At 41.9% G+C, this 144,179-nt stretch overlaps 4 protein-coding genes across 9 annotated transcripts; 3 read left to right on the top strand and 1 right to left on the bottom strand.

Annotated features, from left to right (window-relative positions):
• Window positions 1-10,575: 10,575 nt before the first annotated feature.
• On the top strand, window positions 10,576-19,571 carry smad1 (SMAD family member 1; the record flags this gene model as incomplete). Of its 6 annotated transcripts, none has more annotated exons than XM_079219789.1 (6): window positions 10,576-10,975; window positions 13,472-13,744; window positions 13,885-13,971; window positions 16,617-16,838; window positions 17,050-17,306; window positions 17,968-19,571. In XM_079219789.1, 6 exons carry the CDS (start codon window positions 10,576-10,578, stop codon window positions 18,109-18,111), a joined length of 1,383 nt encoding a protein of 460 aa, XP_079075915.1. In that variant the 3' UTR covers window positions 18,112-19,571. The 6 variants fall into 6 exon arrangements, with proteins under 6 accessions (XP_079075915.1, XP_079075913.1, XP_079075914.1 ...); XM_079219787.1 differs by having other exon boundaries at window positions 13,855-13,934; window positions 16,580-16,838; XM_079219788.1 differs by having other exon boundaries at window positions 13,855-13,956.
• A 2,053-nt stretch (window positions 19,572-21,624) lies between these two features.
• Window positions 21,625-29,695, top strand: mmaa (metabolism of cobalamin associated A; the record flags this gene model as incomplete). The annotated part of the gene is made up of 6 exons (XM_079220384.1): window positions 21,625-22,018; window positions 22,713-22,835; window positions 23,074-23,244; window positions 24,140-24,225; window positions 25,063-25,212; window positions 29,098-29,695. The coding sequence occupies 6 exons, from the start codon at window positions 21,625-21,627 to the stop codon at window positions 29,386-29,388; spliced, it is 1,215 nt and encodes a 404-aa protein (XP_079076510.1). The 3' UTR covers window positions 29,389-29,695.
• A 17,059-nt stretch (window positions 29,696-46,754) lies between these two features.
• On the bottom strand, window positions 46,755-106,549 carry znf827 (zinc finger protein 827; the record flags this gene model as incomplete). Its single annotated transcript, XM_079219728.1, has 14 exons — window positions 46,755-47,799; window positions 50,273-50,450; window positions 52,966-53,175; window positions 56,000-56,166; window positions 56,976-57,147; window positions 58,416-58,553; window positions 63,345-63,445; window positions 63,579-63,633; window positions 66,139-66,378; window positions 74,653-74,925; window positions 83,271-83,769; window positions 84,064-84,236; window positions 86,431-87,702; window positions 106,507-106,549. 14 exons carry the CDS (start codon window positions 106,547-106,549, stop codon window positions 46,755-46,757), a joined length of 4,566 nt encoding a protein of 1,521 aa, XP_079075854.1.
• Window positions 106,550-120,405: 13,856 nt separating this feature from the next.
• lsm6 (LSM6 homolog, U6 small nuclear RNA and mRNA degradation associated) lies at window positions 120,406-122,664 on the top strand. Its single transcript, XM_079219426.1, has 4 exons — window positions 120,406-120,433; window positions 120,870-120,968; window positions 121,082-121,195; window positions 122,476-122,664. The coding sequence occupies exons 2-4, from the start codon at window positions 120,875-120,877 to the stop codon at window positions 122,508-122,510; spliced, it is 243 nt and encodes an 80-aa protein (XP_079075552.1). The 5' UTR covers window positions 120,406-120,433; window positions 120,870-120,874; the 3' UTR covers window positions 122,511-122,664.
• Window positions 122,665-144,179: the final 21,515 nt, after the last annotated feature.

Raw genomic sequence — 144,179 nt, 5'->3', positions numbered from 1 at the left:
CAAATATTTGCATTGTGGTTGCTTTATGCTGCATAAATAGAAATTACTCACACTCTTGAGCCAAGTAATTACATTTGCCAACAAGGCTTTTGGGCATCTGTGAGAATTTATTTGTGCCTCTTGCAATGATTCCTAAATGATGGATAAAAACTATAACTGGTGGATATGTTATGGGCTGATTCCACCAAATAAATAAAGAATTCATGTCCCCTCAACACTTTTATTCCTGACAATGTGGAGGCTTTGAAACGGCTAGATTTTATAGATCAAATGTGTCACATAATTAAACGGTTAATTAATTATATCTTTTTTTTAACATACACAAAATAAGTTGGTGACCCTGGGTTTAACTTTCTTGTTGTAGAATTAGCACTACTACAATGTCCAAGTTGTCCATTACAAGATTAATCTCACTTGTTATCGAAGATGTTTACAGTGTGGAACTGCTACCTTGATGGTTATATGTTATGTATGAAAAATAATACGATGGGCGCTGGCTGTACAAATATCAAAGTAAGTCTTTACGGGAATATCAACAGCTGATTACACAGTTATGATGAGATAAAATGTCATAAAGCCTGATGTCTGTGTAAACTCAGTAACCTCTTCCTTAAAAGCATTAGGCCTGCAAATATGTATGTGGTGTGAATGTACAGTAGCACCACAGACGTGTGTGTGCGTGTATGTGTGCGCGCGCGCGTGTGGGGGCACTGTGTGTATGTGGGCGCGCCCGTGCGCGCGAAGGGAACCCTTCAACTTAAAAAAAAAGTTTGGGGAGCCTTCTTTCTATTCCTACTCATAATCATCATCGTCCCCGCCCCTCCCTCCCCCTCCGCGCACTGTTTTCCCAGATTTATTCACGTGCAGCTCGCTCCCGCCTTACTCAGACATTCTGTCGCCAGCGCCGTGACGTCACACGCCAGAAACCTCCTCCGCTCTGAACGTTTCCCTCCGCCTGTCTTCAAGATAATCTAGTCCCTCCTCGCCGTGGCGACCCTGAACTTGATTAATGAAACCCACAAAACGATGAAATAAAATCTATTTGACTCTACGTTTTCAACAAATTAAGATATGCCTGGGCGATTTAATAGTCTACTGGAATGTTCCTATAATAGTAAATCAAAGTGTATGTTTGCAAATATTTCCTTAGATGCCACATTGTACTTGTCAGTCATTTTAACTTTCTGTTATATGAATGAGAGCATTTGTATATAGTGTCTATAAAATGATTTGGTGACAGCTCTGTCTTGAGCACAGAAAATATTATCTGATCAAAAGTTATTTTGAATGCCCCAAATGTCCCATTATTTCTGATGCACATATATAGCCTATATGTATGGACTGATTTAACTAACATACGTAAATGACACTTCATGTCCTTTGCTGCTGCTCCCCAAGTCTATTTTCATGCATTATCATGCAATATTAATGAGATGGTCTGAACAACAGTTGGAAGTTTCCCTCTTGACATTGCAAAATTATCCCTCTTCCTACCCACCAGTGTACAGCCTGCATCAAGCCTGGGTTGATTGTGTGTGTGTGTGTGTGTGTGTGTGTGTGTGTGTGTGTGTGTGTGTGTGTGTGTGTGTGTGTGTGTGTGTGTGTGTGTGTGCGCGCGCGCTATTGTCTCGAGGTGGGAAACTGAGATTATGGCATGTGTTAGCCTGCTCCTGTGCTTTTGTACACTTTTGATCTCATGACAACAAAATGCTTATCATAAAGCAAGAGAGGAACTGAGAGGGAGGTTTAACAATAAGTAGTTCACGATAGATACATCGGAGTTAATACATGAGAGAATACATGCAGAAAAGAGCCAAAACAAACAACAATCCTATATTTTGCAGGGATGTTCTGGGAGCCACGAAGGGAAGAGCCCCCCCTTTACTGCTTTCTCTCTCTCTCAATTGCATCAGACAAGCGACGTTTTTTTTTTGCGACAACGAACTCAGACATCTGAAAAAAGAAAGTCTCCAGTGGCGAGAAGCTCTTCGTATGGAGCGAGAAACCCCCCATTGTTTCAGGGTTACATAATACATTTCCACACAGTGAATGAAGACGTTAGATGTGTGAAAAGTAGGTCTTGTTATTGTCGGGGCTGCATGCTACCGCGGCGTGATACTGGCGCTCAGCGGAGGGTGAGAGGGCTCCGCGACTGACTGACGCCAGGCCGAGCAGACCCAAGACGGGCTGAGAGAGCACACAGGAGGAGACACAGGAGGAGAGAGAGAGAGAGAGAGCAGCAAACGGAAGAAAAGGTACTGTAAACTTTCTGTTTTATTTTTTAACATGCTAAATGAAAAGTGTCTTTATGTGTCTTTTCACCTGCTATGGCGTGCATGGTTCTGTTTGTAGGGAAATACATCCCAGCGGTTATCAACGCAACAGTGTGTCAGTTGGCAGCTTCAAACTTTTTTTTTCTTTTTTTCCTTAACTCACACTATCAGACTGGAATGTTGTAGAATATCTGCTTTTGGACACTAAAACACTTCATATTTTGGGTTAATTATCTTTAAAGCTCATATCAGTAGAAGCCCCAGTAAATGTATTGGCCTACAGCTGCACACAGTGAGGGAATAAAGATGAAACTGCAGGAATTGAACACATGGTATGGGGCTTTTGGGTTCATGAAGCTATAGGATGTGTCTTACTTAATGAATTACATGGTCAATGAAATGTCAGATAATTGTGAATAATGGCCATCACAATTTCCTAAAGTCCCATGAAATGTCTTCAAATTGCCAACCCAAAGATTTTCAATTTACGATGATATATTATGAAACCAAGATAAGCAGCAAATCCTCAAATCTTCTGGGAATGTCATTCGTCCTTGACGAATATCTTAAATGACTTGCAATTATCCATTCAGCTCTACACTATTGCGATGTGGTGGTAAGCTCGTGCTTTGCTATGTGGTCTTTTTGCATCAAACACTTGTTAAGTGATCATACTTTTGATGTGACTAAACCAGTGTTATGAATAAGGAAGTACACATGCAGTATCTGCCACATGTGCCAGATCGTTACATCTTGACATGTTCAAGTTTTTTATCATTTTACTGTCTTTTGGCAGATGCTTATCCAACTGGTGCACAAGTGTGCTGCACAGGACGTTCTGGTTTTAGTTGTTAATATATTTATGAATTTGTGTACATGTGTATGTGAGAAAGAGAGAGGGAGAGAAAGGAGGGGGAGAGAGAGACCAACAGCAGCTAAGGCTAGATCTACTGACATTATTGAAGATGACATATCAGATTACCCAAAGGACAGGAATTTGTCCTCAAATAGTTCCTGCATTCTCAGGGTATACGGTTTTAAATTCAGTTTGAAAATTAAACAAATGGTGTTTTTATAGCATTGAAATGATGGGGTTAGGGGTGAAGGCTCTTCAGTAAACGGCAATGCAGATGTGATTGTAAGATCATTTTATTAGCTGCATTACAAAACACAACAAAACATTATATTTGCCTCTGTACACTGAAGTCACACATTAATCTATCTATCTATCTATCTATCTATCTATCTATCTATCTATCTATCTATCTATCTATCTACTACAGCAAAGGCAAAAAACTACTCGACGACACGGTGTAAATATAGGTTAGCAGCATTCCTGTATCCAGAGAGTCAGTCACAACAGTAGTGAGCGACGTCAAAACCCTCCTGTGTGTCTGAACGGCCCCGGACAACATCGCCTGCCATGTGTCGGGGTGAGGTGTCCACCCTAACACAACACTGAGTGCCAAGCATGGTTGAGATAGCTGCATGAAACCCCATGTGTTTGCTAGTCATGTCTCTGCAGTGGTGTGTGTGTGTGGGACTGCTGTGTCTGGGACATAAAGAATCTGATCCCAGTTCAGCCTTTCAAAGTTTTTTTTTTTTTTAGTTTTTTACATGTCATGACTGGTTGGATTTCTCTCACTTGTACACCAGTGTAATGTTTACTAGGTCCAAGCTATGTATGTGTGGGTGTTTGTGAAGAAAAGTGACCCCCAGCAGTGAGTTTAAGGAGCCTCCCAGGTCACTGCCATGTCTAGTCGCTAAGGGCAGCACCTCATGTCTGACTGGTTATTTCAAGCTCTGCTCTTCGACTGTTTCTGCAAATATCTGCATTTGCTGACTATTAGGGCTAGCTATTAGACATAGCGTAGTAATAGTTGTGCTCAGGATGGGCTGATACACCAGCCAATACTTGTTTATACTATATTGTGGTATGGTTTACCTTATATGTTGGCCAATAATTAGCAAGAAATTGCATTAAAATATGTTGCCATTGAAACATATTCACCAGAGCCCTTACAGATTTATCTTTCACCTATAAAATGTCACACTCAACATCTGTTTTGGTTAGTTTTTGAAAGAAGCAAAATGTAAGGAATCTTATAAAAAAATATTTGAAATTTGTGAAATTGATTTGATCAGATAGTTCCTGATTTAGTTACATTTTGGTAAATTTTATTAAGGCATGTCTTTGTTATAAGTCTTGTTATTATTTGGGATTTTTTTTACATTTGAGAAGTTTAAACGTTTTTAATGAATATCATGGTTTTGTTTATTAGGACTGCAACTAATAACATTTTTTTTGTAAATTAACATGCCGATAATGTTTTGGGTGAATCATTTATTATATAAAATACCAGATAATAGAGAAAAGTTCTCACCACAAGTTTCCAGAGCCCGCCCGACGTGACGTCTTCAAATTGCTTATTTTGTTTGAATAACGGTCCAAAACCCAAATACAGTATATTCAATTTACAAAGCTCCAAAACAGGGAAATAGCTCATAAGTCCATTGTTTTGTGTGGCCACAAGTGATGTTAAACATCTGCTACTCTGGAGATGCTTTCATAGTCACTGCTGTGATTTATATTTGTGAAAAAGCACATTTTGCATCCTCGTAGGGTCACTCTTTGCTTAGTAACGACTCTTGAAGGCACTTAATCGAGAAGTACTCGCTGAAGAGACCAGATACACAAGTCTTTTCCATATCTCTCGCTCCAAAACAATCACTCTGTCTTACTTTGCCGTCACTCTGACTTTATTCCTCTCTTTTTCTTTCTGCATCATTCCCCCCTCTTCCTCGTTCTCTCTTTATCTACCACGCTCTCTCTTCCTGTACTCCTCTGTTTATAGCCAGTGACTCCATTTGAGCGGGGGCTAATGGAGGCCCCATCCAGGACCCTGCTGATAAATAATGTAGCTTCTTTATAATGCCTCGTCCCTGGGGAGGGTCCAGAGAGCATCATTACTGCCTCCTCCTCCTACACAGCCCAGGCCTAAATTGATTAACAGACACTGGAGCGGTGCAAAATGATCCATGGGTCTAGTGTAGTGGCTAATAGCTCACACCAGGTGGGTCAAAGCCTCCGCCTGCCAGTGTCGCATGATCCCATTCTGTGCTCCCATTAGCCTCAGTTTCTGTCCGGTACGCTAACGGATGGCCATAACAAGCTACCGCTAACACAATAGTGAGAGAGCATTGCCCGGCTTCAGCTGTAGGGAATGTCAGAGTGGTTTTTATGGAGCTGTTGTGTAAATGATGGTTTGTGTTTCAGCTTTTACAGGGAGGAGAGCAGCGGTCAAGGCCAATGCAGAGACATTAGCGATGAGGCTCAAAGGTTGATGACTACATGTAGATATTTTACGCACGGAATAGATGTTGATATCAAGCTACAGAAAATGTATCTACAATGAATTACCATCAGTTAATTGTGTAACTTATCAATCATCCACACATTACTGCTGTTCTCCGTTTTGTTTTATTGGCAATGTGTTTTGGGCTGTTTGTTGGACGAAAAAAGCAATTTAAATACAACAACGCTGTCTTTTGATGTCAGGAAAAGGGTTAAAAAGCTAACCACATTTCACATTTTCAGGTCCAGTGTTTTTGTCAGCTTCAGTTGTAAAACAACCAAACCAACCAGGGCGTCCCTGTGCCAGTGCTATAGATTGTAAGGAATGGACATAGTCAACGTAGAGTCACTCATTGGTTTGTGGACTGACGTTTTGAAGCTTAGAGGACGTCATTCTGGCTGTCGCCATCTTGGTTTTTGTCCGTTGGCTTCTGGAAAGCAGAAGTGACATGAGAGGGTGGAGCAAAGTACAACTGAAAGCTGAAAAGACTTTTTTAGGCGACCAAAAAGGTTACAATTAACTCTCGTGAACTAAAAATACACTGTGAAAGGGTTTACATTGCAAGAGGTAAATACAGATAACTCTCACGTCGACAACGTTGCGGTAGTAACCTGCCAATCACAAGGTAGCCACGCCTTAAGCACACCCTGCTTTATTGTCTTTTTTACTCTAAATGGTATCATCATGCTATATTGAAGAATAATTGAATTACTTGATTGAAGACCCTACTGACCATAAACCATGGGTCACTAATAGGCGGACTGCAGTCCTGGTCCGGACTCAGATGGCGTTGTATCCGGACCTATAACCGATGGATAATTGAGAATTATTACATTTTGAAGGTGCACTTTTATTTAAACGGCGCAGATTTTCTAGACTTGTACAGCGGTCCAGGAAACACACAGACCAATTGTTTGTGTTGTACATCATCTCACGTGATTCTGCTCAGCCAATCAAATATGTGTATTCCGATTAGCACCGTCAGTAGTGAGATACACACACGGGAGAGGCGGGGCGAGAGACCGAATAGTCAGAGAAGTACGTGAGTCAGAGAAGTTAGTTCAGATGGCGTGCTCAAAAATGAGAAAAGTGGACAGCGAATCCAGAGCCATTAACCAAGAATGTAAAGACCCTTTTATGTTCATTCTTCAACAACATGGCGACTGTATTCCAAGATGGCGATGGCGATTTTGCCATCGCCATCTTGGAATACAGTCGCCATGTTGTTGTTTTTCAGAATCAATAAACAGAAGTTATCATATTTGCAGAGAAGCGACATAGAGACGCAGCAAACAGTTCTGACCTGTCAATCACAGTAAGCCCGCCTTAAAGCAATCTATGGTCTAAATGGCACCATAAAATCATAAACATCATGCTGTATTGAAGAAGACTTGAAACTAGCGATTGAGACCATAAACTCATGTTCACAATATTGCTGAGGGGAATAAATAAAATGAGAAGTAGGGTCATTTTCTCATACACTTCCATACAATCAGACTTCGCCCCCTGCTGGTCATTAGAGATAATTTAACTCAGCAGAACCGGAGGTTGACACCTGATCAGAACATTTACATAAGCATGCGGTCAGGCCAGCAGTCATGATTGGAAATATCCAAGAGATATGGTCTCCAGCTGCAGCATAATGACAACAGAGGGTTATGAAGCCTGCTCCAAATGTTACAGGACAGAACGTTCTGGAGTTTTATATCTGAAATGGATTAACGGTTCTCTTTCTGCAGCCAGTCCTGAACTGATAGCACTGGCTGTTACTGAGAAGCCATCAAAGCAGCTTTGTCACTGGAAGGGGATCAAAATACTCCTTACATATCTGAATGGTGGTCCAAGGAAATATTACAGTTATCACTTTTGCGCTATGTGAGGATGAGTCAGGTCGTGCTAACACTTTCACTTTTGCCTGGATGCAATAAAAGCAAAGTCTTTAAGCTCTGAGATCTGATCTTGCTCGCATTGGGAACCGATCAGCCAGACCACATGCTGAAGGTGGCCTGGCTTGCAATGAGTTCGGATCTCGGTGAGGTGTAGACAGCATGAAAGCACAAAAATGATCAAATGTAGGTCCCTCGTCACACAGGAGGAGGAAAGCCAATAAAAATATTTCCTGATTTTGCTGCTTCAAAATAAAAGCTTTTAAATAACAAATGAATTAGCTGATCTTTGATTGCGGATTTTCTTCAATAACACAAGTCTACTAATGCTGTTGGTGGGAACGGTAAAAACATATAATTTATTGGGAATGAAAAGTGTTTTTCTTTTTACAGTCACCCCTTAACAGGCGAGAACAGAGGCCACACCCATAACATTTCTGACCCATCCACCTCCGCTTTTAGAAGTAAACTGGTGAGAGAGAGTGTGAAAGGAAGTTAATGGTCAGGGGTGAGCGACCGGTTTAGGAAACCGCCTTTTTCTCTCCCACCCTGCACCTGTGGAAAAACCTGCAGCTCTCAGCAAGAGGAAGTGATGTTGCTGCTGTGCAGGCGATGACAAATATGAAGACATAACTACACAACCTGTTTCTCGTCTCTGTGATATTGGAGAGTTGTTCTCTTAGGACGCTAGGTCTTGAGGCACAAGTGATATCAGTGTTGAGATATGTTCTCTCCGTCCCTCCTCTCACACAAACAGACACACAAGCCCAACAACCCCCCCCCCCTCGTGTGTATATAGTTCAGCCTCATTTTTGATTAGCCAATGTGCTTCGGGTGGTTAAGCTAAGTATAGGTGCAACTTGCTGCCTTCCCGTCAATGTGGTTAGCAGTAGTAAGAGTCCAGGGCCCCCACAACACACACTACACACATACACACACACGTTGTAAACAGCACCTGTTCTCATCAAACTTCCCTGCCTGTTTGTCAGTGTGATGTAGTTTACACATGCAGTAGCTGACAAAGATAGAAATCACCATTCATCCCATAATCTGAAGGGCCAAGAATAACTACAGAGCAGTCTTAATGATGTATTTGTTCCGGCTCGTAGGAAATCCAATATACATCAGGCTTTACTGTCAGGGAGCGACGCATGAGTCAGTGTGGATAAAAGGTGGTGGTTTTCTGAAAAGCTGTTTATTTGATCCTAGGATTGCGTCTGAACAGCTGTGCAAAGTCAAATCTGAACCATAACTATGTTTTTATCTTTCTTATTTGCATTCAGAAAAACTTGAAAAGAAGGTGGAACTGGAAGAGCTCAATGTGCTTTTGTTGTCCCCTTTAAAAGTTAGAATGTGTGTACGTCCTGGCTACTGAATTGCTCCTCTGGGACTGAATGGGCACATTTATTCTGGGGTCCACATGCACTTTCTTTTTGTTGTCCTGCACATTTCCAGATTCCTGCTCAAAAGTGTTTTTAGTTGGTGGTGTTGACACTTTATAGAACATTTGCCTCAGCAGGCGGCTGATTGACAGACTCTATATCTGAAAGACCGTTTCAAATTCCACATATATGCAGAGTTTTCTGGCAAACACTTTTTCTCACGCGTTTGTTACATAGAAGATTTAAACTATGGGTTGGCAATATGGATACATTATTCCATCTCTGTGTATTGAGTTATATATTGCAATAATTATATATTTATGATTTTGTTAGAGTGGAAACGATTCCATTAATGAATTAGTTTCAACAATGTTTTGCAACAACTTTCATAATTGATTAATTGTTTAATTACATTTTCAAGTAAAAATAAAGAAAAAAAAAGTACCTGGTTTCAGATTCACAAATTTAAAATTCTCTGGTTTTCCTTTCATGATAGTAACCTGAATACATTTGGGACTGTTGGTTGCAGGAATAAGCAATTTGAAGACATAAACTTTATTTTTTATTTTATTTTTACAAATTTCTGACATTTTCAAGCACTCTTCTAAATTAGGTGTTCACATTAGTGCTGACCAAATTAACTGATTAGTCTATTGTCATACAAATGTATCTAATAAAGTATATCTCAATCAATCTAGCTTTTCAAAGGGGAGGATTTGCTGCCTTTGTCTGTTTCACGCTAAATCAGTGTAAATCTGGCCCTGGAAATGTGTGAGGGGCATGTCCTTACATATCATAGATCATTGTAAAGTGCAAATGTATCCCTGTTTATTTCCTGTTGCAGTGTATGTGAATCATATAAGCTGACATGAAGTAAACATGGACCCAACAGTCTATAGACTAAATTATTTGAGTAATTCTACTGAAAATTGATTCATTAATAATGAACATAATTATAACTTGCAGCTAAACCTAAACAAAGCAATTATTCAATGTTTTGTACTGGAACTGTTTCACCATTTACTGACAATGTATTGATCAATGAATTTGAGGTGCTATTTAGCTTACAATATGAAATACATGTTGAAGAAATGGCCAGGATGGCAGATTTAACAAGTGAAAGAATATACATGTGAAGTCTTCTACTGTAAATTGCATTAGTCAGTGGTGGTAATGTGACAAGCCATGTGGACGGGAAGCTATCTGGAGAATGCCTGGTCGTTCACCAAATGCTGTCCGCCGTGACTCCTCTGCCAGTTTCCCAGAAGCCATAACAGACATGGCCATAACGGCTATAATGATGACAACATTGCCTCGACAGGGGTTGTAATAGCTATTTTCTGGTGAGACATCAGTGAGGCAAAAGGGAGAGAGGTTAATGTGTACCATAGTTGCTTCAACTTTGTTCAGCAATGGACACAGCAAGCAGAACTGATCTATAGAAGTGTGTTTGAAATCTCTTTTTCTGTAGAAATTGTTACTATTGGACGCTAACCTAACTTTCCTTTTCTTCTAGCAAGTGACCTGATATTACGTCGCTGAAGCTGAGGATGATCTGAAACTCCAAAAAGGACAAACACTCTTTCCACCCTATCTTTTGTCAGACGAGACTGTGCACTACCGCTGCTCCCACTTCTTTTGGACAGAAAGGAGAGGGGGGGAGGGCGGCTTGTCCGACATGAACGTCACCTCGCTCTTCTCCTTCACCAGCCCGGCGGTCAAGCGGCTGCTGGGCTGGAAGCAGGGAGACGAGGAAGAGAAATGGGCGGAAAAGGCCGTGGATGCTCTGGTTAAGAAACTGAAAAAGAAGAAGGGAGCCATGGAGGAGCTGGAGAGGGCTCTCAGCTGCCCGGGTCAGGTCAGTAACTGTGTGACAATCCCCCGCTCCCTGGATGGACGGCTGCAGGTGTCCCATAGGAAAGGTCTGCCGCATGTCATTTACTGCCGGGTGTGGCGTTGGCCCGACCTGCAGTCCCACCACGAGCTGAAGGCCCTGGAGTGCTGCGAGTTCCCTTTTGGCTCCAAACAGAAGGATGTGTGTATCAACCCCTACCACTACAAACGAGTGGACAGTCCAGGTGAGTGATTTGGTCTGGAAATAATTAGGGATATACCGATCCTATCAGGGCCAATAATAACCTTATTGAGTTAATCAGCCATGACAGGGTGACCCACATTGTCAGTGATATTATTAAACCATAAGCAGTAATTATGGCATTCCTTGTGTTGCCTTACATGAGAATAATTTCTCAAATTTCAAGGACATGCTGGTGTCCTAGTAATTCAGACACACACCATTTACTGGGATCGCAACATCCCCATTTTTTATGTTTTTCCGAATAAAAGGAAAACCCTGAAAAAATATTTCCAGAACTTTTTGAGCCTGAAGTTATTGAATGTTCTTTTCCAGTAATATCTTACGCAGGTCCTTTTTTTTAACTATTTTTCCTCCTGCAGGTTTATATGCTGTAATGATTTTTTAAAAACTATGTAGTTGCGACATCACAACCTTATGGAAGAACTGACGGCTCATTTAGAGGCACAGTTTGAGTGTGGAATGATTTCAAAGGTTTTATATAGCACCTAGACCGGCTTTATGAATCAAAAACAACAATGTTTCTACAACATGGGGCCTTTAAACCCAAGTTAACAAATCAGCAAATTAACATAATCAAACCAGCAAATTAACATCAAAGTCCGCAAATTAACATAATTAAATTACAAATATATAAAAAAATTCAGATTGAAATTGACGAAACAAACTCCAATTATGTAAGTTAAAAAAAAAAGACAATTCAAGTAAAATCGAATAAAAAAACTAACGAGAATCAGAATAGGCTTTCGGATAAAACGTTGTTTAGGTAACGAAGAGATATTAAAAAGATTCCAGAGCCGCAGCGCCTTCACTGCCAAGGTAGAGCAGAAATACAAATCAAACACTACTTGGCCTCTTACTAAACAGAAAATGATGGTCAGCTGACAAGATAGAAACAGCTGTTTGCAGAGTGCTAAGTGTGTAAAGGGCCAAGAGTATGTGTGTGTGGGGAAGGAAATTCCATCTGGGAGAGAATGAGGCCTTTGTTTTGGGCATGCTCTATGCTGCTGACCTTTTTTCTTCTTTTTGTTTTACATTTATGCTCACATGTAGACAGACAGTCACACACACACACGCTTCTGCACTTGCACGCATGTTACAAAAACCAGGATACACACGCACACACGACTGCACGCACAGTTTCTCTGAGGATGGCTGGAACAGGAAGCCAGTCACCCACACACAATGGGAGGAAAGAGTTGTTGCCTGGCTTGCACACTTTTTGTTTTAGCAGCGGGTGGAAGATGGAGGGTTAAGGTGATTAAGCCCCACAGCACCTGTCTGTCCACATTACCCCCTCCACTTCTCCCCTCACACCACCCGCCTACACACACATCCTGTCAATCTCCCTGCGCTATTCAACCAAACACCTGCTCCACATATAGCCTTTGAAATAAACTGCTACATTGATGCATTGGCCTGCTGCAGCGCACATGGGCTACCTGCAGGAACACTGACGGCAGCGTGGGTCCCAGCTAGTATTTCAGCACCAGCTTTATTTATCTGCGCAGGTATTTATAGACACAAGTGGAGCGCATCTCTGTAGTTTGTATGCACTGTACCTGAATAGCCCTCACATCAGCCAGGATATTTATTTACCCCAAGTGATGAATTCCTCAAGAATGGTCTGCCTCAAATGGTCTTTTCAGATCAGAAACCTGAGAGTCTGGGCCAAATACCGCTGGCTAAGACCAGCAGGCAGGAAGCTGACATTAAAAAAAATGCTGGGACATCTGCTCTCAGAATGTAGAAACATGGCAAGTGCCAGAAAGATATTATTTTTTATTATGTTGGAATTAAATTATTTTTGAGTAAGTCACATGAATCACAGAACAATAACACTTGAATATAAACGTAGGAAACAAAATATAATACACTATATAAAAGTTGGATATTGCCTTGAAACAGTCATCCTCTTTGATTTAAAACATTGCATACAATTGCAAAAAAAATAGTATGGCAAAATTTGACAGTTGACAAATCATATTGTCTCACAGTTTATGGCATTGTATCACCCAGAAAGAAGGTAAAGAAAAAAGCCGATACGTTTATTAAATCATAGTAGTAGTGCTCAATGGACTGCCTGTTAAAAAATGTTCAATGAAAGCTTTAAGCTGTCTATCATGTGTTTGGTTTGACTTATTAGTGGAGTGTCATTCTTTTCTTTTTAAAATATACTTTATTAGAGAATGTGCACAATATGACGACAGGGATCAGCGAACAAGTATTTTCTTTTCTTTTTGTGTGTGTGTTGATCTATTTGCAGTAGTAATGCATTAAGTGACAGGAAGGTAGAGCAAACAGACAACGTAAAGTGAAAAAGAATACAACTAATAAAAAATGAAGGTAAAAAATTGAAAACAAGGAACAATAATGAAGTCGAGTGTGATTCTGATGGAAACACATTTTGGTTAAAGAACTGCTGATGCATCAAAGCATTTCCTGTTTTAACCATTTCAATGTCTTTCCCCGTCTTCAGTGCTGCCCCCTGTGTTGGTACCGCGGAACAGTGAGTTCAACGCCAAGCATACAATGTTGCCTCGCTTTCGCAACCCTCTACAACAGAATGAGCCGCACATGCCGCAGAATGCGACCTTCCCAGAATCCTTCACTCAGGCCAACACAATGCCCCCCGCTTTCCCCAATTCACCGGGAAACAGCTACCCAAACTCGCCGGGAAGTGGCAGCAGCAGCGCCACCTTCCCTCAGTCACCATCCAGCTCTGACCCCGAAAGTCCATTCCAAATGCCAGGTGAGATTCAACAGTTAACTTTTCTTCCTCTTTTCTACTACTTTTCTTCCTATTCCTCAGTGCCGGCCAACTATTCACTTCACTTTGTTTTTGCCTCCTTGCTGATGCAGAGACACCCCCTCCTGCCTACATGCCCCCAGAGGAGCAGATGACTCAGGATTGTCCCCAGCCAATGGACACCAACCTCCTGGTTCCAACCTTGCCTATAGAGAGTAACAACCGGCCAGGTAACCATGGCAGTTGCTATCTCTCACACGCATACACTCGTCCTTGTGTTCACAGTGATATCATCCACATAAAGTTGTCTGCACCTGCTTCCCTTGATCTGCAGGTGCAAAGATTTCTGAGAAGTCTGTTTTTTTTCCTGTCTTGTGGTCGACCTCCAAATGCAAAAAAAAGAAAAGAAAACCTCAGATGAGTTTTTATGCCATATCCTGTCAGATAAAACCTGAACAGTGGGTGGAAAGGATCCGCTAGTCTGTGGGTGCGAGCCCATGGGAAGCTCAAAGCCTCAACAAATTAAGCCAGGCCTCAGAGCAGTTTTACGAGGTCTTTAAAAGCTCAGGCTTATGTCATCTCTGCTGGTGGTAATGGCTCGAAACTCGTTACCAATGAGATTCACTAATTACCTCCAACTTTCAGATCGGAAATGCGGTGCAATAATTGCTGCTTTCTCGACTATGTGGTTTGGGCTTTATTGTGCGAGAGACACATGTGAACTGTGCATTCATGAATACGTAACAGACCATACAGCACAATGGACATGAATACGAATCCAGAGTCATCTCATTTAAAGAGTAATTCTTCAGGCTTACCTGAATTTGAAGCTTCGACGTCCGAATCGGTATTCGATTGCATCGTTTTGTTTTTGTTTTAATTAATGTATATGCATTACCCCCAAAATCCCAAATAGCCCATAAAATAAGGAATAGTAATCCTAGATTATTCATTATGCATCAACTTTAACTATTTTGAGTTATTCTCAGACAGATAGCGCTGTATAAAAAATAAGTACTGTCGTGTGTAATTAATGCTGTGATGGCACCATGTAGTTTTCATTAATATCTTGCTATAGGCTAATACTAATATTAATGCCATTTGTTAAGTGTTAAAAAAGCTGGGCAGGAACAACCTGGTAAATAAGCAAACCATACGGATGTTTTATGTATTACTATTATAGATAATATACCAGTATTGTATTGTATTTGTGGTATCATATCGTATTTGTGGTGTCGTATTGAATTCTGGTATCATATCGGGTCCCGTGATATTTATTGCAGGTATCGTATCAAAGTCATAATTTTGGTATCGTGACATCCCTATTCATAAGCCTACATATGAGCAAATTGTTTTCATGGACTGTCGCCGTAATTTTATTTTGATTATTGGACATTTTGTCATCGTTTTTGTTTTATTTACAAGATAATCCTTGTAGTTGGATTTTTGTCCTCATCTCAGGATGCGGCAGCTGTTTTTTTTATTCCCCCACAACCTGCCACGACTGATTTTTTTCCTTTAACTATCAGCTGTGTATCTGATTGAGAGCTGTTTCTCTCACTGACTGAATGACTAACCGAGGAGTGAGAGGCTACTGACTCCTGTAAGAGAGAGAAGGATGTTGTCTTCTGCTCTGTTACTTCCCCTTTTCAGTCTAGGGGATAAATGGGGGGGACAAACACAGGTCAGACAAAGAATAAGTGAAAGAAAGTCAAAAATAGGATTAACGTTATTAAACAATATTTATTCATCACTGGTGGTTAACAAAACAAAAGGTTCTCTATGAAGTGGGAGCGATTGGGACAGTTTGAGGTCGTGCCAAACAAATATAAATCAAGAAAACTACTGGCTATCTACCTCTGGAAATAAAACAAACAAAATGGCTTCTCAAGCTTCTCTAAAAAGGATTGACCAAAACAGATACAGAGGGAGCACCGACCAATAACCTAATGTTTCTAGACACAAAGTACCTATGTGTTTGCACACATGTACAGGGTACCTCAAACTTACCTACTGCCCTCAACCTCTCACGCTCTTTTAATGATATAACCAATAGAAATTAAGGCCAACACAAGGGAAACAAAGTCAACCAATCCTTCTCTTTGCACGAACACACTATGAATGGGGTTTGTGCCACTCATTGGAATATCTGCTGAACTCTGGTATGAACTTTAGTTCTCCACACCTGACCAACAACATCTTTGTACTTTTTTATGATCATGCACCCAAGGCCCAGTAATTCTGCCCACACATGGTGACAGCAGTAGCAGGAAGAGCTGTTGAAATGTTTGCTGAAAGTTGGAGTTTGGGGAGTTTTTTTTGGTTCTTTTCCACAAGCTGCATCCTGAGCAGGGGAGCGGGTTTTCTATTGTAGGCCAGTGCTGAGGAGGAGACAGACAAAACACACCTGCTAGCCAGTGCCATGCTACAGGAAGTTTAGGAGAAGTATGTGCTTCGATAAACATGATTTATTCTTCCCTCTCAGAGTGGGTGAGGCCAGCTGGCACTGGCTCAGAGAGCATGGCCAGGCCCCGTCTATTGACTGTTTTTCGGCTCAATAAAGGCTGGCACACAGATCTCAGACAGTGGGAATACTTTAGGATGTATCTGCATTGATTTTTTTAGCATAAATGTATACAAATGTAGCCAGTGGGTCCTATGTATTTATTCAAATCATTGTTAATGGGCTATTGGGGACAATTTGCCAGATATAAATGTGCAGATGAGTAAGATTTACAGCTGGCATCAGCGGCTCCTGGCACCTTGTGTCTGCTCTGAGGAGTCTTAAATGTGCATTAAATGTGTCTGTGTCTGTCTCTGCGTGTTCAGGGTACTCAGCCCACCCCTTTGACCTGTCAATGTGTTTCCTGTGCAGATGTGCAGCCCGTGGCCTATGAGGAACCCAAGCACTGGTGCTCTATTGTTTACTACGAGCTCAATAATCGTGTCGGAGAGGCGTTCCAGGCGTCCTCCACCAGCGTGCTCGTCGATGGCTTCACAGATCCCTCCAACAACCGCAACCGATTTTGCCTCGGCCTGCTCTCCAACGTCAACCGCAACTCCACCATTGAGAACACCCGGCGGCACATCGGCAAAGGTGCAGTACGGAGAGCCCGTCAATGACTGCAATGCACTCGACCGTCAGCAGACGAGACTAAATCAATTGATGTTGTCAATAGGAACCATAACAACAAATTGAGTAAACATTTTAGCGTATTAATATTAAGACGACCACACTGATGTTTTGGGAGCCTTAGTTTTTGCTTCCCCAGGTGACCGACATTTAATTCTCTCCTGCTTCCTCTCAGGTGTCCATCTGTATTATGTTGGTGGGGAGGTGTATGCAGAATGTCTGAGTGACAGCAGTATCTTCGTCCAGAGTCGTAACTGTAACTACCACCACGGCTTCCATCCCACGACTGTGTGTAAGATTCCCAGTGGCTGCAGCCTGAAGATTTTCAACAACCAGGAGTTTGCCGAGCTGCTGGCCCAGTCCGTCAACCACGGCTTCGAGGCCGTGTATGAGCTCACCAAGATGTGTACCATCCGCATGAGTTTCGTTAAGGTAAGCTTTGACTGTGTAATGCTAGTATTCACCTTCCGACAGTATATTTAGTATAAACTGACTTGACGTTTTACAGTTGAGTCACTGTTAATTCTAAGTAAGTTAGTTTTTTTAAGAAATCTGGGAATTTATAAATGTTTATTTTGGTGAACATTGATTTAAAAAAATATCAAAAATCTGAATTTTAGATTTTATTTGCAATGCAAACGCTGTAGTTAACGTATTATTTTTTGCTGCCTAATGTAATACGTTTTTCATTTGTGTTTTCTCTACTCTGCTCCACTTACTTTTTATTACTTGATGCACATTTTTAACTATGATAGTTAGCTAAAAGGTCAGGGTAAAAATCTATTTAAAAAACTGTTTTCATCTTCTTTTGTGTAGTTCTATTGTCATTGAAAATCAATATAAACTAAAATCACATCAGAAAAAAACCCACATCAGATATTTGAATATCTGTATCTATATTTTTTTTTGTATTAATAATAATATTTGAATTGGGTATGAATCAGCGTCAACATGCAACATCCTGATATAAATATTAACATGTACTCAAAACAGAACACAACATTAACACTCGACAGTCTAAATAAAGTTTGAACGAGTTTTAAAAATTAGAAACGAATACAAATTCAAAACGATGTGTTTCCGTGTGTTCCAGGGTTGGGGAGCAGAGTACCACCGCCAGGATGTGACCAGCACACCCTGCTGGATTGAGATCCACCTGCACGGTCCCTTGCAGTGGTTGGATAAGGTGCTAACCCAGATGGGCTCCCCCCACAACCCTATATCCTCCGTCTCCTAGGCTTCACTGTCCTCAGCCCCGTGGCTGTCCATAGCCCAGCATTTTGGTCTAAGTAGCAAGAATAGGGTCCCAGATTGGCTCGTGGTTCAGCCAGCCTGCCTTTTCCAATAACTGATGGACATTTTGACTGAAACACAAGCTGATCTGGGACAAGTAGGACTGGGCGGGTTGTTAAATTGGTTTGTTCTCTACTTGAAGGATGTCTGAATTGGGCACATTTAAAGTCTGGGAGAGGAGTAAGCAAAGTGAGCGCGATGCAACTGGAAGATACTTGATCTTTGTGACCAACTGTAATAATTAGACCATCATACTCATCATGACGCAAGTATCCTCCCTGATCTTGCTCCAACAATGTCTCTTTTTCATTGTTCTATTATTCTGACTCATTACTAGTTTTCATATAAATATTCCCTCTGAAATCCAGATATACTTATGTAGTTACAATAATTATGGGACATTCCACCAAAATTGCAGTCGGCTGCTGTCTAATGCCTGGCTGCAGTGAGGTTGGCATGAAATGTACTTACAACATATAAAAAGTTAGCAGGGACTTGACCAGTATGACTGAAACATTTGAATCATCTCCAGATACTTAAACAAGAATGCTGTTTCTTCAAAGTGTTCTTTGTTTGGCTAAATTGTTAAAGCAGTACCAAGTTGTTATATAAATAAAAATCCCATTTCAGAGATCATGACAAATAATCAGAGGAATTAGGGGGAGTTTGAGAGTTAAGAGTGGGGTTTAGTGCGGGGCATGGCACTTAAAGGGCATTTTAGACTATTCCGGAAAAAAAACGTTTAAATGTTGCTCATCTTGCGTTACACTTGTGTTTCAAATGAATTTCAAGAAAAAAGAATAGTGTTTAGATATATTCACTATTAGAATATGTGCTGTGCAGTCTGGTTTTGCAAAGCATAGTTTGGTTAGTGTAGTGTTACACATTTAAGACTGGTAGCTGAACACTACATGAAGCAGAGGCAAATACAAGTGCAGTTTAGTTTGTCCTAAATCAAATGTGTCAAATACAGAATCACGTTGAGGACATGCATATTTCAGTGACTCCTCATTCTCTTTTTACATCGACTGAGCAAAACATGTTAGATGACTGTTATGGGAAAATGTTGAGCATTCAAATTTGTTGACTGAAAAAAGGGTATCAGTTACAGATGTCCGAATATGATTTTTCTTTTTTGTATTAAATGCAGATTTTGCCATTCAGTTATTTTATGCTTTGAGCAATCCTTTTTGCTGTTAAACTGTATTACTCTTTACATTCTTTTTGTATTTTTTTGAACATGTTTTCTGTTGTCTGTCTGCACTTTCACACAATGCCTCTTTTGTTTTGTTTTAGTTTTTCTCCTTCTTTGTGTTTTTGCTCAGTAAAACTCCCAGAAAAGCAGTTTTATTCCATGAATATCAAGCCTCTACTGGAAGATTCAATAAATTTGTTTCAATACTTCCAATATGTCTGTCTCTTTTATGAACGCTGTGTCAGGGCATGAGTTTGTGTTTTTTTTGCCCTTTCTATTTAATTACAGGCCACCCATGCAAAGAAAATATGCATCATGGTATTGTCTGGGACTTTCAAAAACATCAACCACTCTGTGTGTGTGTGTGTGTGTATGTGTGTGTGTGTGTGTGTGTGTGTGTGTGTGTGTGTGTGTATGTGTGTGTGTGTGTGTGTGTGTGTGTGTGTGTGCGTGCATATGGACGTAGACCTTCAATTACGGATTACAAGTGCATCTGAAAGCCAACTGCACTAATGTTAAGCATGATCGCATTTTCCAGTAAATTTCAGGAAAATGCATGAAATGATGTGTTCTCCTTTTGTTTTATGGAGCACATTGGGACAATCCTGGAACACTGACAACAATTTTCCAGGAAATCCCTGAAATGTGTGTGTTTGTGCGTGCAGGAGTTCCATCTGACTGTACATGACGTGGGTGGTGTGGTTGCACAGTGGTTAGTGCTGTTGCCTCCCAAGAGTTTGCATGTTTCTCCCAAATTCCACAAAGAGACACATCAGGTGGACTACACACTCCGAATGTCTCTGACTTCGTGTCAGTGTCGTATACCCTGCATGCTGCAGCCCTGTGATGGTCTAATAATCCAGAGGGGACTCCCTACTTTCACTTCAAACTCTGACTGAACACCAAATGTAATAAGGGCTTTGAAACACACTAAGATAGGTGTTAATTAATTGTTCTGGAAATATACAGATTTGTCTCACATATGGTCCTATAAAATGTATTTTGTTGGATGTAGATTCATGCATTTTCCAACATAATTTGTGATATTATTTATTTTCAGTATTGCAAATAAAATGTCCATTATTTACTAAATGAAGCCCTACTATTTTATCGTATTATTTTAATGTATGTCTGTAATGTAATTTGTGAGTCCTTGAGGCCATCAACTAGACGAGCGCAGGAGCCACCAAGACCCCAGATGCAATTTTATTTGTGCATATTATCAATTGAAAATTGAGTGACAGAAATTACAGAAATGAGTTCTATAGTATAGCCCAACCAGATGTAAGTGTTAAGATTAAGGATTTTAGATGTGAAATACATATTTCGAAGTTGCAGCTTTTATACATTTTCTGTAATTTCTGATGTTTTTTTTAACTTTTTTTAATTTGGGTATTGCCACTCCAATTCTATGCTATGCTACATATTTGCCTGTTTTATTGTCTGTAATGTGCTTCATTATCTAAAGGCTCAACATATTTTAATTATTTATAATCAGAGCTTTTGGAGTAGCACGTCCTCTTTTAAAAACTGATGAAGATAAAAAAAAAAAATGGGGTCGTGATTAGGAATTCAAAAAGACAAGACAAATGTAAGCTGTACATTATATTATCATTAATGCTCAGAGAAATTGCCCAAAATACTCTTGTGGGTTCAGGGATGTGAAAATTGCTCTCTGCTACCACCTGCTGGCGAAAATTATCCACTGTCATTGGAGGTTTCATAAACGATTCAAGACGTTCACGTATATATATATATATATATATATATATATATATATATATATATATATATATATATATATATATATATATGTCTATGTGTGTATATATATATATTTTTTTTACAAATGCCGTTTCAAATATACTTTACGTTAAATGTCTTCAACCCTAGAGATTAAATGTATTTTTATTACAAAAATGTTTCGACGGGAACCATTTGTCGGAGGCGGTGCCCTACGTCACCGGAAACAGGAAGTGGATGAATGAACCGCTGATATGTAACGTTAACCTGTAAACACACCTCCAAGCAGCTGGGACGAGGTCAGCCTGAATTGTCATTTCAAACTATTTGCTTTTTTTCGACAAGTGTTTTATTCGCCGTGTTTGTAACAACTGTATTAACAGTTGCAGGGCGGGGAAAACGTCGCGTTCGCATAATGTGAAAATACAAATAACTAACCGTTAAAACAGCAAGTTGTGTTGCTGTCTGAAAGTTTTATCGTCGTGTCTTTCCTCCTAGATGCCCCACATTTGCCATAAAATGCGGAGGTTTGGCTTCTCTCTCCACCGCCACATCTCTTCCCTCCCCTCGCCCACTGTCGCCTCGCGCACCAGGACATGCTGCCTCCACCGAAGGGTCTTCACGTGCTACCAGAGCGCCGTGCCTGGTCCCAGCTGCCCGCACAAGAGGGGTGTGAGCACAGCCCTCGGGTCGCACATACAGGACCCGAGCGGGCCTGAGCAGAGGCTGCTGGATAAACTGTACACAGGGCTGATCGGAGGTCAGCGGGCGTCTCTGGCGGAGTCCATCACTTTGGTGGAGACCCAGCATCCCAGGAAGAAAGAGCTGGCCCAGGTGCTGCTGCAGAGGGTGCTGCTCTACAGGAGGGAGCAGGAGAGTCGTAATGGAGGGAAGCCCGTGGCTTTCCGAGTAGGTGTGTGTGTGGTCTGTGTTTAAATGGCTGAAGTTGTTTGTTTTCAGCTGGGCTTCACCAATTATCAATTAATTAGAGGCGCCAATACAACAGATCTGCAACACATTCTGCATTTAGTAAGACTATAATGTTCAGTTTGTGTTTACACTGTCTGAGATGTTTATTATTGAGGTAGTTCTTTTTTTACTTAGAAGTTTCTAATATTCTTCCAGCTTTATGTTTATAAATATAGGGTGGGTAAAACATTAGAAACACTTTTCAGTTTAATGCAATCCAGTTCAACACAAACTTCTACCTCAGTAATAAACACATGCTGTGGTTAACGTGACACCTCTGTGTCCTTGTCAAAGGTACAATTTATGAGTGTTGTATTGGATTGCATTAGATTTTACAAGCGTACTAAATACCACGTCTCCTCCAAGTTCCTAGCAAGTACAGTGCATCACATTACATAACAAAGTATAGTGTTACATACATAGAAATACAATAATCTCCTAAATGATTTGAAAATACTATAGTTTTATAGTATGCCATAAGTAAAACATATTTTAACTTCTGAAGCAAATCCTTGTGCAACAGAATTTTAAACTTGGAGTCTCTGTCCAAAGAAGAGCAGTGCACCACACATTAATTAAGTGAGCAAAATCAGTTCTTAGTGCCATTGTTTGCTGATTCGATTGCTTTAATTTCTCAGGTCTGTCCGGACCTCCTGGAGCAGGGAAGTCGACCTTCATCGAGGTGGTGGGGAAGATGTTAACAGCACGTGGACATAAGGTCTCAGTGCTGGCTGTTGACCCGTCCTCCTGCACTACAGGAGGTAAACACAGATCATCATCGTATACGATTCTGATGAAGCGCTGCTGTTGGGTGCTTTACATGTCACATTACATTTATTTGTGAAATTGTAAAGGAATTTATCAAGATTTAAGTGTTTTATGTATGTTTTGATGTCTTAATTAGGCTACAACTATTATATATGTGGAATTAAGAGCAGCACTTTAGCACTAATGCATGTTAAATTCATGACACAAACTGACTCATCCCTCTTGTTGCAGGGTCTCTGATGGGTGATAAGACTCGTATGACTGAACTCTCCAGGGACATGAGCGCTTTTATCAGGCCATCGCCGGCCTCAGGAACACTTGGTGGAGTCACCAGAACAACTAATGAGGCCATTGTTCTCTGTGAAGGAGCGGGATATGACATTGTCCTTGTAGAGACCGTAGGTAAGACAATGGTTCTCAAACATGAATATTCTCTCAGGCTATAATACTGTATTTTTTTATCCATTTGAGACAGATTTCTTTGAAGTCATAATCTTGGTTTCTACCTGTTCGTTGTTGTTTTTTCTGCCTCTTTTAATACAAAAATAGGAATTATAATTTTTTGACAATTGTTTGTCCCTTAACTCTCCTCTCCATCATATTTAACATTTCAGTTAATTGTTTCTTAAACAGAAGTGGTAACTCAACACTTTGGCACATTTTCTTAGTCGGGCTACATATTGGGACTAAATGTTTAGACGCCAATGTGAAAATGCCAATATGCCTTTTTTTTGTTTGAACAAAATAAACCAAACCACACAAATGCATCAATGTTCAGTGCTGGTCTGAAATTGTCTTTATAATAACTGTTCCAAATTAAATCCAGTATAAAATGAACAAATGTGTGTTTTGAAGTCAATAAACATCTGACCCAAGAATAAGAAACTCACAACAATTTCAGCAACTTATGCATTGTAACTCTCAGTACTCAGCTTTTGATACTTAGTCCGACAGACACAATTTGGTCAATACCAGCTATCGAGGTTTGAATTTATTCAGTATGATGAGCGTAACGTTTGTGGAATCATGATTATTCAAAAGCATTTTTTAACCTCTGAACCACCTTCCTTATTTATCTATTTATTTTAATGCAGTGAATTGCATTTCTTTTTCTCCTGTTCATACATTATACCGGTACTGCAGGATACAACATTCAACTCTTTATTAAGGATTTAGTTTTAGATTGAGGATTTTCACTTATTTTTGTCTGATTTGCTGCGAGAGTAAGCATTATATTTTTGTCATATTGCTGATCTGGGATGTCTGGTGACATTTCAATCCGTCTTTTTGTTTTTAGGTGTGGGCCAGTCAGAGTTTGCAGTGGCTGACATGGTTGACATGTTTGTGCTGCTGATTCCGCCAGCAGGGGGCGATGAACTCCAGGTCAGTGAAAAGCACAAGCAGCAACAAGCAGAGTCCAATGTTGTTTCAACTGAGCTGGAAAGAAGAGAATATCAGATGTTCCAGGTTGAATAATGTTCATGTCCAAGATGGCAGGTTCTGATAGTGGCATTGAAGCAATTTTCTGAATATTATTCTTTATTGTTGTCAGATAAGTTTGTCTAAATTTGCACACACAACGTTTGAGTTAAAGGTTTTTACACCACCGATTCCTGATGGAGGAAATAGATAATCTAATCTACATTTTGAATGACTTTCTTACATAAATACAATAGTAAACGTATGGTATTCAGATTGTAAGTAGCGTATTCTCAACAGCACTGTTAAATTGTTTAAACTGTAATTTGCAAGAGTGCCACAAAACCATGTGATATACAGAGACATTCATTTGCATTATTTTACGACGCATTACATGACTCGTAGAGCAAAATAACTTACAACGCCCAAACAACGTTGACAACTGCAGACATGCTCTACAACTGCTCTAGCTTCGAGTCTCCAGCTGAATACAAAGACCTGAACTGAAAGGACATTTCAACCTGTGATTTCAACAGGTCAAGGGCACTTCTGAGAGTAACGGCCTCAAATAAACTCAACTGCGGTGCCTGTTTTGATCACTCAGAAGCTGACAGCAGTGAGGGATCGATAGACAGCAACAATATCAGAGTAATGAATTAGTAAACTGGCAGCCAACCACAGCTCCATCCATCACTCTGTACACAGATCCCTCAGCAGATTAGGTGTCTAGACATCAGATTTATTTACAGTGTTTTGAGAAGTTAATGACCCCCCTTGTTATATGCCAACATCTCTGTCCAGGGTATCAAGAGAGGCATCATTGAGAGGGCCGACTTGGTGGTGGTGACAAAGTCGGATGGAGACCTGCTGGTGCCAGCCCGGAGGATCCAGGCTGAATACACCAGCGCCCTCAAGCTGCTCAGGAGACAGTCCAAGTCCTGGAACCCAAAGGTGTGTGTGTATGTGTGTGAGGGACTGACTGTGTGCGTGTGCGTGTGCGTGTGTGTGTGTGTGTGGAGGTAGTGCAGTGAGGAAGGGAGCCAACATCAGAATGAATAGGCATTTTCAAAACTACAAAAGGATAATTGACAAGTGTTCAACATTTGACCTACTGGGCGGCCGCAGCAGCAGTATTGCTGCTCTGTGTACCCAACAAGCCATCCCACTGAGAGGTCAGTCGACCCAGGATGGGGCGGGATGATGATGATGATGGTGGTGGTGATGATGATGATGGTGGTAATGGTGATGATGTCATGGCATCGTGGTTTCAGTACTGCAGTGTCCCACCCCTCCCTGGTTGTCCCAGCTCACCCGCCTGCCTGCCCGCCTGCCTGCCTGGCCTTGTCCTTTTGTTTTCCCAGCCCAATGCAGCATCTGCCCACTGGGCAAGCTGCCAGGAAACACCCCCGCCCCCTACGCCACTCCTCCCCTTATCCCCCAGCCCCTACTCCTCCTGCTCTGAATACTGGGCTGCTGTCTCATGCATTTTGCTGATTAGAAGCCTGCGCACTCAACATAAAAGCTGATAGGCTTCTCTTCGTAGTCTTCGCTCTGTATTTATCCTTACTTTTGCTGTCTTACCCTCTTTTGTGTCTTGTGTGTCTTTTTGGCCTCCAGTAGCACAATCTATGATTTAGCCTCTCGCCGTCTCTCATCTTCATCAGTCTGCCCTCTGTTGTCCACCGCGCTCAGCATGAAAACGCAACATATGAATGGCATGACATTAACGCTACTTTGATTTCTAAGTTATTGGTAATATGTGAAAAATCTTGAGACCTAATGATAAACTACTTTAACTAACAATTAGGGCTGCAACTAACGATTCTTTTCCCGATCGATAGTTTGTTCCATAAAGTGTAGAAAAACCAAAGCCATCTTTAAATGCCTTTCTGTCAGACCAACAGAACAACATCCAATATTTTGAGTCTTTGCAAAAAGACAGCTCTACCGATAAATTGACTGTCAATTGCTGATCATCGATCAGTAGCAGTCTGGTAATGGAACTCCACTAATATTACTTGATGTAATAGTCAGTGGGAATTAGCTTAGCCTGTGAAAATAGTTAAATGATTTCACCTCAGGATGAACTTTACTCAACTTCATTCTCATCTCAATTTGATCTTTCCTTCTTTCTTTTTTGTTTTTTTGTCACTTCCGAGCACTTTGCAACCCATGTTTTGAAAAGTGATACATGAATACACTTTGACTTACTCCCTACTTCTGCTCTCAGTTTGAGGTATTTACAAGGCAGGGATGATCTTAAAGAAATTATGTTGAGTTGGATTATGAGATGTTGAGAAACTGGTGCTTTTGGAGCTGAATCAGTCTCTTCCTAGTCCTTAGACAATCTCAAAAATAAATTGCGGGAGTTGCCCTTTATGGGGTCATTTGTCCCAAGCTACAAAATAAATTACTTTCTCACTTAAATTGATCAGTAGAAAGTAGTTTATGAGGTCAGGATATTATGTAGAGGAATAGGAACATTTGTTTTTAACATTTTTAAATCAAAATTGTCACAGCTGTTAGCATAACAATCTAAATCCCATTCAACTCCATTGTACTGGGACAGATAACGGTATCTTTAAACGTAGATTAAAAAATAAGACATCAGTCGGGCTATATAAGGTCATATGTATTTTTTTCTTCTTTTTTAACTAGTCCTTTTAAAAGGATGAGTTTGATTTCCTGTGCTTGCATTAGACTCAAATCGAGTCCTTGTAAAATGATTACCGGTAACTTAATGATGTAATTAGAGGACTCTTAATTGGCTGTTGATTTAAAAGCCACCAATATTTATCAGCGGTCACATTCAAATTTATCAAACACCAGTTGATATTGATTATCACCAAATGGCACATGCAATGTCTTCACACTTTAGCAGCCTGGAAATGGTTAAGTATCGGTGGTTCTGTTTGACATCAACACTGAGGTCTACTCTCGTCTCTCCCGTTTTTCATCTTTATTCACAGGTGTATAATTAAGTGATAACAAACAGAAGGTTAACTTTTATATAAGCAGTTAATGGGTCCTCCACATCTGGATGAATGGTCTGACTTCTTTAGTATTCCTAACTCTGAGGCTCTTTCACTTCTGCGTCTGAGTTGAATTTAAACGTTACCCTGAATTTCATCATGTGCTCTTGAATCTGCAGCAATCTTTGAAACGAGTCACGCAGTCACATGAACGAAGCACACAAGTGTCATTTATCACCAGATTGCTTGTGTGAACAAGGCTTTATATGGAGACAAATACTCAGTTTGAAAAGTGACATGACAGCTTCTTACAGGTTGAAGGTGCATTGCTAAAACAATTTTAAACAAAGAACTGAAAAAGCAGCAATGCTCCAAACTCAAGTGCAATTTAGCTATATGCAAAATGCTTCTTTATCCAGCGTATGCACCTTTAAATTATATCTTTATCAAAAAAAAACCAAAGTGTTTTTTGTTCTGGAGCGCAATATTTCTTTAAATGGTTGTTTTGGGCTTTTTATTTTTTATTTTTATACAATCACCACTGACATTTTAAAGATATATGTAAATGAGTCAGGGTTGCTTGCGTAGGCCCAACATAAATAAGCACTGACTTAAAACTAAAAAAACACTACATTAAGGGAAATCGCATAAAGAAATAAGAGGAAATTCTGTTTCAAACAAACCTATAGACAATTTAGAATACAAAATGTAACGTATTTTCACAGGACAGTTGTCAGTACAGAGACAGATGGGAAAAGAAGAGGGTATAATATGCAACAAGGATCCTCGGCTGTAATTACTTATATTATGTGTCGCAACCATTTGAGTACCAGGACAATTTTAACCGTACTTTAAGTTTGACTATAAAAATGCGGTATCCAGTGGATTTTACAGAGTACAGTGGTCTCTCGTTTATCGCGGGGGATACGTTCTAAAAATAACCCGCAATAGCCGAAATCAGTGAAGTAATCAGCTTTATTTTTTACAATTATTATACATGATTTAAGGCCGTAAAACCCCTAACCACACACTTTTATACACTTTTCTCAGACGGGTATTAACATTTTCTCACATTTCTCTCTTATTTAAACACTCTCAAAGTTCAAACTTTCACAGATTAAAAAAAATAAGTACAATATTAGTGAATGAAACCAAAGATCAAAACCTGTTTTCAAGCCCAAACATTTTAAAAAAATTAAATTTTAATGATCAATATACGAGGTTTGACACATAAGAAATTATTACCAGTAACTCACACGTATTTCACAGTTCCTCTGACGGTGCCTCTTTGTCCTCGCGCCGCTCCGCTGTAATGTCTTTTTCCTCTGAAGGCCTTGTTGCAGGTGTTTTTTTCCCCCCGAGTGCAGAACATAATTATGGGTAGTTGTTGGCGCTGTTTTTTTCTTCTGGGCGAGAAGATTCTTATAAATAGACATGTGTTCAGGACGGCGAACACAATGCACGTTCATACTGTACACTGTAAAAAAAAGCATGAAAAAGAATCCACGAAACAGCGAGGCCGCGAAAGGTGAATCGCGTTATAGTGAGGGACAACTGTATTCCAGAGGTTTGCTGCTCTACAGTCTCCTCTGGCAGCTGCCTTTGTTTTCCTGGAGGTACTGTCCATGAGATTGTCAAAGTGGTTTAAAGGAGGACGCTTTATTCCATACAGAATCTTAAATACGAGATATTCCACATCACGTTTCCAACTTCCATACCAAATGAATGACGAAGAATGGACGGCAGTTTGCGCTGCCTGTGGCGATATCCTCAGAACCGAACGGTCAAATTGTCCAGACTACCAACTGGTTGTTGAAAAAGAGACCCTTTAAATTCACACATGCATCCCTCCCCCCCTGTTCAGGTGGTGCGCGCCTCCTCACACACCAGTGAGGGCATCCCAGAGGTCTGGGCAAAGATGGAGTCGTACCGGGACGCCATGTTGGCCCGCGGTGAACTGCAGGGCCGGAGGAAGGCCCAGCAGAAGGTTTGGATGTGGAGCTTGATCCAAGAGAACGCCCTCCGCCATTTCCAGAATCACCCCAGCGTCAGAGGAGCTCTACCTCACCTTGAGGAGAGGGTCACCAAAGGAGCCATCTCTCCGGGCCTGGCTGCGGACCTGCTTCTTAAAGCCTTCTCATCATCATCATCATGAGCATCATCACGATAGCAATCAGTGGGGCTGCACTTTTGGAGAAGGGTGGATGGCTCATGGCCGATCAGGGCCACTCGGTGCCAAGGAAAGCCAGGGCGATGTGAGAATATGTGACCTTGACTCTAGTTTGCACAAAAAGAAGCTGTCTTGCTTTTTTCACTCTTAATTTGAAATTCAAAACACCTAAGATGGAAGTCCCCCTCCCTCCACAGAAACCTCCGTTTCTATAATCCAAATCAGGAGAGGAAGAGCGGACTGTGAGTTGTCCTTCCTCGGCTCATGCTTCTAGACACATCCATTTGGACCGTGGACGGCAAAACAAAACATTTCAATTGTGTTTAATATTGCTGTGAGATATGAAATGTTAAGCTGCCAACTGCCTGGTTATGTGAAGCAGATCCTGTCCTTGATGACAAAGACACTGTAGACCCTCGTTTTAATAAGATTAGTGCAACACACAGAACTCTAAAGACTATGTTGTTACACTTGGAGTTTGCACAATACCCATCACCTTTTAAGAATGAGGTCATTAAATGTGACTTGTTCATGCCCTAAATATTGACATGACAAGTACTGTAGTGGTATGATTTATTGTTAATGACACTCTTGCTCAGCCTCCTCATACAGTGATCAATAAGACTATTTGTCACCCAAAAATAAACGACCAGGCTCAGAGAGAGGGGGTTTGTTATGTTCAGGCGTTTCTCTGATCGAGCTGCCGTGGACATTATTCCAATAACGAACACACTTTCTCCCTTTTGAAAAGCAACTGACTTACAAAATGTTTTTATTCTCTATTTGTGTTCCTGAATTGATTATTATATTAAAAGAATGATGTGAATCTTAAATGGATAAGAGAGTAACATTAAATCTGTCGGTACAGTTGGCCGAGCTTCTCTCTCTCCTTGTGTTTGCTCATGATATGAACAAAGGGGGCAGTGATTAATATTACCTCGACGAGTATTAGTCTTGAGATTTGTCAAAGCCGTAATTAAATTTTTTCTGCTCTCTGGAGCCAGAAATGTCAATGCTAGGTATCGCCTAAATGAGTCAGCTGCTTCTAATTCAGGCAAAAACACACTTTTAATATTTTTGGAATTACTTTCATAATACACTGCACTCCTGGACGCCACCAGAGAATTATAGACAAAGAGAAGTCAAAGGCTCATAACTCCAGTGCAGCTAGTTTATTAATTTATGCAGACATGCTGCTTCTTTCAGGGTAAAGCATAAGACTCCAGTGTCGGTGACATATGCCTGTATAATCTATATAAAGGGTATTTTCAAATCATAGACATCGGTCATTGTAAAACTATAATATGTTTATAATATCCATGCAAAGTAGGGTTGCTACGAACTGTTATTCATTTAGTCTGTGCCATTCTAGTAAGAAATCTGAATAAGTTGACAAAAAAGTCAGAAATGTAATTTTTCTGAACATTAACCACATTATGAAGATCTAAAACTGAGAAAACCAGCAAATTCTCACGTATTGGAAGCTGAAATCAGCAGTTTTGTGTCATTTTTGCATAATTAATGATTTGTATAGTAAATTCAATTGCTCATCAAAATTGATACATTTTCTGTAGATGGACTAATTATGTTGATGGAAAGTGCAACTTTAGTTTTCCATGAAGCCAACCGGACCAATACACAGGATTACAGTACAATGCAACACTACCTTTTGTGAAACATAAAATTAATTTCAGAAGAACTGTTCAATCTTTTGGTTTTGATGTGTTGGACTGTAAATAGGTTTGCCTGTATAGCATGTCTTAATCTAGTTCAAAAGTAAGTATATAGTAAAACACATTTAAAAAAAATAGTGTAATGTAGGACATATAAGGTTCATTGAAGCTAATTTAAAAGGGTGTTCAGCTGATTTTAGTTGAAGATCTGTGGGTAGAGCTTTTTTCTGTTGGGCTAGTCATGCTCATGTACTGTATAAGGGCTCAATATGTCAGAAATATGAACTTTCTGAAGCTTTTTTTCATCCAACAGCTGAAGGGCTCAGTTCTTAAATTTCAAATACAAAGTTGACATTTTAGGGCTGAGGAATGATATATTTCCCAAATATGATATTCTCAAATATATTTCTCTCAAAGTGTTGGCACAATACAGTCCCGTGAAGAAATCAAGTTACCATCCTGAACTTTTTGTACGTTCAATGCAATGCTGCAAATGTAACTTGGAGCCAGAGAGCTCAATATAAACTTTATATTCGAAGTAACTGGAAGCCAATGAGGCTTTAATGAATTGGGGTAATTTGTTCTTGTTTCTTAATTATAGTTAAAAGCCTAACAGCTGTATTTTGAACCAACTAAAGATGACTTGGAGCTTTTTTAATTAAATTATATTTATATATAATAATAATTATATATTAAATTATAAAGAGTTACAAAAATGAAGATGGGATGAAATAGCTGTGTTAATAACTTTCTACAGGTCAGACAGTAGGGGTTGGATTTGATAATATAAAGTATGTATTTATGTACATGATACTGTATCTCTACCCCCCCTGTGGGTGTGACTTTCTACCTCCTTCAGCCACTAGAGGTCTCCCAAATTCCACACAGCTCTGGATTCATTATTGTAATGACTGGGCCCTTAGTGCCAACCACCCTCCGCTACTCAATGCCCCCGCCTCCAGCCCTCCATCCATTCTTCATTTAGGTTGCCGAGGGTGCCAGGTCACTCGGAGGTGAGGACATCAGCAGCTGCCACTCTCCTGGAGCACAGGCTGTACCGTAGTCTTCGCCTTCGGTGCCAAACCTTCCTCGGCAGTTCTCGGTCCTCGCTGAAAAGCAAAAAGGAGCCGTGCTACAGTACAGAACAGGGGGCTCGAGTGTGTGACTGTACGGCTTTCAACCTCGGCCCTCTCTTTGAAAGTAGGCTGTATTTCAAAGCTGAAGAAAAAACTAAAAAAATCTGTACTAATCCATGCTTGTCCTTGCTGTTCTGCTTTGGAAAATACTGAGCATGAGCCCCCCAACCGCTGGACGCGCTCCCAGGTCGCTGCTCGTTTGCTCCCGCCTGCGTACGAGAGGAAGAATGCCCCTTGAATGCAGATGGATTCATTAGGTCTGAGTAACACCCTTCTCCTCCATCATGCTGACACAAACACATACACACTGTACTGCTCTGGCTTTGAAAAAGGGAACAGTGAGTTCTGCAGCTCTGGACACACTCCACACGCACGCACACACATGCATGCATGTACGTACACACACGGTTGTCTACAGTGTAAACAGCACCATGCGGTTTCACTAAGGAAGATTAACTCAAATGCTGCCGGATCGGGTTCGGCCATTTTAGCCTAAACACAAGACCATCCACATGTGTTTAGCATTTTGCTGGATCTCTTGAATGTAAGCAGAGGACAGAGACTGGCTCTTTGAGGGGTTTTCATGTCTAATGGAAGAGCTTACATTGACAGCCTTTCTTTGTGTCAGCAGTCTGAAGTCAGAATGCTTTCCTGGCTCAGGACAAAACAAAACGGTGCCCTCATACTGTTGTAATTGCAGTCGACGTACTCAGTCCCCCCCACCCCCACACACAAAACCTCAAAGCCTGGAATGAGAGCTGAACAATGGGGGCTGCTACAAATGTCAGTAAACAAAGTGAGCATATCGTGGCACGGAGAGACGTCTGTGTTTTTCCCTCTTGTCGGTTGAGTCAGAGTTATAGTTTGGTTGTTTTCTGGTCAGATCAGAGCGCGAGGGGAGCCTGACACTGAGGGAAATGTCAGACTGGTCCTCCTACCAGGCTGATTTGGGAGCTGTGCTTGTACTAGTGTGACAACTGGTCATGGGCTGCCGATCCACAAAGCCTCACCCCGTCCGCGCTCTGTTTGCTCTGCACCTCCTCACACACACACAAGCACATACCGCCATACTCACCCACCCTCCCCTCTCTTTGAACACCCAAACCCGCTCACCTCCTACACATCTTGTACATACATACAAGCCATCCATCCCTTGTCTCTCACACACACACACACACACACACACACACACACACACACACACACGCACTCACACGCATGCACTCACACGTGCTGCCTGCCTGGTTGCCCAACTGGCCGCTCCGACTCGGCTGGCTGAACTGCTGTCTCTCTGTAGTGACAGATGAGTGTGTGAGAAGCATTTCCTCCAGGCTCCAAGCTCACTTTCAGGGCGGCTGCAAAACGATACAAGAAGCCACACACTAATGGGGTTGAAGTGCTGCAGCAAAGCCCTAAGTGAGTGCGCGTGTGTGTGTGTGTGTGTGTGCGCGCTTGTAGATGTAACACCCCACTCATTATGCTGCTCTGATGGGGCACTGTGCAGCCTCTTTATAAGAAGACCCTTTTGGCAACATGTCTTATTATATCAACCGCTGAGATGGATGTTAATACCAGGCGGCGCTGTGCATGCTGGGTGCTCTCTAGCCCGTCGAATGATGCGACGTGGTTGGTATTCAAAGTCCGTCTCATTGCATGGGCTAATTCTATTTAACCTGGTGAAGTCTGCTAGATGGTACAGTCAGAATCCCCCAGGGAGTCTAGTATGTACCTCTGCTTTATTACCCACCTGAGGACGCTTGCTCTCCCACACATACACACTCCACTGTTTGCTATGTGTAATTTGCTGGGCAGCCTGTGGGCCAGGCCTTCATCTGCAGGAAGGCGCGAATAGAGCCTTGGCGCCAGTAATTGGACTTTAGAACTGATTGGGGAACTTGATTGACCCCCGGTAATGGATTTGAGTGAATAATTATTTGTAGTTATGGTTGGGAGATGATATCAGGGAGAGAGAGACCAATCCCACCAGTGTGACTCACCCCTGCCACCAGAGCAGAACGCTGCCAGCACTTAATTAATGAAATCCAGCTGCTCAGACTCCCCACGTGTAGTGGCTGATCAAAAAAACACACAGGGGTCTGGTCAGAAAAAAGGGTTATCTTCATCCAACCTTTCCCTTTCGCACAGCCGGCAGCCCGTGGCCCATCACAATAGTGATTATAAAATCTTCTCCACTCCAGGTACAAGACATTAAGGTTGATAATGTCTCCATTATTTTTTAACTGCCGGTGGCAGTGCTCAGCACAGCCCACGGCAGCCATGTTAATGAGACCTCTCAAGATGGCAGGCAGCGCCTCCTCAGGACACAAAATGCAATCACTCTTAATCCAGCACTTTAATTGCTGGCCGAGTCTGCCTAAGTGAATTCAGCTGTTCCCTATCTGCAGGCGAGTCGCTTGCACCCCGAGAACGCTCATCATCCTCGCAAAGATAAACTCTGCTTCAAAACAAATGGGAAGTGGTGCGCGGTGGTCTGTCTTGTGAAAACTGAGGCTTATTTTCTTTTTCTGGTTTGAGGGTGTCGGACAGAGACTGAGTCAGATTTTCTTTTCTCTTCCTTCACGGCCGTAACCCATAATTTGCGGGGTGAACAGCAAGCACCTTCCTTACCATACCTCTCTTTTATCTTCCTCTCTTTGCTTTGTGATTGAGCAGCATCATTATCCTCACAGCTCTCCTCACTACAGTGAGTTTCTTTTCCCTCTCCTCTTCTCGATCTCCTGCCTTCATCCTTCGCCCAGTCCTCCTGTCATATGTCCTTGTCTCCCTCCTCCTCTTCCTCCTCCTCTCCCTCCGTGTGACCCCTCATTGCCCTCTTGCCAGTCTCTATTATTCCTGGCTGCCCAGTGGCCTGGTCAGGCCGGTGCTCCGGGGCTCCAGGCAGCCCGTGTTATGACAGGTAACACTGGGCTGCACACTCTCCCTGGTAACATGCGGAGGTCAGCCTTGTCATACCTGTCCACGGCTCCACTGTGCACACACATGCACACAAATGCCATGATTCACTGTGTATGGATAACTGCCAGGCAGCCCTAGCTGTAACCTTAGATTCAGCAAAAGTGAGTGATGAGGCGCAGTGGAGTAGAAATACACCTTTACCCATTCTCTTGCTTTGTGTGTGTGTGTTTTGTGCTAAAGTTCTTTACATGATGTGTTGCTTTTACATTCTTGGCAACCAGTAGGAATGCAGTGGTTGTTCTTGTTTAGCACAGAGGAGGAGGATTTAACTGGATAGTGGCTGTTAACTACCGCTAGACTCCTCTCCGTCCTGGCATGGCCTGCTGCCCGTGTTAATGGCCACTCACAGTTGCTGCCCTGAGGGGCTGCAGGACAGAGTCAGCCAACATCCGACCCTCACAGCACCTCCAAGACCATCTGGTCAAACAACAGAAAATATGTTCCGTATGTTATTTGTCTTTTGTGTCCATTGTTTTTGGCTTGTAAGAGGAGGCGCCAAGTTACAATTTGTTTCATTGATAACATTTTTAAATCGGATGGGATCACTCCGGCGGAGGGTCCAAATGGGTTCCCTGAATGGATTTCCTGCTGATGATGTCTCATTTATGTCCAGCTGCCCTCTATCAACTAGTGAATAGCCAAGTTTTGTAAGGTTCAGGGCCAGTAATGAGAACACTCATCCTCTACCCGACCGAACAAGCTCTATCCACCCTGGACAAGATGGTCGCTCCCCGGTAGTCGATCAGCGGTTGTTGTTACGGTGGCATGTTCCTGGCTCCCTGTCTGATCCGGGGCAGCGCCCCACACTAGCGGGCCTGTGAGGGCCAAGGGGCCGGCATGGGTTTGTCACGCCAGGTTGACATTTCAGGGAACTTTGCCAGGACACCACAGCACATTTTGTCCTCCTGGACACTGGTGTGGGAGCAAACGTGTCAACTCGGGCAGATGGGCAGGCGTCAGTGCCAACCGCACTGGACCGTACCGGACCGCTGGCCTGGCAACTGTCAAGCAGCCAGCTAGACGTAGCGCTTCTTGGCACATAGTGGAGGGGCAAGTGTCTCCCTCTAGCAGCGAGCTCTGGGAACATGTCGGTCTGCATACAATTTATGAGCCCTCGTTTGTGAGACAGTGAAGAAAAGATCAAACCATACACATCATCTGAAGATAGTATGCAGTACAGAGTTTAAATAGCTTTGATAGTAGAAGTTCAGGGCTGCAAACACTTACATTTATTAATTCAAACAAACCAGACAGCACATGGTAGTAAAAAAAACAAAAACAAAACGGATACCAGACCACTTTACCATCATTTTCAGGCAACTCTCTAAATGTTTTTATGATAAAAGTATACAGCTGCTAATGCTTGTTTAAAATCCATTTGAAGAAGAAAAACAGAGCTGTAACCAGACTGCAGTAGCTTTACTTTTAATCAACTGGTGAAACATATTACCCAAATTGTGTCAGGTGAGTTTGGGTGGCAGCACAACTCATACAGTTTGTCATATAAATAAAACACTGCAGAAATAAAAAAAATAAAATAAAAAGTGCAGACTGTCCTTTTTCCCTTTGTTTACTGCTGATATATGTATTTTCAACGTTTTGGTCCTGCTGGCCTTCGTCAAATATATGGACAAGCGGCAGTTCCTTATACATATATCACACAGAGTACAGAGGACCAAAAGTATTGTTTTATACATGTATACAACACCACACTGTCAAACGGTTAGAAGAGGGCTAAAGGTAAATGTGAGCAAAAATATTAACCATAAATCAGAACTTTAGAACTTCAACTTACATAAATGGAGCATTCCAACAATACAGGTGGTTTTGTTACTTGACTTTGGCAGATTTTTTACCAAAGTGGACATTAAGGAAAGTGTCACAAAAGAGAGCTACTTCCATTTCATATTTATTAGTTCAAATTTAAAAGACAAGTTTGTAATTTAATTTTTCAAGCTGAGGCTGCACATTGTCTGCAAATAAGAAAAGGGAAAGTCCAGTTCACGTTTAATTCCATTATACTTGTGACAGTGAGTGTAAACTGAAATATGTTTGTGGAATGTATCTGTCAGTTCATAGAAAAAAACTAATACAGGCTAAAGCTGGATCAAGCGTGCTTGAGGATGATTTGTGAATATATATCTATATACACGCATATGTACATCTAATAGCATTGCATCATCTATGTTAGCATACACCTGTGTCTCTGTAGGAGAAAGCCTGTGTTTTGCTGCATGTCCTCAGCCAGGCTTGCTTGGAGGGAGGGCCATTAATCTTAGCTAAATCAAATAAATCAAGTGCACTTTAGAAAAGAGCTGTCAGTGTAATTGTTGTGATAGCCATTCCCCAGCTTCTCCAGGGTGAGCACTATTGAAAATTGTGCCAGGGAATGCACACTCACTGCCGTCCCAAAAAAAAAGCAAAGGCTCTGAGAAAAGATGCCCTCTGAATGAAGACACGTGAAGCTGCTCAGTGACATGACGAGCACCGTCGAGAGCGATGAGATTGAAGTTTGCAGCCACGTTTCTGCTGCCGAGTCCATCATAGTGGGATGCTCGGACAAGGCCGTCGCAGTGTAGTGAGCCCGTCTTTTGTGTTTGATCTTCCCCCAGTGTTAAATGTGGCCGAGACGCCTCTAATGCTCCCCTCTGCAGTTGCTGCTGCTGTTAAACGGTTTTGCTCAAGAGAAAGCCACCGCTGTGATAAAACATCAAACCTAATCTTCAGCTCCATCCTGTGCATCTGTGCAGAAAGAGCACAATTTGGTATTTGCATTGAAAAGATTGCAAAAGCCTTTCAAGGAAAGCATATTGGTAGTTGCGTAGATGAGACGGAGCAGATAATGGGGACGGAAAGAGCAGCATGTGAATAGGCTGCCCTGCACTCTGCGTCCCTCTCAACCAATGAGGGTTAAATGACTATCAGGGCACCTTGGCAACCATTTCTGTGTTTCTTCTTCCTCTAATTTGGCTGTGAACCGGCTGAGGAGGCGGCATTCATCAGTCCAACAACATGCCTTTGCTTTGCCCGGAAAACTGTTTGCACGTTTTTGATCTCACTGGAAGAAATGTCATTTTTTTGTTTCAGGCTTTATATTTGTATTGTGTACTTTCTTAAAAATATCCTCTCAAGCTTAATATTTCTCCTATATATTTCTCAAGGTTCCAGCAGATGGTGCCAAACTGTGTGTGTTTTGTGTAAAAAAGGTGTGTGTTTGGGTGCGTGTTGATCTCTTTAAGTGTGTGTCTTTGTCTGTAGGAGAGAGAGATGAAGAACCCCACTGTCACTCACCTTCCCATCAGGTATCACAATAACCAGCAGACAAAAGGGTTTGAGATTTTACTGGATTTATTCAAGGTTTCAGTCGATGCATTATAATCACAAGCACGGCATCTTTTGTGCAGATGGAAGGGTCATTGGAGAGCCATGTTGATCCCATTTATAAGAAAGTTAAAAATATTTAACTGCAACTTCAACCCTTCTGATAGAAAATACTCTGCTTGAACCCTATTTTGTAGACAGAGGACACAGAGTACAGCGATTCTTCCAGAACAAATCTTCGCCACACTCGAGAGTTACAAAATGGAAGTAACAGAAAAGGTTAAAAAATGCAAAAAAAGATGGGGAGACATGGATGGATGCGATCTCTGTTAATTTGCTTGACCCACTCTCTTCTCAAATGAGAATGGATGGAGGGATTCCCGATGTCCTGATTGGAAGATGGATGGCTGTGCAGCTATGGCTTTAATTGATTGAAGACAGGAATTCAGTTAGGGATAATTGAATCACGGAAATCATTAAAAGCTCAAGTGCATGAGATAATTAGGAGAGCTAGCCAGGTTGTAATCAACCCTCATTACAAATCATCTTTAGGATACTGACTAAAAGGAGCTTGTTATCCGGCACGATTTAAGGTTTTGTGACATTTGATGTAAAAACATCAAACCCTTCTTTTCACACAAAGGTACATTTAACAGCCTTGAAGCTTCTTTTTAGGATGACTCTGATCATATTTATTAATAAATGACTGCACTGTTTTAATATTTCCGTTTACTTTTTGGCTAATTGGTCTCCAGGCCAGTTTTCTTTGCTACGGATTCCCAGGGTCAGCCGGGGGTCAGCGTTCTACTTCATTACTCCATTCAGGGAAATGAGGAGCCTGATTAGTTTGGGCTTGACCTTGCTATTCTGTTAAGCTCTCTATAACAAAGTCTCCTCATTTCAGGTCTCAGCAGACTCCATTCATTGAAATCGCTGCATCTCGGAGGTGATAAAGCGATAAATAAAACAAAAAGTGCGTGTGTCGATGTTTCAAAATGAACATCTTGTCGCGTTTCAGTCAAAGAGATTTTGTACTTGTAAACTGCCGAGAATCAGTGGGCGACATCTTCAGGTTCGGTGTCACCGAAAGATGTGAATGAAGTGCAGCGCCAACTGTTACCCATAGAAACCAAGTAACCTATGCCTGGTGACTGTCATAGAATGCCATGGTAACAGCAGAGCTTAACAACAGGGGAGTTGGCTGGCTTTTGTCCTATCTATTTCAAAGACACGATCATACTTAAGTAGAGCTGCTCTCCCTCTACCCATTACCCTCGTCGTCCTCCTCCTCCCTCTTTTCTATAATGTGTTTGTCATCCAGTTGGAATGGCCAAGCAGTAGCTTTATATTTGAGGCAGCACCCAACAGGGGGTATGATCTGTCCTCCCTACTGATTCAGGCTGCCCTAAGTCTGGATATGCCAGGCCCAGGGACTTGTGGGTAATCCCTCCCCCTCACCCTCCTAAAACACCCCCCGCAGGCCTTCCTGACTCAGATTGCTGCTGACCCCCGCCGAGTGATGTCTCACCCCAGAGAATGGGGAAGGGGCGCAGCGGGGGGTTGGGCAGGCAGTGATGCTATGCCCGCGGGCCGGGCACCAAACATGCATGTAAATATGTCCTACCATGCGTGTCCAACCCAACTCAGTGGCGAGCGAGTGAGTGCCGCACCGCACGAGCCTGCAGATCATCTCTCTGCTGCTCTCCCTCAGGTGGACCTCAGGTGTGAAGTGTCTTTTATGTACGGGCTTGAACCTGCCATCTTTGTTGCTGGCTCGCACTTAGCATGTATTTCTAGCAGCCTGTGCAGACTTGCCCAACTTCTCCACACTACGAGGCACTGAATAAACATGGTTTCATATTCACAAATTCATTTTGGTGCCTAATTTTTTCTTTTCAAAGATTGATAGATTTACGAATCTACAAGCAGCCTCAGCGGAGCCTTGTTCCGCGCAAGTTTTAGCCCTCGCCTCAACCCGTGCCAAATCGATTCCAGAGGTCATTTTCTTCCTTCATTTTCTCTTCCCTGTGTGCCAGTGGTCCTGCTCTGCAGCCCGTACTGAAGGCTGTGTATAGCAGGACTTTGTATGTTTGTTTTCTCTGTTGGAGCAAAAAAAACGGAGATCTGTCTGCACTTAGCAAAACCTCTGCTCGGTCACAGGGTAAAAATCATGGATGGTGGTGAGGAAGGGGTGACGCATGCATGGAGTTAACTGTAAAAGAAGGAAAGGGCAGAAAAAGATGAGAGAAACAGGAGAGTATTGAGTGAGGGTAAAAGGAGAGATTCAGTGCGATTAAAAATATGTATATGGAGCTATAAAGGCGGGGGATAGTGTGAGGTGGATGTAGTGAGCAAAATGGAGAGAAAATGAGAGAGAGGGAGGCCAGGCAGCTGGGAGCTCCCACAGACACGCACTTCTGTCTAAGCAGCTTTCCTCTCAGGGCAGGGTCACGGTGGGTCACGGTGGGATTACACTTTTGGCAAACAAGAGGGAGCTCCTCTCTCACAAAGCCGTGCACAACTCCCCCATGACTCTCAGCAGCTGTAATAAAGCCAAGGCAGCCTGAACCTTCAAACAAAAAGCTAACACGCTATCGATCGACAGCGGCCAACTTTCGCGAGGTGGTGTCGAAAGGTCGGCATTGTGCAGACAGCTCGGGCCGGGGTGAAGGGCTATTATTGGGATGAGGGAAAACTCCGGCGTTTAGTCTTATCACAGAAGTTCCTCACTTACTTGACAATTTCACCAAACTGTCAGCGCAGGAATGGAGTTATTGTTATTCGGGCAAATAGAGAAAAACAGCCTCTGTGTACAGTGTGGTATTCCAATCACAAAATCCAAATGAGGTTTTCTATCCTCTCAATCAATAGCCATCCCCTGCAGTGCCTGCATGTCTCTTCACTTCCTAATCAACACTTCCACTCATAGGGAGGTCAGCTGAGCAGGCGCACAGTGCCCCGAGCGCTGCTTTGAACTTAATTAAGCAGCTTTAAACACAGCCGAAAAGATTCATTAAAACACAGGCAAGATGAGCAGCTAGATGAGAACATGGCCTCTTCGACAGAAGCGATTTGGCTTCGGATGGCTGTTGAACCCATGTGGGTCATCATTCAGGGTGCGGCAACGGCGGGCCCCGCAAGGACTCCCAAATCCTTCTTGAAACTTTGAAACTCTCTTTTTCTTCCAAGTTAAAACTTCATCTCAGATTGTATGAACCCTGTGGAAGACACATGTAGATGTAAACAGGGATATTGTCTATTAAAGCGAAAGCAAAGTCTGCAACGAAAAAGAGATAAAGAGCGGTAAAGATGGCGGCGTCCATGTGCCTGGGAGGCTGCAGTGTGCCACCAGGGTGCTGTGAGGCAAGGCCTGTTAAAGGAGCGCTCCAGACCAAGGTGTTCTATAGCTCGGGGGCTAACGGTGATAAATGAGTCCCTTAATGTCGGCAAACACTTTATCTCTGCTTCATCTGTTTTCATTAGGCAGGGACAACCTTTGGCTGGGCGAGAACGTGCAGTAACTTTCATTACTACAACACAGGAAGGAGAGGGAGAGAGACCTCCCATCGGTCTAATAAAAACACCAGCTAGACGCCATGACGGATCCTATTCCTTATTATTATGACACGTCACTGATATAAATTAGAGAATGCTATGTCCCTCAAAGATGATCAGTGCTGATTCTTAACTCTGTCCCCGTCTCCCCACTGAATGATGGAAACCGTTCTGCTGCCCTTGTTGCTCCGAAACATGCTTCTGTCTTTCCTTGATTTTCTCGAGGAATATTGGATGGGCACCAAGGCTTTGACATTTCTTTTAACTTGGATTGCAGAGTTTTTATTTTAATTGTGTCCATTTATTTAAATGTAAGCTAAATGACGACAATAATAACTAGACTATGTCACCATGATTGTAATAATTTGTGTATCCGCCCCGTTTCTGGTCCACTCAAGAAAGCAATGCCATCTTCCTGGTCCATGCTACACCTTGGGGTCAGCAATATTGAATATTATTGATCATTAACTTTAAGTGGAAATGTATTGTGATATAATTCTTTCATAACATAGTTATTATGTATTTTGTATGTAATAACTGTAATTAATTTGCATATAATCAATGTCAACCATATCTAAAGTTAAGGTTTGGCTTGAGTAAGTCGATGTCAGCCACTCAATTAAACATCTTATAATAGTATGCCATAACATGTCTTAAAATAAGCATAGTATGTAAAAAAAAAAAGTGATAGAAAAGTCATGTCATCAAATGTGAGAAAAAAAGTTATTAAAATGTTATAGTGCATAATGTCATAATAAAAAAAAGGTCATAGTATAGTATGCCATTAAAATGTCATATTATATAAAAGAAAGTCATTAAAAATCAAGAGAAAGACATTGTATAGTACTGCATTAAAAGGTCATAGTACAGTATGCAATAACAGAAGTATAGTAGGACAAAAAAATCTCGTAAAAACTAATAGTATATTATGTCATTAAAAAGTTTTAGGATAGTATGCCATGAAAGTCTAGTCTGTATAGTATGGTATGGCATACACATTCCATTAAAGAAATCATAGCATCATATCTCATTAAAAAGTCAGTGTAGTATTTCATCTAAATGTAGTATAATGGGTTGTAAAAAATATCATGAGAAGATAGTGTAATATGCCATGAAAATGTCTTGGAAATGTAATAAAATAGTCATAGCATAATATGCCAAAAAGTGTCAAAACATATTTTTAAAATCATAGTATAGAATGCAATAACAATTGCATAAGTCAAAGCACATTATGTCATATAAAAGCCATAGTATGCCATAAAAAAATCATGGCCTATAGTCAGACTTTAGTCTGTCATAAATATATAAAAAGTAATTGTATCCATGTCATTGTATGCATGCAACAGGGCTGCAGGTAGTAAGGAACCTGTTATCTGGAGCACAAACATGAGAAACTCTACAAACACAGTCGCTCTGCGTTCAGGAATGAGAGACGATGAGCTTTTTTCTCACTATTCAGTGAAGAAACAGTCAGCGAGGAAGATGAAGAAAACCGCTCTGGTCTGCGTTGAGCAAAGTGGAAGAGTGATGCCGTCAGTAGTGAATAACGTGATGAACACCATCAAAAGAATGAGCAGAGGAAAGACAAACAACTGACGTAATATCTGATGTAAGCTTTACTTTCAAATCCTGTTACATTTAGACCTGGCAAGTTGAACATAAAATAATGCCAAACAAAGAAAACAAATACAAAACCAAAAAAGTACAAATGATCTATTTACCAGTTATCGTCACAACCCTGTACAGCCTTAACAATGGAGTAATAAAAAAAAGCTTTGTACAGCACATACCAATCTTTACCGAGTGCCAACAGATAAGATAGCTGAGCCTTTTCTAATCATAAAACACAGCCAAACTTAAAGCCAACTGATTGTAGACAGTGCAGTGGGATGCCAACTAAATGCAACCAAGGGAGTTAGTTTTAAAACACAATTAAGTGCCAAAGAACTCGAGAGAGGGCAATGTCATGCAAACTCTGAAGTGCTGAAAAGGTAGTTAAGCTTTAAAAAAAGAAGAAAAAAAAGGTCACTGTGCTGCTTACGATTGGGCAAAAATAAACAATAAGTGCTTAGAATATTGGTTTTCAAAAAGGATAGAGCCCCGTGGCCTTTTTAAACATGACTAACTAAGTGGGACATAAAGAAGTGCAGCCATTCATGATTAAGCTGTAATAAAAGGCAGACATTTTAAAAAGGTGTCAAGATCGGACATATTCTTTTAAAAATCGTTTTATCTTTCGGACCCTGACAATTAGTTTGACTCATTCTCAGAAGTCTCAGGTGGTTTCCTTCCACCAAGTGGCACTAGAGTATAAAAGATAACACAGATAGTACAAGAAGAGAGTGTGATGTGTGTGTGTGTGTGTGTGTGTGTGTGTGTGTGTGTGTGTGTGTGTGTTGGAGAGATGCTCCTTTCACTCCAGAGACAGCATGCCAAAAAGGAACAAACAGCAGTGTAAAGGGGGACAATCGAGGCATCACTCCAGAACAGGACGTGACGGATTAAATCCTAACATCACATCCTGCGGCGTGTTACATTTTGGTCTCGACAATTCATGTTCTCTGTCCAATCAACATTTTTTCTAACATGATCAAAGTAGAAAAATAAAAAAAATGCATGAGTGAAATAGACAAAAGGAGAACATACGGAAAATTAAAAAAAACAAACAATCCCTTAACAATAAGAGATTTTGGCTTGAAGACCACTTAAAAACAAGAGCACGAAAGATAATGGGTAAAGCTTTTCAAAATAAAATGCTTGTACTTTGCTGCTCCGTCTCTCAAAACATACTTTTTTCAACATTTTACGGATAAATACATATTCTCTCAATCAAAAAGTGCAGCACTGTGCAAAACTGGCTATCACAATTTAGCCTGGGACCTTTAGTTCCCAGGGAGAGCTTGACCTATACTGTCTAATTCATGCGATTTGTATTAATTTACGTTCTCCGAATTCACAGGCAGGCCCGTACAGGTGAAACTACGGATTGATGATTGAGTCATTTCCAGCAACTACTGTCCACTTCACACTACGGTAACTTGGTGGATCTATGTTTGCGCTTTAAAAAAAGGGAACTAAAAAGGTTTAAGTGCTTTTGGCTTGAAGTGTAACTATATTAAGTGCAATTAAAACTCAAAAGGTTGAAAAGAGAAGGGGGGATGTGGAGGGGGGTGGGGGGGGCAGTACCGCATCTGCTGGCTTACAGAAGCCAGTGCCATTGAAAACAATGCTTTACAAGTGAATGGCTTTGCTTCATCATTGCACCTACAGGAGCTTTTTTATCCTTCTGCATGATGGGTTCTCTATGAATGTTAGTAGAAAATGTTTTATTATGATGTAAAAGGCTCAGTAAAAAAAGTGGAAAAAAAAGAAAGACAAAAGAAAAAGACACAGAAGGCCACCAAAACACTTAACTTTCCTGTCTTTTCCAGCACAGAAGACGTCCCTGCTCACACTTCTGTATCGCTTCTTTTTGTACATAAACAAAAATACATTCATTCAAGTCATTTTGGAACAGTTTTTTTCTCTTTTTTTTTGTACACAAAAATTACAAAAAGCTCCAAAAAGCACCATTGAATCGGCCTGTGGTGACCCTGGCTGTGGGTAGCTTGCTAACCCCGAGCTGGTCACCTCCACAAAACAGTTATCTCATATATCTCTTCTAAGTATAGGTGCGTGATACATAGTTCTGCATATGAAGCTGCGCTGATTTCCACCTGGTCTCAGAAATAATTGATGAACGTTTCTCAATATTTCACTGTGAGTGCAAACTCAGTCAACATTTTACATTTATATTCAAATCAAATCATTAGTAATAAAGGTATAATGTTTCTCGCCATGATAAGTCAGAATTTCCTTATTTACATTATTATCACAGCTTATCTTCTGTTTTGTGAGCTTACAAAAAAAATATTACAATTAACTAGTTACCATTTAAATTATATTTATTTTGAGACGGAGGTGCTATCAGGCAGCAGCTATGCATAATATGGTTTCACTATTATACAAAAAAACAACAGAAATCAAAAAGATGGGCAAGGGAGGGGCTACAAAACTATGTACAAGACTGATAAATAAGTAAGTGCGTGGTTTGAGGCGTTGCTTTGGAAACGTGCCTTTTTACGATGAAAAGCATCCCGTTTCATTGGTTCTGTCCACATTGCACCGCTAACACTTCAGGATATCTCAAATTTAGCTTCCTAATGACGTCAAAGCTAGTTGAAACACAGGCATGCTATTTCGATGCATAATAGCAATAGACAAAAATGCACTAAAATATAGCACTTGCAAGTTTTGTTTCATCTTTTTATCTCGTCAAACGACTAAAGAAAAAATATCTATAAAACTGAGATACGTTAGTTTCCTCAGATAATGCAACTGGGTCCAAGTCATTCAGACATTTCAAAACAGAAAAAAAGGTAATAGAGAGTAGTAGTTGAAGTAGTAATAATTCAATCGATAGAACTGATAAGAAAAGCAGCTTTTTGATATAAATGCATTTTTAGCATGTACAGCCTTTTTCTCTTAGAAATGTTTTTTCTTTTCTTTTCTTTTCTTCAATATGTTTGTCTGGTCCAGCTTATTCTGCTGGTCTGATTGGAAAAGACGTTGCCTCCACTGCGGCGGTCAAGTGTCAATTCACACCACCGTCCGATAAGTGAGGGAAAGAGCGAGGGGGAGGAGGAGGCGGTCAAACAGTCTTGGCCCTCTCCATCAGTCCCAGGTAGGCCATGAAGGAGTGTTTGTGGGAGGAGGGCGAGGGGGAAGAGCGTGAGGGCGACGCCGGGTTGGAGGAGAAGAGAAGAGGAGATGTGGCGGGCCGCCATCTGGAGTGGAGGTGCGAGTGGAATGTGAAGCGGCTGTTGTGGGTGAACAAGGTGGTGAGGGGGATCAGGTGCGCCCGGTCGCAGTTCCTGTACTGCTCGAACATGTGGCGGGAGGAGGGGAGGAAGAGGGAGGGGCTGCCGCTGCTCGGGCCGCCGGGGCTTCTGGTGGTGCTGCCGTTGTTGTTGCTGCTGCTGCCGTTCGTGCTGACCAAGCAGTGCAGAGGGCCAGTGGCATCCAGCTGGTGGGACTTGCCCAGTGTGAGTGACAGGGCAACGGACTGGAGCGCCTGGGACGCCGTGAGACTCATGAGAGGGCTGTTGCTGCCGCTCCCTCCACTGCTCCCTCCTCCTCTGCCAAACAGGAAGTTCTCCTGACTCTTTCCCAACGAAGAAGAGACCCCTGGTGATGTTCCCTGCAGTGGCAGCTCCTCCTCTCCAGCCTCCTCGTCTTCCTCCACTTCTTCTTCTCCTCCCAAGCCCCCGTCCGGACCCCCCGCTCCTCCACTCTGGTGTTTCTTGAGGTGGCGGCTGAAGACAAAGGGGTGTGTGGTGGTGAAAGGGCATTCTTGGCAGCCGAAAGTCTGGCGCGGAGCGTGCTTCAGCTTCTTGTGCAGGTTGAGGTTGTCCTTGCGCTTGCAGCTATAAGAGCAGCGGTCGCAGTGGAAGGGCCGCTCACCCGTGTGCACGCGCACATGCTCGATCAGCTTGTTGGCCGTCTTGGACAAGTAGCCACACTGCTCACACTTGTAGTGGTTGCCCAGGCGGTGCCCGCGCATGTGGGCCTCCAATGAGGCCTGGTCCGGCCACAGTCCCTGGCAGATGCGGCAGCGGTACTCCATCTTACAGTGCGTCTTCAGGTGGCACTCCATGGCCGCTGGACGATTGGTGGAGTAGATGCAGAAAGGGCACCTGGGTAATGCAACAAAAAGGGGAGGGGACGCAACACACAAAAGCAAAGGACAGTTGAAGGGGAAGCGTACATTCAAAACCACATAAAACACCTTGAAATTGAATAACACGAGATGATGAAGAGGAGAAGGACAGGTAAAGGAAAAGTGTGCATCATGTAGAGTTCTGTGTGCTCATGGTGGTATGTGTGGCAGTTTAATGGTGGGAGAATTGAGGTGATCAGGTATGTGTGTGTGTGGAGGAGGAGGAGGAGGGGGGTGACAGGCTGGAGAAAGGGTTGGAGCAGTAGGACATGAAGGGAAATGAAGGAATGGAGTGGCACTTACATTTAAATAGCACCTTTCATCTGCTCTGGGCCCCAAAGCGCTTCACAAACCCTGCAGAACAGAATCACCTCAGAAATCCTCGAAATGGTCAAGGCCCTCTCTCCCTTTCTACACACTCCTACATATATAGAAACACTTCACATTGTTCAAGTGTATACACGTGTACACACTGGTACATTTGAACTTTCTTTCTAGAGAAAGAAAATCTGTAGGTCGGAGGTCAGAAAACAAAGGCAACGGGTGAAACCTTTTTACCCTTCAGGTCCATTAACTCATTCTACACCCGTTTGGTTGAAATCCTGCCAGCTTTTGAAAGCAAACTTAAATGTGGTTTACATAAATTAAGATGTGTAAACCTTGAAGAGCTGAAAATACAACCCACGTGTGCAGGTATAAACAGTACAGAAAGAAGCAGCTTTTCTGATCAATTTAAATGTAAAAATAAGCATTCCTTCAATCGCTCTTCTTTCTCTGTTGAATACAAAAGGATCTAAAATATCCACAATCTACTTCTTTCCCTTTTTGAATGATAGCTCAAAGAAATCAATCTGGCTTTGAAAACATTAACACCAGACAGAAGAAACATTTAAAACCGTTATAACTCCTTGACATGTATTTACTCACACACTACAGCTAGCAGCAAATCCTCAAGTAAGGGACTAAAGATGCTTTGTGGAGATCTTTGAGTTATGAAAGGGCTTCTTGTGTGAGTTTTTGATCTGTTCAAATAAGTCAATGTAACTGTGTTTGCAGCTTCCTAGTTTATATTCAGTGAAATGATACCATTTCCAGACATTTAGCCATGTTTAAAACATCCCATCTCCACTGATGGCTGCACAGAAAAAAAACGATATAGAACACAGATCTTTGTTTATGACAAGATGAGGCGATAATCATAATGATTCTGCACATGCACAGACTGGAGTTATGAGAACTCAAAAACAAAAAATGGCGTGTGTCACTTGAGATGAATCTTTAAAACAAATGTTCCTAAATATAAAAAAGGCAAATAGTCATGTGTTTTTATTTATTTTTAAATCACGAATGCTGTTAACGGCTACCCTAGAACTAGCATCTATGTGAAAGTACATTATGATTGGCCTGAACTCAAACACTAACATCATCAGTGTGTGTTGGGATGTGAGATCAACAGATGGGCTTTATGTGAGCTGGACAGGCCTGTTATGGGACATAAACGTGTTACAGTACAACAAAAACTCCTGTGGGACTGAAGTATGGAGACGGGGAGGGAAGCATGAAAGAGGAACTGGAGCTACATACAAATATATATATATATATATATATATATATATATGTATATGTGTCTAGGATACAAACTACAATGAGATAGGTTTGCACACTGTATGTGAAAGCTTTGTTTTAGCGTTATTCTATATAAAAAAATGCTGTGTATCAAGGAGCAACAATATTGTTTATGCATATATATGCATATTTAAGTGATCTGACATTTTTGCTTCTTCTAGGGGTGTGCCAACACATTTTATATATATTTTGTATATATTATAAGTGTCTGTATCGTAGGTTTCTAGAATGCAGGTTTCCTCAGTTATGTTTCTTTGGCATGGCTGCTCGCTGTGGGCAGAGGAACAACGGAGCCTGAGGGGAAACCCATTTCCATCTCCTTTCACATTCTCCCTTCTGTTCATCGCAGCCACTGCAGACCCAGAGACCACTGTCTAATAAGTTATACATGCCAAGAGAGGCGGTCGGGCAAAACTGCAGCTTGTATCATTTAATTTGCTGGCTGCAAATAATGAACATTAAAGAGAGGTTAACTGATAGAGGACACATGGCTCCAGAAATCTTCAAATAGACTGCGAATCTGTGTTCCTGTCTTCAGCAGTATTACAATCAGCTCTTATTTGAAAGAACCATAATATCATCAGCCAGCTTTATGTAGATGACATGCAAGTTTTTTTGTATTAGAAAAATGTGTTAAATATTGCGTGTAAAATAATTGAAACCATTGTGAGATGCCTGGAACTTTAGTTTGTTGCCATAACTCGCACACCCCTAAGGTTGGCCTGTGTGTGTGTTTTTGTGTGCAGTGAATTGACGCGGTGAGGAGTGACGGAGGGGAAGGACGGGAGACGTTAGGAACCTCTGTCTGTACTTGCTTTCCTTACTTGAGCCCTCCGGAGGGGACGGTGTGGCACTTCTTGTGCTCCAGCAGCTGCTCGGGCGTCTTGAGGAACTTGTGGCAGACGTCGCACTCAAACATTCGTGTGATGAGGTGGATCTGAAGGTGCCGTTCGTACATGCTACGCGTCTTGCACACAAAATTGCAGAAGACGCATTCGAAACCTGCGGAGAAGGAAGGAGAAGAGGGTTAGTTAAGACAGAATCGGTTTGGGTGATTTTTATGGTGAGATGATTATGTGCTCTTCATACTCTTAGAGTATCTATAGAAACTGGAATAAAGGGAGTTCAGATTCAGGGAAACGTCAGGTGCAACATGACCTTTCACATAAATAGAGTCTATGCGCAAGATGCTGAGCTGCAATTGCACTTCACTTCAATAAAGTTGTGGGAATCACAAGAGACTTATTTTGAAGGGGGAAAAAAAGGAAAAATTGATGCAGCGGAGGTTGAGATATCTTGACTTTGAGAATACCGTAGTTTCCACCTTTCTCATAATACACCTTTCAGACCATCCTTTTTAGACTTGTTTATGACATATTTACACCATGATTTTGTTTTACTTTAACTTTTTTTATTTGTGACATACTTTTGTATTACTTTTAATGACAAACTACAATGACTTTTTACGACGACATACTATACTATGACTTTTCTAACAAATAAGATGCGGTCAGATAACCTTTTAGACTTTTCAATAACAAAGTTGACTTTTTTAAAATTATTTTTAACTTTATGATAACACTATGATGGTTGTAAGGGCGTTTTTGTGGTGTACTTCTTATGACTTTTTTACGACATACTATACAATTACTTTTTTGCCGTTTTAATGAAACATTATTACCTTTTTAACGACTTTGTGACAAACTTCTATGACTTTTAATGACTTTCTAATGACATACTATACAATTACTTTATGCTATCCGAAACTTTTACCTTTTTATTTTTATAATAATAATCTTATTTTATATGATGTTTTTTTTGTTACTTTTTTACAACACTTATTTTTTTAATTACTTTTAATGATACCCTGTGTTATGATTTTTTATAATTAATTTTACTGACATAGTATATGATGAGTTTTTAGAACATATTTCACGTTGACTTTTTCATGACTTTTAAAAGACGTACAATAATTTTAATGAAATACCATCATGACCTTTTAATACTTTTTGTGACATACATTTTCAATGACATACAATAGTGTGACTTTTTAATGACATACTATACCATTACTTTTTTTAATTACTTTTTTACGACATACTATACTATCACTTTATTAAATTTCTAATGACATACTATACTGATACTTAAAAAAATGTAATTAAGACCGACCTTTTCATGACATACTAGACTGTGACTTTTTGAATGACTTTAAAGACATACTATAACCTTTTTGGCTTTTTAATGAAATACTATGACTTTTTAATGAAATACTATGACTTTTTTAAAATCTGACCTTTTCATCGCATACTATATTCTATGACTTTTTTGCTCCAATAAGTCTCTTCAGACGATCCAGTTGATCCAAAATAATGCAGCAGGTGCATTGACAAGAACTAAGAAAAAAGATCACATTATTCCCGTATTAGCTTCTCTGCTCTCGCTTCCTGTAAAATCCAGAATACAAAATCCAGACTTTAAAACCTTATCCTTACTTGCAAAGCCCTAAATGGTCATGCACCAAAGTATCTTAAAGAGATTATAGTAACTTATTACCCCACGGGAACGCTGCGCTCCCTGAATGAAGGGATAGGCTCAGGCTTGCCTTGGAGCAGCCCGTAGTTATGCTGCTGTAGGCCGAGACTGCCAGGGGACTTGCTATAACACAATGAGCTCCTCTCTCCCTCTGTATATATTCATGTCCCATGAATGCATGTTACCAACTTGGCTTCTTCCCCGGAGTCTTTGTGCTCTCGTGTCTCTCAGATTTTCATGGATCGGGGTACACCTGGATCGTGGTTTCGCCTGCTACCGTGGTCCTGCTCGACACCCACTGCTATTATAATTAATATTAATTGCCGCCATTATTATTATCATCATTATATTATATTCACTGCTACCTCTCTCTCTCTTTCTCTCTCTCTCCCTTTCACTCTTGCTTCCTCTGCTTAAAGGGGTACTTTTCTCCTGCCACAGTCACCAAAGTGCTTCCTCATAGGAAGTACGATCTAGACTAGCTTTAGATGAAAAGTGTCTCGAGATAAATTCTGTTATGACTTGACACTATATGAAATTTATTTTATTAAATTGTCAAAAAGACATGGTAGATATAGTATGTCATTAAAATACTGTACAAAAGTAAAATATATTAATTTAATTTAGGTCAAAATGACTGGAACAATAAACACTGCTCTATCATATGGACACTTGTCTTATGTCTCCTGTGTTTTTTTGTGTTGAAAATAGAGGATCATGTTTGAAAGTGATGTGGAAACCAAGTAAAAATCCTGTAACTTCACTAGAAGTTCATGAAAAAGCAAAACAAAAAAGACAGTATATAATGTAAAAAAGTCATAGTAGGATATGTTGGAAAAGGGTAATATGTCAAAAGAACTAATAACAAGTTCATCGTAGAGCATGTTGAAAAAAAGTCAGTCTTTTCATTATTGCCTAGTCAGTCATGAATATGTTGTTGTGAGAAGTGTATCTGGTTGAAATATTTCCCACAATTCCTTACCTTTGTCAGACTTGTCCTCAGTTCCTGATCCCGAGTGGCTTCCAGAGCTGGACTGGCTCCCTGCGGAGGAGGGCAGGGCCAGCAGGCCCCTGAGTTCTTCGTTACCGTGGGTGAGGTCTCCGCCCTCCGAGCTGTTGAGTGAGTCGCTGAGGGCCGAGAGGGAAGAGGAGGTGCTCTTGGTCTCGCTGAGGGGACTTCTTGAGCTCAGACCTGGACACATGAGGACAGACAGCAGAGAGTAAAAACAAAAGTGTCATCATTTGACCAGCTCCAGCTAAAACTCATGCGATAGATATTAACTGAAACCCTGCAAATATTGTGGGGTATCCTTTATGCTGAAAAATCGGTTTCAAGTACCCCATAGTTCTGTACATTCGCGCGCACACGCACGCACACACACACACACATACACATACACACACATATACATACACACACACACACATACACACACACACACACATACACAGCCTCGGTAGCCCAGTGCTCTGACTGAGGCTCGGCTGCCAGTCAAATCAAGATGCAGTCTGCCTTTATTGATCCCCTTCTCTAAGTCTGCAATTCACTGGGAAGAGCGAGGGATTTAGAAGGGGAGGGGGCGAGAGGGAGGTATGGGTGAGGAGCGAGGGTCATGGCCGAAGGAGCTAAGATGGCGGGAGCATCTCGGGGCACAGCTCAACAAAGGGCATTCACTCAGATGGGAGTGAAAGGAGGGAGAAAAGGCTGCACAGATCCTGAAATGGTTGACCTATCTCTGTAACACCGGCAGACACGCGCATCTAAAAACATACAAAAACATCCGCATAGCGTTCACACACACGGAGAAGATATGATTAATTGCTTTTAATCAAATCGAAATAAACCAGGGTCATTCTTAGCAGCATTTTGAATACAGTATTGAAGCAGCTTGAGGGGCTTTCATCTTCTCTGCTGCAGTATTTAACATACACTTGCCTTCTCTTACAATAGCCAAACGGCTAATGCCACAGAATATAAGCACAAAAAAAAGGAGCTTCTTTGAGCCAGTGGGCCTCAACCTTGAAACGCACCTTTACGGAAAAATATTCAATTTTCTCTTTTACTGAATAGCTTCAACCGCGATCGCCTGGCCACGTTAAGGAACGGAAATAAAGAGGCAAAGTATGTCTATCTACCGGTGTATCCAGGGTAGATATCAAGTAACACCATCACATCATTCACCACCTTGCCCCCTACAGTTAAGGGCACCCATCCAACCCTTCCCCTATGTCGGGTCCAGTCTTCACAGGGGGTCAGCTTGAACTATGACACCCGCTGAGTTCAGCCATCTCCAGCCAGGGCGTGTCTACACAGTTGACCAGATACCCACAGTGTGTGAGGATTCACAAGCGCTGCTCAATCTACCTTACCCTCTGAAGTATAGACACGTTACCAAAACAGGGCTGAATCATGACCACTCAAATCTCCACATGTAGAAGAAATGTAGAAAGTAAGAGACACCCTTGTGCATTTGTATGTTTGGTGGTGTTGTCCATTTTGCGAGAGACTGAGATAAATGCCAAGCCAAGCTGAGAGACTTAAAGAATGGCCACAGCGGCATCGTAAACCGAGCTTGTCTCCAAAGGAACCAAGGCCTATTGATTTTTCCCCCTCAGGCACGATAAGGGCCAACCTTCTCAGATAAACAAGGCCACTGTGGCCTCTGAAAGACCCCTCAGCCGTCTAGGCCGGACAATCCCACCCACCCACACATACACAGTGGAAGACCAAAACGTCAGCACTAAACCGGATAAAGCTGTTTTAGACAAAAACACTCATATTGACCACCGGGGGTTCAAACCAGCAGCTTTAAAAGTCTAAAGAAGGTCGACTGGAGGCGGCTAGTTTGTGAAACCCAATTCTACAGCTCCTCTTTCCCCGTGTCCTCTGAACGGGTACACGACTAGGTGTTTATGAAGTGTAAATTACTGTTACATTAGGATTGCCTAACCTGGAAGTCATTTCATGTATAGTAGATACAGTGCAGTCCATTTCGACGGTGACGCATATTTGTTGTGCTGTATAAAAACACATTGGATATTAAATACAATTTGAGCTGAAACCAGAAGTCCATTAGTTGATCAATATGTCCGCACAGATGTTGCTGATTAATTTATCATTTAAGTATTTTTTCTAAGTATCATCTTCTCAAATGTGTTTTTTATTTCGACGTTAAACTGAATATCCTTTAATTTCCTTGGACAAGAAGAGCAATATACTGTACGTAATATACTGTATGTGTCAATTTTGTAATCTCTGTTTTCTGACATTTTACACTTAAAAACAGTCGGCAGATGAATAGTGTATGAACTGTAAACTTATGATTTCAGGGACTATGTGTAAAAATACTTTATTTCTCAAAGCCATTGTTTAAATTTAAACCCCCATGTGTTGGAGTACAAAGCCAAAACAATAGAAAATGTGTCACTGTCCAAGTACTGCACTGTATTTCTATTCTGAGCTGTGAACAAGAGCCACAATGTGTAAGCTACCACCCACTCCAACATGTGAGAGATATTTAGAAAATACCTCCATAAAGCATTTTTCTAGGGTTTGAAGCATGCCCCTTTGGTAATACACCGAGTTTGAAAACAGGTCTGGACAGCAGTCACAAGAACATTACCCTAAAGCTGAAACTAGTCTATTATTCCATGAATCCATCAAGAGAAAAGTCAAGATCTAAAAAGCAACTACTTAGATAACCGTTGAACTGATTTGTTTTAATAATTCTTTAAGCAATAAAGCCAAACAAATTCTGGTGTCCGCTTCTCATTTGTGAGGATTTACTGCTTTTTGTTTTATGTAATATCAATTAATTACATTCGTTTAAGTCTTTGACTGCAGGTTGGGGGGGGGGGGGGGTTACACTATTTAAAAGACAAAACCACTTATCAATGAACTGAAAAATGATGATGTATATTGATAATGGCAGTTCCAACCCTTCATTACACCAACACATACAGTTTGAGAGAGGCTATCTTTTTAATGTGGACTCCAAGAACCAGTGGACTCATACCTGCATGCCCAGTACTAATGTGGTTCTTCATGTCATTCTCCTCCATGCAGACGTAGTCACAGACGCTGCAGCAGAGCGAGAACATCCACTGCTCCTTGTCCACATGGAGCGACATGTGGCTGACAAACTGGGCATTCAGCTCCGTCTGGAAATCACACACATGGCAGCTGGACAGAGAACAGAGAGGAAGAGGAGGGAAGATGGCGAGAATAACTGTCAGCTTCAGTGTTATATTATGTCTGCATAAATGGGTAATAAATTAATAGAAATGTATCCACCATGTACCAGTGAGACAATTGGTAATACAGTATTTCCTCACTGCAGACATGGGGCTAGCGGACACGTTTCCGATCATTAGACACGTTAAAGTATTAAAGCATTAGTACAACATTTTGGAAAATACACTCATTTGATTTCATTTGAGAGTTAAAGGAGAAGATCGTCTTCGGGTTCACGGCCGAGTCTTGTCGTGACTTGACGTGACGTGGTTGCATCCAAATACGAGATATTTCAGCACGTATCAGCCCATATAACCAAACACATTTTTACACTTCTGCTTTTTTAAATGCATTGAATAAACAGGATTCAACCTTTTAATAAGGGAGCTCATGGTGTGCCGATAAGGTTTTTTTTTTTTTTTACCTTTTTACTATCCATCTCTAAGCTACAGCTTCATGCTGTAATAAACACATGGTTACTACTCTGGTTTTGATTTTCTCATCTAACTCTTTTAAAGCTAATTATTATTATTTTTAAATTATTATTATTTCCCGATAAACGACTCACAAAAGCTGAGAAAATGTAAAACAAAATGAACAAAATTAAGTAATTGAGGAGAAATATAAATATCAGGATATATTTGGGCATCAGGCAGCAGAAGCAAATTAATTAAAAAAAGCCCTGATTTTAACCTCTGCTCTTGGCTGGAGACATCCTTATTAGAGTTGTGTGCTGTGCTTTGGTCCGTCATCATTACCTGTAGTAGTAGGGGCAGTTCTTGCGCTCTGCAGACTCGGCTGTAACGGCGCTGACAATCTGCTCGGCATCCGTATTGACCAGCTTGACAGAGTGGATGGTCAGGTGCTGATTGAGGTTAGCCCTGCACTTGGCTGCATAAGGACACAAGTGACACTTGTACTTCCTCTCGTCTGCAAAAATAAACACAAGACCACAGGTTACTGTAAACATCACCTCAGACAATATCTCATTAAGTTGCGCACAGCCTCTTTAAAACAAGCTTCAACCTAATTATTTGATGCCTAACCCTGCCTCACCTTCGCCTGACCCTAACTTTAACACTCATCCTGGGAAGAGGAAGAAAAAAACATTGTGTGATGTCTGATAAGAATCTACTTTTCAGGGAGCGTCTAGATATTCCTGTCATGCCACAAGATGGTGAAAATATGAGGCGCGTACAGACATAATTTTTTAACTAATTTTAAAGCACTCTAAAATCTTTTATCTAATCACAATATTTCCTTTCATGCCAACACAATGTCTTCTCCCACTAGCTCCCCCTAAAACACACACACACACACAATTTGCCCCAAGGACATGAAGCCAGGCAACCTTTATGTCGTCGGGGAAACCAAAAAGACCATCACACTGACATATGCCCCTGCTTCTGCTCTCTGTGGTGTGGCCAAGCTGTTCACAGCCAACACTCTCAGATGGTGTGTGTGTGTGTGTGTGTGTGTGTGTGTGTGTGTGTGTGTGCACGCAAAATGTGAGAGCATGTCCAATCGTGTGGGGGCATTTTGTACACGAGTCTCCATTTGTGCACCCGGAGATTTAATCTGCAATCCCAAGTAGGTTGCATTAATTTCTAATCCAGCGTTTAATTTGCTTTAAATAAAATTGCATAAGCAGGATATTCATTCATTTATGGTCCTAATAAGGGCACAGAGAGGGATTGCAGAAGACAGTGACGGGAGAGAATGGATCAATTGGGAGCAAAGAAGGGCCAAGTTTGAAAACACAGAGTAATCAGGACACAAGGGAGTGTGCGGCTTTATCCTGAGGAAGTCTCCCGTGTCTGAGTGTGAGAGACAAAGTGAATGAAGGAAACCAATTGTGACCGCATCAGAGTTACTGGTGTGTGTGTGTGTGTGTGTGTGTGTGTGTGTGTGTGTGTGTGTGTGTGTGTGTGTGTGTGTGTGTGTGTGTGTGTGTGTGTGTGTGACTCCGTGAGGCATACCTCTAGCTGAGTAATTAGACGGGCGGTTTTCCCAGTGAGACTAATCATGGTAGTAATCTCTTTAAAGGAAGGGTAATCTAGTCTAGTCAACCTTATTTACTTACCGGGGGCAGCACAAACCCAGCAGCTACCGTCTATACATCAAACAAAGAGATGGGATCGCGTGGCGCTGGTGTGCACGTGCGCTAACAATGTTGTCGTGCACGTGTGTTTATTTACCTGTGTGGAGAGACAGATGTCTAGAAAGTGTCTGCTGTCTACCGAACACTTTGCCACAGACAGGACAGGGGAAGAGCTGTTCATTTAGTCTCCACGGGGCAATCCCGTTTCCCGGCTCCCCATCATCCTTTTCCGAGTCTGGAACCAAAGCAGGAAACCATAGTCATCATTCACTGCGGACACAATCAGCCAAAGGAGCAGCTACAGGTAGACCAAAGGCCGTTATCACGCGGCAATGAATCAAACAAAGCAACTCGATATGTATTGATGTTTAAACCGTAACTACCCAACCACACCACTCTGTATGTGCTGTGGTGTTTTATCCATCTTTTTTTACATATTTGTTGGGCGTAAATTTATGACCAAAAACTGTTCCTATACCCAGCTATAATAATCTCTTTCTGTGAAGGTGCCCGTTGACCCTCCATCCACCTCCATCAGCCCGATTGAGGCTGTGATGCTTTCGACGCCTTTCTCCTCCACCTTATTGCACAGGCAGGCAGGAGAGGCTGGAGGTGACTGGCGACGGGACAACAATACTCATGAGCATTAAAGACTACACAAAATAGAGATAATAATCGGAGAGAGAAAAGTCTCTGGCTCTTCCTCTGAGATTCAGTTTCAGTCTAACATTACATTTATTAGTTTAGTAACTTCGCTGCTAAAGAATTGCCACGTCAAAACCTAGTGGTAAAATAGTCTAATCCATCAGGAAAGGTCTCATTCCCTTCAGTGAGACAACAGAACAACCGATACACTGTGGGCTAATTTGCTAACCCACAAGACTGAAACCTGTCTGCAACCATTTGACAGATGCTCCTCGTGCAGCCTGCGGGTGGGATGAAGTGCGAATGCATTCTTAATGTCAACAGCAAGCACCAGTCCTTTGCTCTAAAGCCTGCAGCATACACATATCACTGGAGCTCTCCATACTGCACGTCACCCTCCCTCCCTCCCTCTCCACCCCGTAATCAAAGAAATAAAAAGGAATGAGAGCAACTTTTTCTCGCTGCGTTGATAGATCTGAAGAATCGGAAGTTTGTGCTTTGAGTTAAACCTCACCATCGGAGATAGAGGAATTCACAAGAAACAAAACATATAGACCGTACTCAGATGGAGACTTTTACTTGTATGCAAAGAACACACATCACAAACTGACTTTGGCTAAAACTGTTGTAATGGCAAGTCATTAGAATAAAAGTTTCTATCGTTATTCAGACTTGTGTTTTCTGTGTAAAATAAATCTGCTGCTCAGATTCCCCCCTCTCACTAAAAGTTTTGATTCTTTGCATATGGAAATCAGTGTGCAGCTTAATGTTAACCAAATGTTAAAGAACAGATGCATTGGCTTTGGATGGTGGTGTGTACTGTTAACCCTGGAGCATTTATTCTGTATCTGTGTAACATATGTAATCCTCTCTACATGCAAACTAGTTAATTTATGTTATGTGCCTTTGTTTGTTAACTTTGATGTGTATACGGTTTGATTCAGATAATTGCCTTGTGCATTTTCTCATCTATTTTTTTCTCCACTGGACAGTAGCGAGTATGCTGACATATGCAAAGTATCCGATATACATGCAAACCGTTGGAAAGTAAATAAGCACACAAAATAAGGGCAATGCACTACCTCCAGGCATCTTTTTTTTGTCTCCATATACTGTATAGTTTCTATATTTATTCTATACTATACCTCCTCTTATTAATTTATTTTACTTTCTCTAGTCGTCTGTATTATTGCTGTCCTTGTAAGTTTGGTAATATATGTGCCACGAAAAGAGTGTATTATAATGAGTCAAACATAATGACATGTTATTGCATTTTACACGTTATCTTGATTTGGAATAAAAGGCTAATATAATTCAGTATCATTCTAAGAAATACTAGATATGTTCCGAGGGGAATAATGCAGCTGTAATAACTTGGGATTACTTCTATCAACTCAACTTTGAGGAGGTACATCACGTTCTAACTACTTTGAGTTAAGTAATGAGTTCACATTATCTTCCGCCAAGTTAATTCTAGGAAATGTAGTATCTAAGATATAAGCATTGGGCTGCAGGCCATGTCATATTGAATGAGCAGAGTCTGCTGCGGCATGAAGATCGGGTTTAACTAGAGATTAAATCAATAGTTGATTAATCAATTAATCATTTAAGTTGCTTAATGTCTGGAGTCAGCTTCTCCAAGGTGATAATTTGCTGCTTCTCTTGGTTTGATATAATTATAAAATATTTAAGCCCTTTCTACTGCAGGTTTGCGACTCAAATTATACAAGTAGATCTAGGAAAAGCAGTATTTGGCTGAAAACTATGTAAATAAATCAGCAAAAGCGGTGTGCACTGCAACTTCGACAGACATCAGAGTCACGGACTTCCTGACCTCCCGCATTAGCTGAAACTTACCTCTCACAATAACAGCAACCTGATATCTGACTTTAACGGGCTGATCACATCTTTTTCAACCCGATGTTCTCAATTCATTGTCTGTGTGGCTTATTCGGAGAATCCGAGGCCTTCTTAGGGGGCTTACAGCCAAAGCTCAGCACATAAAAGTATTAACTTGTCCTGAATCACAAGTGAGACTAGGGGACGGCCTGGTCACACAGGTGATGAGAAGCCGTACGGCGAGGGCTTGAGGCCCCGACCCGGCAAACACACTGATGATTAAGCCAGTTAGGGTGTGGTGTGAGCCTTGAAGTGGTTAGTGGCTTCATTAGTGCCTTTAGAGCAAGAGAGAGAGAGGGCGACACAAACAAGAAATGAGGGATTGTGCTAAACCTCAGACTGAAGCGAGAGGAAAGAAACTCTCACTCACTTGTTCTTTCTTGCTTTAATAGGCATTACAATAAGCAGTTTTCTGTATCAGAAATACTGTGGAATTTTAGTGCTACTTATGTCACCCATTGAAAACATTTTATGGACAGAATATCACTGCCCATGGCAATTTTTAAAATGTTTAAATCCCTTATTAGTCCCACAAGGGGAAATGTATTCTCTGCATTTTAATCTATCCTTAGTAATTAAGGATGGATGGTGTGGGCAGCCGTGAGGCGACCGGGGAGCGACTGGGGGTTCAGTGTCTTGCTCAAGGACACTTCGACATGCAAACTATGGGGAGACCGGGGATCGAGCCGGCTACCTTGTGGTTTCAGGACCACTCTCCCCATGAGCCACAGCCGCCCCAATAATAAGGACATTTAAATATCGTTTTTTTCCCCTTTACACTGTCAATTACATTACTAAAATATCTCCAGTAAAGCGGTCGGCTTTTCCTTTTAAATAGACAGCAAGTTTCATGACGATCACAAAACAGACAATTATTGCTCATCAATAACAAATCCTTTTACAACCAGTTCTAAAATAAAATAGAGCTAAACCTGAGAATCTCTTAATGCTAGGTCCAAAGGGAGGGAAAGATGGTATCTGCACTACTTGCACTACTCCGTTGTCTTTAATTGTCTTTTGTCTCTTTTATATTTACCTTGTTTATTGTATATAATATGTATGATGAGAGCTACGTGAAACCAGAGTCAAATTCCATGTATGTGTAGACACACATGGCCAATAAAGTTGATTCTGATTCTAAAGTCCCTCAAACACTGAACAGAAAATACGTTTGATTGAAAGGTCTGCCTGCCTACAGCTGCAACAAAAAACGCTTACCAATACTTGGAGCAGGGGTTGGTGAAACAGGCAGAAAAAGAAAATGAAGACATAAAAGAAAAAGGCATAGAGAGACACACATGAGGGGGAGAAAAGAGTAAAACAGTACGACTGTAAAACAGTGAGCAGCAGAGGCTGGATGTGAAGCTTAAACACACAAGGGAAAGAGGAGGTGGTTGGGGCGAATTAACTTTCAAGACACTCTTGACACCCAGAAGCCAATCAGATTTTCATTAACTGGCAAAGGGACAGGCAAAGCTGGCACAAGCTAATTAACCTCTGGATCTCTCACTGCCAAAGGAACATGGAAGGAAGTTCTGGGATGCCAGGGAAGAGGGGAGGAGAGGGAGACGGGGGATGCCCTGGGCAGAGGCCCTCGGGTCGGGGAAATGCGTGAGAGTGCAGTAAGGCCGGACGGAGCTCTAAAAATGAAACGGGGAAAGGGGTTTTTGCAGGAGAGGAAGGTGAGATCATGTGAGAGTTGGAGGTGGTTAATTGAGATGTGTCCTTGTGGCTGTACACTCAGATTTAAAAGGCGTCTTCGTGTATTGTTTGATGTTGAGTAACTCAGCAGGCTACAAAGCTGTGACTGTGTGTGTTGTGTGTGTGTGCGAGAGTGTCTGTAAATTCATGCACATGTATGTACGTGTATAATGAGCATCTCTGCAAATTAAACAGTGAGAATAACTTGAAGACTTGAAGTCTATGAAGATACTGCACTATGGATGCCTTGTTTTGACCAGCTGCAGATCATGTCTAAATATTATTTCTATGGAGGAGATAATCATTTCATAAAACAAGCATAAAGACACGAGGGCTGTAACTAACAATTATTTTCATTATTGGTTAATATGCAGATTATTGTCTTAAATAATTGTTTGTTGAAAGATGGTTAAAAAAAAATGACATTCACAATATCTTAGTCGAGGATAATGTCTTAAGTTTGCTTTTTTTGTCTGACTAATGGTCCAAAACCCCCAAAACATCAAAAACAAAAATAGCAAATATTTACATCTGAGGAGCTGGAACCAGTAAGTCTTCTTCATGTTTGCTTGAAATGTCCAAAACACTTAAATATCACAAGTCTTGCAACTTATTGATTAAATCGACTTATTATTGCAGCTCTAAAAGACACGACATGAGCAAAGATAATGTCCATCCATCTATAGCCTGCTATAAACTAATATGCATGTTCCATTACCACTACTGTGTGTGTGTGTGTGTGTGTGTGTGTGTGTGTGTGTGTGTTTTACATGTGTCTTACCATGGAATAGTGCCCTGGTAGAAGAGCTGGGTTCTGCGGGGGAGGAGCTCTTGGAGCGCGAGTTAAAGGGTGATTGTCTGAAGCACTCGTCCAGGAACGGACTGAAACATGATACATAATACCAACAGTTAACATGGCTCCTAAATTAAACACATATTCAAATGATATTGGAAAAATGAAGGATATTACAATATTATTATCATGAGACAAACACAGAGGGAACTACTAACTCACCTGTTTATTCCCACCATGTTACTGTCTTTGTGGTTGTTGGCTTTACTGACTTTTTCTGGAAAAGAAAAACAAGAAAGCAAAAAGCTAGAAAGTAGACCTTAAGGTACGAAGCTAGTTTTTTTAAAGTTTTTTTATTTCAAGTCCACTGCATCGGACAGTTATTTAGATGCCACTAATAATTACTCTTTCTGTGAATATATGGAGACCAAAAATAGCTTCCCTGCACATTGTCCATCATAGACCAGAGAAACAAACACTATATCCTCCTGATTTATTTAGGCTCAACTCAGCTGGTAAAGCACAGGTTGACCATGCCAGCAGGGGTGCACTAGCCATCTGGAGTAGTGGGTGTCTCTCTGGTGGACCTGCCGACCCGCGAGCCAAAAGTTAGCCCAACAACACGCATACGAGAAGATTTTTTTCTTTCCTTTTTTTTTTTATGTGCATGGCTGTTCAGATAAGACAACCCAGATGGCACATAAGTGTGTTCAAGTTCGGTTGCACTCGTGTGGCCGAGGCTTTTTTGATTAATTGCATTACTGTACAATGTGAAGATCTACAGAATAGACTTTTGGACACACAGGAAAAGTCTGTTGAAAGCTATTAATCAGTGCACAAATATTCAAACATTTCATGGTGCTACTTTTGAAAGATTAAATGCCAAAATGCATGTCTAACTGGTGATTATCAAACCAACTTGTGTCTGACCTGCAATGCAGCGGGTTTTTTCCTCCCTCACACATTAACACCCGAGTGTAACTAGCTGTGTGGTTCGTCTGCTGAACTTTTCCCAATTTCTAAAAACTCAAAAGGGTTCTTTTTTTCTTTGACATAGCAACAACGCGCTGCTCGGAATAATTACAGTGGAGTGTCAGCACAATGTGATAGATCAACCGTGCTAAATTAGACATCCACTGACTTTTATTGTATTTAACAAAGTGTAATAATTTCTCCTGATATTACTTTAACACTAATATTAAGAGTCAAAATCAATAATTGCTTGTGTTTTCCAAAAAGCCTCGATGCTTTGAGAAAACTTAACAGGTTTTGGCATTGTTTACACCTCAGATCACACCTGTTTTAGGGTCGCAATTACACACTTTGCCAATTCTGTTCACAGGAAAGGCAAGTATAGTTTAAACGGAGGGCATCCAAGTCCACTTTTGTATGCCAGAGATCCACAGTGTCGTTTCTGAGTAAATCCACTGAATACTTCACTTGTAGCCATCTCTAGTTTCTCACAGTGATTGAGTCTTAAATACAAAATGTTTTTAAAGAGGTTTCTAAGTGGTAATAAAATGAGAATGTAAAATCAGCTAATGCCCGGCTGATGCAAGCATACACACAATGGGTTTTCCAGTATCAAGCCGCTAGGACCACTATACATAACGCCTGAGCCATATGTGTGAGTTTCAAGACGATGCATTGAAGTGAATTTCAAAGCGGCAACCATCTCAGTGTTCAGAGCGACCTTGCTACTGATGTGTCTCTGAGGTCCTACTGCTCTGGGTAATTCATATTGATTGCTCATTGTGTGACAGCAGCCCACTCTCTTCCAGTCCTCCTCACATTCAAACCCACTTCCAGGGGGGGGGGGCGGTTGTCGCCGTTGCCAGGCGAGCGATGCCCCGGCCTCCCTGGGTGGGCATACTGTGTACCCCTTGCTGCCCTCTCTACCCTCCTTATCCTCTGCACCCCCCACTACAACCCACCACCACCACCACCCTCTAAACACCCCACTCCCGTCACACTGCTCGCCAAGGACAGAGGTCTCTTTCCACGTTGCCATGGAGATGCCGCACGGGAAAAATGTAAAGGGAGGGTAGGAGGGAGGGGAAGTGCAGGGGGAGAGCGTGTGCAGCCAAGTGTGCTTGAGCCGGCATGTCTGAAAACGAGTCAAGGGAGAGGGAGAGGGGGAGAGAAAGAATGAGAGAAAGGAGGAGAGGGAGGAGGGAAGAGGGGGCATTTGTGCAGACACCACTCCCCATGGGGCCTCGTGCGAGTGTGTAAAAGGTGTGCATGCAAGACTGTGTGGGAAAGAAAGAATGCCAATGTGTGAATTTGTGAATAGGTGTGAGAGCAAGAAGTGTATTTTTTTTATTTTTTTACACAAGCTTGTTTCTCCTTATGGCATTTAGAGGCAGGATAAAGCTGGGGTCACAGCCCAGGACTACACGCCTGACCCACCACACACACATCTGCACCTTTCCCCTAGGGGGGGTCCACCTCAAAGCTCTGTCTTAATCTAGCAATACAAACAGCCGTCTGCTGCTTCAATGTCACTTTCACGGCCACACAGGTAAAAAAAAAGAAGAGCAGGATGTCATTTCATGTCCCATATCCAGGCCTTAACAACAGAGCCACCAGAGGATGGCAATGGAAACATGTAGGTTTTATGGTCGAGTATCAAAACCTGTTCAAGGTTTATACTGCGGTGCTGCAGGGAAAAAGAAGACGTGTTGCTGTGTGCATGTGTGTGAATGTTGTGTATATACTGACTCAGAGAACAGTGCGTGTGTGTGTGTGTCTCTGACAGCGCACATGTCTGCAAGGAACTTACCCGACAATTTGAACAGTAGTTCTGAGGCCATTTTGACCGATATGTCCTGGGAGAACAGGTCTTTCTGGGGGCGGGCCAACGTCTCTAGAAGGTTACTCATTGGCTCATTCTTCTCACTTGGCCTTAAAGTGCTGAAGGCCCGCAGGTGAGAGGCAGGTCGGGTGAGTTCAGCAGGGGGTGGGTCCACCTCCATTGGCTCTGCCTTTACTTTCACCCTCTGGTACTGATCTTTGTTGTTCTCTGCAGCAGATGGAGAAAAAGAGGAATAACTGGTTAGACTTCATTTATGTTAGAGTTTGTAAACGGATGTTTTGATATATTTTTGTTGTTGTTAAATGCAGCTCCGTTTACTTCAGTTCACTGTTATAAACATAATAGCAATAATAGCAAAATTTTCTTCCAGAATTCAGGGTAACAAAGAGTGATTAATCAATATACAAATGGTCATTTTGGGGATTAAAGTTTTCCTTAAAGTAGGATTTTAAATGTAGGATTTTCACTTGTAATGCATTACTTTAACACTGTGTCAAATAATCTAAGCAAAAAATAAATAAAACAAAATAAAACAATTTGGACTTTTACCCAAATACAAGTACACAACACATCCAGCATAAATGTTTTAAGAACAGCTAAAACATTGCAGCTAAAAGCCGAGCTGAGCCGGTTAGCATCTAGCTGTGTAATTATTAGGGCAGGAGAGCACCGGGAGGTCACACAGCTTCACGGGAGAGGCTCCAGCAGCTCATGTTGGTTCACTGAAGCAAACAGCAAAGACTTCAAAACACTTTAAATGTAACCAAGAAGCAATTAATCCATGTGCATAATAACTAGAGGTGTTGGATAGAAAAGTCTCTGATTGATAAAAGCTTTTCAGCACATGAACAATGGACTGAAAGGTGAAAACAGCTGTTGACTCACTCCTCAAACAAGGAGGTGAGGTGAAGTGACCATCCTAAAAATAGGCAAGATGGCATCTGTTAGGAATGTCCCGATTGCAGAATCAAAACACAGACTCTCCTCTCTCTACGGATATTAAACAAAAGACTATAAAAAAGTGATGGAAACAATTCAAAGGAAACTGTGATGCATACTTTGATTTCTTCATGAAGAGCTTTTCTGTTGTCAGAACGTTGTTCTCTAATAGCCTCTGTGGCTAAATGTACTTTATTAAATGTAGGCCTATTTTAGGCTACAGTGAGTATACACTGGGCAGCTGTATGATTTGGAATACATCAATCAATACATCCTTGACTGGTGCATCCATTAGCATCTGTACATCCATGGTATCTGCTCTTTGACTGCAGGGATGGCAGGAGGCAGTGTCTCAGTGTGGCGACAAGCAAGAGCAAGACAAAGCAGTGGGGTTGATACAGTGCTGCTGACACGGCGACTCAGCACGATTATGGGATATATGAATTTGGCAGGGCATCGGGAGCAGTGGGAGGGGCAAGGGGGGAGGCTACAAGAGCTGGAGAAAGAGTAGGGAGGGAGGGAGGGAGATACAAGACAGTGACCCTGCGCTGACCCTGCCACCCCTCCCCTCGCATTCTCCACTCATCTGCAGAACGAGGCCAGTGTGAGACACCAAGACCGGACCTGCAGTACATTGTGCGCATGTGTTGCAGAGTATCTACCGAATAAGTATATGTGTATCCTACTGTGTTTGTGGGTGAATTAAAGTGTAAACTCCCTGCATGCCGCCTCCCTGAGGTCCAGGTGTAGCCAGCATGTGGGGGGACACTGACAACCATCAGCCGCACTAATCCCTTAATCAGGTGGCCAGAGTTGGCCAAGAGTAACCTAGGAGAGGCTGATGGAGGGGCAGAGGAGGAGAGAGACGGGAGGGAGGTGGAGTGAGAGGGGGGGCTGCCGCTCTGCAAGGGTCAACAAAGGGACACGCGAGCTTCCATCATTGGATCACCACCCTAACGACGAGAAGCTGAGTGGACTGCTGCACTGCAAAAACACAGTTACACACAAAAACACATCCCTGCACTAACGGACACCATATGTACTTGAGCTCCCAGCGCGGAGACAAACATGCTTACGACCCAAAGACCCATTACAGAGAGGTCACGTGACACTGTGTTTCTCTCTCTGACACAACATTGAAAGCATAACATCACAGCAGGCCAGATCAGAAGTCTACCTGTCACACAATGAAAATGTGGCCTTATTCCCACACTGATAATAGCTGTGGCTTTTTGGTCAGGGTCATGGCCTAATGTTCTGAAGCCATAAAAAGCTGCCCTCAGTCTGCCTGAATCCAGCTTGTGTGTGTCTGTAAGTGTGTGTGTGTGTCTCTGTAAGTGTGTGTGTGTGTCCTGTGAGAGTATGTGTCATCCCCTCTGGTGCAGAAGCCTCTTCTGTGAAACACCAGCTGCCATTAGGCCACAGAATCGGGTCTAAAAGAGTGTGCGTTTGTGTGCGTGTGTGTGCGTGTTGAGACAAGTGTCTGTTCCCTCCTTCACTAAAAATCATTCCTCTTCACAATATACCAGTGAATAAATATTTTCTAGAACAATGGGAAATAAATGGGGTGAAACTGCAAGCTATTAAGTTATGTGTGTGGGTTTTATACATGTGTACAATAGATGTACCACCACTGAAAACATGGTGGTTTGTATTATAATATTTTAAAAACACACTAATGACCTGCTTTGTGGTAATAATTTAGAAATATTAGAAATCAGGGAAACTGACTTCTTATTGAGTATTATTTTCTGACAAACAAAGAAATAATAATTCCTCTGTAGAGTTTGGCTGGCTGTCCTCTTGTATAATCATTACATAGGGACAACATGGTCCAATGTGACTTTTAGTGGAAAAATTATATTCCCTTTTTCCTTGAAGGTTTCACCTTTCAATTGCTTAAACTTTTTTTAAGTAACAGGTGCAACAACTAAGTATACATGAACACATATTTTGTTTGTTTGTCTTAAAATTCACATCATTGCTCAAACGAATGCAGACGGTTCCTATTCATGAAGCACTGCATGTGATAATGACAAACTAATAAACTCTCGGATCGCAAGTCTGTCTGGATTAGGTGGGTTAGAGTGTGTCCAAATGTAACGGAGGCTTTTTTCAGCTCCATTTGGTTTGTAATGGCAACCAAATTGCACAGTTTTACAGTATGTGAATGTGATCTGTGTGCCAAGTTACTTTAAATGCATTATACATACCTTGCTTCCTCTGAAGCACCACCACTCAAGTTTTGAGTCAGAATGAAAGTGATCGGGGTTTGTGCAATGTTCTGTTTTTAGTGATCAACTTTGACCTCTGGTGTCTACTTGAATCTGCGTGAATGTGACAGCCTCTTTCGTGAGAATATACAGTAGGAAGGCACAGACCCTGGACAGATTTGTTACTACACAAAAGAGTCACACACCATTAGTGACTTAATGCTCGCAAAGTCAATTTATTGCACCACTTTGATGCATCGATGGCACAGGAACAAAAAACATGGACAGACAGGCAGTGAGGGAGACAGACAAGAAGAAGAGGCGAGGAGGGAGGGTAAAGAAAGAGAAAAAAATTGTCAACCCGTGCCAGAAAAAGAACACCAGAGGGTAAAAGAGGAAACAAGAAAGTGTGATGAGAGAGAAGAGCTGGGGGAGGACAGAAGGATGAGGAATGGCTAGAGCCTAAATGACAACCTCTCCACCTCTCCCCCCTCCCGTTATCTTAGTCTACCCTTCTCCCTGCTCTGTTATTCCACATCTCTCTATCCCTGGCCCTCTCTCTCTCTCTCTCAATCTCTCTTTTCTCCTGCTCTCTAGCCGACCTGCTCAGACAGGGGTGAAGAGTTCATGCGCTTCAAAGGCTGCAGTGTGGAGACTGCATGTCATGTGGGAGCCACAGCAGCCTTGCCTGCAGACTTCACAGACAGCTGCTGCTACAATTGATCCTCGACCAGCTAGCTCTCAGTAGTTCAGCCTTCCAACGTTCACAAACTGCGGCTACATCTGACTCTAGAGCAGTGTGCTTGATAAGCAGCCCATGAGGAACCAAAAATGGTCGTTATTAAAGTGGTCCGAGACCCCCCCAAAAAACATTTGGCGCTAGCTGGAGCTGATCTAAGGCGAGTGAAGCTTCCTCATATATTGTCAAGACAAAAAGACGACCAGTGATGTGCCCCGGTCACTCCGTCAATCACTACCTAGCCAGGAAACAAACACCTACACCAAGGGCCAAACAGAATCAACTCTGCATTTCTGTAAATAGAACTACAGGCAGTGATAAGTAGCCGGAGAGACAGAAAGAAGGATGTGGAGGTAAGAGGGGGGGGGGTAGTAAGAGAGGTCAGCGAGCGGCCACACCGAGGGGGCATGATGAGGACACCGTAGAGCTCCACAGAGTAATACTGTACAGTAATGCCAGTGTTGTGAATTAGAACGGTGAACCGCTCACAGTCTGCGGTGATAAGCCATATTAAGTCAATAGTCAATCCTTTAATGTGAAGCTGAAGATGAAGTTGCTTGGTAGCATTTTCTCCAGAAAGCCAAGGGAAGTGAGGCTTTTGCTATCATCTTTACAGTTTCTGTTGTTTTAATTTGATTAAAAATAAAATACTTTTCTTTATCACATAAAAGCAGCGGACCAGTGTAACTAGGGGTATGATACGTCTTCCTAACTTGCTTCAACTGTGCTTAACTACCATAGACTGTAGAAAATATGCACGTAGTCTCAGCTAATTAAAAAACGGGTAAAGAGGTGGATAGTTGGTGGAGTTGAGGCGAACCCAAGTAGCCCAGCAGAGGAGACAGCTAGCGACGAGATGGCAATCGCCCGGCACTTAGTTTAAAGGGGTGAATCAAAAAATAATTGCCACCTGTGCAGTTGCCATAAACAGGGACCTAAATTGTTTTTGTCAGCACTTCTTTTTTTTGTCAGGCTTCTTTTTTCAGCACAGAAAGTTGCCGCTAGTGTACAACCAGTGGTGCTAAGTCGGTGGGAATACTGATATGTACGCTCCGTACAAACAAGGTTGTGTACGGTGTTGTTGAAGTTGACTGTTTGAATCTTTTAAATTCAATAGCTGTATAAACAAATTTTAAAAAAAGGACCATCTTCGTTTTCAGGGCTCCATAATAATTTTGTCATTCTATCATCAATTGCAATGGATGTGAGTGGTGCAAATAGGCAGAAATCACATAATACTGCAGAATACGCCTGCCTGCATCTGTCATCCTAAAGTTAAACGGATGGCCAGCAGGAGATGTACAATGTGTGTTTTATCTGTAACAAGCCGCATCAAACAGCAGAGACATGACCCAATGTGGTTACATCGAGGAAATCATGCAGCACTAACTAGGGTTGGCATGTTTTAATTAAAGAGTAAACTTTTAAGCTGAATGAACCTCCTACAAAACTTGTGATGAAGTGACGTATAACCGTCAGATTTATCCAGTTCACATTGACGAAGTGGTGTGTGTCAGTCAGCTGTGGCGCTTACAGTAGGAGGCAATCAAGTGAAATATTTTGGGGGGAAGCCAGGTGCAGTTTGATTACAACCAGCGTTAATTATTTCTCAATCAATCAGCTTTGGCCACTGCTGTAAGAACTGCCAAGGCTCCTGGAAATCATCACCCACTTTCCTGCTTCTGGCTGCGTTCAGCTAATTGCTCCACCGCACAGACAAAAAAAAGACAATAATATTTTCTTATGAAAACCATTAGGGATCAACTATCACAAGGAGCTGATGGATCAAACCAGGGTTTACCACCTGTTTATTAAACCTACATTTTAATGGTAACCAGTGGTTTTCTATAATAATCAACAAAAAGAACCTAAAGAGCTACACATTTGTAGCTGTCAGTGTGGTTCGAAGTCTTTCTGCTCCTTTGTGGTCAAAAATGGCTTAATGCAACTTTTATTAGGAAGGTAACGAGCACTGCAGAGGGAAGAGGGCCTTTAAAATGTCCTCAGAGATGGAAGGCCTGTTCCTAAGGAATGAGGAATGAGTTAAGCAAGTACAAAGTGTGATTTCACACCTATCGTGCGGGTGGCTGGGTGGTGAGTGGGTGGCACGGCTGTTACCCACACGATGCCAGTCTGCCAGGGCACCACCTAGGGCCCTGTACCCCCCTCTCCACTCCCTTCCTGTGACGCCATGTTCCCCTTGCCCTGCAACACCAGTGCCCATCTGCTAGGACACGTTAGCCTCTGGCGCCAGGGACTATTTAGCCTGGCGTAATTAGCCCCCAGACACCAGCAGCCTGGTTTTAAACAGATGTGGGGGAGGTAGCGCTTGCAAGGCGAATCAACACGACCAACCAATGTTTGATAAGGAAGAGAGGAGAGAAGGGGGGGAGAGAGAAGAGAAGAAGTGACCTAGTTAAAGGGATGATGCAACTCATGTTACAGCACAATGGGCAGTAATGATGACAACCCCACTTGCTCGGACTGTCCAATGCCGTGGTCGAGGAGGGATGAGCAGCGGAAATCTAATTAGGCTGTGTCCATTTGCTGTACGCCAAGCAACAATGAGGAAATAGGCCTTTTTTTAAAGACAAAAAGGTGCTTTTTGGAACAAGGAAACTGCTTAGTCTAAACTCCCCAATGTGATTTCCCTATTTAGGTATCCTTACTAGGTTATTGTACTCTGAGGCTGACCTTTAACAGGGGACAGAAAGAGGTTACAGTGTAGATGCCCTTGAACCTCATGACCGTAATCACACGTGACTGTAACGGCATTGACCTTTCCCTGTCTCTCTCCTCGCCAGCTTTTCTCCTTCCCTTCCCCCCAGGGTCATTTGAGGGTCCAGACTCTTGTCAAGGCTGTCACTCTAGACAGCCCTCTCCATCTACCGCCCCCGCTGTTGCCATGGCAATGGACGGCACTGCGCTCCGAGGACTGTGTGAGGGGGCAGAGGGAGCCAGCGGACAGATGAACGCTGCAGCATCTTTCCCTAACCTAGGTCAACCTTGCAGAGCTAGTGTAAGTGATGGGTGGGGATAAACGCTGGCCATGCTGCTTGAGAACCAAATACACTAGCATCAGTGCAGGGGTATGGAAATGGAAAAATTGATGGGAGAGGAACAGTGATGAAACAAAGAACATAGGTGGAGGCAGTACACTGGAGGAATTACATCCTGCCCACATCGTTCTCTCAGCTTCTCTCTCTGATTTAACACAAAGGCCAGCATACTAAATCTGTTTTTATTGTTGTTGTTTGAAAGTAGTAATCATGTCATTTCGGTCTTCCTCAAACGCGCGCACACGCACACAGGGAAACGTGACCTGGGGGCAGGCAGTGGAGCAGCACACGTGTAGTACCACAGAGCTTCCAGCCAACATGACTCACTCCGAACACTAGTCAACCCAGAGAGAACAATGGCAACCGGTGTGTGAGGTGTCTGTCAAGCACGCATACACTGGCACAGGATGAAGAGCCGCAGATGGAGTAACGCCCCACTGCGCCACCATCAGACTGCCATTTGCTTTGTGCTTTTAAACACTGTGCATATTTGTACATTTCTAGCGTACTTTTCAACTAATTGTTAAATCAGGAAGGAAAAAAAACTGGTACATACTGATGAATACTGCCTGATAGATACACTCCAGCATCCCACGGAGGACAAACCTGTACATAATACACTTGAACTAGACCTGGCATTCAGTAGTGATTGTAGATGTAGGCTGCTATAATAAGAAGCAGCTTTAACGTGTATCAAGCAGTTAAACAGTGTGTAGTAATTTAAAAATAACAGGTAAACAACACAAGTGCAGCAGCAGCACTGTTGCAAAATAAAGAACTAGGCTTGAGTCTCTGCCTGAGGACTTGTTACCAACATTCATGCATAGCTCAAACCAAAAGCTGTAAAGGGCTAAATCATGCTGCATTGGATGATGAAAGAGTGGTCCACGCAGGTTCAAATTGTTTAACTACCTCTCATGGAACAAGGGTTGAGTTTTAAGTTCAATATAGCAAGCAGATAGATCTTATGCCAGTTGACAGCACTGTTTAGAATATAAAACCGTTGCACCAAACAAAGCAGAACTGATCCTCAATGCACTGATTCTTGTTCAAAATAACTTGAAATAGACTACAGGTACTGTAAATAGAAAATGAAGGGTAACCAAAAATATCAATACAGAGGGTACAAAGACATTCGCAGCCACCATCTAGAGCAGAGGCCTCTGAGAAACAAAGACGAATTCACCACATGTGCTTTTTCAGCACAGGTACACATTGCTCACCTTTGAGAAGGCTCCAATGTCAGCTTGGTGAGGTGTGTCATGGCAGAAAACAACAGAACCCTTTTTATGGCCGTCAGCGTCATAACCTTTGGCCTAAAACAAACCTCCTGAGCCGTTATTGGCTGATCTGTATATCAATAACAGATTGCATGGTCTGTTCTTTCCATGAAATAGTTGTGTATGGAAGTGACTGTTGTTTTTCTTTTCATCCAATATTAAGGTTTAGTTAGGCTTAGATTGAGTAGAATTAAATCATTGTGTGTACTGTAGCAAACATGCACAGATCCACAGATACAGTTTGTACATACCTGAAAGCTTAATCAGCAGCTCAGAGGCCATCTTAATGTTGATATCCTGGTTCAGCAAGGTATTCTTAGCCCTGGGACTTCCTTCCCTTGGTTTCAGTGCCCCTAGGCGCTCTGTGGCAGACGCCGCCCCCACTGGCCCATCCTGGCAGAAGGTCGCAGGGAAGCTTGGCTGTACCTGGATCTGGGAGGATGGTCGTGGGCTCACCGCTTCCTCCACTTTGGGCTCTTCCTTCAGGTGGAATGGAGACTTGAGCGTCTCCCTCTGGTTTGCCGCTGCAGCCAGAAATAAAAGGAATGAGATGAAATTAGGAAAGATAATTTGTTTGTCGGGTGTTTCTAAAAAAGGTCTATGTTAAGCTTAACCCATAAATAACAAGAGGCCATATAGATGCTCTGCGATCTTCCTATCAAGAAGACATCGGCCTTACATTACTTACCGAGTGTATGGCAAAAGGTCTCGCATACTACATTCTTTATACCACTTATAAGCATTTATCTTACATTTATTATGGTGCTAATTTACAAAAATTAAAACCACCTGAAGTTTGACCCAATATGCCACCAGGACGTCTCATTTAAGAGGGCATTATATATACAGCAAACAAAATAATACATTACAATTTAAATTGAACGGAACAACAAAGTGGTCCACAGTGGATTTCCACAGCCCTATCTCCGCAACAGACAGCACAGTTGGCACCCTGTGGGCCTCCTCACCTCATGACTGTCCTTCTCTCTTGGTCTTTAGGGCATCCACAACAAATGCCCAATTCATTTCCCTCCTCTTTTCTCCTTCACACTTCCCCTCCCCCATCCCATTCATTTCTGTACACTTTATTCTCAGCTGTATTCTACTTTATGTCTGGTTTCTTCATCCCTTCTCGCCCCGGACATTGGCTGAATCCTCTTCAGGCTTACCGAAAAAAAAGAAAAAAGAACTGTACTTCTGTAGAGCGCGATAGCAATCGGCTAAAGTCTTATCTGCCATCTCTGCAGCGTGTAGCCTAGGTTAGGGAGTGAACTGTCACATGGATCCCTCTGCTCTAAAGCCATCTTCAAGAGAAACTGGGCCACATCTAATCCGCCCTAGATGAATAATTAATAATTAGACATGGAGCAACTTCCGATAGCCGCCAAGAAAAGAACAGCAGGGCAAGCGCCTCTCTTTGTGTCTCTCAGCACGTTCCACTACACTCTGCACTAAAACAAAGGTTTACACAGGCTATAGCTTACAGCATTGTTGACATTTAGGACGGCTATAAAACTATGAGAGAAGCTGCAGAAATATGTTTTAAAACGTATTCTACTTGCCTGTGCTACTTGATATCTTCATTTCATTCAGTGCAAGTATGGGAACCGTGAGGTGGGTTAAAGGATACTATTGTCCACGGCTGTAATGTGATTTACAACGGGTGCACCAAGCCTTTCATCAGAAACAATTACAGCACTAACTACTTCATTAGGTAGATTGGCTGAAGAGATCAGTGTTTGCAAGTTACGCTGGAGAAGAAAAAAAAAAAATTATATATATATATATATATATATATATATATATATATATATATATATATATATATATATATATATATATATATATATATATATATAAATAAAACATATGACTATATGATATGCCATATTTTATGAATTAATTTAAAAAAATGGCTTATTTACAATAAATGATAAACACCCGCTTTAGGAAGTTGGGGAAGCAAAGTCAAACTTTATGTTCTCCTCAATGTTTCCATGTTATTGTTTGCCAAAAGTAAAGCAAATAAGCCTTGATGCATGAAACAGTATCCAGAACTGTTGTGATTTAGTTTCGCATGTGAGTCACAAAGCACAACCGTGTTGCTATAGCAAACTTTAAAAAGCAGGCCACGGTATATGTTAATGATAACCAAATGTGGCAAAGGCTGCTTTCTATATTTGTCTTTGTTAATTGTAATAATATATGCACCTCAAGGAATACTTTCCCTTAAAGCGGAATACATTTGTGATGTTATGTAAAGGTAATGGTCATGCATTCAGTAATAATCAGGATCATATGTTGATGCTAGAACTGACACAGTTTGGAAGCTGCTGAGGAGCTACACAGATTTTAAAAGTACAACTCTATAGTTACAGACACCTTTCATTTTAAAGAAAAATTCAATTAAAAATTGAAATTAGGTTAATTTTAGCCGAGTAGGGTACCAACAAACTGACCCACATAGCTTATCAACACCCTTCCCGACCCTTGACACATCAGCAGTTTTCAAACAAACAATCTATACACTATGACTATCTGTCTCGCACACAGACAGACACAAACACACACACTCACTCAGACACAGGGCACGGATATAAGAGAGGCTATCACTCTTGGGCAGACTGCTGTCCAGTCTCCTCTGGCCCCAGCAGAGATCTGCTCCACTCCTCACCCGACCGTCTCACCTAACATCTCTAACCGCCATAGGCCTGCCGCCCCCTGCCCGCATCATCAATCTGTGCCGGCTCCAGCCCCTCTGATTAATGATGATCTATGCCGGAGGGATAGAGGGCTCGGGGCTGGGGGATAAGGGGCAGGTAAAGGGGACAGGTGTTGGTGTTTTGACCACCCATGTAGTGCCCACAATGCCACACTGCCACACCACGGCGGGCTGAGGCTGCAGTTCAAGAAGAGGAGAAGGAAGAGGTTGAGTGTGGTGGTGGTGATGGTGGTGGTGGTGGGCGGGGGGGGGGGACTGGGCAGTGACCTTCAAGTTCAGGGGCAGTGGCGCAGGGTCGCACCAGCTGGAAATGTCACACCGTCAGATGTCAGCGGGCAGGCTAAGTATAACCTGGTCAGCACCTGGAAGGACGTCCTCTAATTAGAAGCGTGTTGGGCCATGTCGGATCAGACAGGGCCAGCACACTTGGTCACCGCCTTACAAACACACATAAAATTACACATCTAATTTACCCACGCGGACACACACTTATCTGTATCGATGGAGCAAGCCTTGCCTTGTGTTGTTAAATACAACAGTACGCGTGCTGCGTCACGCTGCATTGAAACCATGTGAAAATGCTGGGTTGCACATAAACCACTGACAAATACAGACTCAACACAAGCTTAAGATTTCCAAATTCTTCTCCTCTCTGGCCTCACGAGAACAAAAACAACCCCAGGACGTGCACTCACACACACAAAGTCACACCACTTCAGTGACCTTTTGAATTGTCGCTATAAATAGAGTGAATTTCCACTCAGAATCTATGTTACAGAGCCCAATGAATTATTTAGTAGCCTAATCCAACTGGCAAGTTTTTTTTATTCCTCTAAGCTGATGGCTCAATAACAAAAAGCCGGAGCACACTACCAACAGGAACATTTCAGCCCGCAACGCCAAGCTTACACTTTGGCCTTTTGTCTGTCAGAATTTCACAATAGCATCATGCGCATCCAGGCTCTGGCAGATCATCTTGTGGCGAGAGCACAGATCTGAGGAGGAGATGGGCATCTCTGGGTGACTGGGCATCTCTTCTGTGAGCTCCCTGCCTGTGCGAGTACATACCCAGGCCAATGTCAGCTCCCTGCGCATGATGCTGTACGGCTGGTTCGAGTTCAGGGTTGACGATGCTATCAGTTTGTCTCCATGTTATCACACCCTTCTGACACCTGCCACCAATGCTACTTTCATCGCCGTTCTCTCCCCCGTTTCTCTTTCCCCTTCCCCGCGCTTCTCTCTCTCGCGCCTCATCCGTCTCGCTGCCAGGCGCTTGTCCACTCCGCCTCACCTCTCGCTCCGTGGCCAGGGCTGCCGTCAAATAACTTCATTAGCTTTCCACCTCTGTCACGCCGGCCTGCTCCCCCTCTGACAATTGGCTGCTGTTTTCTCCCAGAGAAGAAAAAAAAAGCAGAGGGCTACGTGGGGCAGGTTGAGAACCCAACAATAGCTGACAGTGTGCTAGACACCGGACAGCGATACTGATGGCTGCAGTGGGGATGTATGGACCAAAGGTCACACACAAAAGGCCTGCCTGTGTCTGCTCATGCAGAGCTGGAAAGCAAAAGGACATGAAGATGAAATCTTGATGTTCACAAAGTGACATAACTGAAGACGGAACATTTCAAAATTCAATGCAAATCTGTGTCAACTAAGTTGGTGAAACATAGTTAAAATGTTCCCACACAGCACATTTATGCTGTATCCAAATACAGTAATACACAAATAATGTGTATACCTGTGGGGAGGAGGAAGGAGGGGGGGGGGAGAATGGATGTCCTCGAAAAACCCTAAAGAATACTCATGTACGATGATACAATTCTGCCAGTGCATCACTTCACTGTAGCAAAGCATGTGAGATACTCTCCCAGGAAAAGGATAAATAAGACAACTGCAGAAGCATCATGACAGATGCAACACCTCCCACAACCCCCTGCATGCCAATTATTCACACCCAGCCAGGGTCAAGCTCGTTGTGCCTGTGTCACCGCAGCGGGAGGCGGGGTGGGGGTGGGGGGTGGGTGTTTGGAGGGTGTGCAGTGCCCACTGTCATTATTAACTCGGGGTCCACTGGGCACAGGGTAGGGGCTGTGCATTTCAAAGTACCTCTGTGGCTTTCATCTCTGAATCAAAATGTGGATCACACTGGATAGCTAACGGTTGTGTCAGCATGCAAGAAGAAAAATCAAAGGGTATCAGTATAACACTCAATGGAAAGCAGGGCAACCCCAAAAAATGATATGCTTATTATGTCAGAGGTCAGGAAGAGTTCACTGGCTTTTTATGCCTGGGGAAACTCGATGCAACTCCCTCTTTGCCTCGTTCTCCCTCTCCCCCACTTGCTGTCACTTTATCATCTCTTTCCCTCTCCACATCTTTATACCACCCCTACCTCCCTCCCCCCTTTCCACCCTCACTCCCTCTCCCTCGCCAAGGCCTTGTGGGATTGAGGCACTGAGACAGCAGTGTAAAAGCAGGAGGGATGAGTCGCTCGTGTACACATTCAATCTGAGTTGGCAGGGAGGTCAAAAGAAATGGAGTCTGGAGGTCCCAGGAGGAACTTCCTCACCTCTCCCTCCCTGGCATGGGTAAGTCTCATAAAGATCTGAGCCAAGTTCTTCTCAGTTTCATAACCCTCTATCTTTAACTCCACCCCCCAACAAAGAGAGAACTTTGTGATCAAAGGGGCAGTATTCATTAAAACACATCATCATGCATTCAAGTTCAACATCCTCTCGTCCTGTCTTTTTTTTTCTTCTTTTTTTATCCTTCCTCATTCTCCTTGAATGATGCCCTGACTAAGATGTCCGCCACTTGACACTGGACTCACATTGCGAGGAGCCATCTTGGCTCCTCCGGGAGTAGCCCGGTCTTGATTGTGCAGTCTGGGAGTGAAATGCAACTGGCACCCAGGGGGCATCCATGTGGAGCCCGAGCGTGCGAGATCGAGGGGGAGTTAACTAAGCCGGCCCAGTCCCTGTGCATCTTGGCGGGGTCACAGGATGGCGCTGAGGGCGCTAATCATTTCAAATTATGAATTCCTTTTTAATTATGAATTATGCATACATTTTTAATTAATCTAATGTTCCCAGGGTTTTTTTTCTCTCCCATCCTCGCGCAAGATCTCAATCTAATTACACAGCATTAAGTGGAAGAGTGGCAGCCGTAGCCTCGACCCCGACGCTGAACCTCAGTCAACCTTTTTCCATCAATCTTGCCATCGTCTCCAAACTCATCCTTTGATATTTTTGCAACATGGTGAAATGCATCTAAACACGCCTCGTCTGAGCCTAGTATACCTTAGAGCAGCATGTTTGTCAAGTTTGTTGAAATAATGCTGTATCATTATGTTATAACACTGAGGAAAAGTCGGTCACATTGCAACTTTACAGAAGGAAGATAATACTGAATTACATGCCAGCGTTTTAAGTCTTAGACTAGTTCATGAATGGGAAATATGGCTGCTACCACTTTTAAGGCGCAGACAACCTCTTAGTATCAACTGCAGGAAAGGTTGAGACTTAAACTGTTTCATTTCCTAAATGTGGCTTTTCACCAAAGTGCAGTAGATCTCTGTAAAGAATCCTTAATGCAGGGCTCCGGAACAACTTCTTCCACTTGTCATTTTCATCATATCTCCTCAAAACCAAGAAAATGTGTCACCATTTTGTCAGTCATAATAATACCGACACACAGGCAAAGATAATTGTTAAAAGGAGAAAGATGCCTAGAGGTTACAGATCTTCAACTCCCATGACAGCTGATAAGATGAGGGGGGAGAAAAATGAATCCCTCAACAACTTTTGTCGAGGTGCCCTTGAGCGAATCATTTAGTCCACAACTGCTTCAGTGGAGCTAATCAGTGGCCAACCGCAGATAAATGAGGATGTACAACTGAGTAGCCATCAAATGTCACTTTAACTATGTGCAAAAGAAGCAAAGAAAATAGACCAATCTCAAATATGGTAGAAGAATGGAACATCAGTATTGTAATTACATTTGAAGCAGATATGAAGTTTATAAACAAGACCATTTATCTACCAGATTAGATGTGTATATACTGCATATGCTCGGATTTAGGTCATGACTTTAGTGCTGCTCAGTGGTGTTTCAGTGTATTTTTATGTGGATATTCTACTCTGTTACTACCAACCACTGGAGACTTGCTTTTAAAAAGCAAGAAAAAAAGCTCAATATCAGAACATTCTCAGTCCACTTACTCCTGCATGCTTACTTCCTGAAATATTGTAAATATGCCAAGAATGTCTCCTCTCTTTTGCTTATTCCAACATGCCTTCATTGTACAAAGAAGTGGCATGACACAAAGAAGGTGCCAACAAATCCGTTAGATGTGCTGGGCTAAACAGTATCCATCATTTATACATAGTTGTCATTGAGATGCATCCTACTTTGAATACAGATTTGCAAAATCAGATCTAATGTGACATCTTTCATGTGTTTATCCCAGTGTTGCATCAGTTGGGCGGGTCATTATTGTTATATTATTGGAATATATATATATATATACACACACACACACACACGCACACGCACACGCACATATATATACATATACATTTTTTGTTATATAAGTGCCACTAGTTGTACACAATGGACAATTAGAGGGCCTTTACACATTTTAAAAGGCAACATTTATGTGTCGGTTCAAAGTTCCAATGCTTGTTAAACAACTGTAAGAATCTATTTATATCAAATGATGTTGTTTTAGACAAATACTTGTCGGCACAGTTAAAAAAACTCCAATCTATTTCATCAAATATACAGTATGTTCTCTTCCACAAATAAGTGTCCTAAGAGCAAGTTTTGAATTATTTGGGTGTTGTCCTTACCGGTTTAAAAAGCATGTGGTACTTGGGAAAAGGCTAAAAGTCCATGGCCTACTTTTCTGTCATTCTCATGGGAGACACACAGAAACCAAGGTTGTATGGCTGACTAATCCTGCGTACAAGTGAAGGCATCCCTGATATCTTCAAATATGCACAATGATAGCTAAAGTCAGGAAAAACAACAGCTCAAACATATGCGTCTGAATCTAAGACCCACGCAGCTTTAGCCCACATTGGGAAAACTGGGTTTTACATTTGATACCTATGTCGTTGCCCATTAAACAACTAAATATGATTGTATTTCTGTCAACGCTAAAACTGTCTATTCCCTCAAGGCTTGAACTAACTCCGAGACATTTTAGGATACCATTGTTTTAAAATCCATTAAAAGCAGCTCACAGAGACGCACTGCGGCCTTGACCTGAAACATTAAACATAAAACTGTTTACACTTCTTACGAATGTTATTTCTGGTGACAGTGAAACAATCAAAACAAAACTTAAGGCAAAGGGGAGACAACATCTAGCTGGAGATCAGAACGGTTGTCTTCACGTTCAAGTCTGGAGGAAGTGAAACACTTTCTATAAAAGTGCAACTGAAATGAGCGGAGTTAGGAAGTCAAGTTGAGAAAACGGCACAACAAACAAACAATTATGGATTTAAAAAAAGAGTCAAGCTAGTGTTGCTGTGCATGCTGTTTTTCCATGTATTTCTCAACTTGATACAATATGTCCTCCATTTAGACAGAAGTAACTTTTAACTGCAGTACATAATATCCTGGACATTAGTGGGTTTATCCTTTTTATATAATTGCAATAAAAGAAAACTAACTTGATGCCCATCTCCTTCTCAGATCTGTCTTCACTTCACAAGATGATCTGTCAGAGACTGGTGATAAATTGTGTATTTCTATAGTCTCTTACTTGCTACTGCCATTATACACAGGCTCCTAAATTTGTCGAAATACACATATATGGATTGACTAAATTAGAGCTAATACAATTAGTCTATTAGGCAACTGTTACTAGGCAAGTATTTAAGCAAACATTGCCAACTTAAACTGGCTCCACCTTCCAAAAGTGTCAAATATGATCTGTTTTCTGTGTTTTTCTTCGATAGCAGACTGAAGATCTTTGACTTTTTTGAAAACGAGACATTTCCATATGCCATTAGAGGCTTTGCAAACTTGTGATGGGTATTTCTTTGCTATTTGCTGATATTCTAGTCTATGATGAAAGCCATAGTTGCAGCCCTCTAGTGAATACACATTTCCTTTAATCAAAAAATAAATGATGCTAACCTGAAAGCTTCATAAGCAGATCAGTTGCCGTCTTGGTAGTGATGTCAGTGCTGAAGAGGGAGTTGGCTGTGGTTGGACCACTAGAACTGGATCTGACCCCGACTCCTAACCCAACTCCCGGTAGGTCCAAGGAGTTGGCGCTGCTGCTGGGACGGTCCCGGCACATGCTAAAGGGGGAGAGCACAGACAGATCTCTCTCCTGTGGCTCCTCCTTGATGTGGACGTTATTGGAGGAAGCCTCGACCGGAGAGGACGTCTGCTGCTGGCTGTCTGAGTGCAGCGGCGACATCTCCGCCCCCATCAGATCTGTGGGGCCGCTGTCACCCATCAGGGAGCCCTCGCCCTCCGTGTCGGTGGTGAGCTCCTCTTTCACCTTGACGTCCGAGCGGGGGAAGTGCTGGTGGCAACGCATGTGAAGCTTCAGGCTGAAGTGACGGGAGGAGGTGAAGGGACAAAGTTCACACTGAAATGTCTCACCCCGGTCCTGGTGCTGATGTACCTGTAAAAAGAGGACAGGTTTACGTGTCAAAGCACTCTTGTTCTCTGGTACTACAGGACATCAAGAAGAAAGACATGACTCTATATTGAAGATCAATTTAACTGAAATTAAGCAAACATGTAGTGTTTAATTAAGCCATGTAGAGGATTATTACACATTAAACTAAAGCATGCCTATCCCTTAATGTTAACAATTATATTCCAAGCGCCATAATTGCCACCAATTAAAGAAGATGTGGGTGGGTGTGACAAGGGGAGCAGGGTCACAAGATGAAGACAATCAATATCATCTCACCTTCATGTGGGATTTTAGATTGTCTTTGCGAGCACAGCGGAAGGGACACAAGGGACACTGGTGGCTTTTCAAGCCTGTGTGGATGACCATGTGTCTCTTCCAGTAGCTCTTGCGTTTGATGACCAGTCCACACACAGGACACTGGAACGGTTTGCCACAATCCTCAGGAGAGCCTTGAGGGCACCAAAGAATATTGAGAGTCATTAGATTCATTAGTGAATGGAAACATGTACCATGTTGCTGAAATGCACCTTTGTTCCTGTGAAGAAATAAAAATACAGACTACAGTATTCACAGATCTGGAAGAGACAACTACTCCTCACCTAATGGTGAAAACTATCAAGGGAAATGCCAGCTGGAAGCAATGGAACAATGGAAGGAAAAACTCAAGCATGTTTTAGTATCTCGATTATTGTTGTTGGCTTCATATCCGGCATCCATTACTGTTTAATTGGTCTTATTAGAAAGAGGCATGATTGCATTACAAATTCTACAAGGGCCTGTCAGGATGGCTTCATAAGTATTCCAGTGCCGTTTCTTGAAAAACATCTGGTAATCAGTGTTTGGTGAAATTACTGTGCTCAGCCATTCATTGACCTGGGGTGTAAAACCTCGAGACTGCCTATTTGCAACAATAAACCGCCATCTGCGGCCCAACCTCTCCGAGCACAGCAGAGATCACGATGCAAAAATGACTTCTGCTTATTCTGAGTTGAGCTGAGTGAAGCGGAAATAAAACAGGAGAGAGGAAATGTGCGTGTTGAGTACCTTCATCTTAGTATTTAACACATCCCTTTGCTATGCAATCACAACCACGCTTTAGAAAAGGGGAGAAAGCTTTCTTTATATATTCAAAGTGCAGAACATGCCCGTGCAATAGAGTTTTATAGTTGAACTGGCAAGGGACGACAATAAAACAAGACATGACAGTCAATAATCAAGGTCACATTTTTCAGTCTGGCGACCAAACAACTACCTGCATTTTTACAGCGCTGCTCGACCTTGACGGCTCGCGGGTTAGAGCGGACCCCCTTTTTAGCATGCAGATCACAGAATATTACATCGACTGCCTCATCTGTCTGAAGTCAATTTGATCCAGCCATTTTAGATTTGGCGGGGTTGCGACACAATCCCTCAAAAGTGCCCATCCATCTCCCTGAAAACATTCTGTTCTCCCTAAAGCATACTTAGTAAGAGCCTGCACTTTGAAGCCTTCTCTCTCCCTGTGCAAGAGTGAGATCTTTGTGTGCACCCTTGTTTGGTTATATGTCTACATCTGAGTAGACACTTACAGAATATACAACACGGCTATTTGTGAGTAACTGAGAGAGAGCATAGGAGAGAGACAGAGTGTGTGTGTGCGCGTGTGTGTGTGTGCGCACGCATCTGTATCCAGTCAGTGGAAAGTATGATGTGTTTGGCCTTAAGTCTGCTGTGCTGATCAGTGCAGAGGGCTTTGGCTAGTGAGGGTTGAAGCCAGGAGTAGGCTGCCGAGATGGATATGGACTCCAGGGCTCCCCGCTGTGCAGAGCACACACTGACGGCCCCCTTTTGGCAGCACGCACATCCGAGCACAAACGAGCTGGTCTGGGAAGGCAGCGAGGTCTCAGTCGGAACCCCCCGTCGAGCCCACAGACCATTTCCCAGACTAGAAGGCCAGCCAGGGCTGTTTTCTCTCGGCTCTGCTCTCTGCTCGGCTGACAGTTAAGCTGAGGCTACACTAGTCGCTGCTGCAGGCGACAGTGAGGTGAGAACAAAACCATTACAAACCCAGGGAAAACATGTCACGGAAGTTCAGAATTGTGCTTTCTTTGGTGACAAGCAAACAACCTCCTCTTCCACACAATGGCAGCAAAGCCGTTTTATCTTTGTGGAGCTTCCATTGATAAACTAACTTTTAATTCATCAGGCCGAACGGTTATGATTTGCGTGTCATGACATAAGTGGGATTTGTTCTTTGGTAAATGCTGAATGAGCAGAAGTATTATGATAGGGAAGATAGTTCATTTGACTATAGGTACATTTGTACGATTACATTTGAAAGAAAACGGTATGCTAAAGGAAAATGAAAACTTTCCATAAATGAAGCTGAAATGATCTTGAACCTTTATTCTCTTTCTCTTCCATAGAAACACAAGTTCCTATTATTTCATTGTAGCAATCTTGTTCAAGCTTATATATCCTGAATCTGTGGCAAGACACAAGGCAATAATTGAATGTCTTTCAGCGTATTGTAAATAAAGAAAAGAAAAATCTTTTCACCGGAAAAATATCATAAAATGTACCTCAGCTAAGCTCTTCTCTTAATATCTGTATTGGTGCAACCATTATTTTTGACTGATGTAATATATTATAACTTTAGATTACCTGCTTGGCTGTTGGGTTTTCCTCTGTTCTTTGGAGTAGAGGGCAACAGCAAGTCTAGTCTGGTTGGTGTAGAGGGTGTGGGAGCCCTCTGGTTCTGGTCCATCAGGGGCTTCACATCCTCTTGGAGGACCCCAGCAGTCGCCAAGGAGGAACCATCTTTCTTCTCTGCCAGCAGGTTTCCCGCTGCCCTGGCTGCCACCTCTTTAAGCAAGGCAGCAGAGGAGGTCATTGACACAAGCGAGAGGAAGGAATTGGAGGATTGGTGATCAGTAGCAGCACTGGGCGTTGATGAGGTTTGGCTCCGCTCGCTGACTTTCTTGGAAAGTGCGGCGAGGGTGGAGCTAGCAGACTGCGGGCTGAACGGCGAGTTGAAGGCATCAAAGCGCACCACGTCATCTCCTCGACCACCCCCTCCGAGGGCAGGCACTGCAGACGAGGCAGAGGTGGAGGAGGAGGAAGAAGCTGTTGAGGAGGAGGCCACGGCATTCTTGTCTTGAAGCACAGCATTCGCTGCTGCTTTTAACTTCTGGATTGCAGAGTCCGGGGACAGGCTGGAGCCACAGGGCGTGGAGCAGCTGGCCGGTGGCCATTTATCTGCAACACCTGCCCATACAAAGCCACTGCCGTTGCTAGGATTGACAGAGTTAAAGGGATCAAGGGGCTCTTGCTTAATGTTGGGGACTGAGGGTGCCAAGGAGGCTGGTGACGCCGAGCCGCTGTTGTTGTTGTTATTGGCCAGTTTTCGGGCAAGAGCACTTAACTGGTGGGCGTGGTGGGAAGACGGGGAGAGGGTCAGAGGCGGGGCTAAACCTATTGGAGGAGACTCCCCCCCAGCACATCCCCTGGATGATCGACCCAGCAGCTCCCCAGTGTCAAGTTTCAGCGACCCGGCCTCAAGGAGGCGCCGTAGGTTGCTGCTGAGGGGTTTCCCCAGGGCACGAGATGCTGCCTCGCCATACAGTGATGATACCACAGAAGAGAGTGTGTCCTGGGCCGAGAATGCACCTCCATCCAGTCCGAGAAGTTCCAAAGAGGCACGATGGACGGGTGTGGGGCAACCCAATGAGCTCTCGCCTCCACAGGTATCGTGGTCCCCGGACCCAGTGCCGACTCCAGGCCGTTCATCAGGAGAGGAGCCCCTGGCAAGGAGGAGTTCATCCTGGGTGTCTCCATAGGACGACGACTCTGAGCGCGTGTCAGAAGCATTCCCAAACCAGCCTTCTTCCTCCACTGGACCATCATCAGTCCCTCCTTCCTCGTTGCTGTCCACTTCTGGAAGAGGAGAGCATACATACAGATATCACCACGTTGCTATCATGAAAAGTTAGAGTAGAGCTTCATCTTTCAGCTGAATACTTGATTATCTTGAGTATGAATTGTGAACATCAAACACTTACTACAAAGAGTTAAGTAGAGGGCATAGTCATAGCCTCTGGCTACACAGCTTTTTAAATTGGAAATTGCTTTTTACTATTCCCTGTTATTATTTCCCGTCCTTGCTTGTCTAATGTGGCAGAGCAATAAGTGATCTGGACTTTGTGGAATTGAGACCACTATTTTGAAAATTCATAAAAAGAATTACCTGCCCAAAACCAAGTCAAACGGCCATTACAAGATGCAGAAAACACACTTCATTGCTGAGCAAGGACACCACTAAAATGACTATGAAGACAATTTCAACATGTTTCTAATACAATGGGCAGATTTCCACAAGGTGCATTCAAGATATTTGAGTAATTTCAATTTTTCTGTATTTTTTTAACTATATTTTTTCCCACCCTTGGAAGAGTCTAGTAAAGGGGTTACCATGACAACGGGTCCTTCTGGGAGGCTAGACAGCAAAGATTAGGGTAATGGAGGTTACAGAACTAGATTAATATTCATGAGCCTGCAGATACCACCGGGGAGCCAATAAGGATAGGGTTAAGGTCACCAAGGGTCATTAATATACACTTCATGTATCAATATTCATAAGCAAAACATTACAGCTTGCCAGACAAGGGCGAACAAAGAAAAGTGAATATTCCTGATACATATTAACAAACCTCCATAAGAACATGTCAAAAGCACCAAGCCTGAGCAAAACAAAATGTCAAAACTGTCTTTTTTCCCCTCCTCTCTTTTGGTTTCTGAACAAAACCTCACAAAACATCCAAACATTAAAAAAGGAACCGGCGGAGATTTCTCAGAAGTGTGCACCCATACAGTTGCAAAAACATGTGGCTAGAAAAATGTCTTGCACACTAGGATACAAACCAAACAGTACTTTGTTTCACACACACACCAAAGCTGCCCTCGCCCTCTAAACCCTGACAGAGGCCTGTCTGGCCTGCTCTCTGATTGCAGGCTACCCAGCACAGCGACCTGTTGGGATCATTAGAGTTGGCTGACATCTGGCCAGTGTGGCTCGCCATGGTCCACAAAGGTGACCATCATCACCACCCACTAGGACCGCTATACTCTACTGCTGCAACAGATATCAAACAGGCCTCACACACATCCAACCATCTTCCCACTTCTGTCTTACACACAAACACATCTTACATTTTTTCAGTACCACCTAACCAGAAACTAACATGTGAGATGCCAAACACCAAGGGAACGGATTATGTTATAATATTGTCCTCAGGGCTCTCCAACCAGTCTATGAGCCCATGTCTAAGAGACTTCACCTACACAAAACAATGCAAGATGTATGAGATCGATGCGCATAGACAGCAAGCGTGACCCCTCTTATTTCTTTAAGTGAATGAAAACGTCATAATTTGCTGATTGTGAAGCCAATTTTCTCATGCTCCCTTGATGCCATTTTGCCACCCGAGTAGGGTTAACAGGAATGAAAGGGAGGGAGAGGAAGAAAGAGCCTGTGAGTCATGCAGGGCAGGGCTTGACCCATTTCTATGTGACATGTGAAAAGCAGCAAGAGCCACTAATGGCTGTAATGTGGTTAGAGGGAAATCACTAGATTGCTGACCTAAGGTCTCAGCTTTGAGGCTGAACTCTATGGCTTCCTAGGCTCACTCCTAAACCTCAGGCTGAGGTACAGCTGAATGCAACCTAACACCACCAGGGTTCTGCCAGAGTGCTACAGTGCACTGATGCACTCCACTACCATGGCTTTGTGTGTCACAGGCGAGCCACCACCGTGGGCGGAATGACATTTCCCAAGGTCATGGTCTCCGGCCAGAGCTGTAAGGGGGGAGGGGGGGGGGGGGCTTCGTCTGAACTCTGTTCTCACAACCGCTGCTGTATGCCCACCACACGCATGGGCGCAAACATATGCACGTGCATGCATATGTTCAGACTGAAAACACTAAATGCACAGCCAAGAATGTAATTCACTGCTGATGTTCTCCTCCCCCCACTCCCCCTCCCCCACTGCATTTCTGACACACATTCAGCTGCTTTGCCTCCAGTACGGGGGCTGGCTCTGCAACAGTAACTGCAACCGCCCCCCAAGTGATGGAAGCATGGAGATACGGACCGAGGCGGCTAGCGTCTGCCACTGAAAGGGAACCATTTAGCGGTGTAATGGCGGGGATGACTTGCATGTTGAGACAAACAGCTGCGGGGTGCTCAGCAGTCTGGATCTGTTATCACTCACACACGGGTGATTCAGTGGTGCAGCAGCGGGGGATTTTCTCTCTGGCCCACAGAGATGTATAGCGGCACCACATTATAGACAAAGAGAGAGCCATAACAGGTCAAAGTGCACGCTGGGTCTACATAAAGAGAAGGTCGTGAGGCTTCAAGACCAGCTAGAATAAACTGCCTTGAGCTTGAACAGAGACCTCTGTGGCTTACAGTGTTTGGAAACCTGTGTGTTGTGTTACCCCGTCACAAAAAAAAAAGCTCACAGCCTGCAACTACAGCTAAAAACAGTTGGACATTACAGGTAGTAGACTTGTTCATTGTTTCACCGTGCGGTGCTGTTAACAATCTCCATTTGTGAACTTGGCAGGATTATTTTGGCCGTGACTTTTCTAGGTCAGAGAGGGGTACATGCATGTGTGTGCGCACACACATACATGCGAGTTTAGTACGGGGTGTGAGCCAGATTCCTTGTCAAACAGAATGATTGCTGGTAAAGGGAAGAGTGCGAGTTAGAGAAGGGAGGGAAGAGCAAGGGACTGGAGTAAAGGTAGGTCAGGAGGCCACTCACCACATGACTTGTGTGAGGCTGACACACACACACACACACACACACACACACACACACACACACACACACACACACACACACACACACACACACACACACACACACACACACACACACACACACACACACACACACACAGAAAGTGACTTAGCCAGGCATGAAAATTGGCCTCACTGACCCCAGGCCTGAACTGGGTAGGGGAGAGGAGACCGCAAGGCGAAGGGAGGAAGGGACAGATAGTGGGATGGTTAAGGGAGGGGTTGATTTGTCTGGGCAGGAAAGAAGAGGAAGCCATTAGCCGATTAAGGCTGGACGGGGGTGCATCAATACTGTGCCGATGTCAAAACGAGAGTCATGCCCATGAGCTAATATAGCAATGAGAGTAAGAGAGGCAATGGGAGAGGGAGCACGAGCTAGAGATAGTGCAGGTCAGGGAATCACTAAAATTGCAAAGATTGCTCACCGCAAAGCCATAAAAAGTGAGATAGCATAAAAGACTGCCACAACATACCAAGACTAAAGCCATCACATCTACAACGGCAAAATGATTAGTCTTACCCTGCTATGAATGGGTGGAGAGGGGGTGTATGTGAATGTCTTTGGGAGTGGGTTAAGGAGGTAGAGCAGGGGGTGAGGACAGAGGAAGGAGGGCAGCAAGTATGGATGTAGTGAGGAAGGAGCCACGGCGGTAATTAAGTGTCCGGCTGGGCCCTGGCGGGGGTTGCCACGGCCGCGGGCTATGCTAATGAGCACGCCCGGCGGTCAGGGCTGCCTTATTAGCGCCTGCTGGACAATATGGTGGGAGAGACTGGCGGGCTCACGTCTCTGCAAATGACTAACTGTCCTCCCGAGGAGGAAGGTAATTCCATTAATTGGGACACACTGGATCAGGATCGCTTCCATTCCCTTTTCCATAATCTCTCACTTGCTTGATCTCTTTCACACCTGACATGTCTTTTTTTGTCTCTTCTTGAATGTCCCTCCCTTCATCCCGTCCCCTCTTTCTTCGGTGTCCATAACCAGGAACACAAATATTAAAATAATTAAATAAAGCATGCATGCTTTAAATAAATCCAGCTGAGCTATCAGACCCCCCCCCCCTCTCAAATGAAATTATACGCCATCAATTTGTTAAATGCTGTCTTTTGCAGGAGCAACATGATAATTGCTCCAAAGTTTATCCATCATGCTATTTCCATTAAGAAGTTGATGAAACATGACAACCAACAAGGGTACGGGCCAGAAATGTGGTCACTAAAGTAAAATGTCATGCAATGGAGCAGGTAACTTACTTTTGATATGATAGCATTTGACTTTTGTTGGGACGTAACATCACTCTTTTACATCAACCTATTTAAATATAGTTATGTGACAAATTGAACTCTAAAACGCAGCACTTGCAACTACATCCATACAGTGTACATGAAGTTAATTATATGGTAGGTGACAAAACTATGACTTTCATATAATACTCCAAATATCTCAACACCAATACTGAAATAATACCAGGACAAAATGTTAAAATATCAGGAAAAATAAAGTTCTAATAGATGCCAGAACATGGGGCTTTTTATATTAATACAAAATGTATTAAGCAGAAGATATGCATGGTATGATGTCCCCTATAATTGAGTTTGTGATTGATGGCTAACTTTATATTTGCCACCATTATGCAGGTGGAGAGTGGTACTGCAGCTTGGGAGAAAACAAAACAAAATTTCACATTACTGAGAAACACTTTAACACATGCTCTTTGGTGGATTATTTGTTTTTCAAATTACAGGAGATGCTTGGACAGATTGAGAAAAGACGGGGAATCTAATTTTATCGGTAGGTTTGGTCGGTAATTAGAGCCGTGTTGTTATTTTTTTGCTGATACAGACACCAGCTCAGAGTGGGACTGTGAAGCCAGTGAGCGGTTCATGACCTGCTTTAATCTTCTTTTCAAATGTATTTGTTGACTCCATCCTTCTGGTCAGCGCTAGCTAAATCCCGGAACCCACAGTTTATTTTTTGACTGTTGCAAAGTTAAATTGCCCGTTCCCCTGGGATCCCAATCCCAATGCAGTCCTCTGGTAGAGCGCTTTGTAAACACATTGCCTCGCTCTCACAGATTGATGCAACTCATAATAAACTACAACTCTCATTGAAACAATGTCATTCTTAAAGTACCGGTACGAACAAAATGAGGTATTTCACCGTTTTTAACGGCAAGATATTGAGATCCCTTTCTAGTATCGGCATACCGTGCAACCAGGCCTTTACTTTCAGTGTATTGAAAAAGTAACAACGTGTCTTCCATGCAAGAGTAAGCTACACCATTAAACATCCATCTAGAAATTAATTATGTTGACATGGCCTTGATCTAGTGAAAAAAAATCCTCCTGTGTTATGATCAAGGTTCATTCAATAATTAAAACTCAGAATCAACTTCTTCCATTTCAACTCCAACTATCGACATCATCCCGTACAACGTGTACCCTGTGACAAAGATGTAAAGAGCTCATCCTTTAGCTGGAATCTGAGGTGAGGTGATACTCTCAGTGAGGATCAGAGTTCAGGCAGCAGGGCTATATATAATGGCGTTTGAGTCGTATTGAAATGTAGTGCAAATTACCATCTGTGTATTTTCGGCCTTGGCCTCCGTGGTTTGTGGGTACTTTGGGCGGCATGCCAGAGGTGAAACAGGAAGGAGAAGTGTTCTTGGAAGAGAATGAGACGACTGAGAGCCCCAGACCTCTGAAATTCCTCATTGCACATGAAGTGCACTTTACCCCCTGGTTTATTTTTCCCTTCCATTTTTAGCATCTCATGTATAAAAAAAACGAGAGAAAAAAAACTTGCTCATGAGCTCAGATGTGTCATCAAAGCTATGGACCTAAATTGCTGGAGGGAGAGAAGTGGTATGTCTATTGCATCTTTGCAGCATAACTGACATATTATAAAGATTCTGATTAGAGGAAATAACAACTGAAGCAGATTAGTGACTTTATTTTTTTTTACCCTGAAATGATTTTACCTGGACTGTAAATAAGTGTGCATTGTGCAACACATTGTGCTTTGGACGGACAATGTTGTGTTGTACACGCGTTTGCATTATTGCATTATGATAGTGTCACTAAAATAGTATTGACTGCATTTCAAATCTTGTGATCTGAAAATTAGTTACATATATATTACAGCGTTAAAAAAAAGATAATAAAAGTTATGATTTTTAAATCCGGTCTCAATGTTTAAATTTAGATAGACATCATGCCAAGTATCACAGTACTGGTATATGAATTTAGTTCAGTTGCAGTGAGTTCTGCAGTTAATGTGGCTCCTGAAGTCTTTTTTTCCCAGAAAGCAACAACATCCTCATGCAAATGTGTGAATTTGGAATGAGATCATTACATCATGGCCTGCATGAGTATTTAATTAACCAGAAATAGACTTAGATAAAAAAAAAATCTTTATCATCTCACCCTCTGTAGTTGAACACAAAGTACATCGCAAGATAGATTCTCATTCTTCCAAAAATCTTTTGATTATCAATCATTTCGATGTGGCAAAAGTAATCACGCTATAGCTTCTGTCAATGGGGAGCACTGTGACATCGAAGGAAAACTAAAATATCTTGAAAAAAACTACGACCCATAAGAATCAACAATGAACTGTACAATGTACTGGACAGTTACTGGTATGTAAATATTGGCCAAGAAAGCCTCAAGATATATAGACACCTGGTAGGATCTGTCAGCCAACAGATATATTCTGGTTGTCTGTGGACAGATTTGGAAAAATATATTTTGATTTTATTGCATGTTGTATTTCGAATACTGTGTACTTAGTTGGACAGTTATACAGTTCCACAGCCCCCATGATGGTGTACTTCTATTTGGCCTTTGGCTGTCTGTAATGATTTTTCCTTCTTTCTTAATCTAATTGTGCAGTTGATTTAGATTGTAAATTTAAGACGCAAATGCTGACTGCCAATCATAAGGAGCGACTTCGGCAACTTCTGTGTCTGGTGATATCATAGACGTCTCCTTCAAAATTACAACAGGCCATTGATCTCCAACATAGAAAACTGTTACAAAGGGCGTTCAATAAAAAAAATATTCAATGCATAAAACATCTGAACCGGAATGTTTTGGCTTATTAAAAATACCTGATGAATGGAAATCATGAATTGCATCGATGCAAAATCATAATTAAATATTGCCACACAAAAAAGCAATACTACCATAAACAGTCCTGCTTACTGGTTTACAATAGCGGCCACAACATATTCTGTAGTCGTACAGTATTTTAGTAGTTGCGGATATTGTGTGCATATTGTGTAAGTGAAGGCTCGGTTTACAAATCTGACACATTAATCTCATTTATATCATTGACAAATGTACGAAATGCTTGATAAATATCCAAAGCACATTGATGTCTGTGTGGCATGAGTCACTCTAAATGATTCTCGAAGTTATTGGATCCCTGACTTACTCAGGAGGTGGCATCGATTCTGACTGGGTGCATAAAACGAGAGTGGTTCTGTGCCACAGCAGAGAGGCAAAGATTAACAGGCTAATACTAAAGCCAGCATACTGTTATTCTCAGGGCACTGGTTTGGACAATCAACTGGCCCTGGGTCAGCATCTTGCTTGATGGTTTTATTTTCAAACGCTCTGCCAAAAGGTTTTGTTTTATTATGAATACATGTTTTTGGTCATGAGGAGTCATGTTTTGTTTTTTTGTATTATTAATTCTGCTTTGCATGTAGCCAGTAGAAGAGAAGATCTCATGTCCGACAAGGTTGTCCTCTTGTCTTTGAAAGCAATGTACAGATGTATATTGAATGAATAAGAAAAAGATAATTTGATTAACAAAAACAGTTTAAAAACTCCAATTACCATCTGTGGATCACCATACTGTGGACTATAAAACTGTTAACACTGACGTATAATACTTTTATAATGATGATTAAAATGGTCGTGGTCAAATTAAATATGTATTGGGTGTCACAGGGTTAGTCTCCCACTCATTGGACATAATTTATTGGTTTGTTGCTAAGTAAGTGGACATATCCTGGTATGATTTTACAAAATAACAACTGACTGCGTATTTAGAAAATGTTTAGCAGCAAAAAGGAGAGGGGATCTGAGGAAGAAATCCGTAAACAGAGGAGTACGTCAGGGTCTTTAACGGCATGGTGTCTGTGAGGGGCATTATTCCACTGCATAAATCCAATCCAAGCCTTTAAAACTGCTGACCAGCCATTCTGCTCAAAAAAGGTAATTTGGTCACATGGGTTTGTGAAGTGTTAAATCTCTTCCAAATATTTACATGTTGCATTTCTATATTAATTTACAAACTTGTTTTAGTATTTTAGTGTTTTTAGGCCTTTATGTTTTTTTAATTAGCTCTAATGTTCCATTGCTTGTCAGCTAAAAACACAATACAATGGTGCTTTAATTTCAAAATAGTACAAATGTAGTCTATCCAAAATTGGATATCATGAATCATAATATAACACATTTTTTGTGGATAATAGCCAGATGCCAAGTCTGTTTATAACCAGCCAAAACACAATCCTTTCATTTTTCAAAAAGCAGTAGGCCATTCAGCAGGATGCTGTTGAGATGGCATGCTTTTTGTTTTTTTTTAGACCGATTGATTTACACCATAGAGTGAGAAACTCATGTAATACTCCTGCATGGATAAAGAACGTTCTTCATTTACAATGTGCACATGAACTAGAATAATTCTAAATTGTTTGAAAAATGCATTCATAAGTTGCTTGATAAATGGGGCGCATTGCCAGTGTAGTGTCTGAACACTAGACTACAAACCAATCTTGATTCTGTGAGAAAGAGCTGTTCATATTCATCAAGACTCAAGCCGTTCTCTCTCATAGGAATAGGCATATGTGGGTGGCATCCCTCTTTGTGAAACTGAATACAGGCAGCACATGTAGCACACTTTAAAACGCCACATATCGTAGGCAAAAACGTAAGTGTTTCTACTTGTGTGAAATAGGAAAGAAATTATGCCTCCGACACATGAGCGCTCACAACAACACAAGTTATTTTTCTCAAATGCCCAATGCTGGATTGCTAACATGAAATGGACTTGGTACCATTACATTTTGATCGACGTTACCAGATCAATGTTGTGCTGCAGTGTTTCCTACAGACTGGCATAGTGACAAATCCAGAAGAATCCAAAACACTCATATTTCCACCCAATTTCCTCTGCTCAAACACTGAGTAATTAGCATATGCCTGAAACTGTTTAACTAATTCAACTCCCTTGCGTATTTGCTTTCTATCAGGCAAAATTGTCTTGAACACAGCTCAGATTACCATTTCATGTGCTTTTGAAAACTACTAATTATGAACCACTTGACATACTAGTCAGATCCCATCAATTTGTCTTCCGGTTGACAAAGTAACCTCATTCAACCACGACGTGGATGTCGCACTAGCGTTCTCAAGTAGACAGGGTACATTCTTTGGAACAAGTGCAAAAAGAACAGGCCATCACCCTGCTGCGTTGTTTTCTGGCATACTGAAGCTCCTCACAGAGGTGATTGTGTGTCTGTGGAAGAGAAGTGAGAGAGAGTGGGAGGGTGGAAGGTGGGAGTGTGTACAGCGTCCATGTATTGTTTGTAAATCACCCTACTGGCAAAAGGGACACTCGGCTCTATAGCAGCCAGTCCACCCTGGGATACAAAGCAAGGTCCGGTGGGAGGTGGGGGTAGAGTGAGAGGTAATTCTATATGTGCATGCATGTATGTAAGGGGACAGTGTGTGAGAGCGATGGAGGCGGCGTCTATTAGAGACACTTGGAATGGACGGCAAGGGAGAATGAGCAGAGGAGCGAGGAAGACGAAAGAGGGAGGGAATCTCGAGAAATGAGAGGGAGGGGGGAAAGATGCCTCTTTTTTTTTTATGGTGGTATTGCTTTGACGGCTGCTTGGCAGAGGCGCCCAAGGCAGTGCCTGCTTGGATTTTAGCCTGTCACTTAGGACAGGGACACTAATCAGGATTGGTCCCGGTCCCTACCCCAGGAAAGGGGGAGCACTTTCAGGCCATTATTTATATAAAAAAATAAAAAAAAGGAAAGGAGAGAAAGAAGAATTGCTGTGGCACAGCAGGAAATGCTAACCGCTAACCTCATTTACATGCAGGTCCAGGGAGAATGTGGGGGGGGGGGAGCTTATTTCGTTTCCAATCTCCATGTTAAATGCTGGCCAGGGCAGCTGATGGGAACGAGAGGCATTGTTCACCCCATGCTGCTCTCCGTTACGCCAATACCTGCCTCGCTTTTCTTCAAGGTATAAAAAGACATTTCCTCAGTAATTTTAACCCCCACCTGATATCTATAGGAACTTGACATGCGATGTATGCGGCTGTTTAGCTTGTTCAGCCTGTGTACTGCTGCAACCAGCCCTCATTGGTCTATCTGTTCCGTCATAACCAGGTTGTGACCTGAGGCTGTCGCATTCAAAGCCATCCTTCACCCACTGAGTCTGTTCTGTGGCATAATGATTGCTATGACAACCATCACTTAAAGCCATGGGTAGGTGGAGGAGAGATGTCAGCTTCTCGTCTACTCTTCTGATGATCTCATTTCTGGCTGGCAGGTACAACAAGGTCAAACCACTGAAACTGGAAAAGTGGCTGCTTGCTACATGCAAATGGCAGAACTGAGTTTCCAAACAATTACACTGTCCTGTCCAAAATCGACATGGGCTAAACTTAGAGAAGCACACGGTGGGGGATAAAAAAATAAAAATAAAATAAAAAAAATCAGGGGAGTAAGAGAGAGAATGAGATGTAGCGGGAGGGATGGCTGTCTTTGGCGAGCTATGAGCACAAAGTCTGGCTGTGCGTGCCAAATGAGGTTTTTAAACGGTTTTTCTGGGAGGATTTGTGCTAATCTAGAAAACCTTCTGGAGGAAGTGCAAATACATCTGCCGCTGACCACTCCCCTGTAGAGTACGAGGGATTAATGACATGGCAATCTGAACCAACATGGCCCCCATTCAAAACACTCACGGGGAGTGGGAACATACGGGCAATGGTGAGCTGCGCCCTCGGATTCAGTTGATTTTAGAATAGCGTGCTACCTCCAACCATCCATTCATGATTTTAGTCGGCTAATTTTCCAAATTTGTTTTCCACGTGTGGTTGTGGTGCACATAGGTACCATGAGCTACAAGGCTCCTCTCTAAGAATGCAATATCCAGTGATTAGCTAAGCTCATTAGCATCACAAGGACAAAACCAAGTGACCAAATGTCCTTGGTAAACAATGGCAATAAAGGATGAGACCTGAATCACATCGTTGGTTTAATGCACTAGGAGATGCTGCGACCACATTGTGCAAATGGGGAAGCCTCCTCTACGACACTGAATTAGTCAAGACGTTCACCTGCATTTTCAGCACCATAAATAACCTCGCACGGCACTGACAATGGCTTTCTCCGAGATGACATCACATCAATGATTTTAACTTCTCAGGATTTTTGTCTCGGAGCCAAACACTTCCACTCTCCTATTAGAGGTGATATATTGTTTCCCTAGAGAGCTGTCACTGCCTTATGGTCCTACTATCCTGTGTCTGTAACAGACATGCCCCCCCCCCCCTCCCTCTGTACTTTTAATCTCCCTATAAAACTGATCCTACTTCCCAAAAAGCTGCAGACACACAGCTGTCAGTGCGGCTAGTTAAAGACATTAGCCTGTGCTTTGCTCTTGACTGCCTAAATGCGCAATGTGGAAACACTTCCACACCGAGAGGAGAGAGGTGTTAGCCGGGCTAGTGCACTACAGGCTAACTGGAGCCAGGCTGTGCTTAAGAGAGAAAGAGAGAGAGAGAATCTGTGTGCATGCGTGTGTAAAAGGCCCCTTGCCCTACTCTACCCACACAGGAAGTGAGGTCATCTCATAGCACTGCGCTGTGCAGAGTGCATTCAAGGAAGGCGACGAAGATCAACGAGTTGGCCAAAAGCCATTTTAATTTTGCCCCCTAGAAAAATATACATACTCTGATGAACTACACTGAATGACTATGTTTATTTATGGACGGTAAACATATCATATTCTATATAAGCAGGTTTGTAAGGACAGTCAAATAGCAAGAATCCAGAGCCAAAAAGACTTAAATCAGATGCCACCGTATGCTAAAAACTTTGAATTTCACGCACTAGTTAAAGATGCACCACATGGTCCAAAAAAATGTCCTCACAGCCCACAGGCGAAGGTCTTTCTTCCATCACAATTTAGGAAGTACTTTATCTCTGTACAATGTAATTTTTGTGTCTTTCTGGGAGTGAAACGTGAGACGGAGTCCAACAATAAATCACATCCCTGTTTAGAGCGGGCGTCTGGCACGACTGGCCGGCTTCAGCTCCCCAGACCACTACCTCCTCCATCGCCGCCGCTGCCTCCTCCTCCTCCTCCTCCTCCTCTCATGCTCTCCATCCCTCATGCCTGTTAAAGGCTTGTCCTGCAGGGCCTGGATGCACTTGTGTGGTACAACAACAGAGAAACCGCCCAAAGCTCTTAACAGCTCTTCCTCTCCACTTCCTCCCTCCCTCCATCTCCACTGCTACCACCACCAGCTCCTCTCTCCCTCTCCACTCTGCTCTGTCTTTCCCAGCTGCACCGGCGAGCTGTTCCGTATGAACTGCTGCCAGCTGAAAGCCTGCTACTCCTGTGAGATTGCTATTACTCAGTGCAAGCAGGGCTCTGCGTAGCCAAAGGGCTGCTCTCCGAGCTGTAGATCTCCATGTTGTGACTTGTCAACACGGGAAAAATCGTTACCAAGGCTGAGGCACTTCCATTCCACACAGAGGGGGATCTGATTGAGACCAGGCAGACAGGCAGGCAGGTACTGTACTGGAGGTATTACGACAAACACCGTTACCTGATTTGTTCTGCAGAGGATTTTCTGCTCAGAAAATGCACTTTGAAATTATTGGATAACAATAAAATACATTTCCACAGTGAATTTCAACTAAAGTCATTGATATTAAATAAAATAACTTGTAGCCAGATGTTGAAAAAGATGAATCCACATTTTAAAAGTTGACCATTTTAGTTTTTTTTTACAATTTGAACTAACCTGTGGTGTAGAGTACCAAAATTGACTTTTTTAAGATGCAAGGAGACAACTAATAAAACGGCAAAGAGCAGGTATTCTAATGTTTTCTCTACCATCACTGGTAGCAGGACTTTTAGTACTTTCTTCTTATTATTACTATTTCAAATAACTTAACTGCATCACTGTTTAGTGCACTGTTTACAGCCGCATGCCTACAAATAGAAACAGCACAAAATGAATAAAAGAAAGCTATAAATCTGATAAAAGAAGAAGTAAACTACAGCCAGAATGTGACCAAGAATTCAGTAGCAACTTATGCTTGACAGTGTTTGTCAAACTATCATTATGGCACATAAAAATATTTAATAATCAAATAAATGTATTAAAAATGGCCAACTCTTTTTTTCTCTCAAATACTATTTGATGATTTGCCATTAAATATCTGAGCAATTAAATACTTGCTTGAGTTGATTTAGACTTGTGGGAAACAACTAGCCTCTTAAATACACATGTACAGTTTACGGGCTCTTCTACTGAAAACACAATTGTTGATCCTTATAGTGAACTCAAACATTTCATCAAGAAAATGTGCAAGAGCAACAATTTTGGGGCTGAAGTCAAGTCCATTTTATTTATAAAGCCCAATATCACAAATACCGTACGCTAACTTGGGTTGAACAAGGTAGACGCAGACTGCACTTTTTAAGTTCACAGCACTTACTGAGGCTAAAGTCTTGAACAATATAATATAATATATATATATATATATATATATATATATATATATATATATATATATATATATATATATATATATACACACACCTTGAATTCCTGAATGGGCAGTGAAAAGCTGGCTAGAGTAAAATAAAATGAGAGTCTCCTTCAACAACTATGATCAATGTGATGATGAACAAAATACCGAACAACTTAACCAACACTTAACAAAAGTTGTTGTGATACTCACCAGCATACAAGGATCTTCTCTGATATTACATTTTCAATTTCAAGTATTAGCCTAGTTCTATAGTGACACTACAAGGTGCTATGTGAAATAAATGGGCACTCAAATTCAAATGAATTATTCAACGGAGATGTGAGAGGTAATTCTGAGAAAACTCCTATTTCGTGTTATTCTTGGGTAACATACAGACCCACCCAGAGCTTTGATTCTTAAGTGACATTTATTTTTAAGTTGAATTAACTATGAAATGTATCACTGACACCATGATGATAAACCACCCAGCACTTATCGGCTTGGCCAATTGTCCAAAGTAGCAAACGAGGTTAACGTTTGTGTAGAAGATCCACACCCTGAGGCTTAGCCAGGCCCATTAAACCGTAGCCAACTACCTGTTTATTCACATCGGTGTTTTCATTTACCATCAAGCAAAACACAGAGTCCAGTTTGGCCATTGCATATTCAGTGAAAGCAGGTTTATCTGCTCTGTGTTACAGTGTATGGTGAGCGAAGCATCCACCACCTTTCCCCTGCCCTTTAATTCATTTCTAAGTTAAAGCCTGTGTATCATTATTCGCTTGAGCTCCACTCGCCAGAGCACCCGAGCCCCATCAACTTGAGGGGGGTGGGGGACGTAGCAGTGGTGGCGAGGTATGGGATTCTTGGCAGAAATTCCCCACAAATTTTATGCCAAGAGCGAAATGGAAACCTCCTCTAATTTTCCTCTCCCCTTAATCCAATGTTTTTCAAGCCCCAGTCCCACCAAGGTCATTATAATCATAGCAAGTGGAAGGGAGCCAGTGACCCGCCATTACAGTAAGGTACGGAGCCACCCAGTCAGGAGGAGCCAATATCTGTCTAGAAATGTTAAAAATCTCTCCATCTCAAATGTAGATTACCGGGGGCGGAGGGGAGTGTAAGTAAGCAGAATACCAATGTCCCCCTCAATACACTTAAGGTTGCGATCCTTAAGATATGGACTCCCTCTGACGACAAGAATCATGACTGGTTGAGAAATGTTATGAGCACTTGTTTGATCTAATGACAAACTCAGGCTATGATACGCTATATGAACGTTTTGGGAGATAATATACCAAAACAACACTGATTAATAGTTAGGCCTATTCTGATTTATTTAATGTCACTGTTTAAAACACAAAGTCACAAACACAAAACCTTCCAGGCATTTTCCACTAACCCTAACTTTAAAGAGTGAGTACGTAATAAGGCAGTAAAAATTACACAAACAATAACACACTGCAAGGTCATAAAGAATGGCAGTTTTCATTGTGGCACCAAAGGTCATGTTTACTTGTCAGACTGAAGGCGCCATACTGTACTGTGACCTCCATAGCTGGCTGATGTACCCACACAAACACAAACACACTGTTCACTTTCGCATGTGCGTGCCACACACACACACACACTTAAGGAAGAGTCTCCTCTCACAAGCTGTGCCATAGACAATAGGACAGTGCGCACACACTGGGCAACACAACCCATATATCTGGGTCTGTGCAAAGATAAAGCACCTCCAGCATTAAAGCCAGTGTATTAGTTTGCCCTTTTTCACCACAGATGAAGAGATTTGAAGCTCGATATTGTGCTTGTTGGCTGGCACACCACCAGGGTGTTGTTGGCTGAATAATGAAAACACACAGACTGACAGCAAATGGCATGAGGTGACACTTCCATTCTAGAGTGGGAAGATCCGAAACAAAGCGTAAAAAGCTTCTGACAAATTCATACTTTCCCGTGACAGTTTGTTGACTGAGGAGGAAAACAACTCCTAAATCAGAAAAAGGCTTTCATTTCAACCCAGGAACACAGGCACAGCAGTGCTCCACTACAGTGCCTAGACAGTAGTACAGGATTTCAGATACGTGGGTGAAGGCTATTTTTGGTCCAGACCAATTACAAAAGCAGATTAATTGAAAGGTTGATATCTTTGGTTTTCTTGCCTAAAAGACAGAAAATACTGGACTTCATCTTTGACTGATCCAGACAGCATGATGAGGACACCATGTGAATAAAGCTTTAATAAACACAATCTCTCACCATTTTCCCAATGTGCTACAATGTCTTGAAAATAATGAACTCCAGGGTACATTTCAATGATGAAATGGACAATCTGTTTCCATTAGAAGAGTAGGGCAACTACAGTAGGTGCTAAAGCATGATATTATGTCATTCTAGACAACAAAATGTATTAAAAATGTATTAAAATGTGAGTCATATCATAAATACATTTAAAAAAACGATATGTGTCCCTGTTAACACAAGGCTCGACAGTAAGGTTTGCCACTGGCAACCATTTTAAGAAATTGGCAACTAATTCTTGGCCTGTAGTTGCAAACCACTTTGTAACAGAAAATAGGGACAGCGAACAGCAAAGGGTGCCCACCACTCTCTTCAGCTTTATGTGAGAGGGGATTCAGCTGTCTAAGAAGAATCAATCAAGGCAGATTGGAGGTCATCTCTTAAAGTTGAGATGATGGACAAGCTGATCTTGGAATCTGTGAAGAACACGACAAAAGCTGCACGATCGGAATTTTGCATACTAGGTATTGAGAGCGGACAGTTACGTGCTAACAGATAACTCTTGAGATTCAAATTCCGTAAAGAATGTGATAAAACCCAATTATTTTTGCTACATTTTCATGATTAAGCTGATGTATAAATGCAGAATACCTTAATTACTCAAAATATGTGATGAGAAATGGCAATCATATTCTCAGTTGCAGCGACCAAATGCCACTTTTAAAAGTGAGTGTGAAGCCCTGTAACATAATAACGGCAATCAACTAAGAGGTTTTTTCCCTATTTGGAAGACAAATGTACAGTTTAAAGAATCCATAAACCATAGTGTATTGTACTCTCCATCTAATCATAAACAAGAGAATGAATGTCACTAACAAAGAACGGAAAGTCAGGTACTGAAAACTGCATGTATTTCCTGATTACACTGCACTCCAAACACACTTCATAAAACACATATTTTGGTAACTGATGAGAAAAACATATTCAGTGAACAAGTTCTCCAAATGATGACTGCCTCTTGCCGTTGTGCAGAGGAGTTCTAGTAAAAAAAAATCTGCAACAGTGGGGTATATATATATATATATATGACCCTGTTCTGTGCAGTTCAACCATAGAGCTTACATTCTCCTTATGTCGCATTTCACTTTCCAAATATCCCTGTCACTTAGTCACACACACACACACACACACACACACACACACACACACACACACACACACACACACACACACACACACACACAGTCACTTACCACTGTCACCCAGTTTCCACCTCTATGCCTCAAAGCCAACCCCTGCTATTTTCCAAGTTCAACCCTAGGTCAAACACCTCAGCAGTAGATCAGTGAATATTACTACCAAAAGAAGAAGAAAAAACAGCATTTGTGTATATTGTGCGACACTACGGGGATAATAACGCCATAATGTACATTTGAGTTAATGTGCCAGGCATATTAAACTGTGACAGGTGCAGCAGGAGCTCATTCATTACTCAAACCCTTGGAAATGAAAGGAAAGCCGACGTAAGAAAACTGGAGGAAGAACTTAGTGCCTGTTTTCATGGTGGCTGGCTATGATGAACAGCTGGCACGGTCTGACATTTAAGAAACGAAGAAGATAGTGTCATAAGATAGATGCATCAAGCCGTTGTTGACTTAAAGATGAATCACCCAAGTATTCATCCTCTTTGCATACCAATATGACTAATTGAGCCGTTTGCTTATGCAAGTATTGAGCAGAAAATGATCAAGAGCAGGAAATGTCACTCTCGGGATGAATCCTTTAATAATCGTTGTCATTGCCCACTACCGTCTGAGCAATCCTCTAGTGGCCGGTGTGCGTTATCGCAGCTTTTTCATTATCTGGACTGATAAAGCACAATACGAACATCCAAGATACGGAGGGTCAAATGTACAAAAGTAAATCAACCTCCGACCAAAAATCAGACTGCGCGGGCTTTACAGTACGTGTCTGCTGCGGCGAAGCGTTTATTTCCAGCAACGTAGTAGGAGCACTAACTGTCGTTTCCCTTTTTCTAACTGCGTTATTGATCGTAGTCTGTCTGCAATGAATGGCTGCAAAGGGGAAGGGGGGGAGGAAACCCTGAACTTCAGGTGACCGACCATGGCTCTGACATGCAGACTGGGAGGGGTAGAAAATATATAAATATATAAATATCGGCTTGAGGTTGGGGTGGAGGGGGGAGAAAGAAAAAGAAAATCTCTACACACTTTTTTTCTTCTTCTTTTTTTTTTTTTTTAAAGTCGACGACAAAACAAGCGCGAACAAATTCGGTTCCGCGATCCGGAGCAGCAAAACTATGAGATGAAAGTTACACGTTTATCGCCAAGGAAATGAAGTTTAGCGAGCGTTGCTAGATAGCGCTGTTGCTAACTAGGAACACCAGGGTACGGGGAGCCAGACTCCGGCTCGTCTGATCCGACTGACCCTTCATTTTATTGCGGCCAGACTCCCAGATCCTCCCCTTTCTACCCGAAAAGCGAACATAGCAGTGGCGAACACATAACCCGCCGACACTCGGCCGTTATTCCTCGCACACGCAACCGACACGCATGCCAACTGACCGCAACCTTTAAGCGGAACCGGACCCTCTTATCGATTCTACTCTTAATAAAAGCCACGTATCGTTTCTCCACGCACTGCCTAGCTACCGTTACCCATCGCCAACAACATGGCTGCCTCGCTCGGACCTAAAAAGGGAGAAATAACCTACGCCGAGTCTTTTGTCTGTTTCACCTCTTTAACCCTAAACTACTGCGCAAAACATACGGAGAGCCGTTAAAATGGAACAAATCGAGTGAAGGACTTACGTGAAGGCAGGCGCTTGGGTTGCTCCTGCTTCCTCCTTGGCATTTTCCCCCGTTTTTAATCACATTCTCGTCCTTGTTTAGGGATAAGAAGAAAAAAGGTTTTTCCCATTGAGACTGGAGGCGCCAGTGATGGCAGGGACTTGGTCGTGCACCTGGCTTTGCTCGGTTTAAAGTGTATTGTTGGGGAATGGGAACACAGGCGGAGGAGGTGCCGCTGTTGTTGTTGCCGTGTCTTGACTATGGCTGCTCTCGGTGCAAGTGTGTCTCCGAGCCCCTAACTAACACTAATGCAGGGATCAAAGGGCAGCAACAGCAGAGCAGCCACACACACACACACACGCGCGCGCGCGCAGGCACGCACACATACACTCACACATACACACGTTCACACGCTCACGCACGCACTCGAACACGCTCTTGCGCGCACACGCACATTCGAGGAGCTCGCCCCCGAGAGCAGCGGACGGACAAGGTGCCCCCAAGCTTTCAGGGTGTATTGCTGAAAAGAAAATGTATTTGGGGAAAAAAAAAAAGCAAAGAGGGTATGAATCTGCAGATGGACCACATTGATCGAGTCGAATTACATTAACGGAATATATTTAATTAACTTCAAAAATAATATAATGGTGAGTGACGATAATAATTTATGCAATAATGCGATGATACAAATATGAATGTACACGTCAATTTAGACGTTATAAATACATAACGCAGATGTTAAACATGCATTTATCTTGCTTTAGCAAAACAGACAATGAAGCACTATAACACAATCTGTATCTTAATTAAAGATATGAATCCTAATTGCAGCAAGATAAAAAGAATTGTGAAGCTAAAAATGAATTATTATGGACTAATTTTGACTGGATGACATTTTTACACCCTGATTTTGCAAACTTACATTAAATATATTAAACATATGGTGCTAAGTTTTCATATTAATACTGTGTAATTTTAAAACTACATAAGTATTATCCACAGTATTTATATACTTAAAGATGAAGACATTTCAAGTCTTTGGCTTATTATACCCACTCTTTCCACAGAAAAGTTTCTACTAGGCTGCCATTTCACCATGAATGCTGAACTATAAAAAAGTTGCATGAGGAAAAACAAAAAAGCATCAACTGTTGATTGACTAATAACCAAAACATAATCATGATCAAACATCCTATATTTTAATTTGGTTTATATCTGTCATCACCTACTCCTGCCTCCACGTCTCACACACAGGCTTCATACATGTCAAGCTGCTAATTTAAAAACTGCCTGCAATTAGACCTACAATTTGTCTATTAAAAGAACAGTAATACAAAAAAGTACATTGTGTGGGAACCAGTATCAAATCAGATGGGGGACAATAACAGGTGTCAGTGTTAGAAAAATGTCCAACAATTATCAAAACCCAGTGTAGTCATCTCCTCATCAAAGTTGAGAGACCAAAACTGGCCAGAGCTGAATCCTCCTCCCTCTCAGCTGGGTGTTGGGGCTTTTTCACAGCGCAGGCTGTCCCCCACTCCCTGCTGTTGGACTCCTCCAGGCTGCGTTCTGTTGGCCTGCCGCGTTCTTTCACACCTCGTCCGTGTGTGAGGAGAGCTGTGTCTTCATCCCTCCATCCTTCCATCCTCCAGTCCTCCTCCTGCCATGCCTTCCACCCACCCCCAGCGGAGGCGCAGGAGGCTCGTTACCGTGGCAATTAGTGAAAAGCCTAAATTAGCCCTCTTGGCTGTCCACAGGTGACAAAGACACTTTGCATTTCTGCTAATTAGGAAACAGAACAACATGATTAAATGGGGCCTATCAGGAGGAGAGTGGACAAACATGTTCCACAAATAGAAAGGAGTAATATTTTATTGCATCTCCTGCATGAAATGATTAAGACATCCCATTAGGTTTTTCATTTGTGGAGAGGATAATGTTGGGTTGTGAAACGGAATATTATAATGGATTACATTACAATCTCAATAGTGTGAATGTGTTCATCTATACAGCTGTTTTCTCACCTTTGCCTGTAGATGGATGGCCTGTAGACAGTTGCTCTGACCAAAGAGTGGATGAGCTGCTAGAAGGGAGAGGTTAAATCCTTTTTGGTTTTTGCATTTCTTGCACATTGTCTTTTTTCTGTCAGCACAAAATATGCATATGGCAGGACCTCGAGATGATTTCTCTAAGTACTCAGGGGAAAAGTACTTTGATATCCGCTATAGTTCTGCTGGTACAACGTTCAACTTACCGTAGACAACGAGTTTATAATCAAACAGTTTGTCCAACATACATGTGTTTTCGTAATTTCATGCACGGATAAGCTAGAAATACAATTTTATTTTAAAGCTGACTATATATAAGAGCATACCTAGACATCTTCTGGTTCAGATCAGTGGCCATGTCTATAAAATGCAGTGCAGTATAGGAATAAGATGTGTAATATCTCACAAAATCATTGTAATGAGAAGTTCTGCTTTGTATGCCTTGATGAAATAACAGATGAATGTCGTTGTTCTGTGGGTTTCTAGATTTCAGAGAGTGAAGTTAATGCAGGCAGATTTCGTATTAACAATCCAGGGAAGCAGAAATTGTCCTGCTGGACGGCTTAATCAGTGCTAAATCTTGCTCTGTGTATCCAGCCTTTGCTTATTACACCACATTAAGGCTAATTAATGATTGCAAACTCCATGTAATATCAAACTTCATTTACCAAACTGTTTTATTTCAGATGCAAACATTTTCATAAATAAAAAATGATCTATACTAGACTCCAAGTATCTTGTTGGTGTTTTTTTGAGTTTGGTCACCACAGGGAGGTCACAGCCTGTTCTGTGACCCTGACAATGCCAGGCAGCTGAGGTAATGCTGGCAACAGGGCAGTCTGCTGATAGTAGCCATGGCAACACTGCCATGACCTCAGCTGGGGTTGAACCTAAAGGTCATTCCTCAATGCTCCGGGGAAGAGTGCTCCAGCTATATTACCAGGGACAGCGCTCAAATTTCCCAGCTGGAACACTGTACTTATTCAAAATGGCTTTCACCGTAAACCCCTAAATAACACCATGATAAGCGCTGTTCATTTGGGTCTGCTCTTCTAACGAAGTGAAGATGTAGAGTAGACTCCAGTTCAATTAGAATGGTTTTGTTTCACTCACCAATAACTGGCGCAGGTTCCCTACTTTGAAAACTGCTCATATTGTCAGTCGGCATTATTACTACTTATTAAAATGGTTCCCTATAGTGGCACAACAGTTAGTGGAGGCTAAATGAGTTTCAGGTGCTTCAGTGGAGGATGGAGCAGACTGGAGAGAAATGAGCTAACTTGCCTCTGTGCCTCGGGGGCAAACTGAACATCCTCCAGTTTCTTCTCCTTTTCACTGCCTCTTTTTCTTCCTTTCCTCCAAGCTCTCGGCCCCTGTCCTGTGCGGGCAAGGCTGGGCAGGCTAACGTTAGGCTCGGCCAGTCAGATGTTGCCCTGGGGTAAACAGAAACATCTGTCCCCTGCCCAGCCGTGACTGTCGCTGAGTGATAAATCCTGGGGTGGCTTGTGCCAGTGCTGTCCGGCGTGCCACCTGTCCCCCTTCTACACAATATCCCTAACCGTGCACACACACTTCACCCTATTTGCACTCGTTCGCCTTCATCCTGACAGTGTGACAGAAGCAGGTGGTTCACACCCTTTTTTGCCCTCTGGCCTTCTATGCTCTCGTCCTCGGGTGGCACATTTAATGCAGGGAGCGAGAAGGGTTGTCGCCTCTAGCAAATTCCAGCGGAGAGATCCCTGTAGGTTATTCTGCAGTGGTCCTAGGAAACTCAAAAGCCAGTAGAAGTTGTTTACTTTAATCAGACATAGAGTCTGCAGATCAGATCAACTGAGTTTCACGAAGGTCAACAAAATGCTCAACAACATTAGAAAGTGCTGTTTTTTCCCCCGAGGATGCCACTTCAATTGCAAAGATGTTTTACTTATTTAAGGATTGTTATGCTACAACCCATCTGACCTTCTTGTAAATTCAACTGCCAGACAAAAGCCTAAACACATACTGACTTTCTCTGTCTGTCATGTTTTCCTCTCTCTGCTACCACTTCCTCTCTCTGCTACCACTACTTTTATTAAAGTGACAGAGGCAGGTGGCCAACTTCCTGGCCTTTGACCTTCAACAGTTTCCCTGCAGTAAGACGCCAGTGCAAACACACACACACACACACACACACACACACACACACACACACACACACACACACACACACATACACGGAGGAGGAGCCTATAGGTTGGCCTGGGTGAACTGGGGCAGAGGTCTTGCAAAGGGCTCTGGAGGGAAGCGAAGGTTCTTCAACTCGGGGACAAGAGTTATTTTAGCAGTGCCAAACCTGACAGGCTGAATGATTATCCCCACAGTGCCAACGCCAATATTCACATCAGAAAGAAAGAGATATGCCCAGTATAAATGCAGCCCTGTCTAACTAAATACTGACTGAAAACTGAAATAAATCAGTGTGATTAGTGGCACACTCCTTGTGAACGCAGTCCTAAAAACAATGTGCTCTTTTATCATTTCAAGCAGTTTGCAAACTGAACTGCAATACATTTCCCCCAGAAAGTCACAAAGCACTAGAACAGTAACACTGTCTGCCAGCTTCCTCTAAATCACTTTTTCTTATTCCAAAGGCTCTGCGAGCAAAAATTATTATTATATATAATATGATAATTACAAAAAGTGTTATGAACAGCTATTCATATGTCCACCTGTCTGCCCTTGGCTGCTTGATATACATGTGTTCTTTACAATATGCCTGCATTTATCTGATTCATCTATACTTTGAAATAATATCAGATTTAAGGAGCACTTCACCTCTCAAAACGTGTGTTCTTTTGAGGTGCACTTTAGGCTTGTGCATATCTGTGTGTATGATTTGAATGTTTGTTTTAATGCGTCTATGTGTGTGTAAGAGGACCCCTGCTGATTAATGTCACTTCGTACTGTAATGGAGCGTGCTGAACATGTTCTGATCTCTGTAATGTGTTACCAGTCTCAGCTTGATTTTATTGCCATGGTCTAATAGGATATTGCCACTATCACAATTTGGATTAACTTCCATATCACTGCTGTTAAACCGAGAGAGATTTGTATGTGTGTGCACACAAATGCTGGAGAAGTGGGGATGTCGATAAGGGTGAGCCGCTCTGGTCGATTAATTTCACATTCGGTACCTCCTTCATAAAGTGTCTTTTCTGTTTCCCACCACAATCATTTTCATTATAACAAGTTACAGCTGCTGTTTTTTCCTCTCATTTATGTTTTTGACCCTGTGTAAAACAAGGTACTGCTGTCTGAATTTGCTACAGGGGACATTGCACTGGCAAGTGCCTTCGTGTTTTTTTTCCAGCCTTATATGATTGGTTTGCATCTGACGCACACACACACGCACACATGCACACACACACACACACACACACACACACACACACACACACACACACACACACACACACACACACACACACACACACACACACAGGTATAACGAACCCTAGTAAAGAGGTCTGGCATGCTTTTGTCTGAACATTTTTTTTGCCAGCAGGAAGCAGGGAACTCTATGCAGAGGAGGCTGCCCTTGCTCTGTGAGTCCTTTGTCTCCCTACATCCCCAAGCTCCACCTCTCTCTCAGCCAGCCCTCCAATGAGAGAGCCTTCAGGTGTTGACCTTATCGGGTGGAGGTCAAAGCCAGGTCAGGGATCTGTTGCTAGGCTACCATCAGATAAGTGGCGAGGGTAGGCAGCAGTGGATAGCTCTGTCATTCAGGGCTTGTCATGTAATCTTGTTCATTTGCAGACAATTGTCTGGACGTCAGAGAGGCTATCTGGCCCATACTGTTGTAATGAAACACATTAAAATATTAAAACCAGCCATGCTGAGCATTGGCAGCTCCGCTTGGCACATGGCTTTTTTTTTTACTGTCATGCCAACTGTCACGCAGTAACATGAACCCCTTAAATACGCTAGTGTGGCTGGCTGTGTAGGAAATGTGATAGAGAACAGGATGCAATTCTTTTAGAGTTTTTTTTATTTTGTCCCGCATCATTTGAATTTTAAGTAAATACAATAACATGAATATTGAAATGAATAAAAATTGTAATGAAGCTTAATTTCAGCAGAATTATTTATATAATCAGAGATTAAAAACTTGAAATATTGATCGGGAAAGAACAATCCATCTGTCAACATACAGTTTGTATGTATTTTTCTTGCAAATACTGTACATAAATCAAAGAATTCATTCATGACTCCTGACTCATTTAGGGGTACAGGTGTGAAGGCATCCTGTTGTTTGCTAACCTACAACCTTTAAATAGAGTACAACGAGTGCTACAGCAGTCTGACTGAAGAGGGCGAGGGAGGGAGGGAAGGAGGGAATAAGAGAGAAAGAAAAAGAGAGAGATAGTTGTTGCATCTTCACACAAACATGGTCTGTTCTCCCACTCTGCCATTCCACCACCTGGACCGAGCTATGTGGGAGACTGTGCCACACAGTGATGAACGACACCAAACAGGACAATTTCTGTTCACACTGTGGGTCATATGCAGTAAGACGAGTTGACACTGCATCTGTGTCATATCACAAGTTCCTCTTTGGTGACACCTGCATTTTGTCAATGTCACCCGCTCAGCCGTTCAGGTTAACCGCCAGGTCTGGGAGGAAGTGGCCTTCGAAGGGCCGTTTGAGGAGCAAGACCTCAGACAGTTAGACATAAAGAGACCTAGATAAGGCACGTGGCAATTTATCCATGCCAGTCCTTGTACTGCAGCTTCAACATGGGATCTCGTCTGTTAGATTGGCGCATTGTGAAAAGAGGTTCTCAGTGTCTGGGCGCTTGCCAGCTGACATTCCACGGAGACAAATTGAGAGAGAGGCTCCGGCAGATTTATCGGGCCATTGGCTCGCCTCAGGAATTCTCTTGTAACATGGCACTCCTGTGAAAGGGATAAAGAAATTAGTGTAAAACAGTCCCCCCCCCCACCCCCCCACGCCCCCTCTCCCACAGCACCCGTTTAGATATCTAGTACTTGTAACCCCCAACACTTACATATATACAAATGTGGATGAATACAAGGTGGACGGGTCTGAACTTGAGTCCTCTTATTTCTATGAATATTCAAGAGGGTGGGCAAGAAAATGCTGCTGTATTCTGGCTGATGAGTCACAGGTCCTCAGTGGCAGGAAGCACTGCTGGTCAAATGACAGAGAGAGAGCAGGAGAGGGAGACATGGATGAGAGAGAGGGAGATCTGTGTGTGTATGTGTGTGTGTGTGTGTGTGTGTGTGTGTGTGTGTGTGTGTGTGTGTGTGTGTGTGTGTGTGGGATTTGAAAGGAACTGCTCCTGGCTGTCTTGGATATTTATTCCTTTCTAAAGCAATGAGGTGTTTGGAGAAAGAAGCCAGTTATTTGTTCAGTGAGAACAGAGAGCATTATTTTGCACTTGCCCTAACAGACTATGGTCTGTGAATGTAAGAACATGTCTTTGCACCTGACCTGTCGTTGATCAATAGAGAAATTTGATTGGCTTTTTCCAAAATGTCTGAAGAACACGATCGTCCAAATACACAATGTGTTTTTTTTTAATTGTTATATTCTGACAAGCATACATTATATATGAAATAATAAGGATGAATTAATAATTACTGGTATAAACATCCCCGTTGGAATTTCCCTTCCTGGGTTTGCATACAATAGAGCCCTAATGCCATCCCCCATATCATCTGTCAGCATCTAGAGGTTATCTGCCAAGTTGATGAACAGAGAGATTGGCTATGAAACACAAGGTGTGACAGTATGGCAATATGTTATAGTATGCAGGCAGAGCTCATCAGGAAAGAGAGGACGAGCGGCTTTGTTCCAAATGTCACGATGCATATTTATGGGCGCACTGGAGTGGCTCCTTGTATAAGCACCATTCACCATCTATCAAGCAAAACCACTACAGTGTCTCTTTGACAACTTGGTAGGATAGTGTTGTGTGACAAAGTGATCAAACTGGGCGATCTGCTCATGGCTCGAGCCAAGTTTTCTTGCGAAACTGAGTGTCATTTAGACAGTCAAGACAATAAAGCATGCTGAGGTTAACACAGTGTAATTATTAGTTACTGTACACACAATTATGTTCATGACAGGAGGCTTCTAGGCAAACTTATCCACAGAAGCTTTGTCATATTGTTGAACATTTTGTATTTTTATTGCATAATGCTCTTTTTGTCTTTCTATTGCGACAAAAAGGAACACAGGATGTGGAGCTTTAAAATGCATCGCCTCCGTTGCCTTGGATTGAGATATTAAAGGGAAGGGAGAGAAATAAGGTGACATGGGAAGGCTTGTCAGACAGAAAGAAAGACAGACAGACAGATACAAGCAGCATAAGCTCCACTGAGCTCCCTTTCCACTAAGGAGGATCTCAGGAGAGTTGTGCTGGCTGGCTGCGCCTGGGCCATATAGCAGAGGATGGGCAGTCTGACTGTCTGCCTGCGGTGCCGCTCCTTGGGGAAAGAACAAGGCTCCAGGGCTGTAGCTGATTTGAGATGGTCCCAGGACTAATCCCTGGGGGACACCAACCAGGGAGAATTGGTTCTATGAACCTCTCTTTTCAGGCTTTTTGAAAGCAGTGGAGCTTCGTGGCTGTAGAGAGACGGAACAAGAGGAAGGCTTTCATTTTGACTGTGAGCAGCTCAGTGGATTTCCTCCAAATTACAGGGAGTGATTACATCCCACCTTGTCTGCCTCGCGCCACCCCCTTCTTCTAGCATGGGGCCCCTGGGTAGCCAACCACTGTCAACTGTCAGTGCTCACAGCTGAGTCATTAAGTGTAAGTTGAGCGATGTGTCATTGGCACAGAAATAATAAGGAGCAAAACCCAAAGCGCAGGGACACTGGGTTCACCCTGTGGGTAATTCACTGCTGCTTATACAATGTCTTTACTGCACAGTTGCGGGCTATGACGAAGGAATTCAGAACTCTTATAGAGGATGGAATGTGGATGGATGTGGAGGTACAACCACCTGTTTTGGTGAGCTCTTTTGCTGCTGCAGTTACATGAACCGACATGGAGAGAGTCACGGGAGCTTTGAACAAGTGAGCCATTTAAAACAACCCTGGGTGCCACAAAGGCAACTGATCCAAGCATCCAGCAATGCCGCTGAGGTTTCCTGGCCCCTTTTTGATAGAAGAAAGGTTTCCCATCACTTCCAAGCTATTACCTCCATACAGTTAAGGATTACATAGAAGCAAGAACAGGGACACTCTGTCTACCTATCTGTTTTTTATTTGAAAACTCCCCCAAGCTTTTCCATTATCTTCTCCATATCAAGCTTGACCTGAAGAGAAAACCTGGCTTCAGAAGGGTCAATGCAGTCTAGACTCTCTCCTCATCCTGTACAGCCGACCCCCACCTCCACCTCCACCCCCATCCTGCATATTGCTTTAGGATACAAGAGGGATGTGGTTCCTATTCTCCCCTTCCTTATTTCTACTCACCTCAAGCCTCTGCCTCCTTTGGTCCAGTCCCCCATTTCCCACCTACAATAGCATCTCCCGTCACCATAATCTTTCTATTTCACGAGCCCGCCCCTTGGGCTTAAGAGGTCTAGAGATGGAGATGGGATTTGTCTGTCAATTGACAGCACTGCCGGTATTCTTTCTGACTGTCCACTCTTATACTAGATGGTCAGCACATCCTTCTAAAGAAAAGTAATTTGCTGTTGGTACAGACAATGTTGAATTTGGCCTCATATAGCTGATGACTAGTAGAGCCACACTGAAGAAATTAGTTAACAAATAACTGACATACTGATAACTAAGATACTAATAATTATATCATGAGATAGATAAAATACCATATGTAGAACAATTACTCATTATTAGGATGCTGCTAATAAACCATGCTGCTAATACTTCTGCCTAAATCTACTACTACTAATAATGAACATATGTTGTTATATGGGAACCATTTAATTAAATATAAAAATTATAATATCTTAGACATTTAAAGTACTGAAAGCAACAGGTATTTAACCTGCATTAATTTATTATGTTTTAGCCACTTGAGGGCGGTTGTAACAAGCTGTGAACACAACACCTATTACCTATTATCACCTTTTATGCGCATTGACATTTACTTCATTTTTTTCCTTCTAATTCTATGTATATATATATAGCCCGAAAATCCCAAATTTGCCTCAGAGGGCTTTGTGATCTGTACAGTATACAACATCCTCTGCCCAGGACCTTTGCAGCGGAACAGGAAAAACTCTTTAACGTGGGAAAAGGAAGAAACCCAAGGGAGGGTAACAGAGAAGGGATCCTGCAGGATGGACAGAAGTGCAATATTTATATGTACAAAATGAACAAAACAAGTTATTGTGTAACTTGTTATCAAACAGTTGCTTATTTACACATATGTAGCACCATTATCATTTATTTGGAGTTGTGTTGCTCTCTACCTGATGAATGGAAGTTTAATGTTCACTCTCTTTTAGCTCTGTATCTGCACTTTTCTCTCCAGCTAGTCGCCAACTCAGTGTACTGTTTGCTGGACAGTGGGGTTTTTAGAGCATTTAGTATTTTCTGAAAACAGGTGCATGCTTACAAGAGCAGTGAGAATCAAAACAGTTAAGTTGTGGGCCTTTTACCCAAAACCACAAGCTGACGCTGAAATGCTCCACATTCAGAGAGAAGAGGAGCTTTCTGTGGATTTTTCACTGCAAGAGACTTCTTTTATGTTAAACATAGACAATTCAAAATAAAATAACAACAAACAATCATAAAAATATAAAAAATAACCTTTCCCCCTGTTGATGACTAATGCAAAATTATAACACATCACAGACAGAATAAATACTTAAAGCAATTGACCACAAAGAGGTAGGTTTAAGTGTAACAAACTATTTAATTAGGTCGTAAACTGGTCTTTAGAATACATTAATTGGTACACACATGTAAATCGGCCTAATGACCAGTGAGTTTAATGTTAAATAACACATTTGAAATACTTACTGTTGGCCAGTATATGGATCAAAGCTAGAAGCAAAAACAAAGCCCACTAACGCTTATGTATTTAACTGCTATTACAGGGCATGTAAAAAAGGTTTGGCATTTTAAAGGTGTACTCCTACGCACTTCAATTCTAAATAATGTATAGGCTGCAGAATGTGTGGCCATCATTGTTGACATGTGATCTGTGGTAAATGGGATGTGATGTTGACGATGAATTTAGAGCCCAGTGTCAATGTTTACAATTAACCCTGAATCATTATCTATCCTTGGTGAATTGTCTGCAGGTTACAAGCAAAACACACTTATTTCAGGGCCCCATACTGCAATTTCTCTAGGATTGCTCGGTTCACACATATCGTCTCATTGCCTACAAGCTGCATATTAAAACATACACATATCCCAGTGAGGATGTAGCCTTGGTCTTAAGTTTAACTTTTATTTGAACCATATGACCTGTGAAAAAATTATCACTTTATTATCATTATTGGTTTTATTGTATTAAGCAATCAAATTATGGGTAGTTACATGTGGTGCATTCAGGGACAGAGCTGCATAATGAGTGTGGAACATTTCAAATAGCAAAAAGCCACTTTCTATTACAACTAAGGCCATCTATTATGATAACAAAGAATGAGTAAATGTAAGTGCACAGAGGTCATTTCTGAAGGCTACAGAGATAAACTGGGATATTTTTTCTTTCCAAAAAATTCCTTCAAAGCGAGAAACAACGAAGGGAACAGGGGACAAGGGAGAAAAAAATCTTCATTGAATATTCATTAACCGGTGCCTAGGTGTATACATGGCTCTTAACCACTCTTGTTTATGACTTAAGGACTTGTAGTACTGACCTTAGTTTAACACAGCAGCAGATACCAAATTAACCTCTAGCCTCCACAGGGCTAGCCATGCCCTGCTAACAAGCAACCTGTCTAGACACACAAGAGGTACTTTATGATTCCACTTCTCACAATCCCCCTCTCTCTCCGTCTCTCTCTCTCTCTCTCTCTCTCTCTCTCTCTCTCTGTCTCTCTCTCTCTCTCTCTCTCTCTCTCTCTCTCTCTCTCTCTCTCTCTCTCGCAACCTCTCTGTCTCTGTTAACACGTACTGGCACATCCTCCCTCCCTCTGTCCTCTTCTATCTTTCACCTCACCATTTCATCCCTATTTTGCCCCTGCACCATTTTTCATGTACCTCCCAAGCTGTGCAGTGTTTGGGTCATGCACCCAGCAACCGGAGTTGAATCAGATGGTAGACTTTGTCTTATCCTTCACAACACGGCCTGGCCACAGCAAAATTAAATAATGAAAATATCTGACCCCTCTAGGGTGCTTAATTTCAATAACACTCGCAAAAAAATAAGAATCATCCAATAATGTTTTTTTTAAATAAAACTATTCACATTTCAAAGGCAATGTCCCTTTAAGAAGAGTAAATAACTTGGAATAGGAATTCCATAAGAGATTTAAAAAACAATTATAATCTAAGTTGCAATAAGGTCACTATACTCAAGTTTGGATATCATACATAATATAACTACAATGTTATCATGAGTATGCTAAATAAATAAGATTAAGCAAATAAGACAACGAATGAGAAATCTGTAAAGGTCGGGGGAAATACAAAAAGTAATGATCTATCAAAAAGACAAATATTGAGGTATTTATAATAGTTTTACTGTTATTTTTTCCCTGAAGAACAAAATACTGTACTTTAGTTTAATAGTTATATCAAAAAATAAAATGTTATTTTTATATTATTATTCCCCCAACCCAAGGTGATGTATTGCTTGTTTTATTCGACCAATTATTAAAAACCTCAACATATTCAGTTTACTATCATGACAAAGAAAAGCAATCCTCACAATCGCTATCAAAATACTGCTGAATCAGTTTCTGTTAATCGACTAATTTGTACAGTCATATAGGATCCACACATTCCCCCTTCTCTCTCTGGCAGCTCAGACCTCAACCCAGTATGTACATCTGGTGACCAGCTACAAGCCCAATGTCCAGAAGCAGCCAAAGACTGTGAACGTTTGCACAGGTTCATGGAGGCTGTGCTATAAAAATTGAGCACATGCAGGAACACATTTCTCCATCAGACATCTGTGAGATATGATGATGGTACAATAAGGTTGGGCAAATTGTAACACTAGCTTCTATCTTCTTTCCATATTATACTTTGACAACAACATATTGACATGTTATAGTTCATATTTCTATCAAAACGTGTATGATAATACATTAGTATTTCTATAGGAGCTATGGTAAATAGAATGTGCCATTAGGATGAATTAGAATTTTTAGTTTCTGCTACGCCCTTTTATCAAGATAATGCTGTGTTTATGATTCCCATTCCCAGTCAAAATCTTTAGTAGATTTTGGTTGTTGCAGCTGAAATTTACATACTTTTTTTCAGGTAATGTTTCTAAAAGTTATGTCAGTTATGATGTATTTTCCAAAAGATATGTATAGTTTGAGCTTGAGTTATAGTGCTGCTACATACACAACTTCAGGATCATACAATATAAACTAAGAATATTTAAGAATAAAATATTAAATCTAATTGGACTGTACCCTCTCATATTTAGCCAATTTTAGGCTTTTCATCGGCTTGTGAAGTGTACACAGAGCTGTAGAGTAATCTGCATAAGTACAATTCTACTGTGTTGCAAATGAATGCTCTGTTGACTGAACATGTGTCTAAAACACAGGTAAATTCTCTCAATTACCAGTGTTTGTACATTGTTCTGTCTTCCAGCTCTCAACTCTTTCACAGTCTGTACCACTGCGATCTTTGGGATTTTTGTCCTCACCCGGTCTCCGTATAGTGCTCGTCTCTGATTGGTCAATACGCGGTCCATGCCAAATACAATCGTTTGGAGAACGTCTATCTGGTAAGTAAAATGATACTAAACACGTTGCCACTGATAACAACTATAACAAGCAAACAGCTCCATCGAGTCCAGTAAACGTATGCAACGTAGTCACACGTTTAACGACCCTCTCGCACCCTTAAGTTAAAGCGCATTCATTGAAGAGTTTGCAGTTAGCATGTTAGCTACAGCAATTAGCTAGCAGCTAACGCTACTTGCCCACACAGTATTGTGCCAATTAACAATTAGCTACATTGGTGTTGGACCCGTCAGAATTATAGCTACGTGCTGCTACACTCGCAACATAGTGTTAACAAGACTTCGTTGTTTGTTTGAATGAATGAACGCCATCGTGCACGAGTTAGCTGGCACGATGCTAATGTGGCTGTTTGAAAGACACTGCGATCATAACATGACGCTTAACTCGCTGCTCATCTTCAACCCTTTCACATCGCAGTCAAGATGAGTCTAAGAAAGCAAACCCCCAGCGACTTCCTGAAGCAGATAATCGGCAGACCAGTGGTGGTCAAACTGAACTCTGGCGTCGATTACAGAGGTAATGACCCCGGCGTGTCTAACTCATCCACTTTTTGTTCTCTCCCATAATGCCATTTTAAAAGAGAGGAAGTTCTCGTTTGCCAAACATGTATGACGTGTGTCACGTTACAGGTGTCCTGGCCTGCCTCGATGGATACATGAACATTGCCATAGAGCAGACCGAGGAGTATGTGAATGGGCAGCTCAAGAATAAGTATGGAGATGCTTTTCTCAGAGGAAACAATGGTAAGATTCTCTAATATAGAATTATATCTCCAATTTATAGACACGTAGGCACTTAAAGACTTTGACAAAGTGCATGGTTCTTGCTACAAGGTTACATGTGTGCACAGTTTTGTCAAAGTGAGGGACTCTGGTTATAGACACAGACTCTGGCCTTTTACACAGCGGACATTTTTGACATTGATAGTAGAAAAAGCACTTAAATATTAAATATGTTTCGGTTCTATTCAAGTGTCCTATTGTAAAATTGAAATATAGTTATCCTATTTATTTATTTTAATCACTGAAGTGCCCAACATGAGTATTTTACAGCCAGTGATGCATTACTTGGTGCCAGTTAACAGCTCGAGTGACTACACAAAGCTCTACTGTTGAACAACCAAAAAGTCCAATGGCAGAGAAAGACTTGATGGGTAAATCAACTATCAAAAAACACATTGTATTCTGATGTTCCTTAGTTTTAAAATGTTTCTTTAGCTCTCCTCATTCAAAAAGAACAAACTCACTTTTTAAACTATTACTCAATAGGCTTGTAATATTGATAATGTGAAAAGCTTAAATCAACCGCCATTGGCTCTCCTGCTTGTTTTTAACTTTTGTCTACTGTCAATCCTTGATAAATAAAGGATTGTAGTAAGTGAGTTTCATATGATCTGTATCCACCATAACAGTCGGAAGAACATATCTTCTAACCGCTGATGTCTAGATTTTTCCTTACGCCAGCCATGTACGGTATTTACAGTCTGATTCCCTCTTGAATATGAGTCATGCTGGCCAGTGCAGTTCTTAGTGTGATAAAAGGGCCAGCAGCTGAAGATGGGGCTATTTTAGTCTAAACAGAGCAGGTTGATAAAATTAGATAATATTTACTCGACTGCTTTTCTGTACAGTCCAAACATTACACCTCCAATCCACCAGAATGACCAGTGCGAAAACAATTCCACATATCTCGGATGAGAATTAACGTGGGTCAGTATTAACCCCAGAGAATTTATTTATTTGTGGTGTATCATGGGAAGTGAAGGGTAGGGTGAAAGCAAATGGAGCAGAGCATCAAGAGTCAGCTGTAAACAAATATTATAACTCCACTGTATTTGGTTGGGCCAGCCAAATAGTTGACCTCAAGTACGAACCTTTATCTTTGGAAAGCATGATCACATAAATGAATCAAAACAAGAAATATAAATAATTCATTTCAGATTTATCTCAGAGATGTTATTGTGTTTCTCAGCTAAACTACAGCCTTCAATGTTCTTAAATTTGTTTTCCCTTTCTCTCCGCAGTCCTTTACATCAGCACCCAGAAGAGGAAAGCGTAGTGAAGACCCTTCTGTTTTTCATTTTTATTTTACAGTGGTTGATGTGTCAGTGGATGACTGTCCTGTTTTTGGTTTTGTAAAGCCTGATGTCCTGAAGAATATAGATTTTTGTAAAAGTGGAATTAGTTAATAAACTGAGTTTTGATTTGTCTGATCTGGTTCATATTATTCACACATTTTGGTGTTAACATCACAAGGAACATGATAACAGGTATTTTTTCTTGTACTCTATTGTTCTTTGTAAAAATGTAGATGAATGTTTGAACTAACAGCATAATTTCAACAGGCTTCATTTTGAAAAGGAATTGTCATTCCTGTACGTAGTTGTTCATATTGTAATATCTTGTGATTTAATTTTTGGCTATATCAGGCTTCTCCACTGCCAGTGAAATAATGAAGGGTGTTTTGTGGCCAAATCATTCACTCAAAGTTTACACCTGGAGCAAGCAAATCTACCACTGTTTTACCACAAGGCTTCAAAAGGATTAGAACATAATTTTGTAATTTGTCAGTACTAATGTGCTAATTGTGTACTTGATCTTGATACGACTTGCCTGCAGAAACCCATTACTGAATGGCCTGTGTACAAATGTACTCATCATCCTGCATTTACTTTACATTACAAGTCATTTGATGAACAGCTGTTTGTACAATTAAAAATAACTGTTCAAGTAATGTTTCACATATAAAAAAAAAACTATTTCAATGGTAAATTAATTTTTTTAAATAGCTTTTCAGGTTACTTGTTTTCAGAGCGTGCATGAGTAATGAAAGTGTTCCTGCAGCTCGAGATGACTCAATCCAGTAATGTACCTGCATCTGAACTTTGATGGAGTGTCCATACATACAAAAGTAACTTGTTGCTTTAATGCAGGATTGTGGAACAATCGCATGTGAAAGAAAATCCTTCACTTACTGGCCATTTAAATATCCACTACTGAATAAAAGAATGTGACTGCAGGACTAATCCATAAATGGTGCCACCTGCAGGCTGCATTAACATGTAAACAGATCTGTGAGATCAACTCCCACCGCCCTCTACAGCAGACTTCCATGTTTTAGTACCTTTAAATGTCGCAGAACACACAGCTTACCTTTTGTCATCTGTGGCTGCACTGAGATGCTCTTTGTTCGTACGGTTGGCTCTGACGATGCCTCGTGAAAATAAATGCAGCAGTGTATATGCAAAGAATTGGAAGTTTATTTCATTTTAGTATGGCCTGTGGTAATTTAGAGAATGAGTTCAAAAGTGGCATCACCTCATTACGCTAAGATAAGAACGCTATAAATATATGATTCATTAGGCTCTTAATGAGAATGCTGTAGTGAGGAGGCAGTGAGGGGAATGCTTTCCGTTCCAAGGGTGGATTTTTGAGAGCCTTGTTTTCCAACCTGTACATGCGCACTCTGGCCCCTGGAAGGAGACAAAAGGCTGCCAAGGTCAGGCCCGACTTGAGAATGAAGGACACATTATTGATCAAACTCTGCCGAGCTGCAGCTGTAGAGAGGGAATGTTGGGGGGGATTGAGCTGCAACACACACACACACACACACACTGACAGACATAGGCACCGAGTGATTTGTACACAGAAACGCATTGTACACAGTGCAACACACAAAGAATAATTATGGCACCTAGTGAGGGTTAGTACAGGCAAATATTTACCCACTGGAATCATAACTGAGCCGCTGGCTTTGTGGCCTCGCAGGGAACCCAATTAATACTATTCACGCAAATGACTTAGTGGCAGACGTCACGCTTATTGAACCATGAGCTTTTTTTTTTCCAGAAACACTGAACTGATGCAGTCACGTTTTCATTTTGCATGTCCATGTCAACATCAGATTATTGATTTTTATTCCCCACATCTTTTTCTGATAATTATTACAATAATATATATTTTTTCATAAGGTTGTTTCAAGATGCCGTAGTTTGCGTTGGGCACTGGTTCGTCCCCACGCACCTCATAAACGCAGACGGCTGGCGGAGGATGCTGCAGTGGCTCGCCGTTGACGTATGGAGGTGAGTGATGGAGGGGAGAGGACAAAGGAGGATAGAATAGGTGACAGCCTTGTTATGGGAGAAAAAGCTAGGGGGAGACTCAAGTCTTACAGCACCACCAGCTGCCAGAGACACACAACTACAGTGGAGTCACAGGAGGGAGCGAGGATGGAGGAGGGAGGGAAAGTGGCGTATGACTTTGACCCTGACTGATCACTGCAGCATGACTGTCTAGCCTTTTCACAAGGGATCAAAGGATGACAAGGACAACCTGAAAATCTGTGATTTTCTCCATGTTTGGCTGTACCATATTTTCAATTAGACAAGGACACATTTTGGTCTTCTTCTATGCAAATCTTTTCAGAGTGGATCTTTTCATTTGAATGGTTTTGCCAGGGTTGAGAGTTTGCTGCACATCAGAAGCATTCAAGTTGTGTTTCTCTCCCTCCTCCAATTTATTTATTTTTATTTTTTTCTCTTTTTGCACATATTCAGCAGTAGCAAGGTGAATCGCCACACGGTAAATTAATGTGTCGTGTGTGCACAGAAATCATGTCGACAAAATATAAAAACACAAAACCACCAAAGGTTACAGCATCATAACTTACCATTTGGCTCAACCAACACCTCTTTTGACTCTCTGTTAAAAAAGCACAATAAGTTAAGCAACAATCTTGCTTCTTGCAGTCCTTTATACTGTCATTGTACCCACTGTATGTGTGGATGTAAGCAACAACCAGTTTTTGCATGTGTAAAGAGACCTCCCTCCCCACAGCGTTTTGGGATCTCGGCAGTCCTGTGTGAACTTGACCAGCTCTAACCTCTGCCTGACAGCTTGTCATGTGTTTAGGATGTAAATGATGGCGGTGACCTCCCACACTGTGTCTCTGCTCTCACATTCCACTGGCTGGGTCAGAGGTCCTGTTAGGTTAGTGCAGAATAAACAAACACCTTAGAAACAGCCTAACAATGGCTGACTAATGTTGAAAACAGCTGCTACTGATTAATAAACTGAACGCTCCTTGTTGGTCTGTTAATCCATTAATCAGATGTAGTTATTCCCCTCAAAATACATATTAGGGTGAATTGTGTGGTACTGTATGTTGCTGCTCCACTTCCTTGTCTTTCAGTAACCTAAATCCAAGTTCAGGTTTGACGGTTGTTTTGATCCTAATTGAGTGTGAGGTCCTGTGCTTGTCTCTGCCGCTCGGCAACCCCTAGGTTCTTTATTTAGCCCCGAGGACAGTCAACCTTGGCCAAAAATGTGACCCCTGACCTTCTTATCTGGAAGAAGCTATTCCCAGCATGGACAGGGGCTTCTGTGATTTATCTTGGCCCCAAATGGCAGCGTGATGCAGATGGTAAGGTTAGGGGAGCGTAACTAGGTACCCTCCAGGAGGCCAGAGAGCAGTGCCGTTGCACTCAGAGAGCATTGTATGTGTTGCACAGGCTCTAACGCTATGAGCAACAACAAGGCCAGGACAAAGCCTCGCATGGTACAGTAACATGGTCCACGTGAGTCAATGAACCTTGAACCCAAAAGGCTCTCCAGCTGTCCCACAACAGAAGGGTCTATTTTGGAAACACACTTGCTTGAAATCTCTGACTAGATTATGACCATATTGTATTATTGACTATGACCTGACCCACTTACTTCTTCAACAGGCTAACAGTTGTTTTGCTGATTGCATGTTCACAAAAACGGTTTTGAGCAAACTCCTGCTCCTGAAAAGCTTCTAAATTAACCTTGAGGTGAGATTTGTCGAATTAAAGTTTTAGGTTTTGACCTGGCAACAAATTTGGAGCAATAACAAAAAAATATCAAAGCCAGGCTGGCCTTGAAAAGCCACAAAGCTTGAATATTTCATTATTTGGCCCATTCATTCAGACGACCATGCCTCATTCAGAGATCTGAAAGAGATTTGACTTGCCATGTGCACTTACCCCAAAATGTCATTATCCTAAAGTTAAATTAAAAAACTTTCTTAACCTAAAAGTCCATCAAGGACAGAATTATCATATTATAAAAGTTTCTGTTAACATGTAATAATTCTGCCTTTATTTTTCTGTTTGACACATGAATGCATTTTGGTTTTATTGCAGGTTGTTCCAGAACAAATCATCTTCCATTTGGGTAAAAAGAAAAATCTACAGGCACAAAATACTTGGTAGAATAAAATATAAGGTTGTGGAAGCTTATGGTCGTCTTGGGACCTTATCTCATGAAATAGTATATTTTAAAATGAGGTCATCAATGCTTGTGAGCAATAATTAGTGAATATGAAGTAATCAGCCCATGTCACAGAGCCATTTTCAATCGCCTTTTTGTTTCAGAAAGGCTATTGCTTGTTCTGTTTGTCAGCCAAGTCTCACTACTATGCACATGAGATTTGCATGAAATACAAACTAACCCTGCACTCAGGCAATTAGCCTCCATTACGCTGGCGTTCCAATTGCCAATTTGTCTGCCATGCAAGGTAATCCGGAGTGTTGCTGGCAAGCACCCAAAATGGTAATAATGGTATTGCAAGAGTCTTTTGTTGTTGTTTCCTCTCAGACTAACGGCCACAGGCGGCTGGTGTGTCACTGTATGAAATGTTGAGGAAATGGAAATGTTTGCGCAGCAGTCAGCAGTGAAGACATGACCCTTTGCCCTCAACTGCTCCAGTGTAAAGGCTTTTAGGCTGCCGTTGTGAAGAGATTAGTTTTATTTTGTCTTTATTCAGAGAATGTCTTGTTTTTTTGTTTGACTCTGTTTATAGGAGGACCAAACAAAACAACTGCTGTAATCAATGCTTGTATATTAACAATGTATCAAGGGATGATGTATATGTGAAAGATACTGCTTGTAGTGACGAACCCTCAGATAATTAATGATCACCCAATTGTGCCACGCCCCTACGATCTTTGGAGAGTTTCACCCCGTTTCATTGTTTTGGTTTTAAAGCTATCACTAGTAACTTTACAAAAAAATAACTCCTTGTCGTGTGTGCTTAGACTATCGCTATATCCTGACAGGAGTATACAGGAGAGATAATATGTGGAACAATCTGGAAAACAAAACTGAGTAAACTTTCTAATTTTACGGCTAAACAGTGCCCTAAAATATGTGTCTGAAAGCATTTCAGGCAGGAAACAGGTGATGCAGCAACAGAATCTCGATGCAGCAACAGAATCTTGATTCAGCGCTGCCTAGTTTTAGAGTTTGACCAGAATTAACAAGCAGTGATTGACAGCTGAGTAAGACTCCTCGGCTCTAATTGGTTGTTTTTATTTGGAGTGTGATGGAATCTTGAAAATGCCATTAGGAGAACTAAAAGGAGACAGAGTAACCTGTTTTTTTTCACAGAGCATTTGTCCCATGTAGCACTGTCAGGACAAGGTGACAATTTGAGCAAATATGAAGAAAAAAAATATTTTTGTAAAGTTACCAACTGTAGTTTTAAGGCCTGTAACTTCACTGTATTTGTTAAGTCTCACTGCTCTCCTCTGTCGTTTCCAGCTACAGTAGGAAGCTACTTTAGCAAACTAGCTTTAGAAACCCACTGACACAGTTAGCAATTAGCTAGCTCATGAACGTAGTGGAGACAAAACATAACGAAGAGTAGAGTGAATGTTGGACTAACCCAAACTTATTTGGACAAAAAAAGGTGAACTAATTACCTAAATTGTCTATTGTAAACATCCATTATAGTTTACACACTAACTTGATTCAACTTTGACCGTGCTCACAGTGTTCAATGAGGAATTATGATGCTATTGTGGTGCTTAATTTCAGGTTGAAGTGTTAAAAGTTATTTAATTCTAACCTGCCTGAACACTTTTCATTCCTGTCATTATTTGTTGTAGTGACATTGTTGTTGTTGTAGTAGTAAGACCCAAGTTGTTATAAATAGGACTTACTCTTTAATGTTACAGCTTTTATGGTAAGCCTGTTATTGTTGGGATGGTTGACAGTGCGTGCCTTTGTGTTTGTTTCACTCTGTGTGTCTACAGTTATGGAAAGAGGCTCAGTGGTTTGACTCGCTGCACTCTGAGTGCCTGTGATATTGCTCAAGGGTAAAACCAGACAGGAGAGTTATGACTTCAGCCCTTCTCTGGCCATCAGGGAGGTCATAAGGAGGCTACAGACACACACAGACACACACACATTTACCTAATACTCAGTAACACACTCTAAGCAACCTAATCTATCACAAACACACACATGCACCAACGCACACACTTGGACACTGGACTAGAGCCATGATCGGAGTCAGGGCACTGTCATAAACACAATTAAAGCCTTTCAGTCTTTGCCAGGGCGAGGTCGCTCTCTTTCTGTCTGTTTATGTGTGAGAGAGAAACTGTGTGTGAACATTTGCGTCACAACATATTATGAGGCAGACGAGGGAGAGCACCTTTCACATCAGGGTATGATTTCCCGTACAACGCGGCGCAGGAACAAGAGGCCATTAAATTCAATGTGACACTCCCCGGGTTAGCCACTGATGCTTTTTTATGTGGGCGTGTCATTTTAAGAGTTTTTAACGACTGTCATGGAGAGTGGATGCTCTCCAGCTCACACATGCACACACACACACGCACGCATGCACGCACACACACACACACACACACACACACACACACACACACACACACACACACACACACACACACACACATTTCCGGCCGGATTGGAGGAGCAGCTTTTATAGGTAAGACACATATAAAAGCAAAAGCTGAGAGAGACTTTTATGAAGTGCCAAAAGGGAAGGGGCACGGCTTTTAACTGTGCATACAAATTTCAACTTGAAACATATTGTTTATTGTGACCCTCTATATAATATGCTCCTGAAGCAAAGCTCGTACAACCTTTAGTGAGATGTGTATGGAGATGTTTTTAGTGTTATCTGGGCCATCAGCGGTCCCTTGGCTGGTGCTCTGCATTGCTATGAGATGTGCTTTCTTCATTTCCGAGACATATCTAAGCCCCTTGTGCCCTCTTGTGGCAGACCTGGGTGGTGATCTCACGCTCTGCCAGCCACTCAGCCCTCTTGTTCCTTATTTTAATTGACCTGGATTTGTTCCTTTGCTTTGCTGTAATGAAAAAGCGAGCGGTGCCTCGGGACTGAAAATCCTGTCAGCTTCGCCCTGCAGCAATTCCCACACCCCAAAACTGGGTCCCCTTTACAAGATCTACTGTTTGAAGCTGAGCAGAAATAAAAAATTTAAAAGACCTGGGTTCTTCAATGCCTTGCAATGAATAATTAAGAAATATGCATTTCCAGATAATGGAGAAAGGAATTTTAATGCAATTGGATGTAAATTCATTGAAGAAACACTTTGGCATATATTTGTGTGGGGCTTGTACATGAGTTTGTCTTGTATCCTTATTTCTCTGAGTAAAGAGATGGTAAAATATTCATCCAGCATTTCACACAGTTTCCCTTTATGTTGAACATAGAGGATGACTTTTTTTAAAACAGAAACCTGTACAAATGGGACATGTGCTCATTCGGGTCCTGCACTAAGAGAATATGAACAGGGACACCACCACCCACTCGTCTGATATATATACATATTAATGCCATCTGTGTCGACTTCTCAAAGTGCTGCTGAGTGACTCATATTATCAATACGAGGCAATCAATAATCTACGTCATGAACAAGGTCATTCAATCAAAACATGTTGGATTAAACATGACAAATTATTAAATTAGCTTCTGAGAGAGACAGAGAATCAAACTTTGTAATGAATACATTACACAATGGTTTTATAAAAAATACTGCATACATGTGTGACTAAGCACCAAAAATGATTTTTAATGACATCATTAACATTTTCTCTCGAGCTACCTTTTAAAAAACGATTGATCCAAAATGAATAACTCAGTACAAATTGATTTGGTCATACCTTTCACCATCTCCGTCTGGCAGTGTTATATCACATAAAAAGCACATTCAAAGATGAATTTGTTTTGTTCTCCCCCTCCGTTGTCATTAAGGAGACGAGTTTACAGCTCCCTGTGCAGTTATAATCATAGGCCACGGGCCTGTTCAATTTTACACGTGATGACTCATCAGAGGTTCAACTCTTTACTTTAAAGCCTGTTGACAAATTTACGGCCTCCATATTGGAAGAAGAGTGAATACGTTGTGTCGTGCTGCAACAGAAAGCTCTCTGTCTTCATCACTCATCTCCTGTGAGAGCTGGATCTGAATCATCTCTGCTCGGGGCTGGTAGCAGAGAGCCTGGCAGGGCCGGGGCTGAGGTGTGCGTATGTGCGTGAGTATGTGCGTGCATGGTATTTGTTGTGTGTTTCTGTGTGCTTGTTTCAGCCTAATTAAGCATCAGCAGCTTCTTGGACCAGGGGGAGGCAAGACTTCACAGCCATTAAATCAGGACAATGCTTTTTGTGTCACTGGTGCTGGCGTAAGATGCCCTGCTTCCCCTCCTTCTCCTTGCATCTCTTCTCCCTCCCTACCCTCCCACCTCCTCACCCTCCGTCAGTCTCACAGCTGCCATGCAGCCTAGGGCTCCAAAAATAAACGATGGCTTCCCAAGTGCATGGTCAAGGCCAGGCAAGTTGGCAGGAGCAACTTATCTCTTGCATGCCCTCTACTGGTGGATTGTGGTAACTACAACTGCACTTTAGCAGGCACACAAATGCACAGGGGCGATAGAAAATAATATAATGCAGTCCAATGCAACACCATTGGACTGCATTATATTATTTCATTAAAAGAAGATAGAAAAGAAAGGATCCGGTGGGCTCCGAAACTAAAACAAGTGTAAGGAAGGAGCTTTGTGGAAAGAAATATAAAAGTCCAGAAGGCTGTTTGTGCCGCTGGGAGTTTGTGTACCTCAACTCTGTCTTGACACGTATACAAGCATTGTCTATGTTTTTAGAATTGCATTTTTTTTTTAAACCTTTTGCTAGAAGATTGCCTTGGACCTTTCTTCTTTTTTTAATTGCTGCTTCATTGCAAAATTGCAAAATTATTTCTCACTTCGTGAACTGGGCCCAGACGGTATATTGAAAGCATTGTTTTGTAATTTCATTTAATGTGAGTAACTTTGTTAAATGTACGTGTAGGCTATGTGCAGGTTATATCCGTTATATAGATGAATTCATCCCTCCCATTTTGATCTAAGACTTGGTTATTTGTCTTTATTTGTCTTTTTCTTTTCTTGTGAACTACTTTGTAATATCTGTTTTATCTCTATAACTAAATACCTAACAATATCAAAAGCTTTATGATGCTGTTGGACTGGATTCATTGTACAGTTGTTCATGTTATGTCCATTCAGCTTTGCACCTTTGCATATGGTTACTCAACACTTCATATGTCTTTTTGAGATAAATAATTGATCAGTGTACAATAAAAGAACTGGTCTCTTGTTTACATGCTGTATGTCAGATCGCAGCAGATAAAAAAGTTATTATCTGACCCTGGTGTTTGGCACCTCTATGTCATCAATTTGTAACTTGATGAAAACAAACTGGACGTGTAAAGAACGTCTGATCTCTTCATCCCAACTCTCTCTGGGTGACGAGGAAGTGGAAGTGAGGGCCTGACAATTCAAAGTGGGTCAGCGTAGCTGGTTGCTAACGCATGACCTCAGGCTTAGTCGCTCTCAGGAAAAACAGTGAGGTCAGCAAAGGACCGGTTTGTGTGTGAGAGATGGAGAAAGAGTATTTAACTTGTCCAACCGGACACATCCATAACATACGAGAGCTGTTATTATTATTTCCATCGACAGTTATATTAATAATTGCTACTTATTCTACAAGCAGAAAAACAAACATTTACAGATTCCAGCGTTCTGTTTCAAATGATTGTAAATTAAAAAATATTTAGGTTTGCGAGTGTTTATTGGACAATTCGGGACATTTGAATGTGTTACCGTGAGTCGTGAAAAATTGGGGTGGGCATTCTTGTATTATTTCTTGAATAGACCAACCAATTAATTGTTAAATTTAGAAAACTAATCAACAGATTAATCAACAATGAAAATAATTATCATTAGTTGCAGCCCCATTTCCCACAATCACTGTTGCATTTCCACACTTAACCAGCACAGCTATTTGAGATAAATAAAACCAGTAAAATTATTGGGTATACAAACTTACAATAAAACTTTACAATATAATACAACTCAAATGGAACAATATCACAAGCTCAAACGTATCAAGTACTATTGACTAGTATTTGACATATTTATCAGCTGTAAGGGTCTGAGGAGAAGTGTAGTGGATGGCGTCTACATTCCAGCCAGAAGGCTCCACCCACTCGTCAGGAGAGCATTGAGATCAGGTGTGGGACGAGACACACCTGATCCTGATCTCCTAGTCAGGGAGGTTAACAAAAGCCAAGGAGGGGATCGGAGCAGAGGAATATGCAACTAGAGAAGAAGAGAGGCTTCTTCTCATGAAGAGGATTGAGCCGGTAAATTGGCTAGCGGCCCGGCTGAAATACTTTAGTTTGAGTAGTTTATTGATGGAGATCTGGACTGAGCTGTATTTTCAGTTCTTGTTCTTCTTCAGTTTGTTTAATTAAAATCCTTTCAAACTTGCAGAACTGACTCTGCCTGTGATTGCTGTGCTGCCCTAACTTCTGTGTGTCCTCTGTACCGGCACAATAGTTCAACTATAAGGTCATTTTTTATCTGGCATTGCATGTCTTCATATTATTCTGCAAGGTTACCCATGTTCCTCGGCAGTGTTAACCCATCAGGTGCATAGACAACATTACACACAGGATTTACACAACACATCACATGCAGATGAAAGATACAGAAGAAAAGTGTCTTTGTATCAGGATAATGATGCACCCACAAAAAACAATTGAGCACAGGAGCACACACACACACACACACACACACACACACACACACACACACACACACACCTCTCACAACCGCAGCCTCATCTGCCCTCCATCAAAACTCAGCACAGAGTTTTTGAGTATGAAGTGGCTGAGAGGCAAGTCCTTTTAGTCTGGTATTAATTTTGCATAAACTCTGAGGAGGCCATACATATATTTCATCCATTTAATTAGTTTGGCTGTCTCTAAGTTGGTCAGATCTATTTTACCCATATAAGCTGGTCCAGTCAGTCATAAAATTCAGTAAATGTATGCATTGCATCTCTGAGGACTTTTCGGGCTTTAATACATATTCAATGTCTGAGTTATTGTTGTCAAAGGCAGACACACTGAACTGCAGTTGAAGAGAGAATTGAGAGCAATATAACTCATGTTTCTGTACAGCCCGTTATTGACTTTGGCGTGAAACATTATGAATAATGGCTTAGTCTACTTAAAAACAAATACATGTTCATAGACAGAGGCCAGTGCTCAGGGCCTTCGGCGTTATAGCTTGAATACTTACGGCAAAACAATTCAGGACACGTGTTGTCTATGAAATGCAATCAAAACATCGCAATAGATGATTTATTCATTTAAACAAAATGTATCCAAGTTTTATAGATGTTTTCCTTTTGCTGTTTTTGTATGACACCTTTGTAAATGGGATGGCGGTGCAGCTGTTAGTGACCGAGTGTCCACTAGGGGTCAGGCTGACACAAAACATTCAGCACCTGCTGTGTGTGCTGAAATAACTCCACGCACCACGAGATGTTTGAACAATGTGAAATAATGTAAGATCCTATCAGAAAAAACATCCCAATTAATGATTATAAAATGTGCACATTTTGATCAAAAGACACTTTATTTATGTTCAAATGTCTTTACAGAAACTATTAGAAACTTTTGGCATATTTTGTAGTAATACATGTCCCATAAAGAACAATTCCATAATGACCTGGAGACAAAATAAATATTTAATTTCCAAATAAATATATTCAAGTAAAATCCTCGTATGATCGGTGGCCAGAGCCTCATTGCAGGTTTTTATACAAACATGTATTCATACTTTTTTGATCGTCATCTATCAACAGAACAGCTCTTAAATACAGTCTGTATTCACCTCAAGTAGAGCCAATAGCAGCACTATCGGAAGTTACCGTACGCTATATTATGTTATATACTGTCTGCTCTCTTTATAACAACCCTCATGTCTATAATCACATATGCAAACCAATGTAGCAAAACAAATGCATTCCACAATGTCAGTGTTACAGATAAAAGTTGAGAATCATAATTTGTCTGAAAGGGGAAACTTAAAGGTGAAGGCAAAATAACACTAACCATAACAATAGAACCTCTAGAACATCACATTTCTAATATTTCAAGCTTTTCTTGATTCCTAACATTACACCCACAGTTCAAATGTAAACTATAATTGGTCCTGTCACTCAAGGTGTACGTGAACATTTTTACAATATCTGCTGTGTAGAAAAATACTTTTTCTGTACATCCAAAATGTGATCAGGCGAATCAACAATGTCCTTTTACTGAAACATTCCTGACTAACATTGCAGTTTTCTAATTGTGCCGGTTCTTATGTTGAGGTCTGCAGGTGAAGAGAAGTGAACAACTCGCTACCCCAACAGAGAGTCAATGGGGATGTTTGCAGCTTGTTTGACAAGAGACGGCATTTAAAACGCTCTCATATTCTTAAACAACAGAAACTAAATAATGTTAAATGTACAGGATAGAGTTTATTTTGAACAATACCGTAATGCCGTTCAGATTTCTCAGGGAGGTCGGCAGCACTAATTTGAATATTTATCTTTTTTTATCACATGTTTGGTATGTCAAGATAAAAGTGATGGACCTTTGATTACTTGGTATTTAAAATGTATACTTATTTACTTACTTATTTCTTATATCTGTGCTTATTTATACTATCTTTTAATGAAGGCTTACTTTGGTCTATTATTCTTTCATTGATACATCCAACAAAACACTTTTTTTTAATAGATTCAACAAATATAATCAAAAGACAGAACAGGAACTAAATATAAGGTGTGTAAAGAAAAAAACTGCATGAATTTCTACCTTGTCTCACTTTGCACTCGCACATGTTTGCAAGCAAGAATATGTGTTTCCTGTATGTGTGTTGAAATATGTGTTGTGTATCGCAGGGTGCTAATACACAACACAGTGGGAGCGGCTCCAACATGGTGGAGTCTTTAACAAGCTGTCAGGGGCCATAACATTGTTCTCCTGCAACAGTTAGCAACAGCACACCGGCTCCAGGTAGTGACACCCTCAGTGCACTACAGAGCACCTTTGTGGTACACACACACACGCATACACACGCACACACACACACACATACAAGAGTGTCCGTGCAGACTCCCGCTCGTGTTCTCACTTCTGGCCCCATACACACCCAAGCAGCTAATAGGTGGCAGTGTTCTTGCTTAATGGAAGTGCAGAGAGAGTTCTGCTGTTGAGGTAGATAGGGCCCTCTGGGCAAAAACACATTAACCTATTTGGAGGGCGTGAATTCTAGATGGTGTTATTAGCAGAGAGTCTGAGCACCTTGAGCCGAGCTGCTCTTATACTCAGCGTGAGTTTTGTGTTTGTATGTCAGAGAGAGAGAGAGAGAGAGAGAGAGAGAGAGAGACGAGGTGAGAGGAGGAGAGAAAATCCTTGTTTTCGTCGACTGTCTCAGAAAGGAGTGAAGGTCTTTGCACAATCCATCTCTGCGGTGAGAACCAGCCGGTCGGAGGGAAAGCTGGACTTCCTTACACTAAGGGTTTTATTAGCCATTTGGCCGCTGCACAACACGCCAACGCAGTGCACTGAGAAATATTTGAGTTTGACAGAAATAAAAGTCGAACGGACGTCAGGTTACGTTGTCTTGCCCTTAAAGATATAAATGAAATCGCTTCACTGCCATTGCAATTTTGCCCTAAATGCTTTGAAAAAAGGGGGCAATTACGCTTATGCCATCCAACAATTCTATCCAATTAGCCAATTAAGGCTAATTACAGTTTTAGCTTTGGCACAAGGGTTTTCATAATTAACCATTTATCAAATCTCCGTCCTCTTTTTCTCCAGAAGACGCTCAGGCAGCGGAGCCGGCTGCCTCCTTCTCCGCCACGCTCCCAAGTCCACCTTTCCCCACAGGAATGAGGCTGTAACTGGGCTGCAGCTTGCATCATATTCCCCTGATTACCTTGTAGGGGTTGTAAATACATGTTTATTTGACCTCTTTTAACAGGAAATGTTAATTAATTATTGAATTAATTATTCTATACACACTAGCAGCCGGGCTATAGAGTACATGGTATGAATCTGACCGAGCATAACAATGCCACCTGCACAGTTTGATGAGCAGCAAGGTGAGCACAAGGTCAGCAGGGACTCTAACCTCTCTGCCACACACACACACACACACACACACACACACACACACACACACACACACACACACACACACACACACACACACACACACACACACACACACACCACACCACTCTATTGTCCTACTGCATTATCTACTTTTACTTAGATTCTCCAGTTTCACAGTGTAAGTGAATTTCTTCGAGTTGTGCATTATTAAAGGGCAGAAATTATTTATCTAATATTCATTATTTATATTTATACAAGGAGCTTGTCCGCAGGGAGCAGGTCTCATTTTCAGCCTCATATTTTGTAAACAGGCAGTCACAGAAGCGACAGTTCCTCTGATTTAAAGAGACAGGCCTGCTTATGGAGAATGATGCCTACCTTGAATTCAAATGGAAAGGTGATCAATTTTTTATATATTTTTTCATGCAGCATTTGCATTGACTCATTCTCAGATTCTGCCGCTGCTCCACCTTTCAAATGGACGATGAGGGCAGACAGGTGAGTTTGAAGTGGAAAAAAGGAAAGAGAAAAGCCATCTGTGCTGCAAGCCGCCGGAAAACCGGACAACCCAGGCAGAATAAATAACTTTACAGTCTTTGCTTCAGAAAATAAATGGGGACATTAGCAGAAAGAGAGCAGCTTTTGCTCCATGCTCACCCTTTTGCAACTTGAAATGAGTATTGACAAGTGATTACATTGATTAAACACGATGACAAACAGAATTAATTATTCAGATTCCTGGTTTCTTTACCATTGTTTAAAAAGAATGTTTGTGGAAAGTCACATGGCCGCTTTCAGGAGCTCACAAAGTGTCCACAAATATCCCAAAACCAACCGTCTCGGCCACAAACTTAAAATCTGGTAAAGTAAAGTTTTCTGCCGAGAACTTGCTGGGGGCCTGCGCATTAAAAAAGCAGCGATCGGTTGGTGGGCATTGTAACATTCAGTATGCATCTTTCCATGTTAACAGCACAGAGTAGACAGACAGAAAGGAAGGCAAGGCTAGACTACCAAGTGCGCGTTTGTTAGCCCGAGCGTGTGTGTGCCCGCACCTCCACACCCGGCGCGTCTGAGTAGCTTTAAGTACGAACAAAATCGCTTTTCAAAGGGAATAATGTAGAACAACATCATGTCAACTTTAGCATATATTTATATATTTCTTTGGGCCGGCATTAATTTTAAAGCAGCATTTTAAAGTTGAGGAAAAGGGAATTCCTCGCTCAAACCGAGACGAAACAAGAGACACAGGGAGCAGTTATGCAAATGAATGAAATAAATGTCAAAATGGCAGTGAAGAATTGATGAGGACAGAGAGCGCTTGTCTTGGATGCGAGGGAAGTGGATGACTGAGAGGACAAGTGACATTCATTTTCAAAGGAAAGTTTCACGCCGCTATCATGGCAGCCATTGTGACTCACAGATAAATTTTAATGCCCCACTCTGAAGATTCTGTGTCACTCTCCCTCTTCCTTTTTCTTTTTTTCCTTTCTTTTTGTGGGTGAGTACCCATTGCTTTCTCCTCTCCCTATCTTGCTGCGATGACATCCGAACAGACACATGTGCATGTGGTGCGCCAGGACCCAGAAAGCCTGTGCACATGGAATAGAAAGATGGGTGGAAAAAAGTCTCCATAAAAGATTCATCACAAATGTCTCTAATCCACTACTGCATTGTCAAGGAGATGTTATAAAGCACACATTGTAAATGGATTCTTCCCTCACTGACTAAAGTCATTTCTGCAGAGAGATGGGGGAGTGGAGCCGGGGCGACAGGGGGCATCCTTGTGTGGCACCAGACAAGTACATAGTGTGAGCAGATGAGCAGCACTCTCTGGGACTGCATTACTACCTGTCCCCAGTGCTGCGCTGCCTGTAAGCCCGACTCTAATGTACAAGCCGGCCACATTCCCCTTGTCAAGGCCTTGACGTGCACGTCAAAAATTACCCAACCTAAAGTGACAGCCCCCTTTCTTCCCATCCCTCCCCCTCTCTGCAGCCTGGCCCGCTCTCCAACCTGCTGGAAGAGTGCTTTGAAAGCCAAGACTGCCAATGCCACTCTGCAGCGGCAGGCACCTTATTTATTCGTCACTGCAGGCAACGGGAGGTAAAACAATATGGATGGCACTGTGAAAGCTCATAATATTAGCTTTGGCTGTGGGCGATTGGCCATAAATATCACACTTCCTCGCGGAGAATATGATTGGAGCCACTTGAAGTATCACGATTTTGAGCAAAGGTCTGGAAAAAATGGGGGAGCGGGGTGTCACTACCTTTCTTTCATCTCTTATCAAATCACCCTTCAGCTCCTCCATCCTCCCAGCGCAAAGTGACATAAGTCTCTCATGCTTTTAGTGGCACTTTGAAAAATAAGACCTCAGTGAAGCAAAAATAATCACTCTTTTCAACACTTCACTTCATCTGGCGATGCTCTTCACTCCTCCATTTCAGAGCCCCCTCAATCACATATGATGATATTAGGTATTACTTATTTATTTTCCGTTGGAAAGGAGGTTTTAAAAAAAAAAAGAGGAAGCGACAGGGAGGTGAAAAGGGAGACCCGTCCCGCCACACATGCACACACACATGCACACACAAACACATGCAATCTGACACATTTTGTACAGCTTTGATCTCTTCCACTGTTTGACTTTTACATTAGTAAAAACGTGACATTTTATGATCTGAAGTTCTTTTTAACCTCATCGTGGTAATTTTTTTGTGCGTGTGCATATGAATGTGTGTGTGTGTGTGTGTGTGAGAGAAGAGGAAATAAATGCACACACACACACACACACACACACACACACACACACACACACACACACACACACACACACACACACACACACACACACACACACTGTACATCTTGCTGAATTTCCCCTCTCCCTGAAGACACGTTCATTAAGATAAGACAACAGACTGGATCAAGGGAGGACAGGGATATGGACACCTCAGCCTGATCTGTTTCATTGATCAATAATCTTTTGTAGCTTTGATCTTGTCTCTGTTCTCCTTATCAGACGGTCTATTCTTTGTATGCTATATCTCTGAGAAATATAAAGAAAAAGAGGGAAACAAAGAGAATAACAAGTTCACTCGTACACACATGACACAAGGGACAACACACAGCTACTTAAAAGTATCAGCAATACAATAAAATACACACATGTTTACAGATGACAATAACAACAATGGCCATCAATTACTATTTATTACAACAATTGAGAAAAGGATACCAAACTGTATTTTCTAAAATTATTTTAGGTGACCTCCCTCAACTGTAGAGTGTGTCCAGGAGATAATAGTGTGTTTTTCCACTGAAGTGAGTTGCAAAGGTTGTACTGTTACTCCTTCCTGAGAAGCCAAATATTGCAGTCAGGGGCCCCAGTTGCATCAGCTGTCCAAAAATATCTAGTACGGCTCTGAAAAAACCCTTCCAAAAAATAGATAATCTAATACAGTGCCTAAAGATTATAAATGAGTAAGATTTCATTGTATGGGTGCTTCAACTAATTTTTGATGTCGAACACCTTGCACCTTGTTTGCGTTGCATGCTATTTATACTTTGTTTAATTCACCAGTGCATTGCCTGTTCAGAACAGGTTGAATGCTTGGTCTGTGGTTTTGCTTAAAAAAAAACATCTCCACACTGTGCTTCCTTTGGTCTGGAGCAATACACCTGCCATTGCAGTTGCTTCACACATCCAAGTTGCAGATACTCACTGTCAGAAACACCAGGGATATAATCTCTGGTTCACAGGAAAAAACACCAGGTGCAAACTTTACCGTTGACCTTTACCAAAGTGCCTGGGAGCCCAACTATGAGGGCCCCTAACAGCTAAATATTCATTATGGTGTTTAGATATGGAAAATATTAAAATACGTTCCTATTCTAACACATTTTACCCCAAAACAATTTTCAAAATATGCATCTCAAGTGTATATTGCATATGTCTACTTCGGAGGGAAACCTTGTTCAAATATGTTTACCTGACAGAGAAAAGATATCGGTTACATTGCAGATCCAGATTTGACTAAGAAAATATAACAATTCAAAAAATTATGCACTTTAAATGCTAAACTATCCAGTATCGTATTCGAATTGAAAGCTCCACCTTGTACAAAGTTAAGTACATTTGTTTACATTGTGCTGTTAATGCCTCTCTCTCTCTCTTTGCATGGAAGAAAACATTTGAATGCAGAAGTTTTAAAGTGCAGTATTAATAGTTTTACTAATAGTTTTACAGCAAGCATTTGCCTGGGGCCCTCAAATCCCTAACTACGCCCTTGAAAACACAAGCTGCGGTTACTTCCTCCTAGAAACCTCGGTAAAACATACTCAGTGGAGGTAATTTAGGAACAGGAATATTTGGTGCCTGCTTTGACATAACCAGTCCGGTCATAAAGTAGAGCATAGATTAAATGAGAGCTATTTTGTTGGCAGTAATGTTATTCGTGCTATAAGTCAGTATGGAGTCTAATGCTGCGTTCACACCAAAAGCGTTGCAATTTTTTTGCACCAGTAGATTGCATGCAAACTCAATGCACAGATGCGAATGGTTGCGAACAATGCGAATTTACGACCGGGTGGTGCGAATGACACGAATGCCACCTTGTGAAGAATTTCAAGTTGCGCAAAAAAATTGCGTGACGCTGATGGTCCGCCCAAAGCGGCGCTGAAAGCGGCCGTCATTCAGACACTCGTCCTGGAGGAGTCGGAGCTGTGTGCGGCTACGAATAATATAATGAACCAGACACGGGGGCGTTTGATGTTCCGACATAGTATAAAGTAGAACTAGTGAATATATCAATCTGGATGGTGGAAATAGTAACTGTTTTTACAGAGAAAAGCCACGGAGATAAGCCGCACCCCCTTTCCGCCACGAAAAAGCGAATGATGCGAATTAACCACATAAAGTCGAGCGAGTAAACTCAAGCGAAAAATATGTGCTTTTGGTGTCAATGTATCATAATGCTATATTCACACCAAAAGTATTTCGCTTTTGATATGAATGTCATTCGTGGCGGAAAGGGGGCGTGGCTTATCTCCGTGGCTTTTCTCCGTAAAAAATGTTACTTTTTCTGCCATCCACCATTGAAATAACCACTAGTTCTACATTCGCATTGTTCGCAACCATTCGTGTCTGTGCGTTGAGTTTGCATGCAATCTACTCACGCAAAAAAATTTGCAATGCTTTCGGTGTGAACGCAGCATAACACTGAGGAATTATGGTCTTACTCACACACCCATGTCTTGGCTTACTTCTTAGAATCTTACTTACTTAGAATCGAGTTCAAAAACTTGATTCTACAACCAATTGGCTTTCTGCTTGTTGTTCAGCGAAGTAAAGAGGGGTTTGGTCGTAAAGGGAATCATAGTCAATGAGCCGTGATCTGCCCGATGTGGACGACATGCTGGACCTGAGCCCGCAAGCCCTGCTTCTGTTTATTCAAAGTTTACTAATATTGAAATCTAAACTGCACCAAATTCGACACTGCACTCCCGTGGGTCCCCAGCAATACACCTGCCAAGTGGGAAGAAGTATGGATGAACGGTTCTCGAGATATGCAAGGAACAGCGAGACAGAGAGAGAAAAAGACAGAAAGTCCTTGCTTTATAGTTCACTTTATATGTTTTATCTTGAATCCCATGTTTAATTGAATTTCTGTTTGTTTTGTCATTCTTTTCTTTTTTGTTTTGTGAACATTTGGACAGGTATGTTATGTGTATACTGTTTTTTATTTTGTATAAATCCTGGAAAAGTCTACATCTTTGGTGCAAATGATGTAGAGAAAGTGGAGACCGTGTTAAATTGGTACATATCCAATTAATGAATTGCGAGAATTACATGGAGAGTACACAGCAGGTCAGCTGAACATGCAACATGTTTAAATTTGCTTATCTATGAAGAAGTTAATCACGGACAAACATACAATTCCACAAATATGATATGAGTTTAAAAAAGTAACATTTTCAAGATTTTAGCAGTTCTTCCAAGAAAGAGTTCTCTAGAAATTAAAAACTGCGTACAAACTAAGGTCATTAAATTCAAACATAAGTCTCAGAACTAATAAGTACCAAGCTGCCAAGGAAATTCTAAGAAAATGAAAGTGTAGAATTCAATTAAAGTGTAAAATTCCATCCTCTATGTCTATGTTTGTATGTAGCATAAACTTAGTGAAGGAACAACTGCAAGGCATTAGTAGTTTATCATTTATATCTAAAACAATAACAATCTGGTATATTTATACAATCTATCTTTCACGCAAGTTTAATTTGTGGGAACTTGAATTTAAAGTAGAAGAAAAGCAAAGAATGAGTATCAGCCCTTTCTCTCTTCCTGTTCAGCGCACAGACAACAGCAACATCTGAGCCGGGTCACTTAGGACCTCTGCCTCATCACTTTAACTAAGTTACACAATCCTCTGCTCCGCTGTCTTTTCATCCCCACTTTCCCTCCTCTCATCGCACCCTCCTGCACTCGCATCTGTGTGCATCTGCGTCCCCAACTGCCACGCAATTAAAGAGAGATGAGCAATGCTGTTAGTTTATAAAAAAAAGGAGTGAAAAAACATAATGTAGTTTGTGTGTCACCACCAATTTACTGCATGCTGAAATTTTAACAGAGCAGATGAATAATTCGAGAGGAGTGGAAAGGGTAGGAAGGGTGGCGGTGGTAAGAGAAATAGATGGAACGGAGGAAAAGAAGACAACAGGAGAAGGGGAGAGTGTAGAGAAAATGACATTGTTATTCATCCGACTCTTTGTCACAAGATGAGAGTGAAAGATGCAAAACTTCAAGCACACAGTCTCCCCTGGGTGAGATACTGCAGTTCAAACAAAGTAAACAACTGTTTTTCTCTGATGCACACTTTAGTCTTGCTGGAGGCTAAGCTGCCTTCCTGCTGCAGCTGGTACTGTGGCACACTTTGCCGGCAGGGGAGAGCGCGGAAATTGTTGCAAAGATCTCAGAGTATTCTCACCAAGTGTGGCACGCAGGAGATTCTGCCTTGTTGTTATTAACATAAAGAGAGCAGGTTGTCTTTCATGTACGGGGAGCTGCTCTGGTAGAAAAGGATCGCGAACGCAGTGTGACAAAGTGGAGCTACTCTGTGCTCTTAGAGGGAACTTTTACTGTCAGAGATAAGGATGTACATTTGGAAAGAACAGAGGCGTTCACGGAAAGTTTCCCCATGTCCCCCAAACTTTAACGCAGTTACATAAATGACAACTGGAGCTGGATATATATATATATCTTTTTCAATATCCAAAGTTTCCCAAACTTTTATTTATTGATCAAATGAAGCAACTATCCTCAAATGTTAACGTTAAATTGTCTTAACAAGAGCAACTATGGAGCTCGACGGTTGCTGGAAAATGTAATGATTTATCTGACCAATAATGCAATT

Source organism: Taurulus bubalis, assembly GCF_910589615.1.
Source record: "Taurulus bubalis genome assembly, chromosome: 6".
NCBI classification, from domain to species: Eukaryota; Metazoa; Chordata; class Actinopteri; order Perciformes; family Cottidae; genus Taurulus; species Taurulus bubalis.
The sequence above is the reverse complement of the archived record's forward strand: the minus strand, read 5'-3'. Positions and strand labels throughout refer to the sequence as shown.

Bases quoted from the DNA above. Each gene is read 5' to 3' on its own strand.
- lsm6 (XM_079219426.1), top strand. From the start codon at position 120,875: ATGAGTCTAAGAAAGCAAACCCCCAGCGACTTCCTGAAGCAGATAATC. The intron at 120,969-121,081 runs GTAATGACCCCG...GTCACGTTACAG, and splicing joins CTCTGGCGTCGATTACAGAG to GTGTCCTGGCCTGCCTCGAT. The intron at 121,196-122,475 runs GTAAGATTCTCT...TTCTCTCCGCAG, and splicing joins TTTTCTCAGAGGAAACAATG to TCCTTTACATCAGCACCCAG.